At 36.4% G+C, this 123,709-nt stretch overlaps 1 protein-coding gene across 3 annotated transcripts; it reads right to left on the bottom strand.

Moving 5' to 3' along the window:
• Positions 1–8,439: 8,439 nt before the first annotated feature.
• On the bottom strand, positions 8,440–69,020 carry CD36 (CD36 molecule). Of its 3 annotated transcripts, none has more exons than XM_028158132.2 (15): positions 68,963–69,020; positions 40,701–40,793; positions 40,017–40,208; positions 30,113–30,273; positions 25,304–25,451; positions 24,701–24,880; positions 23,080–23,171; positions 20,819–20,865; positions 18,362–18,431; positions 17,035–17,222; positions 15,152–15,270; positions 14,139–14,212; positions 12,948–13,002; positions 11,959–12,123; positions 8,440–9,388 (listed from the first exon to the last, which is right to left on the bottom strand). In XM_028158132.2, exons 3-14 carry the CDS (start codon positions 40,134–40,136, stop codon positions 11,959–11,961), a joined length of 1,419 nt encoding a protein of 472 aa, XP_028013933.2. In that variant the 5' UTR covers positions 40,137–40,208; positions 40,701–40,793; positions 68,963–69,020; the 3' UTR covers positions 8,440–9,388. The 3 variants fall into 3 exon arrangements, with proteins under 3 accessions (XP_028013933.2, XP_054582365.1, XP_008147815.2); XM_054726390.1 differs by lacking the exon at positions 68,963–69,020 and adding an exon at positions 63,975–63,994; XM_008149593.3 differs by lacking the exon at positions 68,963–69,020 and adding an exon at positions 47,712–47,806.
• Positions 69,021–123,709: the final 54,689 nt, after the last annotated feature.

Raw genomic sequence — 123,709 nt, forward strand, 5'->3', positions numbered from 1 at the left:
CAGAGAACTTACATACTTATATGCATAGCCCATGGACATGGACAATAGGGTGGTGAAGACCTGGGGCGTGGTGGGTAAAGGGGGGGGGGGATGGGAAACATCTGTAATACTGTCAACAATAAATATATAAATATTTTTAAAAAGAAATAGTCACGACCATTTTTCTCCCTTCGCAGCCACTGTATTTAACATTGGATTTCTTCTGCCATCTGGTGGAATATTGACAAACTACAAGTAAAACCTAAGGAATTCCCTGGAGTGGGTTATTCAATCTTGTTCTAAAATTAATGTCTTTGTCTTCATCTTTACCCTACCTCTTTAAAACACTTCTATGCGCAGATTATTTTTAATCTCAAACATTAGTCATTGTTCTTTCATCTTGAATTTTTCTAGAACTTAGTGTTGTTTTTTTTAAATCTTTTTATTTTTTCTTAATAGACTTAAAAGTCCAGGAAATGCAGAGTCCTGAACAAGAGAAACACAAAGAGACCCACACCAAGGCAGATCATAATTAAAATGCCAAAGGTTAAAGACAAAGAGAGACTCATAAAAGCAGCAAGAGAAGAACAGTTAGTTACCTACAAGGGAGTAAGTAACCATACAACTGTCAGCTGATTTCTCAACAGAAACTTTGCAGGCCAGAGGGAGTGGCAAGAAATATTCAAAGTGATGAATAGCAAGAACCTACAACCAAAGTTACTCTACCCAGCAAAATAGCATTTAGAATTGAAGGTCAAATAAAGAGCTTCACCGACAAGAAAAAGGTAAAGGAGTTCATCACCACCAAACCCATATTACATGAAATGTTGAAGGTTATTTTGAAGAAGAAGGAGGAGGAGGAGGAGGAGAAAGAGGAGGAGAAGTAGTAGTAGTAGTAGTAGTAGTAGTAGTAGTAGTAATAGTAGAGGTAGTAGAAGAAGAAATATTAAAGATATTTTATTGATTTTTTTTAGAGAGAGAGGAAGGGAGAGGAAGAGAGAGAAAGAAACATAGACGTGAGATTTGCTGCACTCTACTGGGGATGTGCCTTGACTTGGAATTGAACCCACAACCTTTTGATGTATGGAATAAAACCCAACCAACTGACCCACACTGGCCAGGGCTATATAACCTAGTCCTTGACTACTGACATGTGCCCCAGGACAATTATCTCTCTTTTTTCCCCTCGAATCTTCATTTACTTTGACAAAATGAGGTTAAAATCTCTTTCAGTTATAAAATTCCATGGCACTCTACAGCATCTTGACTAAACACTAAAAATAAGTACAACTTCTTAATTGATTCTTTTTCTATTTTCATACCTAACTCTTCCCAACCCTCACTTAAATCATTCCTATGGATTAGTGAGTTATTAGAAGACCAGAATTATGTGCAAAATCAAGTGAAGTTTTAAAAGATGGTTAACTATGTCATGGGAAATACAATTAAAAATACCCATTGAGGGAACCATTGAATCTACATAACATATGGACAGAATATTTTAAAATTTTATTGCATCAGTCCATAAAATGTTATTTTATACTTAAAATAGCACTTGAGGCCTTTAAAGCAGGTATTGTTGTCACTGTTTGCCAGTGAGTAAACATAGGAACAAATATTTGGTTGCTCAATCTCACAAAGGCAGGCAGTTATACAAAATAGATTAGAGCTCAATTTTGTGCTACTGTCTGCAGAGCAGCAGCAGTAGGACCACCTGGGAGCTTGTGAGAAATGCAGAATTTCAGCCCCATCCTAGACCTACAGAATATGGCATTCTAACAAGGTCCCCAGGGGATTCAATGCCAATTAAAGTTTGAAAAACTCCACTCTAACCTGTGAACCATTTATCAGACCTAGATGTCTTTCCAGGGTATGTAAGGTAGCCATGTGGTCTTTGGGGGTGTTTGAATCAGTTTTAGTCTGAACAAAAACTTATATATGGGAAAATATTGTCTCAAGTGAGTAGTGGCAACTGCCTTGGAGCCCATATGAGCTGCAAAATCTAAAATATTTTCTATCTGGTCTTTTACAGAAAAAAAAAAATTCTGATTCCTGTTTCAGTAGCTTAAACACATTTTCATAAATGGTAAATATCTTACTCAGCATATACAGGGGTGGAAAAAAGTAGGTTCACAGTTCTTGTATGAAAAATATATATTTCAAGAATAAATAATAATACAAGAATAAGCTGTTTTTCATATTCATTATTGTAAACCTACTTTTGCCCAACCCATATACAAAACTGAGTCAAACATGTTGCTTTAATATTTAGAAGTGAGTCTTACTGTTAATATATTATGAACATTGAGAGATTTTGCTTGTAAATATTTTTCTAAAATATGACAGTAAATTAAACTATTTGACCATAAAAGTTTATTCCATTTAATGGTATCAGTGGTTAAACCCACATACCAACTTGTTCATTTCATAGTAACCTGGTTGAGTTTCTGTGAAAAGTGCTGTTGGAATTTTGATAGGGATTGCATTGACTCTGTAGATAGCTTTGGGTAGTACGACTATTTTATCAATATAAATTCTACCATGAGAATGGAATATCTTTCCATTTATTTGTGTCATCTTCACTTCCTTCATTAATATCTTACACTGTTCAGTATATAATTATTTCATCTCCTTGGTTGAATAAAAAATTGCATTTTATTCTTTTTGATGCAATTGTAAATGGAATTGTGGTTTTGCTCTCTCTTTCTGATAGTGATTAGTATATAGAAATGCAAAAGATGTTTTAAAAAATATTTTTATTGATTTATTTTTAGAGAGAAGAAGGGGGAGGGAGAGAGAAGGAAAAACATCCATGCGAGAGCAGAACATAAATTGGCTTCCTCCTGCACACCCCCTGCATCCCAGGCATGTGTACTGAACTGGGAATCAAACCAGCAACCTTTTTGGTACAAGAGACAATGCTCAACCAACTGAGCCACACTGGCCAGGGCAATGCAACAGATTTTTGTATAATGATTTTGTATCTTGAAACTTTACTTAATTCACTTACTAATTCTAACAGTTTTTTGGAGTCTTTAGGATTTTCTATATATACATATATATTTTTCCACTGAGTGGCCAGATTATTAAGACCACTTGACGTTTGTAGGCAAATTAGTCGTACACTGCATTGTATGGGATATGGAAGCCGAAGGCCTGTTCGAACACCTTTGCTGTCTGCAGTTACCAAGATAAAACGTCTCCAATTCGCACAGGAACACAAGGATTGGACAGTCGAGCATTGGAAAAAAGTCATGTAGTCTGATGAATCACGTTTCCAGTTGCATCATGCAGATGGCAGAGTGAGAATTTCGCGGAAACAGCAGGAAAGCATGCACCCCACATGCATGAGTACAACCCTTCAAGCTGGTGGGGGCAGTGTTATGGTTTGAGGCATGTTTTCCTGGCATGATTTGAGCCCTTTAATTCGTGTGAATAGCACAACATACCTAAGTATCATTGCTGATCAAGTTCATCCTATCATGTTGATGGCGTATCCCAATGGAGATGGCTTCTTCCAACAAGACAATGCGCCATGCCACGGTGCTCGTATTGTGCAGGAGTGGTTTCAAGAACATGAGGGAGACTTGACCTTGCTTAGGTGGCCCCCACAATCACCAGATCTCAATCCAATTGAGCATTTGTGGGATGAAGTTAAAAGAGCCATCAGGCAGCTGGTTCCACAACCATCAGATCTCACAGAACTGGACAGTGCTATTCATCAGGCATGGTGTCAGATTCCTCGCATCACCTTTCAACATCTTGTGGAGTCAATGCCAAGAAGAATCGCTGCAGTATTGAAGGCAAAAGGTGGCCCAACGAAGTACTGATGGGGTGGTCATGATAATCTGGCCACTCAGTGTATATGTCATCTGTATAAATAGTGACAGTTTTACTTCTTCCTTTTCAATGTAGATATCCTTTATTTCTTTTTGTTGCCTAATACCACTGGCCATCCTTTTCTTTTTTCCTGACCTTAGAGGAAAATCTTCCAGCTTTTCACCATTGATATATTGTTAGCTGTGGACTTGCCATATATGACCTTTATTATGCTGAGGCATATTTCCACTATACTCAATTTGTTGAGAGTTTTTATCATAAATGGTGCCAGTCTAGGGATAGAAATAAGATGGTGACTTTTAGCTTCTATCCTTGGAGAGCATCCCAGCAGGCCCCTAATGTGTGTTCAGTTAGATGCCTGCCCCTGAGGCCAACACTTTAAGATTAACAAATGAGCTTCTTTCACACAAAGTCTGGACCCTTCTTGATTGGCTGCCTCTAAACTGGGTCCTCAATTAGGTGAGTCTGAGTGTGCAAGCCCTTTAAAAGCTGTTTCTCAGTTTGCTATAGTCTTTTAGGTCATGTGGATATGAGACCCACTGGCTTTTAAAGCTAGATGTTTTGGGAGTGCATATTTCAGGTACAGGTCTTAAAAGTTGGGGTGTCTGATATAGGGTTCAAACCTTTCATTCCTCAGGGAGAGGCTCAAGGTTTTAAGTCCCCTCTTGAATGTGTGTTGCCATGCCACGGGTGGGATTTATGGCAAAATTGGGTATCAGCCTCTCCTACCCTCTTCAATGTGTTTTTTTTGTTTGTTTTCCCAATGTGTAGCAGTTGGTAAGCTAGTTTTTAGTTTGTTTGTTTGTGTTCAGAGAAAGTTGTTCCAGATCTGGTAGTTATAGATCTGGTGTGCTTGTGGTAGAAGGTGAGTTCAGAATGCTACAATTTTAAACCAGAACCAGAGCTGCATATCCTATATAATAATGAGATAATATGCTAATTAGACTGGAATGACCTTCCAGAATGTCCAGTGGGCCGGGGTGGGGCTGTGAGGGCTGAGACAGCTGGGACTGCGAGGGCCGAACCCCTTGCATGAATTTCGTGAATTAGGCCTCTAGTTTCTAAATAACACAGCAAACATAAATAACACAGCAAGATAACACATTCAGCAAGAAATTATTTGCAGGAAAAATTTTAGAATCAAGTGATCCAACCGTACATTTAGTTGGGTACGCTACTCTTATTGCTGTTTCTTCTTGCACTTCTATGAAAACTGCTACATGTGAGCTGGTGGCAGGGATGGGGTGGCATGGGAAAGGGGAGTGGGAGAAGGAAATGATTATAGTAGTAGCCAATAGAGATAGAGTCTTCACAAACTTATAGGACCATTATTTTTAAATGATTAGTCATAAATCTCTGGGGGATCCTATTACACTGCAGATTCTGATTCAGTGGGCATGCATGTTTAACAAGTCTGCAGGTGACGCTGAGGCTGTTGGCGCAGCTGTAGCACAATTAAAGAACTATTTTAAAATCTATGTTTTTCCTAGCTTTGTCACAGTTTCCCTTCATAAGTGTATAGAATGGAGCATTTCTGAAATGTGTAGACATAAGCTTACTCGCATCTGAGAACAGTTGGCAAAGGAAAATAGGAGTAATACGTAAATAGTCCATGAATAGACAATAACAGCTGCTTATAGTAGCAATATTAAACACCATTTCTATAATCAAAAGTTAAAAAAAGCAAAATTATTTTTCTAATAACAAAAGTATTTACAAGCACGCCTCAGAGATATTGGGAGTTCAGTTCCAGACCACTGCAATAAAGCGATAAAGCAAGTGCTACAATAAAGGAGAGTTGTAATCTTTTTGCTGGCAGAGGGGTCTTGTCTTCAATTTATATATATAAAAAAGCACCATCTGTGAAGCTCAATAAAACAAAGTATTTCACGAATACTTAAAAACGCAGCTACCTTTGAGCCAAAGAGAAAAAAGCAATGATCATGTATGTATTTGATACAAATATAAAACACTCATTTTTAGTTTATTAGCTCAGATCACTCCAAACAACTCAGAAAAACCAATCATCAGTAATTTTGTTGACATATGCAGAAAAATGTAATGAATAGTGATTCCTTAGGTAGAGTTCAAAATCCACTTAACATGGTAGATAAGCCAGAAGAGGTGGGCGTAGTGAAAGCAGCCACAGTGTTGCAAACATCTTAGACTTCAACCACAAAATCTGACTTGCCAGCTCAAACACACCTAAAATGAACTCCAGCTAAAAAGATATTGTGGAGCTCTGACCGTTGACAGTATGTTAAAAGATTGATAGAATATTGCATGCATATAAATCCAAACACAAATCTCCTGAATGTTCAGAGTAAATTTTCAGAAAAAAAACATTTCTTTTCCTGATATGATACTCACTCTACCTGTTTTTTTTTCCTGAACATTAAAAACTGTATAGATTGTTCTCTTTCTTCGTGCACTTGTCAGCAATAATAAACATTAGTCCATTTTCACAAGCTATAGATTTTCAAGCTTAAGTTATGAACAGCAATTATAATTTTTGTGATAGTTAAACATAGTTTGAAATAAAAATGTGCCTCTCTACCAAATGGTAGAGTTTTCTATTGGATAAAATATACAAACTCATCCAGGTACAGTTATAAGTATTCAAACATCTACCTTCCCCGAACACCATACTATTTCTTTAGAGCAAAACAAGAGGTCACATATTTAATACATTCCCCAATGTACTCCACTCTGACCTCAGTGCCTGTGTGTGCCATTCTTTAAGGAGTTGCTTTTTCTACTGGGTATCTTTAATATAATTCACTCACATTAGTGTATGGATTGTGTTTCCTCATATTTTATACAACTTAGAGAAAAGATGGTGAGGAAAGATAAACATTAGAATTTACAGGTATTTAGTTAAATAATATTAAAAATACATCAGTCAAAACTTTTTCCCTCATACCTATGTACTGAGATGCATTTCTGTCTGAAGATTATAAAATCTGACTCATTGATTAGATATGCAGACCTTATTTGAGGTGGCTATGTATTTCCTCATCCAATTCTTTTTTTAAAATATATTTTCATTGATTTCAGAGAGGAAGGGAGAGGGAGAGAGAGATAGAAACATCAATGATGAGAGAGAATCATTGATTGACTGCCTCCTGCACACCCCCTACTGGGAATTGAGCCCTGAGCAGGAATCAAACCATGACCTCCTCATAGGTCTATGCTCAACCACTGAGCTATGCTGGCGAGGCTCCTCATCCAATTCTTTAGCACAGTGCCTACTTTACATAATTTAGACCATCTCAGTTCAAGAATTAAAGAGATTTCCTTTATATTTCTCTTAGAGCAACATGTCCACAAATATCCTAATGCAAAGAGAGTAAAGTTTTCTCTTAATCCTCAGAAGAGGATTTCTAGAATCTCATCTTACACTTCATTATCTTAGGAGGATATATTTTCCCCTCCTGGTGACTGTAAATGGAAAGATACTAAGTCAGTATGCTTTGAGTACCTTCAGATTTTTGAAGGATACCTCTGAACTGGTGGTGTCTTGGTTGGGGTATTCATTATTTACCCTGGAAGCTAAAATTAAGACCAAGTAATTCTTAATCTTGTTATCCAAACAAACCCATTTCTAATACTTCATCCTATAAACCTCTCTGTATAAAACACAAGACATAAAGTGGCTCATCTTCTCTCTCTATAAGGAGCTTTTTAGGCAGACTGGTGCTCTCTGCAATAAGTGAACCCCTGCTAAAGAAAGCAAGATTACCTAACAATCCTATCTAATAAAAGAGTAATATGCAAATTGACCATCACTCCAACACACAAGATGGCTGCCCCATGTGGACACAAGATGCCCACCACAAGATAGCCAGCAGGGTAGGGCAGTTGGGAGGGACCAGGCCTGCAAGGGAGGGTAGTTGTGGGTGATCAGGCCAGCAGGGGAGGGTAGTTGGGAGGGATCAGGCCTGCAAGGGAGGGCAGTTAGGGGTGACCAGGTTGGCAGAGGAAGGAAGTTGGAGGCAACCAGGCCTGCAGGAAAGGACAGTTGGGGGGTGACCCAGGCCTGCAGGGGAGAGCAGTTGGGGGGGACCAGGCCTGCAGGGGAGGGAAGTTAGGGGCAATCAGGCTGGCAGGGGAGCAGTTAGGCATCAGTCAGGCTGGTAGGGGAGTGGTTAGGGGGTGATCAGCCTGGCAGGCAGAAGCGGTTAGAGGCAATCAGGAAGACAGGCAGGCGAGCAGTTGGGAGCCAGCAGTCCTGGATTGTGAGAGGGATGTCCGACTGCCCGCAGTCAGACATCCCTCGAGGGGTCCCAGATTGGAAAGGGTGCAGGCTGGGCTGAGGGACACACACCCCCGTGCACGAATTTCATGCACTGGGCCTCTAATAGGTCTAATAAAAAAAATTTTTTTCCCAGTCCAGAACTTAAGTCATGCTGCTATAAAGAATTAAACCAAATATCTTTTGCTTTTCTTCCAACTGACTCAAAAAATTAGGCTAGGACAAAGTGTCAATATTGAATTAGGAAGAATATTTCAGAAGGAAATATGGATTCACAAAGAAACATAGATTCAAAGAAAATACTTTAAACAGAAAATCAGGGTAAATGTTTTGTGACACAAGAGGAACTAGGCAAAGTGCAGGAGTTTAAGTAAGAATGTCTTTTAATGGTTGAAATCATTCTGTCAGGGGTGACAATGAAAGCAAAAAATATTACAACAAATAACTATTAATGCATTCTCTTCTTTGTCATTGTTCATACATTAATTCCTTTATTCTCATTTACATATTTTCATACTAGGACAACATTCTGAAGTCATGAAGTATAAGTTGTATGTAACTGAGTAGAAAGATCAAAATCAACTCAGATTTCCAGAAGAGCTGCAGAATGTGGAAAATTACAAAGACCTTAACATGGAGAGCCAAAATGTGCTACCAATGACTCCCATCTGCATAATCAGTGTTAAAAGTAGAAGCCCATACTGTTATAAAATAAGACCATAAGTATAATGCCTGCTGTAGCTATGCAAAGAATCCCATAGAGAAGGAGATTTAGGTAATATATAATAAATAAACGCACAGGCTAATCATTTATTTTCCATTCTTAAATGTCTTTCAAAATAATGATTCTCATGAAATGTACTGTACTGACAGTCCCGGGGTCTGGTGCAAATGAACAGGGACACTGCCGAGAATGATGCTGTCTTCCCTTGATGAGAAATATAAGAGTTCAGGGTCCAGAATTTGTCTAGAATGTCCACTCCTCTGCTGGATTTGTCACCAGGGAATCCATTAGTGAATCAGCACCAAATAAAAATAATTTGTCCATGCTACAACCTGGTCCGTAGAAACTGTGCACAAGATGAATGTTAAATGGTGCTGGTTTCTTGTTCAGATTATGGATTTTAATGACATCTTAATAATTGTTAGAATTGTATTGCTGCTTATTGCAAAAATGAGTAGTGCCACCATTTCATCAACTATAAGATTAGGTATGTTTTGAAAAAATAAAGCGTATTGAATCTTCATTTGTAGGTCAGTATTCACAAAGGTCCCGATGTTGCTGGTACATAAATGTAAAAAGTCATTTGCTGTCTAGAAAGCAGAAGAAAGGTTACTGTTTATCAGGAAGCAGTGGAAAAAAATAAAACAGGTAATACTCAAGTTTAAATATCCAAGATACCCTACTTTTTGTTATTCAGCATAATTTGTCAAGCTGCAGAGAACAGCTCTCTGGTGGACTATATAGTAAGACAATGCATATTCCCATTCAAGAAGGATAAGCTTCCCAACTCTCCAGACCTGCATGTAGCCAGATAAGGATTGTTCACCAATGAATCTGCTCTGGGCAAGCATTTCTACTCTTGGCTCTCCCTTCAGGCCATCTCCCATTCAGAGGTGTCTGTACTATACTATTCCTTTTGAAGGGACTATTTGCTTGTGCTCTTTGTGATCCATTGAATAGATCACACCATCTTATATTTTATTTTAGCTCCACCATCTTATATTTTATTTCCTTTTGTACATCTATCTTCTGTTTTTCCAATTGCTTACAAATCTTCCCAAGGGCATAATTTTATAATACTGAAAACTGAGGCTTCTTTAAGGAAATCTACATCTCTGTGATTCTTCTAAATCTAATAAATCAAATAATCTACAAAGCAATTTTTTCTCTACTTATAAAAGAAAGGCATATAGTTTTATAAATACCAGTCACGTTTCCTTGTAACAGTTAAAGGTAAAGAAAACATACATTTGTTGACAGAGATGCTTTAGAAAGTTTTCAATCCTTTACCCTAATTTAGCCACACAGAGATCCAAGGAATTTGATATCCAGGGCTCACTGAGCAGTGATAAAATTTATTATATAATTTTAAGAGAGAATACTTGCTAAAATAAAACACTTTTAACTACTATACTTCCTTTTGAAAACATGCTTTCCCGCCAGAACAAGTTTTTGTTTTGTTTTATTTGTTTGCTTTTCAATGGATTATTTTTATCTCTATTATATAAATGGTTATACGAATATCTTAGTTTAATCATAACATGTTTGTTATTGGACTAATGGTCTTAACAGTGATGCAATATTTCCCTTATTTATTATAATATGAATATTTTATATTGTCATTTTGAATACATCCTATCCAAACAGATTGTAGCCATAATTGTTCAGCCTTTTTTTCAGTGGCAAAAATGATCAAAACAAAAGATTGGGTTACCTTCCTAGACAAAAGCACTCAATCATTCAATCACACACATACTCACATACACACACAGAAATAGTGTTCTGAAAATTTCACTTAAAAAATTATCAATTTGACTGGTTCACACTTTGAAAATGGACAATTCTGCACTGTTAAAATTTGCAGTGTTCTGGAGTGTCTGCAGAAGATAGAACAGATGCTGATGAATCCCTGGCTATTAGAAACGCATGGAATTATATTAGGGATTCAATGTGATAGTACATATCACATATTTATCATGATCTTGGCACATAATAAAAGCTAAATAGTTATCAGTGGCAGCCCCAGAATCTGTATTTAAAACAGATTAGGGTCAACAGTCTGATTGAAAGTAAAATAAGAAAACTTGTTTTAAAGTTGTGATTTTAAAGCAAGTGTATTGCTTTTATCTTTTCTTGTCTTTTTTAATGCGCCTGAGAAGGAAAGGCTGATGCGAATTATGGATGAAGTGAAAAATTCTCCCCCAAAGGCTACACCAGTGGCACCTATAATGATCTCAGAAAGGCTTCCACTTAGGGAAGGTAGGATCGGGCACTCATTCCTATTTATGTGCAGGGCGACACAGACACTAACCAATAACTAAACCAGAGGCCTGACCACCTCTGGAGTTCTGCTAACACGCAAATGTCCACATTTACAGGATATGCTCTCTAAACCCTGAGTAATTTGGTTTTACTGTGCTGAACGCTACTTTCTCCTATTCTCTTTTACTATTATATTCCAATTTTAGCTCATGAATTTTAATTGTCAATCCTGCTTCCACATTAAGCATCTAGGGAACACATCCTGATATTGGACAATGTATGGCCAGCATGTCTGTGAAGCAATCGGTATTTATAGTAATGTTATCTTCATTTTAAATTTCATTTTAATGTAGTATTTATTTTAAAGGCATATTTTATCTCTACCATTTATTATCAAGTTTTTAGTCTCTTTTTAATTTCTTGGTTATTTAATTTCTCTTTTTATTTTCTTTTCCCTTGTAAATTTCAATCTCTCCAAATATCTGCCATTTTCAATTTTACATAACCTTTTCTAATCAACATGTTAAATTATTTTTTATTTTTTAAAAACATAAACTAGAAATAATAAATGAAGTCAGATTTCTGCAAAAAAGCTATATATACTTTTCAAAGGTGAAAATTATCTCTTATCCCATTCCTCTCAGAATAAAGATGGAATCTAGTGATCTGCTTGATAGTTATGAGCCTTATTTACTCAGTCTTCATTTATATCTTCATTTACATTAAGTATCCCAAAAGTTCAAGAATGTATTGAAGAACAATAATTGGCTAGACATGTCCAGAAGGAGTTACAAAATAATTTATAAACCCTCTTTGATAAAATGCAAAAAAGTAACATGTAAACTAATGTTACTATAGTAGTATACATACATATATTTGTATTTTTGTATATACTTACTTATTTTGTTTTCATTGTTCTGCATGCACAGTATGAAATCATAAATCCAACAAATAGCACCACACCAACACCGAGTAAGACCATTTCTACCAGGCCAAGGAGCTTTATTTTTCCAGTCACTTGGTTTTTGAACATTTCTGCCTTCTCATCGCCAATGGTACCAGTCTGTAATCAAGTTAATAATTAGCATTATTTGCGTAGATCATTAGAGCAAAATACTTAAAATCCTCCACTTACATATCACTCTTTCCTCCCCAAACATCTATATAGGTATTAGTCATCTGTATCTGTGAGACAAGCCAATGAAATTCCCTTTGCACGTTCAGGGAGACAATATATGCCAAGGTAGAATACAGAGTGAAATATAACCCACTTCCCTTTATACATGTTGTCTGGCAGTCTTCAATATGCTAGCTCCATTGATCTTTAAAACTGTCTTACTGAAATCTTTCACAATTTTCCAAAGTATTTTTCCTAGTGACATAGGAAAATGGCAAGGGTCAACTATTTAATTCCCTATAAAGACTTGATGCATTTCCTAATTCTGTGGCTAATCAATTCCATGGTTTACACAAAAAATACCTTGTCAGGATAAACCATCTACAACTGCTTTAACCTGGCTTTTGTAAGCTTGGTTGGCTTTTATTAACTATAATATTCAGTGAGCCTTGAATTATTTGAAGTTGGATGTGTGAACGACTCTCTCTAACATAAACATATGACAAGAAAAAATGTTTAGCAGATGCATTTTGAAAATAATCTAAAATGATAAAAAGTGCACAGAAAACTAAGACAAATTTGATATTTCTATGTGGTTTGGTTCTCTCAAATAGCTATAATTAATATTATGTAAACTCATCTATATGGACAATGAAAACATATACAACCTCCAATATACATTAAAGGTATATTCAATTTTAAAATATCAAAAGTATTTTTATATACAAAGAAGTTTACTGCTTTTAATACTAATAGATAAAAATACTAACCTCATTAAGCCAAAGAATAGGCACAATATAGTTCCTTTTCAGACGCTTTAAAGCCCTGTAATATACATTTAAAATTGTGAAAATATATTACATATATATGACAGAAATTTTAGTAATTACCAGTATCAATAAATATTCAAATATTAGTTACTCTTGCAACTTGGTTAATTTCCTTGATTTTTGTTCCCTGTAATGAATCATTTAGGTTTTAATATGGCTGTTTCTCAGATATCTTCTATTCTAAAAGCCTTCATAGCAGATTTATAGTTGATTGACTCTTTCTAAACACAGATTTTCCCTTTAAACTAATTCTACTCAGGAAAGTAAAATATGAATTTTAGAAACTATTGTCATAGAAATATTTGGAGAGTAAGCAAAATGTGAGATGCCACCTAATATTTTAAAACACTCCAAACTATATATAAACTAGAGGCCTGGTGCATGAAATTCATGCACGGGGGTGGTGGTGTCCCTCAGCCCGGCCTGCACCCTCTCCAATCTGGGACCCCCCAGGGGATGTCCAACTGCCAGATGTGTCCCTGCAGAATCAGGCCTAAACCAGCAGCCGGACATCCCTCTCGCAATCTGGGACCGCTGGCTCCTAACCACTCTCCTGCCTGCCTGCCTGATCATACCCTAACCACTCCCCTGCCGGCCTGATCGCCGCCTAACTGCTCCCCTGCTGGTCTGATTGCCCCAAACTGTCCTCCCCTGCCAGTCTGATTGCCTCCTAACTGCCCTCCCCTGCTGGCCTGATTGCCCCCTAACTGCTTGCTCCCCTGCATTGGCCTGATCTTGCCCCAAACTGCTTGCTGCTTCACTGGCCTGATCGCCCCTAACTGCTTGCTCCTCTGCTGGCCTGATCGCCCCTAACTACCTCTGCCTCAGCCTCCCCCTCTCCCCCACCGTGGCTTTATTTGGAAGGAAGTCAGATGTCCAGAAAAAGTTTGGTAGACCCAGTCTAATTAGCACATTACCCTTTTATTAGTATAGATTCACTTCAGTGAACACCAGATGTACTTCTAAATTACAAATGAAAGTTATAAGCATTTAATAATTATTATTTAATATAGTCAAGCCAAAGAGAAGTTGAAGTTTTATATTATTTCCAGTTACTTTCATAGATTTACTCACATTCTTACAAGAAAATACTAAAAATCATGTAAAGATAACCTTGGTCAAGATACTCACTCAATTTTTTTTGATTGCTTGACCAATATGTTGACTTGCAGCCGTTTTGCAAATTGTAAAGTGAATCCAGTTATCTAAAAAAGAGAACAAACTAAAATTATTTTTAACTTCTTTTGAAAACATTCTTTTATAATAGCCAACATTAATTTGTAATGTTATATAGAACTTAAGGTGAATCTGTTCTATTTGAAACTTGTGTATTTATTAATAAATAATTGGACATGTTAAATATTTCCTACATAACTATCCATAATTGCATTATGTGCATATGCAGATATGTATGTGCATGCAAGCACACATGTATATACATGTACACACACATATAATTTCTTTGCCCACTCTAATGTCAAGGTTTTAGCTAGATTTGTGATGTTTACCAGAAATGGTTTTGGGGAATCAACAATAACATAACAGTACTAAAACATAAAGGCATATACAGTTTATATAGTTCCTAAACTATGCAAGGTCAAATATATATTCTGTCAGAATCCATATATCTTCAGTTTAATCATACTACTATCATTATTAAAATAAAATAAAAACTGCTACTAAAATTCTGGCATCCCATTAAATTTTTGAAAAGTAGAACAGTAAAATAATTAAAACTGTTGTGCTTATAGGATTTTTATAGATTTTTTGTGACACTAAATATAATAGATATAGCCCCCAATTCACATATACCTATAAAATCTCCTTTTATCCCTCATAATATAATATAAAGGGTTTCTTCATATAAGCAATGATTAGAATCATTCCCATCACTAGTATTCCTGACCCATGATCCATTAAAAATGCTTAAAAAGTTCCATATTCTTAAAAACTAAAATTAAGTTACCTTGACATTTCATAAAGTAATAGAAAAAAATCAATGTAATTTTCATAGAAATAAAAGGAATTTATCAATAAATATGATCAATAAATGTAATTGATAAGGAGATAATTTATTTTTTCTTTAAATTAATTAAAAAAACCCACAATATTAAACAAGGCAGATCAATAGTATATTTGCTTACAGGTTCAACATCTAAGAATGTGCTGTGTTCTTCTTCATTTGGATGTAAGCCTTCAATAGTTTCTCTAATTTCAGGAGTGGCATGTAGGAAATGAGGAAGTGAAATGATCACAGGTTTTCCTGAAAACAAGTTTTAAGAAGATAATTGGGGATAAATATTTCACATAACACTAAAAAACGATTCTTTGAAAATAAAATTTAAAAAAATGCATAGCTGGGTTTGAAATCTAATTTTGGGGGATGAAGGTGAGGGAGAATTATAACATCTGATTGCTATTGTACAAATAAAATAACAAAACTCTCCATTATTCTACTAACCAGTCAGTTGATTCTGTTGTTTATGCCTTAGGCATTAATTTTTAATATGTAAGGTTTAGCTGCTGAACACAGTTTTAACCATATATGTTTTTGTTTTAGGTAGTAATATATCTATGAACTAAGAATCAAGTAAGGTTTTCTTTCTTTATTCTCACCACTCCAATATAAAGAACGTGAGCAAACCAAGACAGACCACAAATTGTGTGTAAGTCAGCCTTTGTTTCAGAGACACACTGAAAATATACTTATTTTTATTTACTATTTTCAAAGAAAGAAAAAATGGCCGATGGATAAATTGAAATGCTCATAGTATTCTGGGAATTATTTTCCTTTTACCCTAAATTTAAAAGGAGCACAAGGATTCTATATGGCAAAAGAAACAATAACAACAACAATAATAAGGCTATCAATGGAATGGGAGAAAATATTTGCAGACTAGATATCCAATAAGTAGTTCATATGCCAAAAATCTAAAATATACTAGGAACCCATACAACTCAAAAAGACAATGAGCAGAATAATAACAATAATAATAATAATAATAATAATCCTATCTAATAAAAGAGTAACATGCAAATTGACTTTCACTCCAACACACAAGATGGCTGCCCCAATGAGGTCAAAGATGGCTGCCCCATGTGGTCAAAGATGGCTGCCCTTATGTGGACACAAGATGGCTGCCATAAGATGGCCAGCAGGGAAGGGCAGTTGGGAGGGACCAGGACTGTAAGGGAGGGCAGTTGGAGGCAATCAAGCCTGCAGGGGAGGGCAGTTAGGGGTGACCAGGCCTGCAGGGAAGGGCAGTTGGGGGGGACCCAAGCCTGTAGGGAAGGGCAGTTGCGGGGGACCCAGACCTGCAGGGGAGGGCAGTTGGGGGGGGACCAGGCCTGCAGGGGAGCGCAGTTAGTCGTGACCAGGCCTGCAGGGGAGGGCAGTTAGGGGCAATCAGGCTGGCAGGGGATCAGTTAGGGGCAATCAGGCTGGCAGGGGAGCAGTTAAGCATCAGTCAGGCTGGCAGGGGAGTAGTTAGGGGGTGATCAGGCTGGCAGGCAGAGGCGGTTAGGGGCAATCAGGAAGGCAGGCAGGTGAGCAGTTGGGAGCCAGCAGCCCTGGATTGTGAGAGGGATGTCCGACTGCCCGTTTAGGCCTGATCCTACTGGGTTCGGGCCTAAATGGGCAGTTGGACATCCCTTGAGGGGTCCCAGATTGGAGAGGGTGCAGGCTGGGCTGAGGGACACACACCACCGTGCATGAATTTCGTGCACTGGGCCCTCTAGTAATAATAATAATAAATGGAAAAGAGCCTAGACATTTTCCTTAAGTAACACAGGGAAATACTAGTATGATTTTATCGACTAATAACTAACCTTTGCAGCACTGAAACACAATTAGGACCTTGAACACAATACAAAATCAAAACAAAAATTTCCTACCATCACCCTTACTTTCTGTCCTTATTGCTTTCTCACTTTAAATTTTTGGTCAAAGGGATCTTGGGTAAAGGTTACATTTTAAAGAATACTGCAAATTACATCATGAACTGTAATATTGTAAATATTTACTCACCTTCTTTGCACTTGCTAATGTCTAGCAAACCATAAAATGTACAATTATTTGAGATCTCTGGGTCTGTGCAGAAACAATGGTTTTCTGGATTTTGAATTGGAGATGCAAAGGCCTTGGGTGGAAGAATAAATCTTAACACAGAAATTCCTTTCAGATCAAGTTCGGATCCAAACACAGCATAGATGGACCTAAACACAGAGAAGAAAGAGCTTCATTCCAGGGATCTGAACTATATTCCGGAGATTAATTTTTTTCTTAGTTTTAGATTTATATGCTTGCTTTATCTTGGAAAAACTAATATACTCTTATCAGAATTCTTACTAATTTTTAGGAAAAAACAAAGTCTTTGTGAAATTTTAAGGCATACCAGAACTCAATATGCCTTAATCAGAACTCAATTTCTTGCAAATGGTTTGAGCTATCCTTACCTTTATTTTCAAAATCTTCTAAGAATAATTTTTGCTTGTGAATTACCATGGTGTATTGATACTAAAGACATTTTTTCAGTTTATTTCCTCCATAGATTAAATACTTATATGACTGCCTCAAATACTTCTTTGTGCCCACTTAAAAAAATAAAATAAAATGTCTGTCTTTCAAAACAATCATGAAGAGAAAGACCACTTACTGGTTGTAAGTGTGTGCATGTGTGCTTAATATAATATATCCTATACCTCCATCATTTACCAAGTGTCCACCATAATCTTGGTAATGTGCTGGGGCTCAATCAATATTTCTTCCAATCCCCAGATAACTCTATAGGAAGAAACACTGCTCTCTTCAATTTTACAGATAAGGAAAAGATTCAGAGATATCAAACACTTGCTCACAACCACATAGCCTTTGGGAACAGGGTTATGATTCAAGCATATTGGTGTGGGTTCCAATGCTGTGTGGTATCTACTAGGCCCCATCAATTGGAAAAGAGGCTGTAGTGGAGGCAGAACACATTAATTAACCCAGTTCAGTGACAGTGGCATCACCTTCTCTGGACATCTTAGAAAAAAATGGGCATTGAAGGCTAGGCTTGTCTATTATTAAATATAATGCAAGTTTAGCAAAAGAGAGAGTTCTTGGTTAGAAATAACAAGAAGAGAATGATTTATATTACGTAAAATATCTTTCTACATCCTTTACTTTTTTAAAAAAAGCATTAATAAACATATTATGGCTGTCATATAGTATTTATTCTTAATAAATGAAGAAAAGTTTCACTATGTGTACTTTATTTTTCTCAAATAACATTAAGTGTGAGCTTCTTGGTCTGTATTTTGTTACATGGGGAAAATTTTCTGACTCACAGAAATAAAATCAGACTTTGTCTTACCTGCAAATGTCAGAGGAGAAGAATTGCAGTACCCGGGTCTTCTCAACAAAAGGAGGAAATGAGGCTGCATCTGTTTAAAAATTAAGCCAGTGGCAAGTGATTAGATGTAATGTGTGTCCTAGAAGAATATAGAAATCACTATTCCAGCATGGTCAATAGAAATAGTAATGTAAATTGTATCTGTAATTTAAAAATTCTCTAGCAGCCACAATTTTAAAAGTAAAACAAAATATATATGTTTTATTTAACCCGATATACCCAAAATATTGTTATTTAAACATGAAGTAGAGTAGCACTTTTTTTTTATCATGAAATTGATTTAGAATTCCTTTTCAGTTTGCATTGTACTTTTGATAGTGATCCATTCATCTGCTCTAATGGCTGACTAATATTATGGTATTGAAATCATTTTTTAAAGTTCTCTCACTAAAAATTTCTTGCAAATGGTTTGAAAACATACCCATCAAACTAAAAAGAGAATTATTTTAGTTTATTGAATTTCTGCTGTGGTTATGATTCATGGCACACTTTGGATATATGAAGAAATAATGAGATAACTCCTCTATTTGCTCCTTAAAAGAATATCACCAAACTGAGCCACCTCTGAATGTTTTTGTTTATAATGATAAGACTCATCCTTCAATTATGAATTCTAGGTTATTTTTCTGATAAGTTTCTAACCATGTAATCTTATTACCTTTCACTTATACTCTTGTGATAAGTAAAATGTAACAGAAGATCACAATGAACTTGATCCTGCCATTAAGAGAACTGAATATTACAGATTACCTTAAACTCCCCAAACAGATCACTGAATGGGCATTGCCTACAACTGTCTTACCAATGTCTTAACCATTAAATAAAAAGAACATTGAAAAGATTAAAAAATCATTATCTGAAATATCACTGAAGATTACATCATAATCATACCAACAATTAGATAGCTGATATTAGCAGGGTGTTTAAAAAAGCATTCAAATGTATGTTAATACTTTTATATCTCTTCCAACTTCATGAAGAAGGTAGAGGAAGCCTTTTTAAGTTGTGATGAAAACACATTGCAACTTTTTCTGTTTCGTGACCAAGAATCTGTCTTATAGGGATCATACATAGCAGAGTCCCCTACTCTGTACAATCTACCTCTGCTCCTGGTTTGTTTTATTTCCGTTTTCCTCTTAGATCTTATAATTTCATACCAGTTTCTCACTTATTTGTACTATTGTCATTATTGAATATCCTAGCTCCTCTTTTAAAACTTCTCTACTTCTTGGCTTTGGACAGAAATGTTTAGTACTTTTTTTTCTAGAACATGAAGAACCCGTCAGTACTTAGGAACAGCACAGTGCCTTTCACTCTGCATCTAAGGACTGAAGTATTATGCCTGTGCAATTACTAGAGTTAGTGGTATTGGGACATTTTACAATTGATTTGCAGACATGCTTTGCTTAGAAAGGAATTTATTTTTTTCTTTCTTCCTTTCATCCACCCTCAAGGTTCAAAGCACTATTAATCAAACCCGTGTTTGTTCTATAAGGGAGTGATAACAAAATTAAATAAAAATGCCAAACTCAACAACACTTCGGTATTCCTCTTTATTACCTATTTTTTGCATAATTTTGTATCTAAAGTTCTTCGTCTTTATTATACCGTTTTCCTAAGGTTATTGCCTCACCAACTTTGTGAAGATCATTCTTCTGCCTCTACTTCTTAGTTGTTGAAAGCTCACCTCTGTTTTAATTACTCATGATGTTTGATTCCCATTGCTCTTTAAAATCTTAATTCTTAAACTAATAGGCATATGTGTACTTTGTTTTTCTTCAAGGAGTACAATCAGCCAGTTCTAACCATACTGTAAGTTCATAGTCCTGTGTTTTTCCCAAATCTTATTCAGAATGTTCATCTTTGCATACATTTTTCATGGTTAGTAGACACCTAACCTTGTTTTTTGTTGTTATTTTCTCTCTCATTCTGACCACCTTATTCAAATAGACAGCTCTGTCTTGCAACTCTATTGATTGATCCTACCTCAGCTTGAAACCTTACTTGGAACCATGATTCACCTTCTGTAATTACCTTGATATTTTTTATTTTTTTCAATTTTAAATTATCTGTATAGTATTTACAAATGATGTGAATAGTAGCTCCTTCTCTATGTTTTTTAATCCATTACTTCTATTGTCAGGAAGGCAGTTCATTAAGTAAAGCTTTTACAAAGCAAACATTTCCCTGGTAATTCAATAAAGGCCAATCCTTGATGCTTAGTCTTCAGAAATCCTATCACATTAAGCACATATTTACTAAACCTGTAAAAGTGTAGAGACTCTGAATTATGCTCTGGGGTTATAAAGACAGGTAAACACATACTCTCCCCTTCAGAATCCTTTAGGTATGATGGTGGATTTGTGGGAGAGAGGGAGGTGGGTTCATCGTGATTATTGCCAAGAAAAATGCTCTTACCTGTACCATTGACCATGTCACAATAACTTGGCCAATAGCCGAGAGTCCTTAGGAATAAAAAGAAAGAAAATGAACAAACATTCTCATTTCAAGAGCACCTTTCTTATGTTACTTTGTCTATTATGATGCAATACCACTAAAATAAAGATTAGACATGACAAATGCTAAATTCAAGAAATGTTTTAACTCCTTCAGTTCATATTTTCTTTGAAGCTTTCATCTTGTTGAAATAAATTAAGTGCCTGACACCATTAAGTAACCAGATTACAAAATAAAACTGTTTACATAGAAACAATTTGGAATAGACACCAGTCTGAAAAAAGGAAATTGAGAAACGTTGACCAGAAATTTAGATCTCTGCCTAGGGGATATATTTTTTCCAGTTGGAGAAATAAATTATTTGGTAATATGTTGAGTACTCAAACTGAATAGAAGAAAAATATTCAGTGGGTAACTGATGTGAGCTCAGTATGAGAGAAGAGGGTAATTGCGGGGGGGGGGGGGGGGGCGAGGAAAGAATGAGAAGCAGATGTTTGATTAATAGAGATTGGAAACATGTAGTTAACCAATTTATAACCTCCCTTTTAGTTCTTGCATGATCTGGCATTAAAATAGGGCTGAGTTTATTAATTTATGCTCTCCTGTCTAGACAAGACATACACACACACACACACACACACACACACACACACACACAATAAGAAAACATAGTGGTAATAGTTTCTCTGTATCGTCAGCCACTTTTTGGTGATAGAAAAACTTTTTCTTATTCTTAATATATCATCCAGTGAGATATCAATGCATGTTGATGCTTCTTTTTAAAAACAGAATAAGCTGTTAATCACGCTCAGTGTTGCTATGATCAGTTACATTAACCTTATTATAATCTTGAAATTCTTACTCTAACTAGGAGCACTTAGCAACTCTCCTCAAAATCTCTCTGTAATACTGAAATAGAGGAAATGTTCATGTTCTTCGATATATAAACCATGTGATTTCCCCTTAAATGATTATTTAGAAGTATTTGTTTTCCTCCACTAAACTTCTCTATAAAAACATGTAACTACGGACTCTGTAGAAGAAAAAGTACCACAGTAGTGAATACTCAACTGTTGTCAATTCTTCCATAGGGACTCAGGTGTGAGGAAATGGTTAGTTATATTAATAAAAACATTTTATCTCTTTCAATATTTTTGACAGAGAGAGAGAGAGAGAGAGACATGAGAGAAACATTGATCTGCTGCCTCCTGCATGTTCCTTGACCAGGGATGGAACCCTAACCTGGGTGTGTGTCCTGACAAGGAATCGAACTCACCACCTTTTGGTGTATGGGAGGATACTCCAACCAAATAAGCCACCTGGCCAGGGCTCTTTCTATTTTGAATACTTTGATCTTTTTTGGAAAGCAAGTAGCCTAAAGCATATTTATTAACATCAAGGAGAAGAAAAGGTTTTCTGCCCTGAAATGTATTAGGGCTCTTCCTATTTCACTCATATGATAAATTTCCTATACCTCTGTTGAATAGGCAGGAGCTAGGAAAAGAAAGAAAATCATGGCTGGCGATATGAACATATCACATTCTATTACTACTTCAAAAGAAACATGCTCTTTATTTCCAAGTTTAATATGCAAATTTTAAAACTACTTGAAATATAACAAACTACTTAAAATATAAAAACATTTTATATTTTCATTGATAAGAATTCTTAAAAAGCTGAGCTATCATATATAGAAATTATTTCAAGAAGTTTTTGAAGGGGAAAGTCATGGGAGTGTTAGCATGGATTCATTAAGCTTTTATCTTTATAGACACATTAGGTCATGTCAATGGAATGAATATTTTTAATTGATATGCACCATAAACAAGTTTAAAAAGCCAGTAAAACATATTTGTATATCTCCTAGATGATCAGTTGGTGCATTGCTTTTCTCTCTTTTCATTTTGTGGTTATCTAATTGGATGGGGCACTATAATGCTGGTTACACAGCAGAAATGAAAACAGTCCCTTTGGATTTCTTCTCTTTGTAAGAGAACCTGGGGCTGCTTTTCAGCACTGAGGCACTAGTATAACCAGCTTTCATAAATAAAGGGTTAATGCTTTGTAGGACAGGAATTCTTGGAGCTGAGATAGAGGCAGATCTGTTGCAGAGGTGGGTGTCTATGCAACACCTGCTTTAGAGTAACCTGGTAACACACACACACACACACACACACACACACACACACACACACACACACGCACTTTACCTGAATACTTACTTTTTATCTTTATAAGTGTCAATTATGGCAACTTTGCTTACATCGTCTTTTCCACTGTAAACTCTATAAACTCCATCTGCAGTATCGTTGTACTGAAAATACATGTACCAAGAAACAATTATTTCTAGAACAATTCATACTCTCCAAGTTATAAAATATGTAATTAACTCATTTTTGCATTTCTCAAAGACTGGTTATTCATAATTATTTTATATGATTTAAAATATATAGGCCGTGAAGTTTTAAAATTGTTGTTCTTTAACACGTTAAAAAGATAGAATATAAAATGTTCCAAGAAATAAGTGCTAGATGCTGAGACAAAGGAAGAAAACATATCAGAAGTTGATATAACCCAGACTCCAGTGTTCTTTTTCATAATTAAGCTAGTAAGACAGTTTGGATTACTATTCCTATTATATTGATGTGAGGAGATATTGAACAAAATCTATGAGAACAATGACAGATTTCTAGAGGTATTCTAAATATTATGATCTTTAATAAGTGGTTACCAAAAACTAGGTATACAAAATTAAAAACAAAATTACCCAAGTATTTGAGTTAAAAAATAATAACTGGGCCTTGCCGCTATCTCTCAGTAGTTGAGAGTTGACCTATGAACCAGGATGTCATGGTTCAATTCCCAATCAGGGCACATGCCCAGGTTTCGGATTTGATCCTGTGTGGGGCGTGCAGGAGGCAGCCAATCAATGATACTGTCTCATCATTGATGTTTCTATCTCTCTCTCCCTCTCTGAAATCAATAAAAATATATGAGAATAATAGTAATAATAATTGGTCAATGGGGGAAAAGAGGGACATACGTAATACTTTCAACAATAAAGATTTTAAAAAATAATAACTGAATTTCTGATCCCTTAGGCTCTCTACATTGATACTTAATTGATAATGTTGCAATCATGAACACTTTCTAAAAGTAAAATAACAACAATAAACTGGAGAATATAACTAATAACACATAGAGTGTCAAATCATTGTCAAAATTCCAATTCAAGGGTCAGCTTGTCTTATTTATAATTCAAAACATTGAGCTATAGCTAAGTCTATCACTAAGTTCACATTTTCCTTAATCTACAAACTGTTTTTTCATTTATAGACCACTAGAAATTATTATTAATAAACTCCATAAAAATAGGACGTTGCTAATTTATCAGTGCCGTGTGTGTAAATTTAGGCTTTAAATGTACATTAAAACAATTTGTAAGAGGTCTAGAGAATGAGGAATGGTAGAACTAATACATTTAACACAATTAAAATGTTGACATTAAACTTGATTTTCTGAGAAAGTAAGTCAAAACTGAAAATAGTGTTCAAAGCCTTATCAGCATATAACTTAATTTTAGACAAATTGTGTATTTAACAAAAAAGAAATCCTGATTAAATATCTTCTTAATTAAAAACTTAATTGTTAAATTTATATAAGTAAATTTTATAAACTTGAAAAGCTGAAGCATGTGAAATAAAAGATTTTGAAAAATTAGAATATATATTCCCAGATAATAAATAGGGCTAACACACTAAATTATAAAATTATAGATTTCCAATGCCATTTTATTTATCCAATTAAAGTATAACAATATCAACATTTATATTTGGTACTCACAGGATAAAACACACCAACTGTTGAAGAAATTGGGTATGGTACCAAACTCAAGAATGGATCCTTATAGCCCCACAATAGTTCTTTCACAGTTCTCCTTTGAAACAGAGATGACTTTGACTTTTTGATAAGTGAATTGAGTAACACTTGAACAAATGGATTTGGATAGAGATGGGCTGCAGCCTACAAAAAAACCCCAAAACTGTGTAAGACACCATTTGTAGTATTAAATATTAAACAAATAAATGGATTAAATATGAATTAATTTTAATAAAAAATTTAAAAAACTATTTTTCTAAAATTACTGCCAAGTCTTTCCAGAGCTAAAAGTATAATTTTTCTAATCCCTAGATAAGCACATTTGAGTGCCTCAGTTTCAACAAGAAGAGGTCTTTTAAAATTAAGTCCTATTTTTTTCCAATGATACACTTGAAGTGGTCTTCCAATTCAGTTGATTTTTTTTTCATCTTTCCTAATGACCAAAACTCTATTCAAATAAGGACATAGGGGCAGAATAAATAGTATCTAGTGAGAGTTCTAATCATGAGATTAATTATAGTGGATTCAAGAGCATTTCAAAACACATCAATTTGTTTGTCTACTCACAGCGACAGCCAGATTGAGAACAGTGAAAGTGTCATTCTCTGATCCAACTGACAGGGAAGGTTCAAAGATGGCACCATTGGGCTGTACAAAGGAGACTGTGTTGCTCAGAGAGTCATGAGTTATGTTTTCCTTGGAGAGATAACGAACTCTGAAATACAGAAGTAAATAAAATTAAAAAATATTGTGTCAAGTGCAAGTTAGGTCTCAAAGTCCATTCATTCATACAACGAATATTTTTGAATATATAGAATGTGTCAGAAATTATGCTAAACCATCGGCATAAGCCAATGCTGGTTCTCTAGCAAATTAGAGAAAGGGGTCTTACATTTGCACATCCTAATATGTGTTATTTCAGGAGTTTACAGAGTTCATGGTTAAAACAGAACAGATACAAATCTAGGCTTGGGGTGGTCATGGTGAAGATGAGGGCCAAGACACATTTTGTAGCAATTCCACATAAGTGGTCTGAATTACAAAAAGAAGTTTAGTTAGGGAAAACAGGTTTGAAAGTGGCACATAGAAGGTAAGAAGAACCTGGTGTATTTTTAGAAATGCAAATGGTAGAATTTGGTTGGATTATAAAGTGAGAGAGTAAGGAGAGTGGTAGGAAATAAGCAAGATCTCAAACATAAGGGCTTATATCCCCCTCTCAAATGTTTAGCCTTTCTCCTTAGGGTAAGGAGGGGACAGGAGAAAGGCTTAAGCAGGAGAATATTAAGAACACATTGTCTTAGAAAGAATGCTCAAAATACATAATCTATCCAGCACCGGCTGTTCCATATTTTTCAGTGCTTCAATGCGAATAAAGATAACTAATGGAATATAATTTACTTTTTACAGACTATTTTCCCTCCCTTTCCCATATATTGAATCCTGACTAGTATTAAACCAGTATTCATTGGCTCTACCATATCTAGTTTCATGGTATCAACTACATTTTAGGGATGTATTGAAGGGTGATTACTGTGGAGAAAAATCTTGGCAAGCACAAGATATTCACTGAGATGAAATAATGGACACATCATTTGTTGCACTAGAATATATTTTAATGTTTATGATGTAAGGTGAATAGATAACTAAGGTAAAGACTGAAAAAACATGGAATTGAAATGTAAAAAGCAATACTTGTCACTCAGGTATAATAAAAATGTAAATGTCTGTAGGGTATGGATTATGAGTGTTTTGTCCCTCCAGCTCAGTGCCTGGTGCATGGTGAGTTCTCCATAAATATTTTTGAATGAACAAATTAATTAATGGCTCACATTATTTCAAAAGAGACCTCCCAATCATCTAGAAAAAGATTTTATTTTTAATATCATTTAATCAAAGCTTTATTATTTATTCTTATTGGGGTACTAAAGGCATACAAAGAACATACAAATCTAAATCAGCACCCAGGACAGTTTATTACTACTCATTTACTATTTTCTCTTACATAGATGTAAATGTAAAATTATTTTACATATTATTTACATTTAAAGTTGAAATAATAGGTATAAAATTGTGACCTCAATTCTAGCTTATTTAAATTGTACTTACAACATTATGCCAGTAGATGGCACTCACTGAGAAAAATTCTTTAAATTGAGGCCTGTTAATAGAATGTGCTTTTTAAAAAAAGAACATAATCACTCAATTTTTTGGTTTAAAAATTAGAATGTAGGCAGGTTTTGGAAAGTGTCGGTTAAGAATGTCAAAGGGAGTAATCTGCCTTATATTTTCCCCAAGACTGCTTTCTTTGTCTTCCTGCAAAAACAAAGTAACTCAAACATTCTATATGTTTGAGATTTGAGAATATTCTGAAGGATTTACTAAATATTCATAGAGCCATAGAGATGGTGAATGTTGGAATAAATGCTATTAAGATCTCAATCCTGGAAATGTTATGCTTTGAACCCTGTCATACCTTATCAATAAAAATTTCATCGAAGTCACTTAAGCAGCCATCAGCCAAATAAGCCTGTGGCTCTGTTTGAGACAGAATACCCTCCTACACTTCCAATTTCACCTGGATTCAGAGCATCATTCATGGGGCGGTAGCTTCACTTCAACAGATGTAAGATTCTCAAGCTATTAACTTTTTCTGAAAGGTAGTTTCCCATTATTTAAGGCATGCCAGCAGACACTAATGACTCAATTACGGTGACATTTGTGAGACAGGATGACCCCAACATGATCAAAAAATCCCTTTAACATTGTGTGGATGAAAAGCAGCCACATGCTAACCTGACTAGCTCAGTGAATGCCTGCATGGTCTCTCTTGCAAACTCAGAGACCTAAAGTAACCACAAAGGATGGATCTGAAATTAAACCTTCTTTATCTAAAAGCAGTTTATGGTGGGCAGTCATGTCCTAGGCCGGTATCTTCCCTGACAAAGGTCAATATTTACCTTAACTAAGCCTGCCTATTGTCTTTTGCATCTGATAACATTCCTTTGGAATGTCAGGGTAACTCCCCTTTGCCCAGACCTCACAGGGCACAACCAGTACACTAAGTACAATAAATCCTCTCATTGTTTTATTAATTATTGACTGTTAACTATCCTGTACCCACCTATGTAAAAGATGTATGTGTCTATCATTTTACTTTTCATCCAATCCCAGAGGTTTCCAGCTGTGCTTTCTCCCACCCCCCTAAATGATCACCAATGGATTTCATGTAAACCACTTGTGGCATCTCTTTTGATTGTAATGTATAAAATAAGATGCACAACTGCCATTCTCAGGAGCATTATCTCAATCAGTTGAAATTTTGCTCCCCAGCCGTTGGCAACAATTAGGCTCAAAAAAACTCACAAAAATTCTTCACAGGTTTGACTGTTTCTTTTGTTGACAATTGTTATATAAGTAGAAATTTATTGTTTATAAACATTAGCTGCAAATCCAACTTGTTTCCTCCAACCCTCCCATCATTGCCTCTTCAAATGAATTGAGTGTATCTAACCCACGCCTTTTTGTTCTTTAGAGTTTAGCGCCTCTAAGAATGAAATATATATTACTTGTCACCTATCAGAGTAGGGCTAGGACTAGATTCAATATTATGTTAATGTTTCATGACATTCTCCATAAAGTAAAAAGCAAGCAAACATAACCTCCTCACAAACAAAAATTTAAACAGAAAATATAAATTTTCAAATACTAACAACTATTCTCTTTCCTCACATGCATTCAATTAATCAGATTATGAGTTTTAGGCAATATGCTTCGATATTCATTTGGTCACATGTGACTTCTAGATTTTCATAGGTATATATCATATCTGCAACATTTTTTGAAACAAGATATTCATATAGGCTTTTGATAATAACACAAAACTATAAGAGCATGAAGAAAATGAATATTCTTTCTAAAGTAAGCTTGTTTGTTTGTTTTTTTTGTAACAATGAAAATCAAGTCTTCTTTGACAGAGTTGTAAATGGTTACAGACATGTGCACAGACACAGGAGACGTGGAATAATTGCTAGGACACAACAGACACCATGGCTTTCTATACATCATGTGCTATTGCAACAGGCACTACCTTCAAAAGTATCAGTATTTCATTATATTTTGAGTGTGAGTTGTTAATATAGAAATATAATAATATGTGGAGAGAAAAAAATATACAATTATAGATGATCTAAAATAAAAAAGATACTAAAACTATAAATTATTTAAAAATCATTAAAAATATATATTTGTGGTAAGAATTGATCATGGTATGTAACTAGTTATAATCCTTAAAAAAATCACACATTTGTATATCAAATGATACAGCAGAATTTAATTATTTTTCCATATGGATCTCATTAATATATGCCTAATCCTTGGATAAGGTTAGTGTTTGTAACAGCTCAATCTCTGTTTTTTTTTCTTACTTTGATAGTGGTAAAAAGACATAGTCTATAACTTAAGTAGGGGAAAACATACAAAATTCTAGGAGTTGCTAGGTCTGTATGAACATGAACAAATCCTACCACATCCCCTGATGTTAGTTTTGTTTAATTACAAGATGAAAAGTTCTGGCTATTATTTCCCTCTTAGTTTTAATAGTCCAAGATGCCATTCCAAAGCATGTTAAGTAGTCCAATATGCCATTCCAAAGCATGTTAAATTATTAGGAAATGTAGGATAAAGTTCTAGCATATTCAGTCTCAGTACTGGAAAAGATGTAATAATGAGTCTAGTGAATAAATAGAAACCCCCATTTGATCTGGAAATTAGTTTCAATAGAAAACCTTAGTAGGTAGTATAGTTGTGTAAAATCAGTTTAATGTTGTGGTTTTCAAATTTGAGTGTGTATTGGCATCACCCAGAGAGGTTTGTAAAACTTATTTTTGGTTTCTAACCCAAGCGTCTCTGATTGACTTGGTCTGGGGTAGAGTCTGAGAATTTGCATTTTTACCAAGTTCCCAGTGTGATGCTGATGCTGCTAGCCTAGGGACCACACTTTGAGAACCACTGATGTAATCTCCACATTCAATCTTAAAATGTTAAAATAGTCTAGTTTTTAAAATTCTGATAGATACCTTTTTCTATAGATCACACATATCTGAGTCACGAGGAATATATTCCACAAGTGTAAAACACCTGCAACTTCTTAAACGTAGGAGTTAATTGATGCTAGTCTATTTAAACCTAAGTAGATATTTCTGATAACCAATAAGTCCTTAGATCAGGATTCTATACAGGAATAAACAAAATATTTCCATGTATACGATTGACAAGATAATATGAGTACCTTTCAAATCAATGGCATTTATCATATGGAAGCCTTTTCAGAAATACATATGGTCAAGGAAAGGGTGGCACTTAGTAGAGGGGACTCACCTGTATGTATAAGGACCTACTTGCTTAACCTTGACATTTGTGCTGTTGAGTGTCACTTCCTCTGCGTTTTGTACATCAAAGATCCAAAACTGTCTGTAAACTTCTGTGCCTGTTTTAACCCAGTTTTTAAAAGCAGTTGTACCTTCTTCAAGGACAACTTCCTGTAAAAAACACACAGACACAAAACAAGCTTGGGTTATTTCTTTGTAGTAAATAAGGGCACTTCTGGGTGTTTTCACCTTTAATTAGCCAAGGAAAAGACCAGGCGCAAGTACCTCAAAGGTACATGAGAACCTTTGCAATCTCGCCACTCACTTGCAACAGAAATGTTTCAACAAACCATCGTAGCAACCTCTTTAGTTAACCTTTTACAAAAAAGATCTCTGTGTAATACTGCACACATGTCTGTTGATCTTAAGGCCAATCACTGGCAAGCCTTCGACAGTGACCCTTTGGCAATATTGCAGCAGTTAGGAACAACACAATTTATGAAGCAAATTTTATTAAAGCTCTTCCAAAGAGTTCTTATCAGGTGAGACATTAACTTTTCTCCTGCAACAAGTGAGTTGGGCTGATGAGGCAAAACAGAAAAATTGAGAGAAAAGTCTAGTGGTCATGGACGCTATTTTCTTTTCTTCAAAAGCTGGAGATTTCAGGGGATGATCACTTAAGGTTAATTAAATTAAGAAAGCAAATGCTCCCGAATAAGAAACACAAAATTGACCTCCTCACTTCAAAAATCATGCTCAATATAGCTTCCCCTAACTCTCAGTATATCTGCAACAATGCAACAGTACATGTTTCCAAAAATTACAATAGTCTAAATCATTATTATTAGGATACTAGTTTTAAATAAAAGGATTAAATAAGGAAGTTGTCCTGGTATTCTTTAGTGAAATCCATTAAACATTGTGGACACTCTTTGTAGTGGACAAACAAAATACCAATGGCAGAACCAGAAAGCCCTATTTTAGAAATCTGCCCCTTTCTTTAGGAGCTGTGGGACTGAGTGGAAAGCCACCAGACCCCTCAGGGTCAATCTCATTATCTGTAAAAGAAGGGAATTTTAGATGCTCTCCCAGTGTCCTTCTGTGGCTTTTGCTCTCAGGGCCGGAAGTCTATGAAGCTATAGTAACTAGTGCCAACAAAGGTGATTTCATGTCAGGCAGTATTTCCAGTGAAGAACCTTGTTAAAAATGCCCAGATAGAAAGCGCCAACTTCCCTTGGTGTGCTAGAGGAAGAGGAAGAAAACTATTTCACAGAACATGAACCTAAAGAGGCCCATAAATATAGGAACACAATCGGATCTATTTGTTTCCTTCACCTGGAAGCGTCAGTTCATAGAATGATGACTCCAGAAAGGACACTGGACATTATTATCATATTTTCTAGTACTGAGGCTCTGAGAAGCCAGGTGGCTGGCCCAAGGATAACCTAGGCCCGTGGTCGGCAAACTGCGGCTCTCGAGCCACATGCGGCTCTTTGGCCCCTTGAGTGTGGCTCTTCCACAAAATACCACGGCCTGGGCGAGTCTATTTTGAAGAAGTGGCGTTAGAAGAAGTTTAAGTTTAAAAAAATTGGCTCTCAAAAGAAATTTCAATCGTTGTACTGTTGATATTTGGCTCTGTTGACTAATGAGTTTGGACCACTGACCTAGGCACATCGTAGTAGAATCACACTGAGAATCCTAGGCCCTGACCCTTAGACTAGTCCTCTTTTACACCATGCTACTTTCTGTCACCTCTGCACTTAGTTGGTTAAAGTAACATTGAGTTTCATATCTTCAGGAAACTTTACTTATTGCTTAAAGCAGAGACTAAGGCAATTCCTTGGGGGAAGAACAGGGCACCAATCAAAAATGCCATTACAAAATCCTTGCTGTTGCAAGCACTTACACTGGATACATTGGAGCTGCTAAAGTGATGGTGGGCCCTATTACTTTCACAACCAATTATCCTTGAAAAACTTCCCATTCTCTCCCAGAAAGTTAGATTCCTGTACTAACAAGCCTCATATTAAGACAAAATCACAAGCAGATAATGTATCATGGCTATTTTTCTAAATGTAAGGATGTATAATGAGGATGCTGAAGCTGAAATCTATATAGAAGCTGTGTGCTATATTAATTTACCCATTTCAAGAGACCTATGAGAGGAAAACACACACGAACCTATGTTTGTACACATTACTCTCACACTTCAAGAATCTTAAGACTAATGCAATATCAATTATTTATCATGTACCCCTCAAGCCACTTATTTTAGTTCAGTTCTTAATGAAAGAAAATCAATACATGCTTATGGAATTGAAAAGGGAATATGATGGGATATCCCTGGTAGGAAAGAATACCTCCCTCACCCTAATGCATATGCATTTAATCTTGAAAGACCTAATATGCCTTTCTTCTAAAGGCCAATACATCACTTTGCCTTAATTATTAATCTGAAGATATTTTTCTTTTTAAATGCGAACATTGAAATGAATGCTTTGATTTGCCAGCTGTTAAATTTAGGGTCATCTAAACCTATCTATTTTTTTTCCCAGAGGTAGAAATGGGACCTAGAGAAAACAGAAATCTGATTCAATGACATATGACAATTTAGTGGCAGATAAAAAAGAAACTGGGTATTTTCACTACAATTTTGTATAGTTTCCATATTGTCATGATTTGTTCAGAGACAAAAATATTGAAACAGTCAAAATAGGAATGCATTTCTTCTGATCCTAACATTACTCTATGTATTATTAGAATATTGTATAGACACCCTTTGACCACCAAGACTAACTGTGTCACAAGTTCTTCTTTAAAAAGGAGCAAAAGATTTTATACCTTTGTGAATTTGAAATTGGATTTGGGCTATCTAGCCTATTTTGCAAATCCTTGCCTAAATTTGAAGTATAAAACTGATCATTATGTGCCCAAAGTAATATAATGTGAGATCCTCTGACTTGGTTGATGTACACATCAGTATCTGTCTCCGACTTTAAGTGTACAGACTACCCAGCCCCAGCAATGGCTGGATTCCAACCATTGACTTTGAAACTTCTATTCTGTTTCATTAACTTGAATGCAGATGTTTGTGATAGTAATTTCTTCTATCTAGTCACATGCTCACTTGATTATTATTGTTGCAGAAAAACAGTACTCATCTACATGACTAACAACTTTAGTGTATGTAATTATTAAAATGACCTTGATGTCTTCTTATGTGTTTAGTATGGACAGTACAGTTGTAGAAAATATATCCATTTCTCAAGGATATTATAAAACACTAAGAGGCAGGATCATGTATAGCAGATTATAATCTATGAGTTAGATTCCCTTATCCTACCCTCTCCCTGACCAAGTACAGTGGCTTCTTCCTCAAAGCATAAAATGAAGTGGTTAAAATTAATCTAAGATGCTATGAGTTTGAGACTCAGTTTGGTCATGTATTAATCATTTAAACTCAGGCAGGTTAAATTATTTTGTACCTCAGTTTTCTGATGCATAAAATGGGAATAATAAAATTAGAATTTTTGAAAGTCAAAATTAGTTGAACATAGTTTAATTAAATATTTATCTCTATAGTTTGTTATAAATATGAGCACCTAAAAAGAGTTAGAATATAGCAAGCATTCAATAACATGTTAGCTATTATTACTATACAAATTCTACCCACTCTATAGAGGGAAAATGCTAATGTAATTTATTCCCAGACTGCTTTAATGGTATCACTTATATTATTTACTATCTAAACAAGTCATGTGGTAATAACTCATGTACTATCCCATGAAACTAATTTTTCTGCTATTTAATTGTTTTTATATTTATACTCACCCCAGTGAGATCAAAACTTCCTTAAAAAGCAGAAACTAAAAATAATATTTTTCTCCCCACTCACTACCACAACTTGGTTCTGTTAGGACCAGTTACAAGTGATTTCCCCAAGTTCAAAAATAGTTCTCATTTTCATATGCATTATATGTATGTGTGTGTGTGTGTTGAGTCAAAAAATGGCCTTAGTCTCATATTATCAAGTTATTGATTAAAATCCAGAATAAAATTCAGTGAAGCAGATTGAACTTAATATTTCTAAAATTCAGGAAATTAGCTTCCAAGAATGTATGTGGGAACTTAAAATAAGAGATTTAGTATTTGGTATGAAAACTAAATTATGTTCACATTATATTGGGCTGGAGGAAGAAAATTATATATGCTTACCTGCTATTTCTTGAAACATTGTTTTTAGGTGATTTTATTAGTGCAGTTAAAATGCAAATATTTCTAGTGTTTAACCCATTTTTACTGCTATATTAATTTTAAAAATTTGTTCTAAATTATTTCATGTACTCAGATATTGTCACTAAATTTTTAAAAATTCTACCTTCTTTAACAACTAATACTTCAGACATTTATTTTTTGAATTTTAAATGCTAAAAATGTATGAACTATTTTGTTATATGTAGAAATACTATAAGCATATATGTGAAGTTAATATAAATATAAATTAATTTATATTACTAAAATGTGGTCTATTGATTAAAAAACCTAGTCATTTTAATGAACAGAGATAATTATTATTTACTTTCTCTGAAAGCATTTATTTCAAGCTACTAAAGAATCATTCTTTCAAGAATTGAAGGAAGAAAAGGATGGTATAATTGAATGATGATATAACTGAAACATTAGTCTTTTAATAGGCAAATAAAAGGAAAACTTTAATTCCATTCTTGGTGTTCTATGGTTAATATCCTAGGAAAATTAAATTAAAATGTATTTAAAAGTACATATGTTACACAATATTCACCAAACATTTATCAAGTAACATTAACCAAGTGGAGTGATAAATTATCTTTTGTAAGTGGTGGCAGAACTTTGACCTTTTTCCAAAGTGCTTTGCACATTTGTGGCAGCTTGAGCCATTGGCTTTTAGTCTACTTAGCAAGATTACATAAACCTGCTGACTCAACACAAATCCACTAGGAATCCTATCTAATAAAAGAGTAATATGTAAATTGACTGTCACTCCAACACACAAGATGCCTGCCCCTATGTGGTCAAAGATCCTGCTCCCATGTGGACACAAGATGGCTACCATAAGATGGCCAGCAGGGGAGGGCAGTTGGGAGGGACCAGGCCTGCAAGGGAGGGCAGTTGTGGGCAATCAGGCCTGCAGGGGAGGGCATTTGGAAGGGACCAGGCCTGCAAGGGAGGGCAGTTGGGGGTGATCAAGCCTGCAGGGGAAGGCAATTAGGGGTGACCAGGCCAGTAGAGGAGGGAAGTTGGGGGCGACCGGGCCTGCGGGGAAGGGCAGTTGGGGGGGGACCCAGGCCTGCAGAGGAGAGCAGTTGGGGTCAAACAGGTTGGCAGGGGAGCAGTTAGGCATCAATCAGGCTGGTAGGGGGAGTGGTTAGGGGGATGATCAGGCTGGCAGGCAGAAGCAGTTAGGGGCAATCAGGAAGGCAGGCAGGCGAGCAGTTGGGAGCCAGCAGTCCTGGATTGTGAGAGGTATCCCAGATTGGAGAAGGTGCAGGCTGGGCTGAGGGACACCCCACCCCCCACCATGCATGAATTTCATGCACCAGGCCTCTAGTATTTTATAAATAACAACAATATAAGATGATTATCTAATATTTTCCAACTACTTTAATTCTTTTTTTTAATAGTGCTAGTATACAGGTAATAACTTTACCAATTTGCTATTAGTCAATTAAATAAAGAAAATAATTTTCAATGATTTTCAATGGTAAACAAAAACTGGCCAGGACAAAAACTTGTATATATTTCTAAAATAACAGCAATATCCTAAGTGCTCCTGAGGCAGGGGTAAGACCATCAGCTCCTGCGTTTGTATATAATTCAGCCATTTGACTCTTACTATATGCTAAACAGATACATATGCCAGTCCTGTTTAAAAAAATAGTTTTGTAAACTAAAGGGGAAAAAGAACAGTCTTATTTAAACAAAGAAAAAGTTCCAGCATCTTAATGTGACTAAAATTGTCAATTCAACATGGTTATATAGAAACGTGAGTCAAAAATCAAGCTCAGTAACAAATGTACCAAAGACCCTGACTATTGAAGGGATTCTGATATCGCCTTAGTTGATGGATATGTAGCTGGGATACAATGTAAACCATCATTTAATAGGTTTTGGGAACTCATTCTTCTCTCAAATTTCAGTTTTGTACCTCTTCCTTCTTCCAGAGTCTAGATTCATAACTTGTATCTTGTAAAGGATTGCACAGTACATCCTCATTTCAAAACAAGAAGAGAAAAAACTCTATTTCTTTATTCTTTATTCCATGCCCCTTTTATTACCCTTTCCTACTGAAATCATACTTTCAAAATCATATTGACCATGTTTTAACCATTATTTTCTTGATTTTTATCTGCCTGAGAACATTTTATTCTCTTTCCTTGAGTGTTAGCTTCCTATTACCTGCCCCCAAATTACCCTCTTTTGTTTTTATTTCTTCATTTAAAATAATTTATTTCCATTTTCTGTTTTGTCTTCCTACCTCTGAATTATGCACAAGTCATAGAGTATTCTCTCTGCCCATTTGTCTCTACAGTCATATTCTCCGGAAAGCAAATCCACTGTTTAGTTTTATCTGTGTAGTAATAATAAAATCCACCTGAACTCTGACATTTGAAATATGCACTGGTGTTCATATCAGACCATTGATAATAAAATCTCTGTGTTGTATTCTTCTAAGGTAAACATTTCTCTTAGTCACGGGACTAGATATGTAGTTTGTTCTCCTTTCTCCTAACAGTCCCTCCATCCAAACTGCCACTGCATCCCATGTCCATCACTTCTTTCTGTGGACTCTGTCACACTAGAACAATGACTTTTGTTACAGAATATGCAAAGATATTTCTAAAGAGAGTCATCATAAATTCTGCTTGAAAGGCTTTTCCCTGTTTTGCTGTTTTATTGTCTTCTTACTTCTTACACTGTCTACTATAGCTAGAGCACAAGACTTGTATCATCTACTTTCTGCCTGAGATTGATTGCCTAGTTTTGCAAACTGAATCCTCCTCCTCCTTTAGGCTAGGTGAGTTGGCAAGTGTTTTTTAAGATCTTGTGATTGTAAAATGGGTAAAATACTAATACCTTCTTATAGATATTTGTAAACATTAAATAAATGAGTATATGTGAAGTTCTTAGTAGCACTAAATAAATGCTAGCCATTTGATATCAACTTCTAACTGCACATCTATCGTAAAGCATACACCAATGACTATTGCCTAGAACAGTGGTCAGCAAACTCATTAGTCAACAGAGCCAAATATCAACAGTACAGTGATTGAAATTTCTTTTGAGAGCCCAATTTTTTAAACTTAAACTTCTTCTAACACCACTTCTTCAAAATAGACTCACCCAGGCCGTGGTATTTTGTGGAAGAGCCACACTCAAGGGGCCAAAGAGCCGCATGTGGCTCGCGAGCCGCAGTTTGCCGACCATGGGCCTTGAACATCATTAATTAAATATTCTTCTGCTCATGTTCAAAACTTTCTAAATCTTACCCCATGTTTTTGTCTTTCTAATCATCTCTTGTTAATCCCATATTTTTTGGCACATCCTCTATTTTCCTTATTTCTTCTTTACACCGTTTAATTGCACTCCCACAACTTTTTCCATAGCATTTATCAACCCTTTCATGCATTTATTGTAGCCTTATTTGAACTTTTAAAATTATATAGTACTTCAAAATCCAACTCAAATCTCACTTTATTCCCAAAGTTTTTGAATGCACTGAGAGCTCTCTTTCTAAATAGCATTTATTTTTCCATATTCTACTCTTTAGAATTCATTTACTAGTCTCATAGGTCTCCCTCTATTTAGTGTACAATATGCTTTCCCCAAGTTGTCATAAATTTGTTGAGATAAGTTTTATTTTATTCTTTCTTAGTCTCTATACAAAAGCAAATTTTGATGTCTCAAAATTGTTATTTTCTCATGGTTAGCTATTATGAACATGAGATAAATATTAAACAATTAAAATAGATGCTAGTAGTTTGTATGCCATCTAACAAAGGTTCTATATGTACTACTGTTACTGAATGAATTAAATAAATGATGATCAATAATCAGCTACTGATTGTCAATTATGTATTAGAAAAAATAGTCCTGGTCTAAAATGCTCTGCAGTGGGAGATTATTGTGGCATTTCTATTCTGGAGACTTTTCCAAAAGATAAATTGTAGTCTCTGTGTTAGCACACACGCTGCATTTGTTCTCTCCCCACCAGAAACCCAGGAGGGGGTGCAGATGACAGAGCAGTAAGGATATTAAGCAATGGAGATCCCATCTCACACAATCACATAAGCTTCATCTCACTGAGACCTATTTGTCTCTATCAAACTACATCAAAAGTAATATCAATAAAGTTGGGAATTCCAAAGAAGTGGATGACATTCAATTTATAATATTTTTAATTAAATTCTCAGGGCTTAAGATTTATGATCCATTAGCAATAGAAAAGCCATAAACCACAATATTAGTATGGAGCAAATATAACATGCAAGTACAGGAACTATAACCTAAAAAATTTCCTATTTTTTTTCCATAAGACAGCATCTATAATGGTACAGTGAGATTATTTATTTTAACTTAATAATTTTTAGCTAAAGAAAGGAATAGAAAATAGTAATTGTCATAAATCAGAAAATAGATTTAAAATGAATTCTTCATATTAGTCAATTAAGTCAATGCTTCTGTGAAATGAAATGGTATTTATTTATATTCCTCATAAGAGGAAGATGTCAAATATTGATAAATGGATGAGGAAGATAAAGGCCTTGGCAGTAACAGAAATTTCAATATGAGTTCGTAGGTATAGCCCATTTTATGATTTAATTATTATTGTTCTCAATTGTGCACTGTACTTATTAACCCTCTGTCTAGGCCATTGACATCTAATCAGGCTGAGAACTGAGGCCAGTACTCAGACATGTTTTATTTGGCCAGAATTATGTTTTGAAAAAAGAAACATACATGTATTCAGGTAGGGCACACATTCACATTCACAATAGTTCCTATTCTTCATTTTCTCTTGTTCTTCACAGCTTCACTTTTTTCTTTTTTACTCTGTCTCCAAACTTCTGAAACCATTTGAATTTGCCATCCTGGGTTTAGGACTCCAGCAGGTCTGTATGTCCTTATCCTAGTCTTTCTCTCTCTATCAGTTGAAGATGGTGAGTGTGAAGCTAAGGAACTAAGGTGGGAAATTAATTCTAGTTTATTGTGCAAACCTATCTATTGAATTACTCTAACTAGGTTATAACTACTCTGCTGTTGCATATACACTGGCATATGTCCTATGTAACATTTCTCATAGCATTTTCTAAAACATAAAGCTTTATAAATAGGAAATACTTATGGCAACCATATATTATAACACATATTATAAAAAAAACCCAGCAGTTTACCAAATAAAAGTTATCAGTTTTACCAAAAATTTCTGATTCATTATTATACTTAATTACATTTAAATGACTATGTATAATATGTAATTATATATTAATGTTATATATGTTCTATATCATATATTATACATACACATTTACTTTTCTCAGTTTTAACCAAGGTACATCTACTTTTATACACTTACCTCTTTTTTATTCAAAAGCATACTCTTTAGACATAAACAATTATTTCAACTTACCTGTGTACCTATGAATAGCTTTGATCAGAATTTGAATATTTATAACTAAGGTAGCAATTCATTTATGGTAAATGTACTTTGAACATTTCTCTATTGTATACAGTTGTGGTAGCCCATAATCACTTTTGTACTGAGGACACAAAGTTACCAGTTACCATAAAATATAAAACAGGCACCCAAAGCAAATAAGGGACAGAAGATAGAATGAATCAGACTGACAAAAAAATATCCTTCTGACTACTTGTACCTTTTTAATTGTCTTCTCAATAAGCAGGTCTCCGACCGGCATCAGAATGCCACCAAACAAAGCCAGCACTGCACCAATGACAGCGCCGGTGATGAGCCCACAGTTCCGATCACAGCCCATTTTTCTTGTTCAGGGAAAAAGTAAAGGTTCGGCACCTGCTCCTTTTAAACTCCCGGGTTCCAAGAACTGGTTCTATCATTAGGAAGAGATCATAAAACAGAAGCTTAAATATCAATACAAACAGATCAAAGTACAAAGAAAACACATTATGAAACAGATTATCTTCCCAGTTATCAATAAACAAGTGCTTTTCTTTTTGTTTTAAGAAACTGATTTTCTAGATCAGGTCCTCCCCTTTCTTGCTTTTTACTATCTACCAGAGGTAGAAATTAAAAATATTGTCATAGACAGAATTTAAAAAAAAAGTCTCCTCCTAATTTTTTTCTTATGGATAATTAACATGGAAATCTTATCTAAGGAGAACATGCTTACTGTGCTCTCACCTAATCTACCTTCCCCCAGCCTGAGACATTTAGTTGCATCCTCACCCTCTAGCTGGCTTGTCCACTTAAACACAGCCTGCCATGCTCTGCTGGAGTTTTCCTTCAAACTGACTGTGAGTGGGCTGATATCTGCTCCATCTAAGAGCTAAGCAAGTATGGTAACATGTTCTCTTCACTATACCTTATTCACAAATGAACAGCAAGATATGGATTTTATGGAAAGTGATTTGATGCGTCTCAGAAAGAATCAATTCTTCTAGTCATTGTCAGCTATCTGTTAAAACAAAAAAGAAGCATGGATAAATTGGGGGAATACAATATTAGAAAATGAATACTAGAATACTAATATCACCAAAATTATCATTACTATAAAAAGAAAATCCCATTTTCATGACTGTTGAACTTATGCCTAAATTGTTTCTTGAATTGTTGAAAAGATTGAAATATTTTAAAGAAATGTCCTTTACTTTCAATTTTCTTGTTAATAATTGACTTTTGGATAGACTGAAGGTGCAAAGAATTTGAAGAAATTATATAATGTAAAGGATGTCTAGTTTTAAAGTTAAGCATTGCTTTGTTACTAGTCTCAAATAATTTTTTGTACATATTCATTTGTAATATTTGTTTTGTCATGGGCAACTGATCCATGCCAACTGTTAAAATGAACTTGTTTGTGCCAGTATGTATTTCACCAAGTCAATTTTTGGTATCTTTCTACTATATGTTTATTTCATAAAGACTGGAAGAAAATGATTGGTGGAATGAGTGGTTCCTCTTGTAACAAAGTTAATAAGAACCTATTACTTTTGACTAACATTTGAAACCACATTCATTTGAGCTATTATGATTGTAACAGCATTTAAAAATATTTTTTATTGATTTCAGAGAGGAAGGAAGGGGGAGAAAGAGATGTAGAAACATCAATGAAGAGAGAGAAACATTGATCGGCTGCCTCCTACACACACCCTATTGGGGATGGAGCCTCCCTGACTGGGATGGAACCATGACCTCCTGGTTCATAGGTCAATGCTCAACCAAGCCATGCCATGCCAGCAGGACTGTAGTAGCATTTTTAAAGTGGGGTTGACCGAACATTAATGGGCAGTCAGAATGCTTTGTAGCTTATAAACAAACATTCCCTACTTCAAAATGCCTATGGCCAAAGAAAACATACATGCCAACAGAACATAGGCTACAAAAAAAGATTCATACGCAACATATTTTTGTCAACACTTTAAATGTAATAATAAAAATTATATTTTGTTAGGGTCTCAGATTTTCCTCCACAGTTTTATTGCAACAGTTGTACAAGTGTTATGATTTTTATTAATATTTATTTCTACTGTGGAACCATTTATTTTTTCAAAAATATTATTTGCATAGCTAAGAAAATAATGGTAAGACAATAAAAAAAAAAATAAGACTTTTTTTTTCCCCCAAATGGAGAAAGATAAATGTTACAAAAATTTTCCATGGCAATTTTATTTATTTTACTTCTTCTTATCCATTGTGATTTCTCTCTACATATGCCTTATACCTAGGATACTTCCACGGTAAGTCAGGATGTAACAAACTCATTCATACCGAGGTCCTGGTGGCTAAGAGGTTTGAGTCATGAGTGTCACGTGTTTTTTCAACTATAAAAGGAAAAAACACATAAGCCTACACATGACATTTTTCCTGTGGAATTTTGTGTCACTGAGTAAGTGGGGTTGGCTTTTTATTAATTGCTTGAAGGTAGAGTGTGAAGATAGCCTTCTCTCCCCTCTAAAATCATGCAACATGCTACCACATATAGTGTTGGCTATGCTTGTCATAATGCAATAGACCAAGTTAGTTAAAGTTTATAATAGGACTGGATAATATCAAGTAGAATTACCTTGCAAAGTATAACTAAACAGCACCTTAAACTTTTCTTGAATCATAATCTTGTAAACAACCATAGTAATTGGTAAGTATAGAAATCATCCTGCTGTTTTATCTATTTGTATAAAAGCCTAATATGCAAAGTGTCCCCTCAGGAGTTCAACCAGGAGACTGGGAGTTTGATCACTTGCTATGACGTGTGCTGACCACCAGGGGGTGGTGCAGAACGAAAGGAAGGCCCCAGGCAGCAACCAGAAGGAAGACCCTGATCAGCCCTGATTGATGGCCAGGCCTAGGGACCCTACCCGTGCATGAATTTTATGCATCAGGCCTCTAGTATACTATAAACAAATAACCATATTCAAGGTAGCTTATTAAGTAATACTTACTGAAAGCCAATTGCATAGACCATCTCTCAACTCTTATTTGCAAGTTATAACCTAAAGTTGCACTCAAATGCAGGGATCCAACCTGATGTAATTGTGATGAAACCAAAACCTGATTTGCCTCTCTCTTGCTAGGTGACCGTGAGCAAGTCTTTTAATCTGACTATACTTCAATTTCCTCGTGTGTAAAATAAAGATATTAAGACCAGATAAGGTTCTTTTTGTTTTAATTTTTGTTAATCATCACCTGAGGATATTTTTCCATTGATTTTTTTTTTTTTTTAGAGAGAGAGTGGAAGGGAGGGGGAGAGACAGAGAGAGAAAATTAATGTGAGAGAGACACATCTTTTGGTTGCCTCCCGCACGTACCCCAACTGGCACTGGGGATTGAGCCTGTGACCAAGGTACATACTCTTGACCAGAATCTAACCTGTGACCCTTCAGTCCAAGGCCGGCGCTCTAACCACTGAGAAAAACAGCCTAGGGCGAGACCAGCTACGTTTTTAATTTAAGCAGCTGAACCAGTTCTTCACTCAAATTCTTACATGGAAGACCAATAGACAGAATTATTATGATTACAGCAGTGGTGAGAACCAGAGACCCTGATTTCTAACTCAGTTTTCCTGACACTCTCCTTTCCACCTTTAGGAAGCTCACTGTGATGACGAACCTATGACACGCGTGTCAGCACTGACACGCGTAGCCACTTCTGATGACACGCGGCCGCATGCCGAGGATGAAACATTTGCTGCTCCTGAGGATGAAACATTTGCAACTAGAGTCTTGGAGTTAGTTTTTTCCTCAAAGTGACACACTACCCGAGTTATGCTCAGCTTTTTGGCGAAGTTTGACACACCAAGCTCAAAAGGTTGCCCATCACTGCTAGGAGAATCTCTGTGGAGACCTATGGCTTTGCAAGCCCATTTAAAAATTGAGACAAAAAATCCATAGTGTCAGGTTCCAGTTTTGTTTATGTACTATCATGAATTTTTTTTAAAAACACAACTCAAAGATGAAGTTATCTTTTTTGGAAAGTTATTTTATCTCCTATGTAAGCCACTATAAATTATTCAATATTAATGTCATTTGCAAATTTGACAGATGGAATGTAAAGTGATGTGCAAATTACAAGCCTATTGTTGCTGAAATAGGTATATATGCATATATTTGCTCCTTTCCAGATTCCATGCCATAATGTAGTCATGAATCTTTCTGACTTACTCAGAATCGTTCTCCTTTATTCAAGTAGGCCCTTGTACTACAGGGAAGAATTTCTTTAAAGGGAAAACAGTCCTAAGAATGTCCACTTGAGGACCCGGGCGGGGGGGGGGGGGGGCAGCACACGCCTCCATCTCTACAGCTGAAAACTCATCATTCTTACTTCCAAGAACCCTGGGCCCACGGATGTCAAGAATAGGGATGTCTGGCCTAACTGATTTGGCTCAGTGGATAAAGCCGCTGGGTTTGATTCCGGTTAAGGGCACATCCTTTCCCTCTTCCTTCCTCTCTAAAGTTAATAAAAATACGTTAAAAAATATGGATGCCTGGGTACTGCCTACACTCTGCCTGCTGTGAACTTAAGTGAAATAGTGTCCACGTCCCACTGCTGTTGAGTCAGGTTCATCAGAAAACAGAAGTGTCAGGAAATTTATTTTGCAGAATCACATTGATATACAAGCAAAGATACAAATATTCAAACAGGTACTGATATTTTTTTGAGAGAGCGAGATTAAGTTTATCTACTTTTTCAGATTTTCTGGTTGATTCACTTTTGTTAACATGATGTACGTTTCCAACATTTTTTCCTTAAGCATCGGCAAGGTATTGGTATACTTGGGTTCATTTGTTATCCTCGGTGCCTTGACATAATCATGAGTAATTAATTATAGCTACTATAATTATACTTTAACCTTCTGCTTCATATTACAAAATTACAATCAGTTTTATTCACCTGAGACAGAGGAGGGCCTAATATATTATGTAAGACATATATTGTGTAAATAAGGGAAAAGTTCAGACTCCATCATACATTCTACTCAACAGTGCCTCCACTTACATTTACCCTTAGGGGAAAAAAAAGTGTAGCTTGTCCCCACTTTTCTTTCAAATTTAAATGTTGAAAGTATGCAAAATTTGTGTCTTACACACTTGTTTTCTTAATAACACAGCTCCTTACATATTAAAATAGGTAATTTATTTCATTTGCTAATTTAGTATTAATTATTATTCTTTATTTATTGTTATTTGGCTTCATGCAAAATAGAGAAGACATTAATATCTGTAATACTTTGCTCCTTGTAAAGTACCTACGTTTAGAAAGCAAAGATTGATCACAGATACAGAAAATAAAACTTATTGAGACTTCTGTAAGGAAGAAAAAAAATTAAGGCCTGTCTGATGATGTCACTATTGTACCTTTCATGAGTCTACAGGGAAATTAGCTGTATCCTCTCAGTTTCTAGATTATAAATCCAAATTCTTCTGTAGAATTAGTGAGGGTGTTTTATTCCCTTGAAAGAAGAAAGAAGCATAGAATTTTTCTTTTTTCTATTTTAACTGTTAAATCATCAGAGTATTTCTAGAATAACTTTATGACCATTATGCCTTTCCACTATGTTGAAAACCTGGTGATAGAGAAGTGTCTCCAATACATAGGTCAGAAAATCAGAATACCCCTAGAGAATCTGCAATTATTCCCATGTGTAGGTAAAGCTATGTGCCCTGGGAAACTCGACCCAGAAAAAAGTATGGCCCAGAGGTAAAATTTCCTGGGATGTGAACTACAAAACTTGAAAAGGTTTCGAATTATAAGAGTACTTGTATCATAAGTAAATGTCAAGACCTGGATGATATTTTCTTACTCATGAGTGACTAGTACCTCAAATTTCCTATTCTATCTGTAAGCTTTCCTTCTAATTTTCTTAACATAGAAAAAAACAGTCCACATACACCTCTGTTATGACTCAACTTTCTCTAAAATGGGTTTATTATACATTAAATAAGTTAGCAAATAAAATTAAATGAGGTAATATATAAAAATTCCTATCATAGAAAATGTTATTGTTATTTTGAAATGTTATAAAACATTATGTTAAACAACTATAGCATAATGTTATTTCATATTGACCAAGTAAAGTATTATTATAATAAGTCTAATAAATGTATACAGCTTATGCAAATAGGAATGATTATTTTCAAAACAGTTTACAACATAATCTGATAAAATGATTTAAACTTTTTATATACAGAAACTTAGAATATTATGCAAATGGAAAGAAAACTACTAGGTTAGAAAATGCTATTTGACACTTTTAGCCATGACTTGGGCCAGTGAACTAAAACACATTGTGATTAGATTTTTTTTAAACAAGTTACAAAGTGAGTTCCTTCAGGAACAAAAGAATCCATAAGAGATTAAAATGTGTTTGAGTAACCATGACCAGATATTTTCATATAAAAGTAAGGGTGGCAACTATAATAATTTCAGAGGTAAATTTCAAAATTTTCAGTATACTCTGTCCAAGTATCTCTCCAATTATAATTATGAGGTTTCTCCCAGGTTAACTTATTAGATGATGACTGTGTATTTGATGTATTGTTCTGGTTTAATAATAATTCTGATAAATGAAAGAAATGTCTTCATATTTCTTCTTTGATAAGTTTCAATGGACTGCTGGAGTCTATATAACAAAACTTTTAAAAATTTAATTTTGGTAATTTTACAAACCAATATTAAAAGCAATGTTTCTTTTAGATCCATGAGAGATTACTGGCAAGGGTTTAGGCTTGTGAGGTTTGTTTGGATAAAGATTCTAAAACTTCTGATGGATTCAGAGAAACCTGATAGTAATACTACAAAAGATACATACTTAGAAATTGAATAAAAATAACCCTGTACTAAAACAAAACAAAACATTACTAACTTCCAATCATATAAGAATGGACTAAAAAGTACATGCAAACAATTTAAAAATATATTTCAATATGTTACTTGATAATCCAAGTAACTATTTGAATTTACTCTAGAGAATTTATGCCATTTACAGTTATAGATGGATTCACTTAGTACAATTAAATTGAAACTTTTAATTTCTTCAGAATGATTTAACTTTTATTTATACTTGGTATCATGATTCAATAAAATAATTTGTTACTATTTGTAATAAGCTTCCTAAATAGCCCAAAACATCAGTTTTGTTTTATTTTTATTTTGCTAACAAATGTTATATAATTTACACTTGGGCCAGGGATAAAATCTAGAATCATTATTTGGAATTAATATAATTTACCATTTCCAGGACAATTATAATGTTGGTTAATTTAAAAAATAGTTAATCAGAACGTATCTAAATATACATTGTATCTAAATATACATTGTATTTAACCATGCAGACAAGGTCAAATTCACCAAAAACTGTGTAATTCAGATAGAAAATTAAGTATGCTAATATTCTATAAAGTAATAAGTAGTTAACAATTGCATACAAGATAGCATGTTGACATAAGAGTGGCAAGTCATTTATAACAACTAATTCTACTATACTGATTTCATTTATGATTATTTCTATTCATAATTTAAATTAAAAATCATGTATAAGTAGCCTAAGTATACAATGTAAGTTTTATAATAATCTAATTGTATTGTAAATCATTTTAAATATTAACAAATAAATGTTTACAGAATAACATAACGTTTTAAATATCAAGAAGTGAACTGTCATTGAGCATTAAACAAGGTTTTAATATTTTTTAAAACATAAAAGGTAGAAAATTGATAACTTAGAAAACAAAAGAACCTAATTTTTAAATAAAGCCTAGTGACTAACAAACAGCTGCTGCTTTTTGTTGTTGTTATATAACTTCTTATGAGTTTTTATATAGTAGTGTCATCTATCATGTGGGAGATAGAAATCTCTTTAAAAAAAAATCATATGACTTACCTTTAAAAAAGCTAAGAAGGATTTTTCAGTCAAGTGCTCCAACATTTGAACAGACAATTCTTAGTAGGATCAAATGGTATTCTGCAGAAAAACCCCTGCACTGAAATCCTCATTACAAAGTGTGTGAGTTTAAATATGCTTAAAAAAAAAAAAAAAAAAAAAAAGACCAAAAAAAAAAAAAAAAAAAAAGACCACAATGTCCGTCAAATCCCAGTGAGTGGTTTGTTGCCAGAGGAATTTAAAAAAAAAAAGAAAAAGAAAAAACCCCACACACATCACACACTGGTGTGGCTCTTAACCGTCTATTTTTGCGGTCTGGAAAGGACCCCTTACCTATATCTGAGATACACAGCAGCATTTTAGTCATTTATTTTTGGCCATTTGCCTATCCAACTAAGTCAGAGGCCAGGGTGGAAAAAGAACTGAAGCCGCCTGTGATAGATTCTGTTTCACCACACAGTCATTACTCCAAATGATGAACTAGGGGTACGGGTGTGAAGAATGTAAATTAGGGAGATTAATGAGAGGGTCACTTCACTGTCATTGCCAGCTTGCCAAGCTCATTTCATGAGTTTAAATAGAATACACTTTTCTATACAGCATGAATCTGAAGTACATTGAGACTAATATCTTGAAAACAGTTGGAGACTCTGTCAATCAACAGAGATGACAAACAGACTCTAAAAAAGGAAATGGCCTATTGTTCTAACTGGAAGTTCTTAACTGTTTATCATGTTCTGTGAATCTTACAAAAATTTCATGGGTACAGCAAAATCCACCTACAAAATTCACAATATTAAATTTCTCTTAAATGTTTTCAGCCAAAATACAATGATCAAATAACTTGTAAATAGAATTACTATTTAGAATGATCTTTTAATACATATTTTAAAAAGTATATGCATGAGTTACTTTAAAAGAACATCATTCATTTTATTTTTATTTTTTCATGTTGTACATGTTCTTTATTTATTTTTTTATTTATGACAAATAGTTGTACATATGTCTCCTTTTTTTCTTCCCAATTGACCTTCCCCCAGCCTCCCCTATCCTCTAGTACATGCCCTCACCCCCCTACCAGTGTCTTGTATCCATTGATTATGCTTATATGCATGCATACAAGTCCTTCGGTTGATCTCTTACCTCTCCCCACCTCCCAACCCTCCCCAGCCCTCCCGCTGTCGTTTGACAGTCTGTTCGATGCTTCTCTGCCTCTGTATCTCGTTTTGTTCATCAGTTTATAATGTTCTTTATTATCCATAAATGAGGGAGATCATGTGGTATTTTTCTTTCACTGACTGGCTTATTTTTAAATCTAGCCGAAATAGAAGGCCTTGCACTTCGGGTGGGGGGAAGCGGGGGGAGGACCCTCAATCTTAAGAATCCATTCTTACAAAGAAGTTTTCAGAATCCCACAGGCAAAATCAAACTATTCAGAAGGTTAAACTGTCACCTGTCAGACAGGCCTTTAATAAATGCTTCCAAGTCAACCTTGAAATAAAGCAACAGGACAAAAACAAGCAGAGATATACTTAGTTCATTACATCATATTTAAGCCAGTCCTTATCATTGGCTTGCTCCTGCTATTCCCTCTGGGCATGTGGGGAATCCTATCACATGTTAGCTGTACAACTGAAGGAAGGAATCAAAGCACTCTTTTCAAAAATTTTTCTCATGTATTGCTTTCTTTTTCCAAGGTATTTTTACTGACATATTTACTTAAAAATCAACAACATGTTATAAAATACTGTAGGTATTTTGGGATTTTTTTCCCCCTCAGATTTCAGACCACTTAATTAGGTTAATGTAGAAATGGCCTTGCACAATTTCATTATAATTTATGCTTTTCATTTTAAAAGAATAACTTACAGAGATTTTTAGTTACCTTAGAAAGATGATTTCCTTATAATGGTGACCTTTCACCTTTGTTGTATTAGTAAAAAGGAAATATAAAAGATAATTAAATATTTTGATTAAGCATATCAATTTTATTTAAAATGCTCTGATATATTTTATTCTCAATCTAATTCTCTCTCACAAACACACACACATAACACACACACGCACACAAATATGACAATCCAGAAATAGCTCACCAACACGAGTTCAGATAGACTGTTTTAAAAAAAGTATATTTTAAACATATTGAAAAATAGTTAGATTATAATGAAACTATGAACAGTGTTAGAGAAAGATATTTCAGAATAAATACATGCAAAATAGATGCCTAAATTGGCCTTGCACTTACTTGGATCACTATTTAATCAGAAGCCTAACTTCATCCATCCAATTCCTCTGTCTCTGGAGAGGAAAATGTCACACACTCCCCTGAGCAGTCCAAAGAATCAAATGTACATTCCCAGAAGCAGCTGTTAAGTGTTCAGTCCCATAGACGACAGTTCCCGAGTGGTTTAGCACACAAGCCCCGGAAAGCGCACAGCTAAGTAAAATCTACCATCATATATTTAGATTTTGAGCAAAACATACACCTTGAGCAGCAAGACAGGAAATTGCTGTATCCATTTTATAGTAAAGAATGTTGAGGTTTTCACTATTACAAGATTATGGACCCAGAATGTTTTGAAGGCATATGCTTTATATGACAGTATACCTTTGCCTTATGTAAATCCGCTATCGCACTAGATACTTTTGGTAGAATAAAGGATACACTTTTTCAATATAATAAAGTCAATTTAGGCACAGTTCTTGGGGAACTCTTTTTTTTGTGAGAGACCAAAACATAGGGTTTGGAATCAGACAGACATAAATGAATTCTGATGTTACTAGGTGCTGGTTATAATCACTAAGGGTTTATATAACTACTTACTCTTACTTTCTTAATAAAAAAAAAAAAATAGAGAAAACTAAATAAGAGGGTGATGATAAGAATGAAACGAGGAGCCGAAACCGGTTTGGCTCAGTGGATAGAGCGTCGGCCTGCGGACTCAAGGGTCCCAGGTTCGATTCAGGTCAAGGGCATGTACCTTGGTTGCAGGCACATCCCCAGTAGGGGGTGTGCAAGAGGCAGCTGATCGATGTTTCTCTCTCATCGATGTTTCTAGCTCTCTATCACTCTCTCTTCCTATCTGTAAAAAATCAATAAAATATATTTTAAAAAAGAATGAAACAAGGTGAGTTTTGTGCTACCCTTGACAGGGGCCTGACTACTAGACACTTAACTATGTTTCCCTTCCGACTGGGCTCCTCCCCTTCTCCCTTCTCCACTTTATTTTCTGCAGGTTATATAGCGTACATAGCACCATGAGACATGCACTTGACCTATTTTCTTGTCCTGTCTCTGCATCAGCTAGAATGTCGGCTCTGTGAGGAGGGCGACAAGGGGGGTATTTCTTGTTTAGTTTACTGCTGAATCTCTAAAGCACAGACCAGGCTCAAGCTGGTTGAATGAATGACCTCACACAACAATGATCTTAACCATAACAATATTTCAAAGGGGTGAGAATATCCAGAAATCCAGGGTTATTCTGCTGCTTTGTTCATACCATAAATATGCCATGGTTTGATTGGGATAGAACATTTGATGTGAAAGTGAACAGACCTGAGTTTGAACTTGGCATCCATCACTTCCTATTTGTGATAATGTGCCTCTCTTAGTCACAATGAAAATATCTCCAGTTTAGAATTTTTGTAAAGGCTGAGAGTGATGATATGAAGGACTCTGCGAGAGTCTGACATATAGTACTTGTTTCATAAATGATTGCTATGGTGATCATTGACTATTAAGCACATTTTTATTTTAGAGAATTTATCAAAGTATTATATACAACTAAGAAATATTGAAAATTATAGAAAGATATAAACTAAAAAGTTTTTTTCAACCCCTAATTCTATTCCTCAGAAGTAAAACATTTTAGATATGTTCTCTCCATCCCAGTAATTTTATTAATTTTAACATTATATTCATATGTATATGGGATAATATATATATATATACTGAATCATACTTTCTGCAACTTGTCTATTATCATATTATGTGCCTTGGAGATACCCTATCATGAAGAAGAAACTCTTTTCTAAAATTAAAAGATAGTCCACAAAAAAATAATATAGTGTCTTAATGATCAGTCTCCTATTTAATAGACATTTTTAATTGCTTCTAGATATTGATCTTACAAAAAAACAATGCTGAAAATTCATGTACATATAGTTTTGTTTAAGACTGTAAACAGTAGAAAGTATAATTTCTAAGTAAAAAAATGTGGACTTTATTTTGATAAGGAGAGTTTCACTACATTTCTGTTCATACATGTACACAATATATGAGATTGCCTATCTTCACACATCACTCACACTGGTTTATTCAGAACTTTAAGTTTGTTAATAACTTTAAGTTGTGATAATGCCCTTATTTATTCTTTTGTATGGGGTATTTTTGTCCTTATAATATTAAGGAAATAGTCTTTTAACATTTGACAATTTAAAAAATATTAAACTTTTTAAACTTCATTTTTATTGTATTTTTACTTTTATTTATTATTTGTATAAAAAATTTGTAATATTGGCCTTCCTTGGCCTTACCAAACTATTATATTTTTAAATTGCCAAATTTTTCCATTTTTATGCCATTAACTTTCATAGAGTATTTTTAAGTATTGAATCATGTTTTGAAAGGCTTTTGCCACTTCAAGAATGTAAGCAGAATAAAGAAAATTTACTCTAGCATTTGTACAGTTCTTAAAAATCCTTTATAACATACTTTTAGATAAGCTGACTCATGGAATTTAACACGTGAAGTAAAAGAGGAAGACTAAGTTGGGTAAGATAAATATTGCAAAATATTCAAGAAGCAGATGATAGATGTATTATATGAGTTCTGGAAGAGGGATCACATGCCCACGTGCTGATCACAGCTTTATGAACAATAATAGAACTGTGAACTGGGCAACACATAGTAATCATATTGCTGATTTCTCTTCTTGTCAAAGAGTATATAACTATGGAGTCTACCTGCACTAGAGTTTGAAGATCAAATCAGATGGTACATTTACATGGAAAAATGTAAAGCTGTATGCAGGTTCTATGTAGTAAAGATTCTTAAATAATTAATTTATTTTTTTACAATTTAGCAAATGAAAAGAATGTTAGTATAATATACATTATAATTCTAGATTTTATAAGTAATCAAAGACAAGAGTTATGATGGTGATATAACAACAGAGTTTACGCATATTGGGGGCTTGCTATCTGCTAACTCTTAAACTAAGTAGTTTGCATGTGTTAGGTTACCTCATTGACCTATCATATCATCTTACTAGTTTTTTTAGACAACTAGCTGAGGTCACCCTGCTAAACATGCCAAAACAAGGATTAAAACCCACATTGCCTGAGATCCTATACTTTTTTCTGAGAAAAAAAAAAAAAAAAGATAAATAAGTTCTTGGCTAATACCTAATTTGACATATTCTTTTCAACACATTTATACAAATTGAATAATCTATCCTATATAATAAAAGCCCAGTGATCCAAATGGTGGAACGACCAGAACAACCAGAGACCAGAATGACCACAGTCCCTCACCCCGTCTGGCTGCCCCCCAGCAAGTGGTTAGGGGCGATCAGGCAGGCAGGTGAGAAGTTAGTGGCCACCACAGAGGCAGGCAGAGTGGTTAGGGGCAATCAGGCAGGCAGGCAGAGTGGTTAGGGGCAATCAGGCAGGCAGGTGAGCAGGAAGGAGCTAGCAGTCCTGGATTGTGAGAGGGATGTCTGACTGCCGGTTTAGGCCCAATCTGCAGGGATTTCTATGGGATTTCTCCGGGATTTGGCCGAAACCGGCAGTTGGACATCCCCTGAGGGGTCCCGAATTTTGAGAGGGTGCAGGCTGGGCTGAGGGATCCCCTCCCAATGCATGAATTTTTTGCACTGAGCCTCTAATATATGTATAAAAGCCTAAGCGACCAAATGACCAAATGACCAAACGAGTAGTTGACCAGTCACTATGATGCGCACTGACCACCAGGGGACAGATGCTCAATGTACAGGATCGGGCTCCCTCCTGTCTGGATCGGGCCTATGGGGATCAGGCTGAAACTGGCTATCTGACATCCCCTGAGGAGTCCCGGATTCCAAGAGGGTGCAGGCCAGGCCGAGGGACCCCACCAGTGCACGGATCTGTAGGTTGCGAAGGCCTACTCTTGCACAAATTTTGTGCATTGGGCCTCTAGTAATCTATAATAATAAAAGCATAATATAATAATAAAAGCATAATATGCTAATTAGACTGGGCGACCTTCTGGACGACCTTCCAGATGAAGCCATGGCTACGAGGGCTGAGCCCCTTGCACAAATTTTGTGCATTGGGCCTCTAGTTTAAAATAATTGTGTGATATTTGATATTGTATTAAGAGGAAAATTTATCTAAACACAATAAACAAGGAATGAACAGTGATCATATTCTGTAAGTGGCAACTAACAGAATTATTTTGAGATTAAAATCTATTCTAAAGACCTATAAACTACCTCAAAATATTAGTTACCAGTGTAAAACTCTAAGGTAAAATTTGTTTTAGCACTTTAATTCTTGGGGATAACTAATCATGGAGATTTATATACACACATATATATTTATGCACATGTATAATATACCTGTTACATATGTGTGTATGTGTATATATATATATAAACATACATCTATATTTTTCATTTTCTGCCATGTTCATTTATAGAAATATTAAATCAATGGCATGTCCTACTTGCTTAGTCTGGTGAAGAGGGGATTTACATATAGAAATCAAAATAAATAAATATATATGAACATAACTTAATAAGAGAATGTTAAATGCACAAGACTCAATGGTGTAATGTAATGCCAGTGAAAGTTTGAAAGTCTAAAATGGAAATTTTTAATATCACCTTTAAAATAATATTTCAAAACATTATTAAAGATAATATGAAGAATTTCAGAATAAAGTTTTGATTTAAACTATGTACTCTAATTAATTGAAACAGGATGAAAGCAAACATATCCATTAAAAATATAAAATAAACTTACCCATATATTTAAAAGAAGCCCTGGTAAGAGGTGTGTGTAAAAGAGAAATTAAAGAGAGAGCACCTCTGTGGATAGTTCTCATGTGGTGGGGTCAGATCAATAGGTAAATTTCATAGGCCATCTAAAAATGTTGATAGATCCAATCTTTACTTGAAATGTTTGCAAAGCTGCTTTAACTTTCTAAGGAGAGGGGGGAAAGTCAACATTTAAATGATACTGAGAAACATAAAGAAATGTTATGATGAGCATAGTTCTCAGTAAATTTGTATTTCTTTGGTAGATAGAAAATTATTGGGAAAGGGGAAACAGAAATATTCAGGTAAAAGAATAACTGGGCCTCAAAACATAGTGTGGTGAAATAGTAGGAAAAAAGTCAATAACAAAAGCTAGCATTTAGTTAATGAATGCCAAATAAAAAAAGGTTGAGAAAAAAAATTACACAATCAATAATTTTAAAATTCACAGAGCAGAAATATAGAAAGCTCATTGAATTGAGGTACAACAAATTTTAATGTTGATAAATGTAATCTAGGCTAGAAATAATCCCTAAAGTGGGATATTAAAAATGAAATAAAGAAAATATTTTTAAGAAGAGTTAGAAAGATCAATTTATATTTGCATTGGTTCATAGCTTGATCAAAATGATTTGCTTTAAAATGCTAAAATAATATCAAGTTTTTGTTATTCTGTTTAAGCAACATTTAAAAAGTTAAAGAGCATGATGAATATATAAAAACAGAAATCAGATGGGTAATGAGACAAAGTGATTTTGTTCCATTTAATGAACAGATATACTAACCATACCGGCAAGCCTGTCTTGGAAAACTTAATTATATTAACATTTATGCCACCTGACAGTCTGTTATTTTAAATTTAAAGATATCCAACACTTGGGCATCAGATTTCTGAAAGCGTTAAACACACATACATCTACACACGCACACACACACACACACACACACACACACACACACACACACTTTTTAAGGACTTGGAAGCATACCTAATTAGATTTCTTTTTATTTTTTAAAATATATTTTTATTGATTTCAGAGAGGAAAAGAGAGGGAGAGAGACATAGAAACATCAACGATGAGAGAGAACCATTGATCGGTTCTCTCTGCACACCCCACACTGGGAATCAAACCCTGACCTCCTGGTTCATAGGCCGACACTCAACCACCGAGCCATGTCAGCTGGGCTAGACTTTTAAAGCTGAAAAAGAAAGTTTCTAAGAACCACATTGTATAACAATACTTTATTTTAAAAATCACTACACAGGAAATAATGCATTTTAGATCTCTCTCTCTCTCTCTCTTTCTCTCTCTCTCTCTCTCTCTCTCTCTCTCTCTCTCTCTCTCTCTCTCTCATTTGGGATGGAGAAGTTTGATCCTTTTCCCTGACACTTGGAAGAACCATGTGGCACGAACCCTGCTGTATTTGAGTGACACAGCAGCTTCTGCTAGGAATTTTAAAGGATTATAGAGCAGTCTATCAAACCCTACAGTGAAATCAAACCATCATTTTCCAAGTTGATTCTCAGTGGGCTCTTGGAAAAATGGGGGGTTTCTGTCTCCCAAAAGACCAATGCATTTGTTTTAGAGTGCTATTTCTCAAATGAACTCCTTGCAAGAACTTGAAATATTTCAAGTTCTTAAGATTTCCAAGAAGCAAATGTTTCTCTGAAACGTTATGGATCTTTTAAATTGCTTTTTTACATTCTAGGAATTGTAGAATTTAGAATTCAGACAGAATAAATAGTGGCAGACTACTACTCTATCCTATTAATAAAGAGGTAATATGCAAATTGACCATCACTCCAACACACAAGATGGCCGCCCCCATGTGGACACAAGATGGCCACCACAAGATGGCTGGCAGGGGAGTACAGTTAGGGGTGACCAGGCCTGCAGGGCAGGGCAGTTGGGGGCGACCAGGCCTGCAGGGGAGGGCAGTTGGGGGCAACCAGGCTGGTGAGGGAGGGAAGTTAGGGGTGACCAGGCCAGCAGGGGAGGGCAGTTGGGGGCAATTGGGCAAGCAGGGGAGGGTAATTGGGGGGGACCAGGCCTGAAGGGGAGGGCAGTTGAGGGGGGACAAGGTCTGCAGGGGAAGACAGTTGTGGGGGGACCCAGGCCTGCAGGGGAGGGCAGTTGGGGGGGACCAGGCCAGAAGGGGAGGGTAGTTGGGGGGGACAAGGCCTGCGGGGGGGGCAGTTGGGAGCCAGCAGTCCTGGATTGTGAGAGGGATGTCCGACCACCCGTTTAGGCCCGATCCCAGTGTGATCGGGCCTAAACGGGTGGTCGGACATCTCTCAAGGGGTCCCAGATTGGAAAGGGTGCAGGTTGGGCTGAGGGACACCCCCCCACCCCGCCCCCATTACACAAATTTCATGCACCAGGCCTCTAGTATCATATAAATTCAGAATAATTCTAAAATATCAAAACCCTGCACATGTCCTGCATGTGTGTCTGTGATAGCTGGTTATCTGCTTAGATGAGGACAATGAACATTTTTCAGAGGCAGAGTAAACCCTCCCTTTGGAATCTCCACAGTTAAATTTGGAGAAATAGGAAAGCTTGACCTGTTAAATTTCATTTTAGCCCTGACTCTAGTATCTGCATTAAAGTTTGCTTAGCATTATGGAGCATGGACAATGGACTTGATAAAGGAATTTACCTTGTGGTTAAGTAGGAATAAATAATCCATCCTTCTAACTCTACTAGTTAGATTTAGGTAGCATCAATTCTGTCTTTATGCAAGTGTTTTGTTATTTTCCTTGTTCTCCAACAAGCACCAAAGGCCTGAAAACATGTTTATTGTGACCATCCCCTTTCAGACATTTGAATGTCACACTTCTCTTTTGTTTGGACGGTCTGATTTAAGTAAACAATAGGTATGGAATCGGAATTGCTATGGAATGTCACCCTTCAATACCTCTGCTATTCCTGCTAGTGTTACACTGCTCAATCAGTGCATCTAACCTGCTAGGACACAACTGTTCCCTTGGCTTTTGAGGCTCAAGGTCTCTCAGTTGTGGTATTTAGGTAAACCTACCATCCTACTACACAATGCTTCCAGTTTATGGGCGAAGATACAAGTGTGAATCGAGATGCTTATGTTGTCTGCGTATGTTTCTGTATATTTGTAAAACTTCTTTTGTTAACAACACAGTGCTTTCCTGTTCACAGTGAATACGCTGAGAATTTTATTGTTTTCCCAAGCTGTATATGCAAGGCTTGCAGCACTATCCTCCATGTATTCCAAGGACTGAAAACATTTTCTGGACATTAGCCAAGATTGTTGCTAGGCCTGTTTTTCCTCTCATTTTCTGTAACTCCTCAGGGGACATTGGGTAACCACAAAGGTTGGAAGAAAGAAGGCTACAGTGAGTAAAATTTGGAGGTGAAATAAGTCCACCAAACATGGAAACAACACCATTTTATGCAACTCAAAATTTAAAACCATTAAACATTTTCCATGTTATAAAGAGGCATGTCCCAAATATTGTTTTTATAAGCTGCAGTATAAACTCTTTTCTCTTTCACAAGCTTCTCTTTTTAAGTTTTCCTGCTGTTCTTCCTTAATTGCCTACATTTACCTGTCCTAATTAACTTTTATATGACAACTCATTTTTATCTAATATTCTTTCAAAATAATACATAGTTTTAGGTATGTAAATTTGGAATTATATCCAAATTGACTTATTGTAATTGCACTTACAAAAGCACAGCTATCCTTAAATCAGCAGAAATCTTTGGTCCTTCACTCCTTTTATGGAGATGTCCATACACCCACAGATTCTATAATGTTTCTGTTGTGAAAGGCATCCCGCCTCCAATGGCAGTTCGATACACAATGATGGGTTTCCAAATATCACCACAAAACATTTTAGTCCAAACAAACTTTATTCTGCCACTTATTTTTAACTTTGTATCTACCATTGTGTGTAATAGAAAATATTTAAATTCTCCAACCTATGTAACTAAAAAATGACAAGTAAGTTAAATTTATGCTATTTAATAAATTTTTTTTCTAGCTTATCAGCCATATCGATTAGATTAGGAGTAAAAAAAAAATACTGTGGTGATTTACAAGTCTTTGGTGCAAATTACTTGGGAAACCTGGTTTTACCTTTGCATATGTCATTTTCAGACAATCTTCATCCAATCCTAAGTGAATAAAATTGAAACAGGGTTTTGAAAAAAATTCCAATACATGAGTATTATGTATTTTGGGGAATTGGTTTTAATTTTTAGTTGAGGATGAAACATACTGGATAAGTCTGACTAAATTCAATTGACTAAATAATAATCATTAAGAGATACTTCCATTTCCCAGAGAGAGAAAAAAAAGTAACATTTCTCTAAGAACTTAACATCCTCGGATCTTTACTGCATGCTGTGTAGAGAGAAGCCGCTTGGGCTCTAGAAGCATGAATGTCTGACTTTGCTTTCAGAGATGCCCTTTAATATTGAGCTCAGAAGGAAAGATTCAAAAGCTGCCTCCATATTTTGATTTATAAAATATGTGTTAACATGGCCTTAACATGGTATTGCCATTAAAAATGCCAATATTCTATTTAATATTTTTCTTTATTTAATTCAATAGGGAGTGTTATGTTCCTTTGTTCAGTATTGGTGGAAACCAAATTTTCTATTATCATCTCTGCCCCATCCCCATCCTCTGTGTATAAGAACAAGGAAACCTGTGCGCATATTGCTGGTAGCCATTTTATAGCCTCATGGAAAGTCACCCTGGATCAAAGCCAAGACCCAAGTTAAAAACCAGAAAGTTAAGAAGAAAGAGCAGCGGTTTGATCCAACTGTGCCTGAAGAGGTCTAATTCCGCAGTTTTCAATTATATGGTCCCCCAAAATCCCCATACTGATTCAGCTAGTTTGAGTTGAAAGTACCCAAACTGTTACTCTCAGAACCTATGTAAAACGTTGACCTTAGCTCATATACTTTAAACAACTAAACCACCTCACCAAAAGTCTTATCATAAAACATTATTTAATTAGTAGGCCTCTAAAACAAAAAATAAAGAAAAAATACCTCTGCAATATGATTTTCTACACTTAGATGCTGAAGAACCTATACTATAGGTATCACAAGCATAGATTAAAAGGAGACATAAGTGTGGTAAATTAGTTGTTAGGAGATAAATTGTTAGGAGAGGAGATAACTTTACTTTTCCAAATGATCGGATATCAATTTAAAAGGTCTGGTTATTTTCCAAATGTGCATCCTATATAATAAAAGTCTAATATGCAAATTGACCAAACGGTGGAATGACTGATTATGATGTGCACTGACCACCAGGGGGCAGACGCTCAATGCAGGAGCTGCACCCAGCCCACAGGTGCCAGGCCAGCCAAGGTGGGTGCCAGCGGAGGCCCAGGATCACCCCCCCGGTTGCCCCACAGATTGGCCCTGATCACTGGCCAGGCCTAATGACCCTACCCATGCACGAATTTCGTGCACCGGGCCTCTAGTTTTTAAATATTTGTAGACACCAGGCACGTAATGGAACAAAAAAGACAGATGTTATCTGCTTTAAGCAAAATCTGATTCTCCCACATTAGAAAATACTTTTTCAAAGGGTTTTAGTACTTCTTTTATTCCAGGCATTTATTGAGTAACTGCAACAAGAATGAATGACAAGCTCATATAAATAAGCTTTTCTCAAACATTTTAAATGATCTAGTGTACTGATTGTGTTTATGTGTCCATTGCCAGAAAGAGTCATAATTAATTAAAACAAAGATTTCTAAAATGTATTAGAATAATTCAATCACACCAAAAAAAACTGTGATTGAATATTAAATGTAGATAATTAGTAAGTGGATACATTGTTTTTCTCTCCCTGCCTATTAAAAGTTCTTTCCAAGTATCTTGAATATACTCTACCATTTAATTTTTTACATGCCAATCTAATATCTCTTTATAGACTAATATGTGTGATCCCTTGCTAATAGTTAGATTCCTTTGGGTTGTTTAGTGGATTTGTACTGGACTGCTCATTTATTTTGTTAACAGTGGGCCTTTACCTGACTGCCAAATGTACCTTGTGTGAGTGCCAGTGTGTCCTAGTCATTGGAGCCTTAAACAGGGACTCTCAGAACAGCTTTTCTGCTCTGATGACAGTTAATTCAAGAAAAATGGGTTAAGGTCTGTCTTGACTCTTGTTTCCATCTATGAGATGAGTCTTATTATCATTAATCTGGGCATTGCTTAGTTCAATTGACATACTAGAGAATTAGAAATATTAATCAATTGCAGAATCCTGTAGAAATAAATGAAGTGTAAGGAAAAATGGGGGAAAAATCCCCAAATGTATCCTCGTGCCATAAAAAACTTGAGTCATTCTGATTCTTTTGTTCCCAGGCGTAATTTTAATATGACGAACTCTTAAATATATCAAAACAAAATGCATCAAGGCCAAAACCCAGGAGAAAAAGGACAGTAACTAGCACCTTGTAGCAGTCCTGTCTCAGGAGAGGCTGCTGGCTCTACCTCTGCTGTTAAGTGTGATAAACACAAGAGTTGGAATCAATAGGGAGATAAGGAAATACTGTGCCAATATATGATGAGGTACAGTTTATATATGGCATGAATATGTAAAAAAAAAAAAAAAAGGTTTCATTAAAATCTGAAAACATGCCTCAAATCAGAAAGGGCAAACAAGTTGAATATGTACTGCAGGGAGCAAATTTATTCAAACTGAGGATAAGTATATGTCCCCTAATGTCTTTCCATTATGGCAGAAATGAGGTTTTTAATAAATTAATTTTCTAATAGGTTTTTGTGTTGGGTTATGTGGTATAATATTTAAGGCATAGATTTTAAAGAGAAATAATGTGATAGCATATTTATTGAATTTATATGTAAATAAGGAGTTAATAATGTAAAGTTAAAATATTAAAATGTACTATGTATATATGGATAAGTTTATAGATTATTTGTTTAGAACTATTAATAGAAGTCAAAATTACAGAATCTTCTATTACCACAAAGATTATATATGATGCAAGTCTTACATATTCATGCTTTTAATTTAATGCAAATAATATATATATATATACATATATATATATATGCTATATATATGTATGTATATACTGTATATCTATGGGCTTAGAAAATGGGATAGTAACCAGTAGACAATATATTTGAAATAACTATAATTACATTGTGAATTTAAGCTTAATTTGTATGTAGTTTCTATCTATTATAAACTATAAATGACTATTTTAAAAATTTGGTAAATTGTAATATTACTTCGCTTGTGTAAACAATAAAAACACTAATATGATAAAAGAGCTGATCTAAATATTCTTACCAGCAATGTATTTGGCACAATGCCAGTGAAGTGAGTTCTGCATTCACTGATAAAGTGGGTGGCCATAGCAAGACCATAGTCACTGAGTTTCTAAGCAACCTAGACTCCACAGACTTCAGATACTTAGGAGTCCACTGATCTTTCATCAGCCTTAAGCGAGAAATAGGAAAACCTGAGGTATACCAAATTCAACGGCGGATTTCCTGATTACCCAGTAGATCAGTGGCCCCCCACAAAGTCTCCCCTATATTGATAGTCATTTAATTTATTAAATAATAACATTCATTCTGGGGAAATTGAATCCTCAAAGTGCTAAGTGGACAAAATTAAGTACAGAAAATGGTCAGAACCTACTTTGTGCTGGGACCAAATATTTACTAAACAAATAAAGGAGATGCAACACATAAAGCAATTCTCTGAAACCAAAGTCATTTACATAATGCTGGCATTCATAAAGTCCTTGCCTTTTAATATAAAAATATATACTGTACATTTCAATTTTTTTCCTAATAATTACTTATATTTAGGTAACAACTTTAAATCAGTAATTGTTTGTGATCTTGTATTGAACTTTTAATTATAGCTTGTCTAGATGGCTTAAATAACTATATTAATCCCCCCAAATGTCAAACAAAATTGTACATGTGTGAGCTGTAAGCAAGGTTATAAATTATTCCTTGAATGACGCTGTATTAGCATTTCCTGTCTTTGCTTCTATTAAAGATTTTCTTCAGTCCCCTAATTTCACACAATATCAACTGAAGCAAATCATTGCTTCCAATGCTCTCTTTTAATTCACAAGGCTCAATTTCCAACTATTTAAGATAATCACAATGAAATAAAGTTGAGGCATATAATATTATTTGTCCCTATAGAACATTTTATCACAGTGCAGTTCAAAATAAAAGATCACTACTAGAAATGGTCATATGTGATCAGTAAAATAATTATGTCTAGAACCTGTAAAATGTCACCTAATTCTAGTACCTGATTTTCTATGCCTCCCGTTACCATTCTGTGTGGCTAGTTGTTACCAAGAAAAACACATCATAGGAATGATTTGCACATTGAAAACTGGCTTTAGCTCATTAACCATTAATTATTTTTTTTAACATCATTTCCTCTATCCTGTTTGCAGTCGCATCAAAATGCAGGAACACAAGTCAGGTTTATAATATGATGAAGAGTGCTCTGACCTACCAGTAACATAGAGTTATAAAGCCACCTCTCAAGCAGGTCACAATAGCCACCTGTTGACTAGAGCCATTCCAGGAATGCCGGCATTAGAAACTGCCTGTATCTGCACTGGTTACTGTTGACTATAAGAAAAAGAGGAGGGGGATAGATTCTTTTCTCCAAGGTTGGGAAGACAACCACCCTGCCTCACAATGTAATAGAGCCCAAAGTACATAATGACAATTATAATAATTGCATCTTCAGGTAAAAAGTGACCATCCACAAGTTAACAGTCTTCCTTAGTATATTCTTAAAAATAAAAAATAGCTGCACATGAATTTACCCTTTTGGTATGTTTTTCTACTAAGATATACCTGCATTGTTGCATGTATGTTGGAGGGTATGGATAATTTCAAATATTTTTAATATCTTCTTATCGATAACTATTGTAGTTATTACTGACAAGATCATAGTCAAGTTACTACACCTAACCAATTCCATCCATTTTCTTGTATATATAACTTCTTATTTAAAAGTTTGGAGCAGGTTGTTGGAATGTCTATAATATCTCATATATTCTATTTCCTGAAAGAAGAGAAAAATGAAACTATAGCTTAAAATGGATAAGAAGAAAGCAAACATCAGATCAAAGTGAGAGTATTTAGTATTGCAGGCACCAGTAATGAGTCCTACACTGTTAGGCAAGATAAGTTTACAAGGAATACATAGGTGTAATTACCGGTTAGAAGTCCGATGCGAAAGTGTAAGGCCACCAATGTTAATGCACTTTCAAAATGCTGGTTGGGAGACAACAGGATTAACACTGATGAATCTGGTTGTGTTTGCCCCAAGTGCTCGGTCAAATCACTGCTGTACATCAGTCAGCCCCACCTCCAAATAGCCAAGAATGGCTGTGGAATTTTGATTGGCACTCCAGTGAGGCAGTGGGATTCCTAAACCAAAGTAAACCCAGCAGCCAGTGTTTGCCAAGCTCTCCAGCTTGAAAATGAGCTTTTCTTCACCCTGGTTCTTTCTTTAAGAAAGCAAGAAAGCAAGAAGAAAGAAAGCAAGAAAGCAAGAAAGCAAGAAAGCAAGAAAGCAAGAAAGCAAGAAAGCAAGAAAGCAAGAAAGCAAGAAAGCAAGAAAGCAAGAAAGAAAGAAAGCAAGAAAGAAAGAAAGAAAGGAAGGAAGGAAGGAAGAAACAATTACTCTGTGATGTTTAAAAGAACACAGAAGCAGCTCCCTCTCCAGAGATATCCTACTTATTTTCTCATAGCAACTCCCCTGACTTTTTTACCCTGTGTCTTCGTTATAGGACTTTACAGTCCTCAGAGGAAGCACATAGCAACATGCACATGGGTCTTTAGGATAAAGAACAAAGCATCAATGAATACCTAGTTGTGGAAAGCTGGAGATCAGAGCAACATTCAACGGGGCTTTGCAAAATGAACAAGTTAGACTGACAATACTTACAACATTTTTTTTGCCATGTAAGAGAACTAAAATATTAATATTTTGTGGATATACTAATATTATGCAACTCACAAGAATAAGAGGCATCCAAAGAAAAATAAGGACATTCTGAAAACAAACCAAGCCATGAGAGTATATGCTAAATTAGACAAAAATACTTTTTCCCATGTCACTTAAGGTGGTACTTCTTTGGGGATTCATGTTGAGAATGTTCATCCTCATACACACACACATACTCAATGAAAATTTTATAATGTGGCCACTGTGTGTGCAGAACTCTGCCAAAAAGAGGGAAAAAGTGTGATATCTCTACTGTAGGTTTTCTGTAATGTACTTCAAATACTTCCATATAAAATACAATGTGGAAGTATTAAGTATTTTTAATATACCTTCTCAAAATGGGCCCCTACCCTAGTTGTGAACATGCATTTGAAACCTGTCTACTTAGAATGTAAATGAAGCCTAGAATTTAGCTCTCTTTATCTCCTAAAATCCAGAAAATTGCAATAGTAACTGTAATGATGATGTTTTCACTGGTGAATTAATGGTTTCAAAGATTTATGAATTGGCTATAAATATTACTGGATTGTGGGGAGCAGCTACAGTGTTTGGACTGATGAGAGGGCACAGTCCTCTCATGGCCACGTGCAAGTCCCAGCTAGGAGGGCAAAGCCCTCCCAGCACAATTATAGCCAACAGCTGTAGTTGTAAGCTTGAATCTATGGTCCGAACACTCTGGCCCCACATGCCTGAGTGATGTGGGCTTGATAGAGTTCAGTGCATGTAATTGAGTAGGATCAAAACCCACCAGAATGTTGTAAACATCTTGACCATGCTTTTACTTTACCTCGTGGAATCTGGCTATAAAATAAAGACACGGCTTGTAGTCTGTGGCGCTGTCGCTAGCTCTCCATCAGAGAGGCTCTCCATCAGAGAGGACAGCATCCCACCCAGACCCAGCTTTCTTCTCTTGTCTGTCTTTTCTCAATCCTTCACCGCCCCCTCTCAGGGTCACCGAACCTGGCTGAACTGGCGCGGCACATAAGGCGCCCAATGTGGGGCTGAGTATGGCATGGCCGTGCCGGCTCGCCACACTGGATAACTCCTTACCCTTACATCACAGGCTATAACAACCCACCAAGTGCAATTCAAAAATTGACTAGCTTTTGATTTCAGGGCATTCCTAGTTGCCTGACCATGACTAGATAGTTAGCTGGATAGCTAGAATGCTAACTGTGTGCCTCTGATGATGAATCCTCCATGCAAGAACTACTGGGACACCTAAAAGTACAGGGAGCTGGGACTTCAAGGAGCATAAAGAACAGGTGGGTTTCCTCTTTCTACTCAACTGTTTCAGTCAGAAGCCAATTAGAGAAGGCTTTTACTGTACCTGTTTTGGGGAGAAGAGCTATACCTCTCCTACTGTTATTTATTGAAAGCTACCAATTTTTACTAAGAGAACCCAATTATAGTATGTGCCCAAATTGACATGGATAGTTTAGCAAAGCATACTTTCAAGGAACTCACATACTAGGGATGCAACTCACCCACAGAGAACAATTCCACATAAAGATTCGAAGCAGAAAACCACAAAGTCTCTTGGGCTCGAAGGACATCCACATTTATTCAGATATAAATAGCTGTGACTCTGAGTTCAAAGACCTTTCACCCACTTCTATGTATGATACATTTTTTTCTCTTGTTCATGACCTTTACATTGCAGAAATGGAAGGAATCTTAGGAATCAGCAAGTCCTGATCACTTAACAGATGAGGTTTTAGATATCTAGATAGCTGGGAATTCTTGTTCTACATTGCCTTAATGGTTATGAGAGATGAGGGCAATGCTATGAGCCTGAGCCAGATCTCTCTTGCCTGAAGCTGAGATGGGTTCCATTCAAAGATAATCTAGGAACTCAGTGAACTAAGTTTTGTTTTTGTTTATCTATAGCAGAATTACCATAGCTTTACATTTGTAATGCCTAAAAGGAATTTCTAAAAAACAATAAATATTGATTATATTTCTGGAAAAAGAATTAAAAAAAAATAACCTCTTCCAGAATACGACTTTCTTTTTCTCCTTATGGTTCTATTTTTTTTTCATTTATATCATTTTTTGCATATATTTTCTAAGGTTCTGGACTGATATTTGTTAAAATATTGCTTTATTTTTGTGTGCATATTATTTTTCTCCTTCAGTAATGTTAGTCAAGTTAATAGTAAGGTCCTGGATAATTGGAATAATTTACACCTCTTTTTGATTCCCATTAACTGTACCCTGTTACTAGAGTAAAGTTAATTTTTTAAAACTATTCTGATTACAGTGCTCTTTTGACTTTCCTAATTTTGTTTCATTTTAAATATTTTTGAGGTGGGAGAGGTCATAGAGGGATGAATGATAATGAAAAAAGAAAAAGAAAAAAGGAATCATGAATAATTTTTAAAAATTTATTTAATTTAAATTATATATACAAATATAATATTTCTATTTGATTAAAATATTATGTTTCTTCCCTGCATGTAAGGCAACTTGAAAAGTTCTAGGAAAGCATAAGGAAGAGGACAAATATTTTTTAACATAATGACATAGATCAGGTGTCATACTGAAATTCTTCCATTTGTCATTAGTTAAGTTACCAAAAAATCATTTATAATAAGGTATTGCTAGGCACATTTCTACAGAGGGTATAAATGACACAGGGAACATTAGGTAAGTGATAAGACTTCCAAAGTTAGTATGAAGTAGGTGACCTTGAATTTATGCATCCAGGCGACAAGTAATATCAAAGATCAGTCAGAAGACATAAGGATACATGATTAAGTACAAGCATTTTCTCACCTGAACCTAAAACCTTATCTTTCGTCAATATAACTCTCTCAGCAGATGCGTGGTGTTGGTTTTTTTTTTTTTTTTTTTTGCTATGTTTATGTTTTAGAATTATTTTCATTACTTTTTACACAGATAATAGTTAAAACAACACATTTACTCACACAATTATTTAATAAGCTATTCTTCATGAGTGCTGAATATTTCTAGGCCCAGAGATATGAAAATAAATAAAATAAAACCCCAACTTCATGGAGTGATAGTTTATATAGACATATAGAAAAATTATTTTAAAATAGTAGAATAGATGGTCTAATGGAAGGTTTGTGGTATAGCAGAAGATCTTCAGCGGGGGGAGGTTTTAGAGGGAGAAATGACAAGCTTCATGGAGGAATGAACCAATATTCCGTCTCCTTCATCTCCTTCGTCAAGCATAAGTTTGAGATTATGTCCACGTATTGACCAGTACTAAGAAAGGGTACTGGCAGAGGACATTGCTCTGTACTTAGAAAGATAGCAATTTCTACCAGAAGCCAGTGACTTCAAAGAAGAAAAACAAACAGTTGTTTCAGCAAGGTCAAATAAGTTGAGAGAAAATTCATCACAAATTATCTGAGAGCCTGCTATGTTCAGGAAGTGTTAAAGGGAGGAAAAACCAGTTTTACTTTAGAATTTGATAGCAATCGATATCAAATTGCCAAAGTTATAACTTTGCTCATATAAAGAAGCACAAGGAACAACTAAAACTTTTGCTTTAAAGTATAAAAATTATACATAAGAGTGAAGAAAAAGAAGAAAAACATGCTGGGTAAATTTTACAAGTATCTATGTTTTGTTATTTGGTACTTTTATAGATAAAGAAAGGCTCATTTAAATTTGGGAAATATATTGACTATTATAAAAATGTTTTTTACTTGAAAATAATGAAGATTCTTTGTATGGATAAAACGTATCATCCTACTGTGAATGTTAGGGCTTAGAGAAAGCAAACATTCTCGTTCAGGCCTAAGGAAATAAGAAACCTGAGGTTGTATAAATACTAATTCACATGAGATAAAAACCGAAGTAATGCATTTTTATTTAAATAAATTAAATGTAGGGAAAATTTATTTCCATTTGAAAGTCCAGAGGAAAATATTTTTAAATAAGAATTTCTTTTGTCCTCCTACCATTCACTATTAAAACGTTCCTAACATATGGATAACCTATATTTATTTATATATCTATCTGATATAGTAGCACACGATAGAGTAGCACTATGCCATGGAAGTTGGCTTTTAAGAAGTACTGATTTTCCTCTAATCTCCTTTATTCCCCTCACTTTAAAAGTCTTTTAACAATCCCAGGTCACTTGTTTTAAAAATCTACCCTACAGGTGCCACCTAAGCATAATGATTTTTAGTCATATTCATTTCCAGGTTCACTAACCTTAGCAGACGCAGAGACAACGTGAGGACAGCAGACTGTGTGTGTCAGCCTCTCTCTGGCTTCTGTCAGACAGTCTGTCCCAGAGGCTCTCCCTCTTCTCTATTGCTCAACTGGATTAGGTAATAAGAACAAGAGTCCTGCTCTCCTCTTTCAAATAGGTAACTCCCAAAGTTCCTGGGGGCAGGACTGGACTCCTCTTTGCCGGAATTTCACTGAGCTTCAGCACAGAAACCCACGAAGAAATGTTCACATATGTAGACAACCTCCCAGAATGAGACAACTGGGCAAATCATGATTGAAAGCTAATTGTAAACACCACCCAAAATGGTATCTTGTGATGCTTCCTTATTTAGGCTAAGTGAGTATTTTTAAAATGCATTGCGCTTATTTCCTCTATTCTGTCTGATCCAGCATATTTCACAAGTTCATTGAAGGGCAGGGGACATAGTCTTATAGTGTGTTGACTGACTTTTAAAATAGTCACATCACCATTGTTTTTCCTTATAATATCACTTCGTATTTAGTTTATGAAATGATAATCTTATCAGAAGCACATGTGTGTTTTTTGTTATTGTTTTTTAAAAATATATTTTATTGATTTTTTACAGAGAGGAAGGGAGAGGGATAGAGAGTTAGAAACATCGATGAGAGAGAAACATCGATCAGCTGCCTCCTGCACACCCCCTACTGGGGATGTGCCCGCAACCAAGGTACATGCCCTTGACCAGAATCAAACCTAGAACCCTTCAGTCCGCAGGCTGACTCTCTATACACTGAGCCAAACTGGTTAGGGCTGAAGCACATGTTTTTAAAAGCCCACATTGTGCCATGTTATGGTAATGGCTAACACTGAGGGTACTTATCACAGGCCAGATATCATTCTGAGAACTTTATGTGGATTATTTAAATTAATCTTCATGACAGCCATTTGAGGTAAGTATTATTGTTTCCTAACATTACAAATGGCAAAAGCAGCAAAATACTGAGAGGCAAAAGAACTGAGAGGGTAAGTAAATTGTTCAGGGTCAGAGCTCAGCTATGGTTCAATCAATTGTGAAGCTTTTGTCTGCAAGCAACAGAGTACGCCAGTAAAAGTATCTTAATATATGGAGTAACATATATGTACTTGGAAAGTAATAAATATTAAGAACTAATTATTAGCTTCTAAAATGCTAGCTCTTCTCCAAAGCAGTCATTTTAAAATATTGGGCTGACGTACCAACATGATAACACTGTTATTTGCTCAGTTGTGTGTGTGTGTGTGTGTGTGTGTGTGTGTGTGTGTGTGTGTGTGTGTCTGTGTGTATGCATATGTAACAAACTCAAAATAAAGACCATAGAAATGGCACAGGCTCTCCTACCACCCAGAAGGATATTTTCTTTTTTTAAAATATATTTTATTGATATTTTACAGAGAGGAAGAGAGAGGGATAGAGAGTTAGAAACATCGATGAGAGAGAAACATCGATCAGCTGCCTCTTGCACACCCCCTACTGGGGATGTGCCCGCAACCAAGGTACATGCCCTTGACCGGAATCGAACCTGGGACCCTTGAGTCCGCAGGCCGACGCTCTATCCACTGAGCCAAACCGGTTTCGGTAGGATATTTTCTTTAACAAGAGAAAATGTTACATGTTAAGGCTTCAAAAGCAAATCAAAGTTCAAAAATAAAAAGCAAGTGCAAGTTTTCATCATTCCAGGAAACATAATTGTCTGTCCTGACAGGGAATGTGAAATACAACATTAACTAATCTAGAACACCTTGGAGAGAACTATCATAGTTGGACATTGGGAATGGCTGAACATTACTGAAAAGGAAGTGAGTTTCACAGTTACAAACTCAGGGAAATATATAATAAATTTTATTTTTCTAAACTGTACTTTTACCTCAAACCTCTATTCTGTCCGATCCAGCATATTTCACAAATTCATCGAAAGAAATGTCCATTTCTTTTGTGTGTTTCTCAGTCATTTCAGATTAAAACTCAATTGTATTTTTCTGAGTAGGTGTTATAGTCAGAGAGGATAGAAGAATACTGAGCATACCCTCTCTCAACGCAGGCTATGCCTTGCCCTTGTCCTGGCCATGCTCACTTCACAGATGAGGGCTCCCTTTTCCTCAGCTTACTTTCACAACCTCCAGGGGCCTTAAGCACAGTGTTAGGGTCCAAGGGGCTCCACGAATCTGCTTCTAAAATCTGCCTACGGCCAAAACCGGTTTGGCTCAGTGGATAGAGCGTCGGCCTGTGGACTGAAAGGTCCCAGGTTCGATTCTGGTCAAGGGCATGTACCTTGGTTGTGGGCACATCCCCAGTAGGGGGTGTGCAGGAGGCAACTGATCGATGTTTCTCTCTCATCGATGTTTCTGGCTCTCTGTCCCTCTCTCTTCCTCTCTGTAAAAAATCAATAAAATATATTTAAAAAAAATCTGCCTATGCACCACACAGAGCCCAGGATACTTCACTGCCCTGCTGCCATGATTGATGGGATGTTTTTGGAGGCTTATTCTCTCTGAGTGACACCTCTGCTCTGAGATCCTCAGACTTGCCTCTGAATGAATGAATCTGCTGCAGGGTAGATGACAGTTCTCTCTGGGATTCATTGGCATTTAAGCTCATGTATTCCCACTCCTATCCAAGCTTAATTTATTTTGGGGTTGTGCAGAGAACAACTGTTTTGTGTTCATCATAAGTGCTTTGCAAATCTTTATTAACCTGAGTAATAACATAATGTCAGTGTTTTTTTTTTCTTTTTCTTCTCTCTAATGAAGTCCTTCCTCTAGTTGCGGCTTCACTTCTTGTAGTCCAAACAAAGAATGGAAAGGGTGGAGGGACAAAGCCACAAGGATTGATACCTCATACTATTATTTTATCATATTACAAAAACTATAAATTATGGGAAACAAACACATGACAGAAGTTTAGCTCAGAGATCCCTGGGGACTGAAATCTTAAGAATATGTTCACAGAAATCTTAGATACTTAATCTTCCCTAGGTTATTTAAATATAAATGAGTAAAAGAAAGTAGGATTCACAGCAAATAAAAGTAGGTCATCACATAAAGCATTTATCACTATAATTGGTATGGTTGGAAAAAAAGGCATGTGAACAACCTAAGCCTGGTTTGACATGAAGGTTCATATCTATAAGTACAGGGAAATATATCTACAGGAGCCTTAAATTGACTGTGCATAATCTGGCCAAACACATTGAAGAATAAAATGGCGAGATAATTTGAAGGTTAAAATCATGACCAAGACCTCTGGTTAAACATAGCAGACTGAATACATTTTGCACCTGAAATCTCATTGAAATTGAAATAATCTACATATATAAAAGCCTAAGTGACCATTATGACCAGACGACCGGACAACTAGCCAGTAACTATGACGTGCACTGACCATCAGGGGGCCACTGTGCAGGAGCTGACCCCTGGTGGTCAGTGCGCTCCCACAGCCAACCTCCCATGGCTGGCCAGCCCTGATCAGTCCCTATTGGGACTGGGTGAGACGGCCCCCATTGGCCATGATCGCCACCAGGCTGAGGGACCCCACCCGTGCCCAATTTGTGCACTGGGCCTCTAGTAGAAGTTGTAAAAACTTGGAACACATGTTCAGGTCAAAGATTTAAGTGAGTGAGTACAGAAAACAAGCCAATATTCAGAAAGCAAATGGGCTTATGATAACTGCTCAGCAGACACTAAAGTGTCAGATTCTAAACATGTAAGTCTAGAGCAGAAAGATTATGAGAAGTAAAAATTAACCTTCTATATAATCTGAGCTAGGGCCAAGAACTAATAGCGTGGGGTCTAGCTTGGTTGAATACCTTTAGAAGACCTAAACCTTAGATCCTCTCCCTCTATACTCTACACAGCCTGCCTGCTCCTTCCTCACCTGTCAAAAGGTAGGGTGTTGGAGGCCGAGTTGGGGGATGAGGTAGATCCAATCTGTGCTGAAATACGTTTACCTGAAAATGAACATACAGATACCTTTAAAAAATTATTTTATTGTTTAAAGTATTACACTGCCACTTCCAGAACTCTAGCAAGCAAGAGATTCCAGTATTCCTTTATGGGGGAACTGACAAGAGCAAGAGAAAAGACTTGTGGATGCTCCCTTTTTTCATGGTGTAGGGTAGTGAGGGAGGATACTGAAATGGTCATGACCTTATCTGGTCATTCTAGAGCAGTAATGTTCAATAGAGGTAAAACAAGAGCCTCATGTTATATAGATTTTTGAAATGTACAGTAGCCATATTAAAAAAACAAATACATCTGATATTACATATTCTTTAGCCCAATATCATAAAGACTATCATTTCAATCAATATACAATTACTAGTGAGATATTTTACTTTCTTTCGTGCAAAGTCTTAGAAGTCTGGTTTTTCATTTACTCTCATTGCACATCTCAATGTGGACTTACTTCATTTCAAATTCTCAATAGTCACCTAGAGCAATGCAGCTCTAGAATGAGATTGTAGTCATTGGCCACAATTTAAACATAAGTGAACAATTAGCAAATATTTCAGCAACACCTCTGACATGCAAGAAAAAAATTAAAAACAAATAAGCAAACAATAAGAACAAATATAAGAAAAGGTGATAAAAACACTGAATATTTTTGTGACTAATGTTTTCAGACAACTACGAGAAGATATTACATCATAAAACTAGGAAAACAGAAAACCATGAAATAATTTAAACCATTTAAACAAAAAGGATTGTAGAAATAACATCGTCAGGAGAACAGCTGGGCCATCTGAGTAATAGCATTACAGTTCAGGGGAGCCTTTAGAACAACAACACAAGGCTGGTAGTTGAAACATCCACATGATGGGGTTTTGACAGAAAAAAAGAGTAAGAACCAGAACAAAATGGGGAAATAAGGATAGAGTTCATACCCTAGACGGTTTGGCTCAGTGGATAGAGCACAACCCATGAATTGAAGGGACAAGATGCCACCCAGCTACAGACCATGGCCTACCTGCCAGTCTTTAGAATGAACACAAAACCTTAAAAGTCTTTGATGGGCCTGTGAGTAATGTCTCATCCAAATCAGAAAAGAAAAAAAACCCCACAAACAAACAACTTTGATAACAACACTGGGAATTTAGAAATCAAATGAGCAATCTCTTAAAAATCTGAGGGGAAATGATTTTCAACTATTATTCTATGTGCACACAAAATTTTAAGAATGAGGATAAAGACATTTTAATATTAATATAAATCCCAAATTTTACCCTTTCTTAGGAATCTCAAAGAGTTCTCAAAATATAAACTTCATTAAAACAAGGAAGCAAACCAAGATATTATACAATAGCTCAGAGAATTGAGAAATAGGGGATCTGATAACTAAAAGGGAATTTCCAGGAAGAAGGTGAAAGGAAATTTCATGGTAACAAACATGTTATGGACTTAGGAAACAAACCACTTATTATCAGGAGGACGAGGACTTAAGGAAGCAATTATCATCACCAGGGAAAAATAAATTATTCCAAAAAATAGCACTCATTATATACTTCATGGCTCTGCTGTTCAGAAACTTTATAATAATAACGTAAGTGGTAAATATTATTTTTTTAAAAACAGGAATTACATTGATTGAGTTGGGAGAAGAAAATCATTGTGAAGATGGTAGGTGGAATGGATGAAGTGGTATTGCTTGTGGAACTATAAAAGCTGGATACTTTCTTCCACAGGAGGAAATATTAGGCTAACATGTAAAACAAAACAAATTTTACATATCAAAGAATAGCACTATAAGTATGTTATCTAGAAATAATTCAGAGTATTTTCTCCTGGAAAGGGACATGGGAATGGGAGAAGGTAGAGAAAATAAAGCAACTGTCTTTTAATTTTCTTTAATCTTTAAGATACTATTTGAATGGACGCAAGACACTGGGAGGGGGGTGAGGGCATGTTCCGGGGGGTAGGGGAGGCTGTGGGAAGGTCAATTGGAAAAAAAAAAAGGAAACATATGTACTGCTATTTGCAATACTTTAAACAAGATACTATTTGGTTTTTCAATAACAAACATTAATTTGATATTCAAATACATTTTTAAACAAGATTATATTTGTATTGAGTTGGCTCAATAGCTGCTTACTAACCCTTTACTTTTTTTTTATCTTGTCACTCTGCACTTAGTTTTGCTGAAGTGAACTTCCTTTATTTTCTAAAGAATTTCCCTGAAAACCTATCTTTTCAAGATATTATTTTCTACTTTACTGAAAAGATTGAGGCCATCCACTATATAATTTCAAAATCTCTACCAAAAACAACAACAACAAACAAAAAAAACCCAAAACATTCACTCAGCCAGTTACTATAATCCCTCACCTAGAATCCTCAGCTCTTATGAAGGTATTTTCATACATGGGTAGTTGTTCAAATTAATGTTTTTAGGAGGGAATGGGCACTAGAAATTTTTGGAACTACTATTTCGCTGACATAATTCCTGTTTAGTCTAAAAATTTTATTGAAGTCTTTATAAACAATGGCTGTGTAATTCTGTACATCAGAAAATCAACACACACACATTTGCATCTTTGTTGATAGTTTGATCAAGATATTATAACCAGTTTCATACCAGCTCCCAGTCACCTCCACTGTAAAATCTAGAACACATAGCCCTGTTAAAATTATCTTCATCAATATTTTTAAAAACATACGTGGGAAACTTTAGTGTAATAGAATATACAAAAGAAAGCAAATAGAGTCATAGATTCAGATAGCAGATGATCAAGTAAACTTCAATTGGAAGATACTTTTATAGATTATCTGGTACGACTTCCCATTTTATCTAAAAAGCAGAGATGACATTAAAAGTTACTTTCTCAATGTCACAGATAGTAAGAGAACAGGGATCAAGCTCATGTCTCCTGATTCTGAAGTCTGAGAGGGATATTAAAAGTCACTTGGTCTCAATGATTTATCAGGTGAGAAAACAGTTCCAAATTGCTTACAGTGTGGCTCTGTGGAAACAAAAGGGGCCACATACTAAACCTGGCAAGCAGAGGGGAAGCCTGGAGAGTGCGCCTTACAAACCCAGACCCCAGTCACCACACAAGGTGGTCTGGATATAAAAATTCCTAATTAAAAGTGAGTCATGGTGGAGAGTCAAGTCTTAGGCCTTCCCCTTCTTTGACAAAGGTCAATCTTTCCCTTTGCAATTTTGCTTTGTCTTTGTGCATCTAAGATAACATACCTCTGAAATGTCAGAGTAATCTTTTCCAGAGCAAAAGATCACATTGCTACCCTGTTGCCCATACAGTATCTGTATGCGCTATAAATGTTCATTATTAACTATCCTGCACCCACCAATGTAAGAGAAGTATGTGTCTCTCCGTTTAGTTTTTCATCCAGTCTCAGAGATTTCCCCCACTTGGCTTCCTCTGACCTTCCTAATCTACCACCAATCTCCCATGGCTCCTCCTTTGACTCCAATGTATAAAACAAGCTGCAAAACTGCCATTCTTTTGATAAATAACTCAATCCTTTGAGATTTTGCTTCCCAGCAACTATCATCAGTTTGGCTCAAATAAACTCTTATAAGACTTTTTCTTAGGCAGGTCATTCTTTGTCAACATTTTTTTTAAAGTATTAACCACAGATAACTTTTGCACACATTTTATAGATGGGAAAACTGAGACATAGAGAAGTTAATAATTTATTCGGGGTCACAAAACTAATATGTAGTACTTGAATTCAGATATATCCAGTGCCATATAGCCTATAATTTTTATACTTGGGAACTGCTCTAAGGGAAGTTTCCTCCCTAAGTTTTGTTGTTGTTGTTGTTGTTTTTTGTGGGGGAGGTGGGGGAAGACATTATAAAGAGTAGAAGTAAAGACAATTCCAAAATTTAGGCTAAATGGGAGAAAAGGTATTTGTCAACTCATTCATTTAAACACTTATTAACCATTGACTATATCCAGACTTTGAGCTTGGCACTAGGATACAAAGATTAATAAAATATTGTCTTTAATAGTTGTTTTGTTGAGAGAAGATAGACCATAAATAATGGAAGGGTTTCAATTGATAAATAAATACTATCTAATCAAACAAGAGGAGGCAAGATCAGTACAGCAAACAAAAAAACAAAACAAAAACCAGCATAAATAAATGCAGAGGCAGGGAGAAATAATACATTTGCAAAAATCACAAAAATTGTTTTTAGGGAGGTAGCAAAGAATAAGAAAAATATCCAGAGACCAGATTTTGAAGCCTTTTTCAGGATATTATAAGGAACTTAAATTTATTCTGTAAGCACAATAGAATCATTAAGTAATTGAATACAGGAAGTACAAGATAAGAGTTTTCACTTTTAAAAGGTCATATCAAGAGCAATAAATTGGGATGAGAGTCTACATGGAGGTCTAATAAAATAGTACTGGCAAGACATAAGGTTATAAACCAAAATTTGCATTTTGCCTGATGAAGAGCAGGTGGGCTTATTCTAGGCAGATCTTGATTAGTGGGGAAGTATTTGCGGTTTATGGTGGCAGCTATGGCCCAGACCGCGGTGAAATTGAGAAGCAAGCCCTAAGAGTTATTATTGTAAGTGGGAGAAATGCTTTTGCTAAACTTTTTTGATGGTACTCTGGGACGTAACAGCAGTGGTAGAAAAAGGAGAAGTAATGAAAATTGGATTAAGAACTAAAGCAACAGTTCCAGTAACAGCAGAAAGAAAACCACAAAAGGCCAAAGGACACTGGGAAGTTGGCACTTCTATTATTGGCTCTGTTTGAAGTAACAACTTGAGTAAAAAGCTAACAAATAGCAGACCAGGTAGCAAAGGCAAGCACAGACTTCAGTTGGTATTAGGAAGTATTACATCTTCTAATTTCTCATTTTCCCCACTTCTCATTCCAGCTGGGGTTTGGCCCCCAAGGCAGTGCAGAATCAGAGCAGCACTTCCAGGTCACAGGGTTGGAGGAAAGATGAAGGGGATGAGGACAGGGAACAAAGACAGGGTTCCACTGCAAAGGGCCAGGGACCCAGAAGCGAAGACAGTGATCATTAGATTTACTTAATGTCAGTAACTGGACTCAGTTAAAGAAGGACCTCGTCAGGAAGGAGCAATGAATACAATAATTATATGAACCTGCCTTTTGGTGAACATATAATTTATCTTGCATGGCCAGTGGGTGTATAGAATATAAGTGCATTATGACAGTTTAAAGGGGTATAGAACAAAGAGAGAATATATGCACCCCTATGTTCATAGCAGTGCTTATTTACAATAGCTAAATCTGAAAACTGCTCAAATGCCCATCAGTAGATGAGTGGATAAAAAAGCTGTGGTATATTTACACAATGAAATACTATGTTCTGTAAAAAAAAAATATGGATCTCTTACCCTTTGCAACAGCATGCATGGACCTGGAGAACATTATGCTACATGAAATAAGTCAAAGAAATACAAAAATATCACATGATCTCACTTACATGTGAAATCTAATGAACATACAACTATTTTAAAATATATTTGATGTGTATAAACTTCTCAGAAACACATCAAGTGCAGGAAATATTTCAGGTAATAAAACTGATTAATCCTAATCCTCTTTTATTTCTATTTCACATAGGTGCCTGCTGCTAAAATGAGCACACAAAATTCTCCTTTTTACTATCACAAAAAGCAGTAACAAATGTTCATCTGTAACAAAGTTCCACACAGTAATATTAAAAAATACACATGTCATTATATACATATTATGCAAATTTGAACCCCCATAAAATGAAAAATAGATTCCAAGAATAGTAATTTCCAAGTAACTAATGGATGTTTTAATATTTTTGATGTTCTTCTTCTTTTATTATTGTTAATAAGAAATTAAGTTATTTATCAGGATTCTACTGTAATTAAACTATTGAATCATTCACATTAAAGGTCCAAATTGCTGCCATTGGTTGTAAAGACCTGAATGAAACCACATCACCTAGATCCATGATGCTTATCTACATTGTAAAAATAAAGTAAGCCTTGTTGTTCAATTAAAAGTTAAGATGTTTAACTGTAGTTTTAACCTCTCAATTTTAGTTTCCTGTTCAGTAAATTATTATACCTGGATCAATGAAACAGAACTACATGTTTTCCTGTTTTGGAAAGATAAAATGGATTCAGGCAAAAGCATAAACCTTAAGGAGAAAGTAAAAAAATTGTCATGTTTTTTAGATCATATTTTCAAAGGTAACTAAAGGTCAAATTCTATAAAGTTCAAACAGAATAACTTACGTTTATTAACAAGATAATATGATGAAGTGATTTGAAAACAAATCACACTATCGTTTGTATTGCCTTTATATATTTTAAGACTTAATTGGAGAAACTTAGTAATGGAGAAACTTAATCTTATATATGGGACTGAAACCTTAACTTTATTATGCAGCTCGTGTTTACAAAGGATATATATATCCTATATAATAAAGAGGTAATATGCAAATTGACCCTCACGCCTTTGCACAAGATGGCTGCCCCCGTGTGGTCAAAGATGGCTGCCCCCATGTGATCAAAGATGGCCAGCAGGGGAAGGTAGTTGTGGGCGATCAGGCCAGCAGAGGAAGGAAGTTGGAGGCGACCAGGCCAGCAGGGGACGGCAGTTGGGGGCAACCAGTCCTGCAGGGGAGGGCAGTTAGGGGTGACCGGGCGGCCGGGTTAGGGCAGGGGGAGGTGACCAGGCCTGCAGGGGAGGGCAGTTGGGCACAACTAGCCTGCAAAGGAGGGCAGTTGGAAGCAATCAGGCCAGCAGGGGAGCAGTTAGGTATCAATCAGGCTGTCAGGGGCGCGGTTAGGGGCGATCAGGTAAGAGGTTGGGAGCTAGCAGTCCCAGATTGTGAGAGGGATGTCTAAGCTGGCAGTCAGACATCCCCTGAGGGGACCCAGATTGGAGAGGGTGCAGGCTTGGCTGAGGGACACCCCCTCAGTGCACCAATTTCCTGCACCAGGCCTCTAGTGTGTGTGTGTGTGTGTGTGTGTGTGTGTGTGTGTGTATAGAAATCATATAAATCAAAGAAAGTGGTATATTTAACAATATTCAAAGTGTCTTAAATATTACATTATGAAAAAAACATTTTTTTCTGTGTGTATTTTTGGAATCAAGCTTAATATATAGTCTTATATCATCTCCTCCTCTCCCATTTTCTACCCTATAGCATCTCCTTTACAGACTTATAATAACAAGTTACAAAGCAAATTATAAGCATGGAAATTTGTCAATGTTTATAGTCATTTTAAATTCATCTAGAACATCTCAGTAAAATGTTTACTATATATTTTTAACTTAATTTATATAATTTCAATTTAGGTGAATATTTCCAGAAATATGTTTACTTATAATAATTTCCAATTAAAATATTCTTCATAATATCTGATTAAGATCTTTATGTAGTAAGTGAAAAGAGCTCTTAATTTGCAAGTAACTTTTACTAAGTAAAATTAAAATTTTATTCTCTATATTTTATACACTGAGTGGTCAGATTATTATGATCTCTGAATACACAATAATCTGGCCACTCAGTGTGTGTGTGTGTGTGTGTGTGTGTGTGTGTGTGTGTGTGTGTATTAGAGGCCTGGTGCATAAATTTATGCATGGGTGGGGTCTGGCCAGCCTGGCCAGGGGGAGGGGACATGGGCGGTTAGCCGGCCTGCCTGCTGGTCAAACTCCTGGTCAAGGGGATAATTTGCATATTAGCCTTTTATTATATAGGATATACACTGAGTGGCCAGATTATTATGCATTCAGAGATCAGAATAATCTGGCCACTCAGTGTATATGCCAATGATATATATTTTTCACTTATGTAAATTACTTTTTATGCTATAAGTGTAAAAATTTAATTAATTCCCTAAACAATTTGTGCTCTTTATAGTTATTATACACAGGATATTTCCTCTTGTGGTTCTTGTTGCTCATCAAAATGCTAGCATAAGAGGAATGAACTTTTGTGTTAAAATACTCAAATTATTGAGCATTCCACAGTGTTTAGGGAGAAAATTACAAGGGAATTCTCTTAGAATTTTACCACCAGAGTAGTAGAAAGTAGATTTCATGAAAGTAGGTTTAATTACTGAAATAGGAATTTTTCATGAGAAAGAGAGAATAGCCCGTGACAGGCTGTGGCCTGGTACTAGGTATCCCCTTGTTAAGTACAAGCAATTTCATAGAATATCAGCTCTAGATAAGGTCCCATGGTCATGATGAATCAGACAAAAACTAGATCCGGTCTGAAAAGGGGCAAATTTTTAACATTGTCTAAGCCACAGATGCCACACATTTTTCATTTGCCTCATGCAAACCAATTTTTTAAGAATTACTGTTAAATCTAGTCCAATTTAAACAGCTATTAAAACTGAGCTAAGTGGTATGAGACCATTCTCCAGTTTCCAGTATTCACTTGGCAGTCCTTGTTTTCCAAAAGAAAGAAGAATTTAAACTAGATAAGAGCCCGGTTGGTGTGGCTCAGTGGTTGACCCAGGAACCAAGAGGTCGCAGGTCCAATTCCCAGTCAGGGCACATGCCCGGGTTGCATGCTTGATTCCCATTCAGGATGCAGATGTTTCTCATTGATGTTCATATATCTCCCTCTCTTTTCCTCTCTCTCTAAAAAAATCAATTAAAAATATATTGGGGGGAAAAAAACTAGATTAGACTGAGTTTAGGTCATCTATCATAGTACATGTCTTGCCCTAATCTTATTTTGCCCTCAACCCTTTGCCTATTTAGTGAGCACCTGCTGAGCAGTCATGGCAGCAACCTGATCCAACTTCTGATTTGGCTCCCGTCACCACCAAATCACAACCCAGAAGATATGCAAATTCTTGCTACCGTCTTTTGTCATTATTTTTACTGGTTCACATACTGGATCATTTCCCCAGTCAAATTTTTTCTCTTTCTTGAAATCCCCAGATTACTTTTGAAGCTACTTTTTAAAAATCATAGTGTTAATTATTAACTTTGTTTTTATTTACATATGCTTTTATTCCTCATTAATACTGGCAAATGTTTTATTAATATATAACCCTTGCAATAGTAAAACAAAATAGATTCCTTAATATGTTTTTATTAATTTCAGAGAGAGGCAGGGAGAGGGAGCCAGAGATACAAACATCAATGATGAGAGAGAATCATCAATCGGCTGCCTCCTGCACAGTCCCTAGTGGGGATGAGTCCACAACCCAAGCACGCGCCATGACCAGGTATCAAACCATGACCTCTTGGTTTGATGCTCAACCACTGAATGACACTGGCCAGGCTCCTTAAGAATTCATAGTCTGAAATTTTAATTGGGATAAAATGAGAGAATCAACATACTGAAAAGCTGATACTTCCTCTCAAGTAGCTCACAGCTTGATTAGGACTATAGCTTTAAAAACAGGCAATTATAATACAGTGTGACACCTACACTCAGGTGAGAAGAGTGAATGCTGGGTTAGGGAAGGCTGTTAAAGCTGGTAGAGGAAGTGATAGCTCACTTGAGAGATATAAAATGTAGTTCTAATTTTAAGGGAAAAGCTTTCAGTTTTTCACCATTGAGTATGATATTAGCTAAGGGTTTATTATAGATGGCCTTTATTATGTTGAGGCACTTTCCTCCTGTACCTATTTTATTAGGTGTTTTAGTCATATATGGATAATTGTATTTTAAAAATGTTTTTTTCTGCATCTATTGATAAGACCATATGATTTGTATCCTTTATTTTGTTGATCTGGTGAATCACATTGATTGATTTGCATATGTTCAACCATCTTTGTGCCTTTGGAATGAACCCCACTTGATTGTGATATATTATTTTTTCAATATATTGTTGTATTTCATTTGCTAGTATTTTGTTTAGGATTTTTACATCTGTATCTATCAGAGATATTTGTCTGAAGTTTTCTTTTTTGTTTGTTATCCTTGTAAGGTTTTGGCATCAGGGTTATGTTGGCCTCATAAAATATCTTAGGAAGCATTGCCTCTCCTTCAATATTTTGGAAGAGTTTGAGAAGGATGGGAATAACTTCTTCTTTGAATATTTGGTAAAATTCACCAATGAAACCATCTGGTACTGGACTTTTATTTTTTGGAAGGTTTTTGATGGTTGTTTCAATTTCCTCACTGTTGATTGGTCCATTTAGATTTTCTAATTATTCATTATTCAGTCTAGAAAGGTTATATATTTCTAGAAACTTAACCATTTCTTCTAGATTATTAAATTTGGTGGCATATAGTCTTTTCATAATATTCTAGTATGATCCTTTGTATTTCTGTGATGTCTGTGGAAACTTCTCTTTAATTTCTCATTTTGTTTATATGAGTCATTTCTCTTTATTTCTTAGTGAGTCTAGCCAGGGGTTTTCCAACTTTTAATTAATCTTTTCAAAGAACTAGCTTTTTGTTACATTAATTTTTTGCACACAATGCAATATATAGAACATGTATTATAGAAATGTACACATAGAACCTATATGATATTATTAACCAATGTCACCCCAATAAATTTAAATTTTAAAAGTTTCACCAAAATACAGGTCTGGGTAAAGGGAACAAAGGCATTCTCCCAAAATATAATTCCATAAGAAAACATACAACTGGGGAAATATATTTTGGTAAGGTTTTGTCCAAGTGTATGAGTTTTGGAAAGACAAGAGAGGGCACTGGAGAGGTAGGCACAAATGACATAAAGAAGACCTAACATAATGCATCTGTCAGACTGATGTTTGTGCCTGAATACCTAGAAATTATTTTCAAGAATTTATCTTGAAAGCACTACAGAGCTACTAAAGGATTTTAAGGAAGGAGTGCATGATAAAATTTGGGTTTAGGATAAGGTGCCCAGATTTTAACATTGGTAAAGTGGGACACCATTGACTGGGGGGGGGGAGGGGGGGAATTCTTGATTAAAAAGTTGGTGTATATGGAGCAACAAAAATTTTCATACAACACAAAAATAGTATTGTAATATATTTTTTAAATTTCAACATAAGTACAATTTACAAATATAATAAATAAAAAATTATGTATAGTATTATTTTATTCTTTGGCATATTTCTCATTTGAGTGAATTTTTTTTAGTAGATTGCTGTCATTGTTTAAAAGGTCATGAATTTGCCGTTCGTAAGTCGTGCCACTTTCAAGGCCAGTGCTAGACTTTTTGCCGCCACTATAAAATATAAATAATACGAGTACTGTCTGCTAAATACAAGAAAATTTATGTATTTATGAAATAAATAAATAAATAACTTACCTAAATTATCTGAGTAGCTGATTTGTAATGACATCACTTGTTTAACTAGCTTACTAGCACGCAGTACGATGTGTATCGTCTGAGAGACAGTTACAAAATGTATTCGTCGTTGCCAATCCCAAAACATGCCATTGTTCATTAAGTCCAAACAATGGTGGTCGAATTCTAACAACTGATCAACAATGCGAACTTTGATAAGCAGTTCTCGATAATCAGTTCTCAACAATTATTTGTCATTATTAAAGTTTAACATTATAAAATTAACAAACATAATGTAAAACTCATATCCTGGCTAAATAGCCACATGGCCGCCGAAAACCGTATATTCCCTTCCTGTTCTCCCGCTGTTCCCTAGCTTGTCCTGCATTCTTTCCAAAAATCGGGACTTTTTTAAAACGCCACGGGACGCGGGACAAATTGTTAAAAATCGGGACCATCCCGCCAAAAGCAGGACGTCTGGTCACCTTAGTTTAGAAAGATGCCTCTGACACACGTGGAGAACAGACTGAGGAAAAGCCAGAGGAAATATTTTGAAACAATCTAGGCAAGAAAATGCATGGTCTGAATAATTAAGGCAGTGGCTGGGAAGAAGAAGTTGGGAAAGATTTCAGACATATATAGTACAGACAGGGAGATATTTATAAGGGAGTATGAATAGTGGGAAATACAAATCAAGAATGTGTCATAGGTTTTAGGCAGGAGTGACAAGATTTTAAAAAAAGAAATAGAAGGGAAATAATAGGACTAGATTTGGGAGTGGGGGTTAGTTCAAGCTGGCATTTGGCTAACTAACTGTATTATCCTCAACCAGTTTCATAATCTCTCTGAGTCTGTTCATACATTCTTAAAAAGAGAATAACACTACCCACTTTAAATTTATTAAGATAATTAAATAATAATAGTTAACCCTTCTATAGCACTTATTATGTGGAAGACACTTGTACATTTTACCTATGGTGATTTGCTTATTTTGAACAATGAAGTAGATACTTTTATTATCTCTATTTTACAGATGAGGGAGCAGAGGAACAGAAAGGTTAACTAATTTGCCCAGATCCAAGTTTCAAACCCATTCATTCTGGCTACAGAAAATGTACCTTAACTAATAATTTACAATGCCTCTTATGAAATGCTAGGCACTTTGCACAATCATTATCAGAATGCCTTGTAGGCACTCTGTAGATGATAAATAGCTACTATAATTATTTAACCATCCATTTATCTTAAAAGTATTTACAGAGTCCATGTAAATGTACTGAACACCAGGATAGATTCAAACATAAGAGACAACCTTTTTGGGGGCTGTTTACAATTTAATTTTGTACATAAAAGACTCATCAGAACACAATGACAAGGTTATGTGTTGAAGAGTTTAGATAATTTCAACTCAGGGTGTGGTCCATCCACATCTAGAACTTGACCAGTAGGCACACAGATATATGAGTCTGAAACTCAAGGAAGAGATTAGATCTATGAGACGTAGCATTGGATCTGTTCAATATATAGATTATAGGTGAAGACATAAAAATTGGTAAGATCACTAACTAGGTGTTGATGGGGAGGAAAGCCTAGAAAAACATCATAAAGGGAAACTTGGAAAATGACAATCTAACGGCTAGGCAAGTTTTAAAGCTCACTTCTATGAGCCTCACAGTCTTTACTTGTGAAAATGAATGGGTCTTGGTTTAAGTGTATTCTAAGTACTATCCCAACTTGCAATGTTTACTGCTTTTGCTATGAACATATGTGAACATTGGGAGAGTAGCTGAATGCACACTTAACCTCAGAAAACAATAACACAAAAATAGCTTCAAAACTGTTGCATTGCCACGGTAAATAATTATTAGGTAATTTTCTTTTTAAACAAAAGGCTATTCAGATTGTTTCCATTGCTTTTATTTATCTACAGGATTTCAGCTTAAGAAATGCTCTTGCTGTTACTATGTACAGAAGTCCAGTATGGGGGATTTTAGAGAGAAAACAAAATGGGATCTTTAACACTCAAGAGGAATATTAATGGAGTAGGGAAAAATAGTGCTAATTAGTATGCTTTCCTTCATTTTGTCTTCTATACTGGAATCACTTTTTTTCTTGCCTAAACCTGTTTTTCCTGACTTCAAGTGGTAAAATATATAATTTTATTGAACTATAAATTTTATTTTATTATAATAGGACTGCAGTATAAGGATGCAATAAACAGAGGTCTGGAAACTAAAGGTGAAGAAACTTCAAGAGGCTCTCAATGAAGTCAAGAAGGAATTCTGACCAGCAGATTGAGGAAGAAAACAGAGGATGGCTGTACCTCTGCCATTAGCCAGCCACCACCTCCACCCCAGAGAAGGTTTTGAGAGATATGTGACTAGGATAGCAAAGACCCACTGCTACACATGCTATGGTTTCGTACGAAGTGAAAAGTGGAGACATCAACAACCCACACCTGGAGGCAAGAGTTCTTTCTCTAGTTTTGTCTAAAACTTGGTACACTCAATGAGAGTGAACACAGCAGCAAGCACACACAAGCTTTGCATGCAGATTAGAGAAAGGATTAAGGCTTCAGTGGAATTAGTTGAAATGAATGAGCTTCTTGGACTGACTCACTGAGAAATTATCAGTGTCAGTGAATTTAAATACTACTTACTGCAAATTGAATTACAGAATGTTTCTCTATTAAGGTTTATAATTAATTTTTAATAAATGATTGTTTCTATATTGCAAACAAACAAACAAACAAGCAAACAACCCTCCCAGACTGGAAAGGGCAGGGATAGTGCTAGAGATGGTAACACTTCATAAAACTGCCTATCTGAGTTTTCTCATACAAAAAACTCACAGATCTATGTATAGTTGACCGTTGAACAACACGGGTTTGAACTGTGTGGGTCCACTTGTATATGGATTTTTTTTTTCAATAAACACCTGTACTGTTTCAATCCACAGTTGGGAGTCCACGAATACAGAGAGCCAACTGTATGCATTGATCTATGCCATTCTATATAGGAGACTTGAGCATTCACGGATTTTGGTTATCTGTAGGGGTGCTGGAAATAATTCCCCTTGGATACCAAGGGGAAACTTAAGTTTTGGGACAGTTGAAAATTTGTATATAATATCAAGTGCACAGGGGCTGGGTACCCCAACCTTGGTGTTGTTCAAGGGTCAACTATATTACTTTATGGTAGAGAGATGTCAATGTGATTATTACAAAAAAAGTGCTAAGCATAAGAGATTCAAGAAATAGATTTTGAAATTACTGAAATGATCAAAAATGTTTAAAATTTTAGTCCTAGAAAAGATTTAGATATAATATTTTGTATAGATGAATCAAATACAACTATTGAGTGCTTGCTATAGGTCAGGCACTGGGCATTGCTGATACTGTTACAAATGACCCCAGCCTTCCTGGAGTTATCAGCCCAGTGGGAGCTGCCACCGTTAATAGCAAAGGTCTGCATGCAGTGCCCTTATCACTGTATATGGCCCTTATCACAGCTTGTGTCCTCCTGCATTGTAATTGCCCATCTACGTGTCTGCTTAGATGTAACTTTTGACCAAGCAGCTCTTAAAAGGAAGAGGCTTGTAGAAGCTAGAGGTTTCCATAGAAACAAGAGGTCTTCCCCAAGCTAAAATGTACATTAGTGTTTGTTCTCCATTGCAGACTACACAGTCCAATAATAAATAAATTTAGGAAGCTATCAAATCTAAGGCTTACAATGTACACCACTTCAACTTATTTTATTGTGGAGGGGTTTCCCGGTGGTGTATGTTACTTAGCATTTTAACAGTAAATAGTGCATTTAGAAAGACAATGACAAGAAGCTAAGAGTGCGCAAAGGAAGCAACTCTGTCCTGTATCTTCCTTCTACTCCTTCTGTAAATAAAACAGTCACTTGTTTGGTTTACTTTCTTCAGGAGATTGATGGTTCATTAACAGTTCTGTTCGTGTGCTGTAGTGGGGAAAGTGTCCACAAAATTCAACCTATGTTTTCATCATTTACGAAGTTAACAGATCTTATTTTTAACTTTCAAAAGCTTTCATCCTACATAAACTAAAATTTGGAACAACCCCCTGTAAAAAGTTCCTGGATCCTTATAAGAAAGCTCAGCACAATATTGTTTCTAATAACAGAACAGGGTCTGACACGTGATAAGTGCTCATAAATATTTTTTAACAAAGGTGTCAGTGAAAAATTAATCTGAATATAGTGACTCCATCGTGTAGTCAATAAAAAAAATAGTGGTGTTTGCTTGTCATTTTAGGGTTCAGTCTTTAAGAATACTTGTTAAAGGAATCCTGCTTATTTAATAAAATTGTATGACTGCTATAAATAGATACGATGCTAAGGGTCCATGCTATAGGACCAGCAGACTGAATAAACTAACTTTTATCATTTTTCAATTTCCTAGAATGAGACCAAGAAGGACACCTTATAATGGCATCTGTTACATTTCTAATAGAGTAATAATGATGCTCCAGAATAGAATGAAAGGGGCCTCCAAATAAGTTTGTTAGTCTGTGTTCTTAATTTTTAAAACCATGACATGACAATGAATAGCCTTTCTGATTTCCTAAAATTAAAATGAGAGAAATATAAGATTTATGCTTAGAAGATTTAAAGAGATGAAATTAATATTTAAAAAAACAAAAACAACTGTGCTTATTCCACTTTTAAACTTCACAAGCACTGAAGGACAAACAATGCCTTTCTATTTGTGCACGCTCTGGAGTCCTTGGTGAATGTAGCCAAGCTGTCTGCTATGTCTCCTCCATATGCTTGCCAATTTTCTGTCATTTCCTCCTTTAGAAGATAGGGCTTGTGTGACAAAGTTCTCTGGGTATATTTCAAAACAGCTTAAGCTCTTAAACAGCGCCTATTTAAAAGTGGTATTTGTTCTCCACAAGGCAACATTTTTCAGGGGACACAAAGCAGAATTCATGCTAGCCTTCTCCAGAAAGAAATGGCCAGAAAGCTCATTGTAGGAGTAATGACATACTAATTGCACGTTGTAAAAGAAAAAAGTTTCCAGTGGCTTCACTAATTCCTGTACTTTGATAAACAACATAGAAAACAGTAAAACTAAATATTTACTAAACTATATATATATATATATATATATATATATATATATATTCTCTATGCACTTATGCTAGTTTTAGACTATTTCCTTTTCCGGATGAACAATTCATTGCGAGTTAAGAGGATTGCTTTGGATTGGGCCTTTTTTAGGATTCTAGTAATCTGATATGATTCCAAATCACTCCTTTTAGTTGTCATAAAGTGGTGACACACTTCACAATTTTTATCCAAAAAGCAACAAAAAACACATAGACAAGTGACCAACACAAAACTTGTTCCCTTTTCATTCATTTTAAAGCATCTCTTTGTAAAGAACTTAACTGTGAAGCTTAGTTTTTATAAATACTAAGACGATTAGATTAAGTTCCTTAATTAGTAATCTTAATTAACCATTTGTACCTAAAACAAAATTGGCTATAATCACACCCACAGCGATATATTATTATGTATTTCTTTACTCTCAGAAAAATATATTCTTCCATTTAGTTAGCCCATTCTATAGTCTTATATGGTCTTTGCCACTGATTTTTAGCACTTTAATGCTTTTTCTCCTCCTCCACCTCCCCCACAGTGATTCTTGTGAGTGCAGGAGCTTATTTTTTATCCCCAGGTAGAAATTGTTTGATTATCCTCAGGTGCTCTCTTTCTTTCTTAAACATTCAGAACAGTTCACTGCAAAGTTGTCATTGTCCTTTACAGCAGGATCTGATTCCAAATAATTACTGTTTGTGCTGTGCATCATTTGAAAATATTTCTCCTTTTCCCTTGTCAGGATTACATGAGTCTCATATATTACCCAACAAAGTCCACTTTTATTATTTAGTCAGGTATACCTGAGAACAGGTTGCCCATTTCTCTTCACCTGATCCTAAACCCATCTGAGTGCTGTGTTTTCTCACAGGAAGAGGACAAGAAGTTAGCCCATGTGTAAGTATCAGCCCAGAATGCTTTTTTAGCACAGCTCCAAGCAACCATTCTCCAAAGGATAAAAGGAAGTGAGCTTCCTTAAAGGTACAGAAGCCTATCCAATTCATTCCCAGGCTTTGTAGAATAGCTAAACAGTCAGAAGGAACTGTTTTTTTTTGTATCAGCATTTAACTTTGGTATCTAAACATATAAAGCCTTAAGTTTCCAGTCTGCATAAGTCACTATCATTCTTTGCAGTGTTTCCTTCTCTTCCACAGCCATATTATGAAACACACCAAGCTACAAAATTCTGCTATGCAACAAGATCCCCTCCCCTCAAAAGAAAATACCTGGTGCCCCCATTCAATACAACTTCTATGATCACTACTGATCAGTAACTTTATGTATGAAAAGATTATGGTTTTCTTCTTTCTTTCTAGGAGTCAATTTGTAAAGAGGAATGGGTTTTTCAGCTTATTTCTTAAATATACTTGTCAGTCTTGAACACACTGCAAAAAGCATTCTCATAGTCTTGTGAACAAAGGTTATTCAACTTCTGGTCTCACTAAACAGGTGGTTATCCAATTTGGAAGCTAAAAATCTAATTAGTCATATATTTATAGAGTATTACTTTTTAAAGAATAACAGTTTAAAAGCCTATAAGAAAGTAAACAATTTTTTAAAATCTGAAATCGGTCTAGATTAAGTACATGCCAGATGAATTTAGAGAACCTGGAGGAATAAAAATTTCCAATAAAATTATATTTTTTAAAATAATTAGGAATTTACATTTTCTGATACTTTTAAATAAAAGGCATGAGAATGTAAAAATGTAAATTTCATAGGATGAATTTAGAGACTAGTGGAAATGTAAAATGTATGTGTTAAATGTTTATTTCTTCATCCATTTAGTTGAAAGCTTATAAATCTTTTAAAAGACAATTATTACACCAGATAATATTTACTTTTTCAAAGTTAAAAATCATAACATTATTTACTAGATAATTGTCCAGTAACTATTTATAGCCTCATCAAAAAAAAAAAAAAATCTGCTCACCAAATTCTACAGGATCTTGCTTGCCCAGATGTAGGATTTTAAGAGTGGCATCAGAGAGACTGTTGCAGGAGGAGACGCAGAAAATAAACACATGATTTCTACAGTACAGCTGCTGAGAACTCAGACTGAGGCACGGGGTCTTGACCATTCATCGATCTTGAAGGTTACTCTGACCTCTGAAAGCAATTGACAGCCTGAAACTTCCAGTACTTCGGACGCATGCCTAACACCAGATAAATATAGATTCCTGACACCTGAGCCGGATGAAATTAAAGTTAACTTGAAAAATCTCACTCATTTTGTGTCTCAGCTGAGGAAAATAAAACCCTTAATCCTTTCCCTGTTAAAACCTGTTATAGTCCTTATCAGATAGCTGTTGTGCTTATGAAACATGGTAATTCAAATAATCAATCACTAATAATCAATTGGCTTCGCTCCTTGATTAGCATTTGTTGTGATAGTGTTGAGAAAGGTTCACATTTTCTTTTCTTAATTAGATATAAAGAAAGATAATAGGGAATATTAAGTATTATTTACTTAACAAACTTTTTCTTTAGTAATTTTGTGGTGAGTCCTTGAAATGTGAATATCTTTTGATAAACTTTCTAGAAATTTTTTCTCCTATCTAGTGTCAGTAGTAATGGTCCATTTTTGTTTGCCTCAGTTAATGTGGCAGAAAGTGTTATGCATTGTCAGGGTGCTTTGATTTAAGTTAATCTTTTGGTATAGTTCTATGTTGTAGTTGATTCAGACTGAATTTTGCTTATTACTACTGGTAAACGTATGACTGAGGCTCTACCCTCAGTCTGAATAGATCCTATGATTAAAGTTATTACTCTAAAAATATAATGGCAACATGTTTAACAATAACTCACTTTCTGGGACTCACTTATTAAGAATCTAATTTTATATTAAAACAAGCTGAACAGGGGGACTGTCAAAGTCATACTATTCTCCTGAGATTTTGAGGTATTAAATGGTTTCAGTTAGTATTATATTTTACAGAATGGTATTCAGTCAATGTTATATTTTACAGAATGATCAATTTTGGAGTTACTGTTTTCTAAATGAAACTGATATGTAACCAGTAGTACCTACTATTTCAGAAAAGAGAATGACTTTTTTTTTTAAATTACCAAAGTTATTATTTTTATATTTTAACAATAGGTCCCATGTATTAAATGCTGTCTGCGTGCTTGGAACTTTGCTAGGTAGATATCATATAATGTTATTCTCTTTTCATAATTCCAAAATAGCCTTCCAAATCAAGTTAATATTTCCAGGCGCCATTTTATAAAAAATAAAACAAACGAAAAGGTTAAATATTGAAAATGGACTAATGGACAATGATGAATAAGTGGTTCATATGAGAGTCTAACCCTTACAATTTTTACTAAAAGCATGTTTTTTTCACATCCTACAATATAGTAATAGGTTTAAAATGAGTTTCACTTATGCTTTATCTGTATAAAATTAGCCATCCTATGAGTAATGTCAAAACTTCTTGAATTTTTTTTAAAAAGCTATGACAGCATAGAAATGGTCCCTATGGTGTATTACTAGGACACCAGGGAATCCCCAGAAGGATTATGTTCATAAAACAAGGAAAAGATAGAAGATCTGTAAAGTACAACTCTAGCCAGGGGTATTTCTCATACCTTTACATTTTTCAATTTGTCCTTGTCAGTTTGTACAAGTGGAGTTTCACCTACCAGAGCCTGGAGGGCCAGTTCCGATAGCACCTATCAGCCCTAACACCACAACGGGCAGTCAGAGGCTGAATACGTCAACTATGTGAGGAATATCTACATGGCAAGGAGTAATCAGATGAGAGCAAGTGGCCAATACCAGGGAGATCTTTGCAAAAAGAGGGCCACCTTCTCAGCTACCATAGACTGTGACCACCCCCCCTTTTTTTTTTTATAGAAAAAAGTGTTGCTGGTGTGTGTAAAAAGCTCTCTATTACTTGAACTGGAAACTTGCTAAACAAAATGTCTTATCAAAGAAGTGAGAAGACAAACTAAAAATTCAGTGAATGCAGGATCACACATATTCTGTGACTCACAATAAATACCATAGCATGTCTCCAACATTGTAAGCACCGTCATCTTCAAATATAGATTATGTTCTATAAATAGGAATAGGACATCCTGAATTTCCTTTTCATGAATTATATACTATTCATTATCATTTAATTGTTCACTCCCTGCTGGGAATTGATTCATAAGGGGTAGGTGGTGAGGTAAAGGGAAGAATAGTGATGTATTGAGCTAAAAAAAAAAAAAAAAAAGACTGTCACTCTGGGCTAAATAAATAGGACAAGACCCTAACCTTCTTCATCCAGAGAATAATCAGAAGTTTTCTTCTGAATTTAACTTCAAAAATAAACATTTCATCAGAGAATGTCAAATAAATCCAGGAATTCCCTCCCAAAACATTGGTAGTCTTTCAAGTGTTTATGAACCTAAAAGTTTGAAGTAGGCAAAGTCAAAACCTTGTCTGGTTTGTGTTTCACAATGAGTGACATAACTTTAAGGCATTAAAGTTGACCAACAATCCTGCTGCTAATAGCAGCTATTGCCAGCTGTTAATAGAATGTTCTTCTCAAGATATCATTGTGATTTCCTATTTCTGTGTGAAAATGTTTTCTAGAACAAGCAATTAAATGTACCTATATGTATGAAAAGCATCACTGATATAGTGGCAGTAATAGTACTCATATTTTCTCTCCTTCCCAACACCTCCCCAAATCCTGTTCCTCTGATGTTTTCAGGGTACTCTCGTTCTCTCGGATAGCTTTCTTCTCCATTCAGTCAGCGTTACCCAGTGTACTTCGTCAAATATTAACAGCATTCGTTGGCTTTATCTTTCAGTATGTCATAGTGAATGTGTTTAGGACTTTTAATAATAAGAGGCTTTCAAAAAATTTCCCTTTAGAGACATTCAAAATTTAAACCAAATATTTGCCCTTTATTTTATATTCCTGGCCATTGTGTAAAAGTTAACAGTAAATTGTCCTTGAATCCCTGGCTCTGTGGCATAACATAACAAAGGAAGAATAGTTTGTGGCCTTGTCAGGAAAATTTGGCATAAACCCCTGTACACACTTGAAAACAATGAGAATATTCACCAAGACTTTTAAAAGTATTAACCTGATAACTTGTTTTTAGGAAAAACACATTTGGAAAATGCCCCTGGATTATTATCAGTTTGCATAAAGGATATTGTTAGGATCTAAAAGACATTTTGGAGCTAGTTTATAACGGATTTATTAGCACACTGTTCTTATCAGGATTTTCAATTTGTGTGTCTGTTCACAGTGCCATGTTAGCATGGAATAAATAATTTCACATAACACCTTCTTCATAGAAAGAATTTTCCTTCTGGATTGCTGTGACAAAAGCTTAACTTTTATTTTCTCTGCTTAATTTACTCTACTGATATCTATACATGTGAAATGTCTTTATTCTAAACATCATCTTAAGGTAAAGCTTTTATTGTCATTTACTCTCCAAACTGACTTTAGGGGAGAGTGCTGGCTATATGTTTCTTATTCTATAATAATGAGGATTGATGGGAAATCTTTACTATTGAAAAGCATCTAATGAAATAGGGACTCTAAAGTTATTGCTGAATTTTATATCCTTATTTTTTGCTCCCTCCCAATATTTCTTCATTAGTTATAAAGACTGTGCATAAAATAATATAATCTCAAAGCAACATTATTTCCTTTTAAGGTAGATGGGCAATCATTTGATCATTTATTAATTCAACAGTAAGATATACTAAGATTCTATTTGTGTGTATGACATTGTTCTACTCCTTTGAGAAAAAAATGCTAAATCAAGAGGCAAAGTTTAGCTCTTGAGTATCTTTTACATAAAGACTGCACTGTTTATCAAATCTAATATATTATCATAAACTGGGAAGAATAATGAAATAAAGTTTCATTGTAATAAGTTAAGCTGAAGAGTCAGAGAGGTTTATCCAAAATAAATATACATATACTATATATAATATATGTGTCTGTGCATATATGTATATGATTGTGCATATATAGTATGAATTTGTTTACATATGTATATGAGTGTACACATGGATATTTTATATATGTGTGTATATGGATATATGCATATATATTATATATAGTAGAGAAGCCTATATATTAGAAAAGTCTCTCTTACCTCTCAGCTTACCTCATCACAGTGTACCATTCATTCACAATGTAGCCCAGTTTATCTCAGTTTATAAAAATAACATATCATTTCTTAAATAATACCTGTCTCCCTTCATGAAGCAATAAGATACTTGATAACACTTACTTTGGATCTTTACTTACTATTTGCCAAATGTATGTATCTATATCACATACACATATAAATATCTAAAAATGAGTAGGTATTAAGTGGCAAAGAATTAGGAAAGCATTCAAAGGTAAGAGACCAGCAGCTGTATGAAGCCTGCCATACACAGAAAGACACATAGTAGACTCAAGTAACTGAAAGCAGACCACAGAAGACCAATGTGACTGGGTGAGAGAAGACAGGGCAGAGTAATATGAGATGATAGACAAGTGTTAGGGAAGAGCCAGATAGCATAGGGATTTGTAGGGATTTATTTTAAGAACAATAGGAAGACATTGAAGAATTTTAATCAAGAGTGATACATTACTAGATCTGAATTACATTGAAAAAGGTTCTCTAACAGGACATGACCGATAGATTGAAGAGAGGTAAGAATGGATGTGAGGATGCCCTAGCTCAGTGGTCGACAAGCTCATTAGTTAACAGAGCCAAATATCAACAGTACAACGATTGAAATTTTTTTTGAGAGCCAAATTTTTTAAACTTAAACTTCTTCTAACACCACTTCTTCAAAACAGACTTGCCCAGGCTGTGGTATTTTGTGGAAGAGCCACACTCAAGGGACCAAAGAGCCACATGTGGCTCGCGAGCCGCGGTTTGCCGACCACTGAGCTAGGGCCTAGCTGGTTTGGCTCAGTGGAGAGGGCAACAGCCTGCAGACTGAAGAGTCCCAGGTTTGATTCCAGTCAAGGGCACATGCCAGGATTGTAGGCTCAATCCCCAGTAGGGGGCATGCAGGAGGCAGCTGATCAAGTTTCTCTCTCATCATTGATGTTTCTATCTCTCTCTCCCTTCCTTTCTGAAAAAGAATGGATGTGAGGAAACCAATAAGGCAACTATTACTGACTTTAATTGTAGCTTGTTCTAAAATGGATGTGGGGAAAAACAGCATAGACTTAATACATATTTAGAAGGTAATAACAGATTCGGTGGTAGATGAAAAAAGGAGAATAGGAGAATAATAATTGAGGTAGTCTTTAAATCAAACCTGTTCTAGAAATCATTTTATACCCTAACAAACATTTATTCTTCAGATAATATATGAAAATGGATCTAGCTAAGTGATTAGCACATAGCTGGTGATTAAACAACATTTCTTGAATGAAATGAGTGAATGAATAGAATTGAGTACAGTGTGAACAGGAGTCAGCAGTTATACTGTATATCAATATACCATTTTTGTTTAGGTTATCAGAAAGTTTTCACAGGGCTTTGGCAGGGATAGTCACAATGAACCAAGTGATACCTTAGAGACAAAAAATCCAGTGAGATAGTTAATTCTTACAGAGGAAGGACCACAGGAAACTGAATGAATCCAATCCTGAAAGAAGAAAATTTACAGTGATTTAGAGAAATTGTGCAAGCCTCTTGCAAAATCTGGCTATGTGTATAGAGTTTGTAATCTAATGGAAACTTGGGTCCCTCTGGACCAAGAACAAATAATATCCACAGAACATAGAGTCCTTCTCTAGCACAACAAAACAACAGGCCAGTAGCCAATTATGGTAGCAACCAAGCAGATGTCCCACTGGTTTTTAAATCATACAGAGCCTTGGTTTGTTATAATTATTACTTCCCTGCTGAAGCAATTTCTGTTTATGAAATTTTGTTTCGATCTTATCACATAATAATCAGCTAATAATCAAACAATCCTTATGTACTTTCTTGGTGAACAATTGTACAAAGCAGTGTCTAGCACACTGTAGCTCTGTGCTCTTTTCTTCAAGAGAAATGGGAAGACTGATTAGGACAAATCTCAGGTAAATCCAAAGATTCTTAGAAAGCTCTAGAAGACCTCCAGCCCTCATGTTATCCATCACATATGATTCCTCTTTTAATATTTTAGAAGTTTCTGCTTTTTTTTTTTCTTCATGTAAAGATCAGACACTCATTTTCTTGGCTATCATTTCCCTGTTCAGTTATGGTTCTCCTTGCTCTGTTTGCATTCTAGTAAGAATCTACTAAGGCTTATTCCTATTCTTTCTCTTTTCTTCCTTTATCTTCCAGAGCAATGTTCGCGTTTCTGTGGACTTAATTTAGCACTTTTGCATGGCTAATCCCCAAAATTTTTTTTACCCCTAAATTCTATCCTAATGGTAAATTTAGTTAGCATTTTTGAGAATTCTATATGTTAGTCAAACTATACCAATGCCTGTATAATCTCATTTAATTTTGTAAAAACTCTGTAGGTATAACCAATATTTATAATTTTATAAGTTTGAATGGAAATTTAGTAAAGTTAAGTAACTTACTTCACTGTTACAATGCTCCAAAGAGCCAGATTTGGGCCCAGCTCTTCCTGGCTCTAGGTCTTGAGCTCTTAGTGTTGTGATTGACTTCACTGTGATACAACTGCATGTCAACCTTCTGTGGACATCTCTACCCAGCTGTCTTCAACACATATTTCCCCTTCTCTACCTTTAAGTCTATTTTCTCGGTCTGTAAAATGATGTCATCATACTTCCTATTACCCAGCCTAAAACTGTTCCCCATATACCCAATTATCTTCCAATTCCTAACAACTCTACTTCACCATATATTTTTCATTTGTCTCTTGTGCTTCATTTTCACTGTCTACCTAAGTTAGTTTTTTTTATTATGAGCTACCATAGTCTCCTAATTGATTTTCCTGCATGCAGAATTACTCCTCTCTCATTTGTCCTCCCAATGCTTTCAGACTAATTTTTAAAAAAATGCAAATTAGATGTTTTGCTTTACTTATGTAAAATTAACATTAATAATACCCATTGCCTAAAATATGGATTATAAGCTTCTTATACCATTATTGAAGGCCCTCTCAACTATCGTTTCTATTCCTGCATAAAGTCTATTGTTCAATGAAATGGTCCCTGTATTCTCACCTTGCATTTCTCACTGCTTCAAATATTTCTTCTACCTAGAATTTTTAGGGCTTCTGTCCAAGATGATGGCCTAAGAAGACCCAGAACTCACCTCTTCCGTAAACACATCTTACCTATACCTACAAAGTATAGTTAAGTAGAGAAGTAGAAAGCAATCACTAAAGGACCGGGGAGCTAACTTGCCCACCCTGGAGTACAGTGAAAAAACAGTTGTTTAAAGGGCAGCTAGATAATATGAAAGAAAATCTATTGACACCCTAAATCATCTGCCAAATGGGAGTGGACTGCAAAGAAAGTGTCTGGCACTGAAGACTGCCATTTATTGCCCTTCCACCACCTCTTGATCACCCAGGCAGGAGCACAATCCAGGCACTCTAGCCTCCCAGCCAAAGCTGACAGAGTGTACACAAGGATCACACCAACTTGGCAACTTGACCCTGGGACTCCCCACCATCTGCTTCCACTTCATCTATAGCTCTAGGCCTGGCATGGCTTACCCCAGGACTCATCAAGGCTCACACCCACTCCAGCTTCATCTCTAGGACCCAACTCCCCATGTAGCTTATCTCTTGGACTTCCAATGGACTGCAACCACTTCAGCTACAGGTCCAACTGGCCTGTCAAGGTGGTTGCAATGCAGCTTGCCACACACCTCTCTTCAGTCCAAGCCTGCTCCAACTCCAGTTCCAGCTAGCCTGTCAAGGTGACTCTAATGACATTGACCCTGGGACACACTGTGGCCTGAGCCAGCTTCCAATACAGCCCCAGCTGCCCACTAATGTGGCCCCCATAATGTCTGCCCTTGAGACACTGCATGGCTTGCAACTATTCAAGCTTTAGCTCAGGGCCCTGGTACTGCTTCTTCTTGGGCCTTCCCACAGACCCACCTACTTTAATCCCAGCTTCAACTGGCCTGCCAACGTGGCTCTGGTGCTACATGTCCCCTGGGCTCCCTTTGGCTCATACTCCAGCTTCACATTCAACTGGCCACCAAAAAAACAATTAATAAAATGGCAATATGTAGGTATCTATACATAATTACTTTAAATGAAAATGGATTAAATACTCCAATCAAAATACCTAGGGTGGCTAAATGGATAAAAAAAAAGACCTATGCATATGCTCCCTATATGAAAGTCACTTCAGATCAAAAGACACAGTCTCAAACTAAAGGGATAGAACAAGATGTTTTTAAAAAATACAGAAAAATGTGAAGGTTAAACAGCACTCTACTAAGCTGTCAATGGGTCAATGAAAAATCAATAGAAAAAATAAAACATATCTTGAGACAAATGATTCAAAATCAATAGAAAAATCAAAACATATCGAGACAAATGATTCAAAACATATCTTGAGACAGTGATTCAAAATCTTTGGTACACTGCAAAAGTTCTAAGTCACATACAGGGTTTGGAAAAAGTAGGTTTACAATTCTTTGTGTGGAAAAATAATAAATAGTAATACAAATTAATAAATAAGTCATAATACAAGAAAAAACACTGTTTTGCATACTCACAACTGTAAACCTACTTTTGCCCACCCATGTATTTGTTTGGTATTTTTTAATTTTTTTTATATCTTTCTTCCATATGAAAAGAGGTCCTCTTAGCAATACAGGCCTACTTCAAGAAATCTACATATGGATTACGAGAAACAAAATTGAATCAGTAAAAACAAACAAACAAAGAAAACAAACTCCCCAAAAACAAAAGTCCAAGTCCAGAAGGCTTTGCAGGTGAATTCTACCAAGCATCAAACAAGAATTAATACATATCCTTATCAAACTACTCCAAAAAATTAGATGTGGGAACCCTTCCAAACCAGTTCTACAAGGCCAGCATTACCCTGATGCCAAAACCAGAAAAAGATACTACAAAAAAAGAGAAAATTACAGATCAATATCTCTGATGAACATAGATGCAAAAAACCTCAACAAAATATTAGCAAACCAAATTCAGCAATACATTAAAAACATTATACACTCTGATCAAGTATTTATTTGAGCAATGAAAGGATTGTTTAATATTCACAAATCAACCATGATGTACCACCTAAACAAAATGAAGGGTAAAAATCATATGTTTATTTTAATAGATTCAGAAAAGGGATTTGATAAAATCTAACATGCATTTATGATAAAAACTCTCAACATAATCAAGGCCCTACATGAAAAACCAAAAACTAATATTATACTCAATGCTGAAATTGTTTTCTTTAAGACCAGGAACAAGACAAGGATGCCCACTCTCACCATTCTTATTAAACATAGTATGGGAATCCTAGCCATAGCAATCAGACAATAATAATAATAATAAAATAATAATAATCTTACCTTATAATAGACAAATATGCAAATTGACCACACCTTCGCTACGCCCAAGCCATGCCCACCAACCAAGCCACGCCCGCCAACCACGCCCACCAGGAAACCATTGCAGGGACGTTGGGGTGGGGTGTGGTGGAGCCCAAGGCCGGGAAAGCCTCAGGCGGAGGCTTTCCCGGCCTTAGGCACCAGCAGGGAGCCTGCACGGATCGCAGGAAACCACTGGGGGTCGGCTCCTATGATCCTTAGCAGGGATGTTGGGTTCAGCCGAGCCCAAGGCCACCGCCCAGGGCCAAGCCCTGACCCTGAAAGAAGGTAGAAGGCGGTGGCCATAGCCAAGGCCTGGGTCCCCGGTGCCAGCAGAAAACTGGTGCAGGCAGCCAGGTGAATGAAGGTCTATTGCACGAATCTTTGTGCAAACGGGCTACTAGTAATAATAATAATAATAATAATAATAATAATAATATCCAAATTGTAAAGGAAGAAGAAAGATTGCCATTATTTGCAGATGACATGATACTATATGTAGAAAACTATAAACATTCATAACTATTAGAACTAATAAATAAATTCAGTAAAGTTGCAGGATACAAAAATATTCAAAATCTGTTGTGCTCCTATAAACAAATTATCAGAAAAAGAATAAAAGAAAACAATCCCATTTACTAATTCTTTATATATTTTGTATATATAATTTGCCAATATCTTCTCCCATTTAGTGGGTTACCTATTAATCTTGTTGATGGTTTCCTTCTCTGTGCAAAAACTGTTTAGTTTGATATAGTTCTATTTGTTTATTTTGACGCCTTTGCCTGAGGAGATTTACCTAAAAAAAGTATGCCTACTTCCAAAAGGTATTTAAACAACATAAAATCAATGGAGACATAAAACAAATAACAAAGGTGAAAGAGGAGAGACAGATTACGTGGAAACTTTAGCTGAGAAATGTTAGTTTGCTCGAGCCCCAGCTTGGTCTGCTGGCAGCCAGGCCCACAGGGAACTGTGATGTGTTTCAAAGCTCTCATCATAAAAGAAAACTTAGCAATTATTCAGAAGACATCAAATTTCTTCATACACCAAACTCAATTAAATTAAGTAGATAAGCATTAAAATGGGGACTGTCTTCAAAGAGTTTAAGGAATGAAAAATATCTTCAAAGACTTCGAATCTAAAAGTACCTGAATGGTTTGGCCATTGACCAATTCTCCATCCTTAACTCTTACTATGTTCTACTCTGTGCATTCTGTTCAAACGATACTGTCCAATACTCAGTATTGGAATGTGTCGAACTACGTCCCACCACTGGACCTTCCACAGGCCATTCCCTCTACTTCAAACTTTCTCATCCCAGATAAGTGTGCGCTGGTTCTGCTCCCTCTCTTCATTGAGCTTCTCTGATCAAATGTTCTCTCTCTAGGGGCCACTGTATTGAAAAGAATAATCTCTCCCCATACTCTGTATTCTAACTTCACTTTATTTCCTGTATTATGCTACTTGGTTTTATCACTTACAGGGTTGGAAAAAGTAGGTTTACAATTGTTTGTGTGGAGAAATAATAAATAGTAATACAAATCAATAAATAAGTCATAATACAAGAATAAACTCTGTTTTGCATACTCACAACTATAAACCTACTTTTGCCAACCCCTGTATTTGTTTGGTATTTTTTAAATTTTTAATATCTTTCTTCCATATGAAAATGTAAGTTCCTAGAGGCAAGGGAATTTTCACTGTCTTGTTCACATCCATATTCCACATTAAGAAGAGTACCCAGCACATGGAGAGCATATCAGAAACATTTGTTTCCTATTTAAAAATAAATTATGTTTCACATATTTATGGCTTTAACCCACAACTAATATGCTTAAAATTTAATGTTGAACCTTAATTCCATGAAATAATTTATATAAGGAATGGAACGTCTATAGCCCATGAAATAGCTTTCCTATTATTTGCCTTTATACAGGAAATTACAAAAATAGCAAAAACAAAAAGCCATAGTTTATGTACTAGTTTCCTATTACTTCATAACACATCACTACAAACTTAGAAGCTTAATGCAAAATCCATTTATTATCTCGCACTTCTGTCTGCTACAAATCTGGGCTTGAAGTGGCTAAATTCTCTTCTCAGGGCCTCAGAAGCTTAAAAGCAAAGTTTTTCTTTCTTTCTTTTTTTGCATGTATCTGTCCAATTTTCCCAGCACTATTTATTGAAGAGACTGTCTTAACTCCATTGTATGTTCTTGCCTCCCTTGTCAAATATTAATTGAGCATAGTGGTTTGGTTCAATTTCTGGGTTCTCTATTCTGTTCCATTGATCTCTATGTCTGTTCTTGTGCCAGTACCAGGCAGTTTTGAAAACAGTGGCTTTGTAATACAGCTTGATATCCCACCCACTTTGTTCTTCTTTCTCAGGATTGCTGCAGCAATTCGGGGTCTTTTTTTATTCCAGATGAATTTTTGGAGAGTTCGTTCTAGGTCTGTGAAATATGCCGTTGGTATTTTAATGGGAAGTGCATTGAATCTATAGATTGCTTTGGGTAGAATGGGCATTTTAATGATGTTGATTCTACCAATCAATAAACACAGAATGTTTATATTTTCTTCTATCTCTTTTTTCAGTGTTCTGTAGTTTGCTGAGTACAGGTTTTTTACCTCCTTAGTTAAGTTTATTCCTAGGTATCTTAATTTTTTGGTGCGATGGTAAATGGGATTTTTTTTTTTTTTTTTAGTCTCTCTTTCTGTAAGTTCACTATTGGTGTATAGAAATGCCATACATTTTGGGGGGAAAAAATGAAACTAGACCACCAACTTATACCATACACAAAAATAAACTCAAAATGGATAAAGGACTTAAATGTAACATGGAAAACCATAAAAATACTATAGGAATCCAGATGCAGCAAAATCTCAGACATATGCTGAAGCAATTTCTTCACTGATACAGCTCCTAGGGCAATGGAAACTAAAGAGAAAATAAACAAATGGGACTACATCAAAATAAAAAAAGCTTTTGTACAGCAAAAGAAACCATCAACAAAAAAATAAGAAAGCCCACTGCATGGGAGAACATATTTGCAAATGTTATCACTGATAAGGGTTTAATCTCCAACATTTACAGGGAACTCATACAACTTAACAAAAGGAAGATAAACAACCGAATCAAAAAATGGGCAATGGACCTAAATAGATACTTTTCAAAAGAAAACATAAGGAAGGCCAAGAGACATATGAAAACATGCTCAAAGTCACTAATCATCTGAGAGATGCAAATCAAAACGACAATGAGGTACCATCTCACACCTGTCAGAATGGCTATCATCATCAAATCAACAAATGACAAGTGCTGGTGAGGATGCGGAGAAGAAAGAACCCTCCTGCACTGCTGGTGGGAATGCAGACTGGTGCAGCCACTGTGGAGAACAGTATGGAGTTTCCTCAAAAAACTAAAAATGGAACTGCCATTTGACCTAGTAATCCCACTTCTAGGAACATATCCCAAGAAACTAGAAACACCAATCAGAAAGGATATATGCACCCCTATGTTCATAGAGGCACAATTTACCATAGCTAAGATTTGGAAACAGCCTAAGTGCCCATCAGCATATGAGTGAATTAAAAAAATGTGGTATATCTACACAATGGAATACTATGTTGTGGTAAAAAAGAAGAAATTCTTACCATTTGCAACAGCATGGATGGAACTGGAGAGCATTATGCTAAGTGAAATAAGCCAGGCAGAGAAAGATAAATATCACATTATCTCACTCATTTATGGAATACTAGAGGTCCGGTGCACAAAATTCATGCATAGGGGGCCCTCAGCCCAGCCTGCACCCTCTCACAACCCAGGACCGCTGGCTCCTGACTGATTGCCCCTAATGTCCCTCACTGCCAGCCTGATCACCCCTAACGGCCTCTGCCTGCCGGCCTGATGGCCCCTAACTGCCCCCCCTGCCACCCTGGTCACCCCCAACTGCCCCCGCTGCTGACCTAGTTGCCACACACAGTTGCCCCACACAGTTGTCTGTCCAGTTGTTTCAGTCATAATGGTCCCTGGCTTTTTATATATTAGGATAATGAACAACATAAACTGATGAACAAAAACAGAGACAGAGAAGCATCAATCAGACTATCAAACCTCAGAGGGAAGGTAGGGGAAGGTAGGGGTAAGGGGGAGAGATCAACCAAATGACTTGAATGCATGCATATAAGCCTAACCAATGGACACAGGCAACAGGGGGGGGTGAGGGCATAAGTGGGGGCAATGGGGGGATAAGGAACATATGTAATACCTTAATCAATAAATTAAAAAAAAAAGAAAGCAAAGTTTCTGCTGGGCTACATTCTTGTTTGAGGTATGGAGTCTTCTAACCTCACCTATTGTTGGACAAAGTAAGACTTTTTGGTTCTAGAGCTAAGTTTCCTGCTTCCTGGCTTGCTGTTTGCTAGAGATTGTCTGAGGTCTTAGAAGTCACCCTCAGGTCCTAGTTATACTAGTACTTGACCCTCACAACATAGCAGCTTACTTCTCAAAAACAAGCAAACCCATTTCTCACTCTTGAAATCTCTATCCACTTTTAAAGCCTCCCAGGTAATTGACTTCCTTCAATTTTGCAATATAACATACCCTGATTGTTGGAGTGGCAATTACCATATTCACAGTCCCAGTTACACTCAAGAGCAGAAAATTATATCAGGTGTGTGTATTAGGAGCAGAACAGTGGACCATCAAGGCATTCTGTCTGCCACACCTCATATGCTACTATTCCAAATCAAGTCAAATTAAGTTGTTACTATTCACATTCTGAAGAGCAGAGAGATAAATGGCTGCTTATTTCCATGGAATTGGCATAGCGATTGCAGCTTCCTAGTCTAGGAGACTCATGTTATTTAAATTCCAATATCTATCATGTATTAAAAACCATTGTGCTTGTTTTTTCCACCTTAAACTAATTATTTGATGTGAATTTAAAAATAGTAATATACATACTGCTCGTCATGGATATTAAAAATTAACATGTTACTAATCCAACAAACTAATTTATTTTAGAGTTATGCATTATATTGAAAACAGATTAACTCTTAAACCAAGGATTTCTAAAGCAGGAATCATGCAATGCAAATCCCTGTTCCTTGTTAGGAAATCTGCCTAATTTTAAGGCATACATTCTCATGCTAATGGAACCAAAATTAATGATCCTAAAATTCTATTGTTAATATAGATATATTTTATTATTCAATAAATATCTAAAAGTAACCCCAGCACATTTTCTCTTTTCATAACAGTGTTCAGTCAGGTTTATGGAAAATAGTGGGGAAGCACACAATGGACTGGGACCTCTACAGTTTCTTGCCGGACCTATATATCTTTATTTTTTATTGTCTAAAGTTTTACATATGTCTCCTTTTTCCCCAATTGACCCCCCCTACTCCCAGCCATTCCTACCCCGGGCAAGCCCCCACCACCCCAGTGTCTGTGTCCATTGGTCCTAAATATCTTTTTAGGCGAATATTACACAAGAAACTGGACTTTGGGATGCAGGCATGAGAAAATTAGGAAGATTTTTTGAGTTTGTGAAAAATACCTAGGTAATACTATATCTTTCCCTTCATCAACCAAATTAATTCTTATATATTTATTGATTATTCATTAGATTAACTTTCATAAAGATGTATTTTGCCTTTTTAAAACATTCAGTGCAATGTATTTTAAAAGATAAATGAGCTGGAAGACTGTTGTTTTGCAAACTCCTGAGGAGCTTCCTGGGTATAATCTGAAGCCGCTCTCCATACGTGGAGGGCAGGGAGAGACCACAGAAAGAGGCAAACCATTCCAGATTGGTAGATGGCAGTTTTAATGAGCAAGGGAACTTACCTATGAGGCTTCCGTGTATTTGGGTGGCTGCAGGATGAGTAGTTTTCCGCACCCATCCGCCAGATCTTAAATGTTTATATAGAGGCCAGAATTGGTTGGTTACTAGTCACTTTTACCATCCAGATAGTTATCAACACCACATTTTTATCTCTTGGCAGTGTCCTTGGGGACAGTTTCTGGGAACAGGGGAAGGCAATTAAACAGAATGCACATTCCAAAGACAGGGGCAGGAGGAGAGCCTCTAAAGGACCCAGTCAAGCCTGGAGGCCAACTGGCAGTCCAGTCTTTTCAATGACCTCCCCCAACAAAGACCAAAGGATTAGCTTTAGTCTCCTTCCTTTAGTTTTCTGTCTTATCTAGGAAGGTAGTGGACAAAATAAACCACAGTGGGGGGAAAAGTGTGATTGAATTTGAATAAATAAGGATTCCCAGTATTTACAGTAAAGCTGGGAAGAAATTCCAACTTCCAGGATTTGTATCTTCCTCCCCAGCATTTCAATAAGTTGCATTCGAAGTAAAGCACATGAGTGTCCAAAATGTTTGCCTAGAGATACTCATGGGCGTATTAGAAATAGTATCGTATTTATTATTTTATAATTATCTTGTGCTCTAAGACTAAAGTTTTTGTGACAAAATGTCTTTTCTAATAACTGGCAGTGTTAGCATTCAAACTAGGTCTGCCTGGCTTTACAGTCCATCTCTTCTCCAACAAATCTTGCTATTCCCTACTCCTTCATTTATGCATTTACTCATCTACTGATTTATTTATACACAAATTTTGAGGGATGTAAAGTATCAATATAGTATTTTCAGTTTTAATTATTTTTGTTAATCAACCATATTTTTAAAAACTTTCCTGACCTGTTGCTTATTTTATCACTATATATAATCCTCTAGTTATAAAAATATTATTTAATTTTAATAATATGAAATATGAAATAAGTATTATGTTTTTAATGATACTACTAATTTTTTAAATTTTGTTATTTAATATTGCTATAAAAAGAGAACTATTTTGAATTTTTCCTACTAAGAAGACTTTTTAAAAATAATGTATTTTAATTACAGTTGACATTCAATATTATATTAGTTTCAGGTATATCACATAGTGATTAGACTTTTATGTAACTTACAAAGTGATCACTCTGATAAGTCCAGTACCCATCTGAAACCATATGTAGTTATTATGATATTGAGACTATATTCCTTAGGCTGCACTTTACATCCCCATGACCATTTTTATCATTGACAATTTGCACAGCTTAATTCCTTCCCACTTTTTACCCATCCTCCAAACCCCTTCCATCTGGCAACTATCAAAATTTTCTCTGTATCTATGAATTTCTCTCTGTTTTATTTGTTCATTTGTATGTTATTTAAATTCAACATATAAGTGAAATTATATGGCATTCATCTTTTCCATTGTTACAGATGGCAAGATTTTATTCTTTTGTGTATATGTACCATCTCTTCTTTATCCATTTGCTATTCATGAACAGTTAGGCTGCTTCCATATACTAATATTGGCTACTGTAAATAATGCTTCAGTGAACATAATGATGCATATATCTTTTCAAATTAGTGTTTTGTTTTATATATATATATCTATATATGTATATATCTATATATATATATCCTACTTTATAATAGAGAAACATGCAAATTGACTGCACCTCCGCTATGCCCATGATTGGGCCTGCGAGAGGCTGGGGGCGGGACTCCAGGTGGCCTTTCCGGCTGTTGAGAAGACCAAGATGGCGGCGCCCAATCCTCTTAGTTCCGGGGGTCCTCCGCATGATCCAGGCGGCGATCGCCACCCGGGGGGGCGTGGCCGGGCACAGCCGGGCTCTCCGCGGGTGATCCAGGCGGCGATCGCCACCCGGGGGGGCGTGGCCGGGCACAGCCGGGAGCTCCGCGGGTGATCCAGGCTGCTATCGCCACCGGGGGGGCGTGGCCGGGCCCAGCCGGGCTCTCCGCGGGTGATCCAGGCGGCCGATCGCCACCCGGGGGGGCGTGGTTGGGCCCAACCGGGCGCTCCGCGGGTGATCCAGGCTGCGATCGCCACCCGGGGGGGCGTGCCCGGGCACAGACGGGCGCTCCGCGGGTGATCCAGGCGGCGATCGCCACCCGGGGGGGCGTGGCCGGGCACAGCCGGGCGCTCCGCGGGTGATCCAGGCGGCGATCGCCACCCGGGGGGGCGTGGCCGGGCACAGCCGGGCTCTCCGCGGGTGATCCAGGCGGCGATCGCCACCCGGGGGGCGTGGCAGGGCACAGCCGGCGGGTGATCCAGGCAGCGATCGCCACCCGGGGGGTCGTGCCCGGGCCCAGCCGGGCGCTCCGCGGGTGATCCAGGCAGCGATCGCCACCCGGGGGGGCGTGGCCGGGCACAGCCGGGCTCTCCGCGGGTGATCCAGGCGGCGCTTGCCACCCGGGAAGCGTGGTCGGGCCCAGCCGGGTGCTCCGCGGGTGATCCAGGTGGCGATTGCCACCCAGGGGGCGTGGCCGGGCCCAGCATGGCGCTCCCGCGGTGATCCAGGCGGCGATCGCCACCACGGGGGGCGTGGCCGGGCACAGCCGGGCTCTCCGCGGGTGATCCAGGCGGCGATCGCCACGGGGGGCGTGGCAGGACTTGCCCAGCCGCTCCCAGGGTCCCTGGGAACATTGCAGGCATGTGGTTGCTGATTCCCAGACCAGGCCTCTGGCCACAGATTCATAGCTTTGCAGAGACCTAGGGCAGGGATCTGCTTTATCTGCAGAGAGACAGAGGTTCTGCAGTGCCCCCAAGACGTGGGTGGGCCCAGCCAGGGATCAAGGGGCATGGAAGGACTCCTGGCTGAGGGGCAAGGACCCTCACCCCTGAGGCGGGGGTTGAGGGGTGGAGCCACCTCAGTGAAGGGGTGCTGCACTGCAGGGTACTGGACTGACTGACGTGATTCAGAGAAGCTCCCAGTGCTAATGGGCCTCGCTCAGGTGGCCTTCACACTTCAGAGGCAGTGACTCCTGCTCCTGCCTTCACCCAAAAGCAAGCTCGCTACACCCTGCCCCATAGCAGAGCATGCCTAGGCAGTGAGTGGGAAGCCTTCCACCTGCTTCGGAGAAGGGGGGGCAGTAAAGAATGGGGGGAGAGGAAAGAATGTGGAGCATCCGCAATGAAGAGGTGCTTGAGAAAGAGGCTGGGACACTGGAAGGTTTGTTCTGTTTGCTGGGCCGCTGCCCCTTAGGAAGCGCAAAGAGCATGGCTCTGAGGGCTTCCTGTGTGCTCTGAGGGCTTCCTGAGTCAAGTTCCACAGCCAACTGGAATTGGCCTCAGTTTCCTGGTCTGTAAAATGGATGAAGCGTGTCCCAGTGCCTTCACTGAGCTTTGATGGCCAATTGAGATACTATATAAAGAAAATGAGGGAAGAAGTGAGAAAGAAAAGGAAGGACAAAAAAACACAAAAGAAAGACTGAAAGGAACCTGTAAACCCATTGTCACTTAAATAGGGAATATAGTCAGTAGTGTTGTAATGATGGTATGATGCCAGGTGGGTACTAGAAATATCAGGGAACACTTTGTAAAGTATATGATTGTCTAACCACTATTCTGTAACTAATATAAAACCTGAAACCAATACAAAATAATGTTGAATGTAAAGAAATGAAAATTGGAGTGAAATTTTTATGAATTTCAAAGATTAAATAAAAGCTGTAAAGGAAGGAAGGGGAGAATAAAAAGTGTTTTTCATTTTGCCACTTCATTAAAAAGACAGTTGTCTTTATGTGGTGCTTTTATGCTTTTCTAAGTCATTATCTCATTTTAATTTCCGGGCAACTTAAATACAAGATAAGTATTCCCTCCACTATTTAAAGAAAGGAAATCTTGGTGTCTGGTCCTAATGATTCAATCGTCAAGCCCTTATTGTAAAGCAGGGTTAGTAAAATTTTCTGTGCAGGGTCATATCTATACTAATAAAAGCCTTGGGGGTGATCAGGCCAGCAGGGGAGGGTATTTGGGGGCAATTAGGCCCGCAGAGGAGCAGTTAGGGGTCAATCAGGCCAGCAAGGAAGCAGTTAGGGGGCAATCAGGCAGGTAGGTGAGCGGTGAGGAGCCAGCAGTCCCGGATTGTGAGAAGGATGTCCAACTGCAGGATTAGGCCCGATTCCAGGAATCGGGCCTAATCCTGCAGTTGGACATCCCCCGAGGGGTCCCATATTAGAGAGGGTGCAAGCTGGGCTGAGGGACACCCTCCCCAGTGCACGAATTTCGTGCACCGGGCCTCTAGTATATATATATATATATATATATATATATATATATATATATATATATATATATATATATATATCCAGAAGTGGAATTGCTGGGTCTCTCTTTGACTCTTGTTATAGCCTTAGTTCAAGTCTATTTTGACTGATATAAGTATTGCTACTCCAGTTTTGTTTGTTTGTTTTATTTTGTTTTCATTTGCATGAAGCATCTTTTTCCATCTCTTTACTTTCTATCTACAGTAGCTCTCTGTAAGCAACATATGTATGGGTCTTGTTTTCTTATCCATTCAGCAATCCTAAATGTTTTTATTGGTGCATTTAATCCATTTACATTTAAAGTAATTATTAATGGGTATATAGTTATTGCCATTTTATTATTCATTCCTCCTCCTCCTCCTCTTCCTCCTTTCTTCAAGAAGTCCCCTTAACATTGCTTGTAATACTGGTTTGGTGGAGATGACCTAAATGATAACCTTGCTGGGTTGAGTAATCTTGGTTGTAGATCCTTACTTTTCATCACTTTCAATATTTCTTGCCAATCTCTTCTGGCCTGCAAAGGATCTGTTGAGAAAACAGCCTTGGTAGTGTGGTCTTATGTGGTCCTGTGCGCACCAGGGGCACAGTCGTCCTGGTCACCAGGTGTGTCCCTTGTGTGGGTTGTGTGTGCTCTCCTGTTAGAGTTGAGACTTGATAGCTGTTGGCACCTCAGTGGAAGTGATTAACCCTCACGCTGATCGTATATGAGGATTGGCCATGATTATAGCAGCGGAGCTATTGTGTCAGAGTTGACCTCCTAGACCGGGATTCACTTAAGTGGGGCCCGAGTGCCTACAGAGTCCACCCTTTGGGTTTGTCATTTGTGGAGATGGTTGGGTGGTGCTCTGGTGTAGTCTGAAGCTAGCCACTAGGTGTGCAGGTTCTGGGACCTCTGGTGCAGGCCCAGGTCAGCCTCTGCCTTCGCTCTGCCTGGGGCCACTTGGTATGACCTATGAAGTGATCTGCAGTTGTTTTCTGCTTATGCTGGGCTTGGAGGTAATGGAGAGATGCTAAGTTGTGAATTGAGGCTGGCTGGCACTAATGTCTTATTTGGAGCAACTTAGCAAGAGATACAGGGCATGCTAAGGCCAGATACTACTTATTTGGAGTTAAGAAACCTTTGAAAGATTTTAGGAAAGTCCTTAGCATGAGCCAAGACAGGCCATTTGTGTGGAAAAGCCATTGAAAATAGCTTGCGTAGGTCCAAGAACTGGGTGGGGTGGGGTCTCAGGGAATCACCAGGGTGGGGTCAGTGATAGCTAGGCTGAGAGAAACTGAGATAAGGTGTTCACCTCCATATTCAGGGGGAGGGCTCAGCAATAGAACAATGGCTTCTGCCAGCACTCTGACTTGGAGAAAGCTGCCCCTCCAGCCCTTGCACTGAAGCCAGACAATTCAGTTCTTCCTTCTACGTGCCTGTGCTTTTGAAATGCCACTCCAGCGCTGGAGCTCAGAGCAAGTGAGTCTGTCAGAACGTTCATTCAAATGGGCCCTTTAAAAGAATTGCCTGGGACTCAAGCAGCTCTCTTTCTCATTCAGCTGCAATCCCCTCTGGTTTTCACAGCCAGAAATCATAGGGACTTCTCTTCCCAGCACTGGAACCCTGGGCTGGGGAACACAGTATGGGCTCAGGGGCAACCTCCATAGCCAAGATCTTTCTCCTGATGTATTAAGCACCACACATGAGTGTGGTCCCAGCCCATTCTGTGCCTCTGCCCCTTCTACTGAGGAGGAAACTGGTTTTCCAAGGTGTGTCAGGCCATAAAACTGTGAACAATGCACTGCCCTGGGGGTGGGGGTGGGGGAGAGAAGGGTCCTTATTGCTGGCCCCAGGACAGATCATCAGATATGGCCTGGGGACCCCCAACACCTGTTGGCCTTCCTATAAGCCCACAAAAGAGGGCAGAACCATATCTTCAAGACAAAGACCCCAGAAGGTTATAAAAGGTGAAGCCCTCTGCGTGTTTCTTCACTCTGACTTAGAAATTATTCCCGGAGTCCACTAGTGTTAATAAACGGGGTCCCTCCCTTTCTCTAGGAAGTGTGCTTGGTATTTCTTTGGTCTTCTGTAGCACTACCAGTCGATGTGGCTTCTTCTTTATAGCCTTAGTTATAGAACATCTGTTCAGCTAGACATCTGTTCAGCTAGACTTCAGGTTTTCCATTATGGTTCTATAGTTTAGTTGTAATTTTGAAGTGGATGTGGGAGGATGTGAGCACAGTATTTATCTACTCTGCTATCTTTACTGGTTGTCCCAAAATTTTTACTTTGAAATAATTAAATAATAAAGGGCACCATACATAGTTATTTTAATATCCCCAAGGCTGTTTTGCTTTGTTATTTACATCCCCCAAACTGTTTTTGCTTTTCTATTTTCAACTGTCCCTATTCTTCTTGAAATTATAATTATCTCCAGGTTTTAAAAAAGAATATTAGAATAAAATTCAAGATACCTATAACTTACTACCTTTTGCCTTAGTGTTCCTAATATTATCTTAAACTTTTGTAATTACTGTTCATTTTCTACAAGTTATATGTTTTACTTTCTTTTATTTTTGCCTTTTAGGTGCAGAAAACAGTAAAGTAGGTTGGCTAAATTGTAGACAGTTGTCTACTATCACTAATGGTGTTAAAAGTGTCATAATGAAGCAGTGACCTCTCTGACTTAATGTAGGCTACACCAAATCTATTTAAAAGTGCAAAGATTTAAATAAAAAAATTTAAGAAAAGTACTCATGTAGATTTACTACTTATCTATTATTCCAAAAGATTTACTACATACCTGTTAGTCCAAAAGAGTCAGATAAAATATAAAAGCCAGGGCATAAAAGACTAGCTAGGTCATCATTTCAGCAAAAGTCAATGGTATTGAGACTGTGCAGACCCACCCTGACTAGTGAATTGTGGATACATTTTTTTACTGATCCTGCCAGTTTTTGTTTGTTTGTTGTTTAAAACTTTTATTGCTGAAAGTATTAGATACAGCTCTCCCAACGCCCCATTGCTTTGTTCATGTATTAATTTCTATGACTGCCTTTGATGTCAGTCACTGCTATGGTTTTGAACCCTGGATCCCTGGAAAATATCCCTGGGTGACAATTTTTCTGAGACACATCATGATTGTGGAACTTGAAAATGTTTTCTTTAGTGTTTTCCTAAACATTGCCACAGCTCCCACACAGTTTGTATCCAACATGTGGTCTACCATGCATTTTTGAGTGAAGAAAGACTGCAGATATTATAAATGTTATGTGATATGGCTGGTGTAAGTGCCACAAATATGCCAGCAGGTAGATGCTAAAAATTATTGAACATGCAATAATGTAATTTATTTCCTTTTATTTTCAATTTAAATAGGCTGGTGTGTGTGTCGGGGGGAGGAGGGACAGGGAAGTTGATGGGGGGGGGAGCTTTTATTGAGACCATACGTTTTTATTACTGATGAAGAAAAGGAAAGATAACTTTCCTACATCATTTTATCAAATTATTGGAATAGGTTTCCATTCAGAATATGTGAGAAATTAATCTGCATTGCTGGGCCTGAGCTGTGCAACTCAGACTCTCTTGCGTATTTAATGTGTTGATGGCATTGCGGACTTTATCTTCTAGCTCTGAACCCTTTTCTGAGTTTAACCTGAAGCTGCATCATTGGACGTGGGGCTCCTAAATTCTTTACCTGGAATATGAACCTCAGCTTTATTGTATGGTCTTTGCTTAGGCTCATTCCATCGGCAATTAGGGCTTCTTAGTATTTTTAGTGGAAAGTTTTCAATTAGGTCTCAGAACTTGGAAAAATAAATATTCTACTGTGGTACTTAGATAGTAACCAAAATGGCCACCCTGTGTTTAACAGTTTGGGGTTTAATAATAAAGTCCACTTAGGCCTAATTCATTTATTACCTATTTTTTTACATTCCTACATTATATGAAGTATTTCAGTGGATGCCTTTCAACAGTTTCAGAGAATTAGTGAAAATTGTTGCCATCACCTGATTTTCTATTGATAATTCTGTAAATTCACAATCTTTCTTTTGCAGGCCTTTGAATAACCACTAAATGAACAGCATGCTGCATGTGCTTTTTATCATGGTTTCTCTCAGGTCGGAGCAGTTAGGTTAACTATTTTGGTGGCTTAATAATATTTTAAAATGTTTTTATGCGATTGCAATGTAAGAGATTGAATCAACATATATTATCAAAACAACCTCTTTTTTCCTTTACCAAAAACCAGGTCATAGATAAATCTTCACAAATTTATTTTATGAGTAGGATTAATGATTTTCTATTTTTCTTATATCTTAGGAGTTTTCTTTTTAAGAAATTTTTTCACATTTACAGTCATATTACAGACACTTCTAATAATTTTTCATTGTGGCCTGAAAAACATATTTGTTAAAACATGCATTTTAAAAGAGACATTTGATTATTTAAAGCTATGCGTTTTAAGAATTTTTGATATACTCTGTGTATATCTATAAATAAAGTTGCTGGATAACAAAATGAACCCAATTAGTTTCTTCTTGGTTGTGAATCTGCATGCATGCAAAACAAACAGAATTTAAAGACTTACTTTTCCTAGTCACACATGCTTCCTTATCATAATTTTGATAAGGCTTTGAAGAAGTTGATCTTAAAAAAGAAAAAATGTTGGCCTTTGTCCCTAAAATACAGCATTTGGTTAAAAAAAAAAAAAAAAAAGATACTACCTTGTTCTTTTTTCCCTCTGAAATACCCTGATTTTAAATCTAATGATATCTTGAGAAATAGTATAGTTTTTTAGGCACAAACAGTTTGCAACTGCTTGCAATAAGATTTACATAAAATACAGAATTCAATCATTCAATATGTTTGAAAATTAAATGACAGCCTGGTTAAAAGTCATTTCAATCTTGTATAGAAGACTTCTGAAAAGCTGAAAGAAAAACCAGAATATATTTTTAATGATGTTTTTCTTCTATTGTCAAAGAAAATAATGTGCTTTTCAATTAGGTAGCACTTAATACTTAAACAATTGTGAGTCAGAAGATCAGGGAGTGCTTGTAAGTGGGAGTGCTGATTCTCCTCCTTATTAGATGCATGATGCTTGACCACTTAACCTCTCTAAACTTTAATTATATCATTTTTAAAATGCAGCAAAAATATGATAAATTAATAGGGCCTGACTAACTTGATTTTATAGTAGCCAGTACAATCCTGAATGCCTTTTGATGGTGCATATTTTCTATTTGGTCATATGAAGCAAAAGTTATATCAAAAGAAACATAGTGAATAACATTGTTAACAGTTTTTCCCCCATTGAACGGTATATAATAGAATATTTAATGATACAATGAGAATATTAAGCCATTGAAATAGTCATATCTAAAAGACAATTATTAAAAGTTTACCTGAATATTGAAGTAAACCAACAATGCAAATTGGAACATTTCCCTACAATACATTTTTTCTGTCTACATTAAGATCACAGTTAAAGAAGTTGGAGAACGTTATTTTTTTTCTTAGCCTCATCCGGTATATCTATACACTATGTTAGCTTACTTTTTGTTTTTTCCATTTTTCACTTAGAGTTTCCTTCCTTGTCCCTGAGACATGCCAAGCTTCCAGTTCAAGGACTCTAGACTGTAATGTCCCTCAAACAACTCTACAGAGATATTAGTTTATATGTATTATAAAAGCAAAAGGGGAAGCAACTAAGAAGCTCTAACCTGATCTAAAGGAAACATCTGGTCCCTAATCTTAGTGATGTGTTAAAAAAGAAACAGGCCTATGGAATTTGAAAATTAAATTAACAACAATGACCACAACATAGAAGTGGGTGAGTCCAGCAGTTACAATTTTAAGGCCTAACTCTTGTTCAGGATTTACATGACATCACTCCATCAGGGAAACTTAGAAACCATAGGAGCTGACAGTCTTTTATATCAGGACTTTCATTGCATACAAAATTCATAAAGCAGAAAATACTTATGCTTTTTAATGGGTATATTTGTGTGTTTTTTAATGGGCAGGGGAAGCAATTAGATCTGTAAGTCTTCCTATAAACTTCTCTCTCCTATAAAAAGTCAACTTTGAACTCATCTTGTTCACAGACACAATATCTGAATATGACTTTTATTATGGTTTTTTATCTTTTAACTTTGTATTTTGGACTTTTTAAAACTGAAAATAAAGATACATATGACCATTCCTCAGCTTCAATGTTTATCAACAATTTGCCATGTGGACAGCAAGACACTTTGAGATATTCAGTCCAAAAGGCCTTGATGACTAGGAAGGGAAATATGGAGCTCACCTGAAATATGGATGGATGCGTAAATATTGGATGTTGGAAGCTAAATCAGAGATTAGATTAGAATAGAAAAGATCAAGGGTGGAAATCATTAGAGAAAAAAAGTCATAAAATTTTATGTTTGCTTTGCATGCATACCAAGGCAGAAGAAACTGATTATGTTTATCTCACTATAATATGCTAGTTATATGAAGAAATCTGTAGGATCAAAGAGATAATATAAATCACTGAGTCTAAAATTGTCATTTCTATTTTTCTTAATGATACTTCAAATGAGAACTCTAGTGCATTGCCTTCATGTCAAATGGGGGCTTTGTCACATTATAATATAAACTAGGAGCCTGTTGCACGAAGTTTCGTGCAATAGACTTTTCCTTCACCTGGCTGCCAGCACCAGTTTTCCGCCAGCAGCAGTTTTCCTCTGGCCACCCACAGATCAGAGTGCCTCCCGCCAGCATGATCAGCCACCCCGAGAGGAACTCCGATCGGGGAGGTGCTCTGATTGGGTGGGTGGCCAGAGGAAAACTGCTGCTGGCGGAAAACTAGTGCCAGCAGCCACGCAATCGGCCACCCCAAGTTCCGCCACCAGCATCTTCCACAGCGCCGGCCTAAGCAGGGCGCGGTAGGAGCGGGGGGTGGGGACTTGCGAGTCCCCGCCCCCTTCTCCTACCGCCAGCCACTCGGCCACCCTGAGTCCCGCCCCCTGCGCCTCCAGCCGGCCCAATCACGGGCGTAGCGGAGTGATGGTAATTTGCATATTACCATTTTATTAGGTACTAGTAGCCCGTTTGCACGAAGATTCGTGCAATAGACCTTCATTCACCTGGCTGCCTGCACCAGTTTTCCGCTGGCACCGGGGACCCAGGCCTTGGCTGTGGCCACCGCCTTCTACCTTCTTTCAGGGTCCCGGCTTGGCCCTGGGCGGTGGCCTTGGGCTCGGCTGCACCCAGCGTCCCTGCGATCGCAGCAGGCACCTGGCTGGCGCCCAAGGCCCGGAAAGCCCCGGGCGGCTTCCCGGGCCTTGGGCTCCGCCGCACCCCAGCCGGGTCCCTGCGACCCGATTGCAGGAGCGAGCCGAACCCCCAGGTTGGCTCGCTCCTGTGATCGGAGCAGGCACCTGGCTGGCGCCCAAGGCCCCGAAAGCCCCAGGCGGCTTCCCGGGCCTTGGGCTCTGCCGCACCCCAGCTTCCCTGCAACGGTTTCCTGGTGGGCGTGGTTGATGGGCATGGCTTGGTTGGTGGGCATGGCTTGGGCGTAGCGAAGGTGAGGTCAATTTGCGTATTTGTCTATTATAAGGTAAGATGATTCCCTTGGAGGGTTGTCTCAGTTATTTGCCAGTCACAACTTAGTGAATTTATCTTTATTGAGTATAGTGCCTGTCACATCGAAGGCTTTCTATGGAAATTAATGGGGCAAATTATTCCAATAAAGTATGTGAAGAAACTTCTGGGCACTAGAATAGACACTTGAGAGATTGATATACTACCCAGGTGACAAAGGAAGGGCTGGTAATACTCTGAGGACAAAACCCACCCAATCTCACATTTTTGAGCCATGTCAGCTCTGGGCCAATTAGAAAACCAGCTTTATCCAGAGACATCAGCTAATCTTTACACACTCCCGTAAGCACCAACGAGGCACTAACAACAAAAGATGCATATAACCAGTGACTCTCCATCTTCCTTTCCTCCCTTCCCACACCCAGTTTCCCTTCTCCATTTTGGAAGATCTTTTTAAATTAAATAACTATTTTTGCCCATGATGAGAATTTCACTTCCACCTTCACAGGAAGAAACTATAGAAAATGAGTAACATGTGCTGCATTCTGACCTGTAAAGAGCTTACATATCTTGAGGACAGTCTCCATAATAGTCCTATCTATCTTAAATTTCTGAGCAACACTAAGACATCATCTAAGACCCATACAAAGCATTTGGATAGGGTACGTAAGAACCAGAAAATATTTTTTTTACATTCCTACATTATGTGATGTATCGCAGTGGATGCCTTTGAATAGTTTCAGAGAATTAGTGAAAATTGTTGGTATCATCTTACTTTCCATTGATAATTCTATAAATTCACAATATTTCTTTTGCAAGCCTTTGAATAACCACTTAACGATCAGCATGCCACCTATGCTTTTTTCTTTAATCACAGTTTCCCTCAGGAAAGGGTAGTTAGGTCAACTATTTTGAAGGCTTAATAAAATTTTAAAATGTTTTTATGCAATTGCAATGTAAGAGATTGAATTAAGATATGTTATCAAAGCAACCTCTTTTTTTTTTTCCTCTACCAAGAACTCAGGTCCTAGATTAATCTTTACTAATTTATTTTATGAGTAGGATTAATGCTTTTCTATTTTTCTTATATCTTAGGAGTTTCCTTGTTAAGGAAGTTTTTTTCACAATTACAGTCATATTACAGACACTTCTAATAATTTTGCATTGTGGCCTGAAAACATTTGTTTTTAAAGCATAAATGAAATATGTTCAGAAACTACTACTAGTGTCTCCACTTATGTTTGCTGCTGCTCCCAGCCATGTACAAAACAGAAATAAAGGATATGTTGATTATGGTGATAATCAAGACAAAAGTCAACATAAACACCAGCTAATTCATCTTGGAGAAGAATGCTCATTTACTTGAGCATTTAGTTTCTTATGAAAGGTGGACAAATTAGTGTCAGGAGCACAGAGAATTTATGGGCCGCTCTATTCAGAGAGATTGTTTATTCTTATAAACACCTGGAGAAATTTACTGTCAGTGACACTCATTTGAAAATTAACAAATGCTGCCTTGTATTATTAATTATCCTTATCCACTAAATTATGAGTCCCTGGAAGGAAGTGATTATAGTTTTGCAGTCATCACTGTGCCTAGATTTTTTTTTATTACATGTATTTAGCAATACTTTAATGAAAAAATCAACTATCAATCAATACCTTTATTGAATCCCGATCCTCGTCTAGACCCATGACCAATGGACAATAATATTGAGGAAAACATTTTAATCAGACCTGTTACCACTTAAGAGTCAGCATGAAAAACTTGTAAAGGAACTGAAAACTCTTCTGGCTTATGATTATGAAAAACAGACTGGCTCACACATATACATAAAGAAACTTATTTGAAGTGAATGCAAATTAATAGTGCTAACTCAAGTCCAATATGTGGCAGATGAGAAGAGTTAAATGCATTCCTCAAGGTTCCATAACTATGAGAGGAGACTCCATCACAAACTCCTGGTCTTTACACTACACTGAGTTTGTCTGCAAGAAATTTAGGGCTCATCTTCCTTCAGTATACAGTTTATACCTACCCTCACACTATTTCTACCCTTGCTACTATATTCCACCTTACAGGTATTTAGTAGTCAGACAACACATTAACCATCCTTTAGGCTCTCATGTAATGAGCACTACAGTGCAGATAATGCAGGAGATGAGGAAGGCATCCCATTTTCCAGCCAGGCCTTATTCTTCACCATTGCTGCTAGAGTAGCTCCTCATCAAGTGCTCATACGTAGTTTCATCGTAGCATCTTCCTTATCATGGTATCCAGTTACTCTTTTTATCTTTGCAACTACAGTCCACCATGGCCAGTGAATAAATTTCATTTTTGATGGATCACCCATGAATCTTTATTTCCCAAACACTGTCACTAGGATGATTTCCCAATACTCAACTGCCTCAACTAATGCTTTGTTGTTGTGTTTTTGTTTTTTTTTTTAAGATCAAGGACCACCTTTTCTCAACTATGAACCAGAGGTATCAGAATCGTGCCTTGTGGATTATATGAATTCTGCAGTGGACTCATCACTATAGAAAATTGAAATTGAATTGAACAAAAGGCCTGATATCAGAATCAGAGAATTTTTGGTTGGTGTTGGTGTGTGTGTGTGTGTGTGTGTGTGTGTGTGTGTGTGTAGGCTCTGTAGATATTTACTGTCATAATATCTAGGAATAGTGGTCAAAATGTACTATAATATTAGGTATTTAGAACATCAAAAAATACTCCTCCAATCCCCTCCCCTCAAAAAAAAAAAAGTGTAAGGATCCAATAAAGGCAAAGCCTAAATGAACGAGGACTAAGTTATCATAATGAATTTAGTTTAACTATTTTTTTCTATCATTTTTTAATATACTAAGTAATAACATTGAATATCTTAATTTTTTAATGCAATAGTTGATCTTCATTAAGTGTCACCGTTAGGCAATAAAAAATAGCCTTTGGGGGAGTTCATCACACAACTGAAGATTCATTAAGAAATTACAAGAAATAGCATGTCAAATTTTCCCTCTTGTACCTTCTCCAAATCATTCTACCAACTATACAGCTTAAAAGAAAATCTGTTTCAAGCCGAAGAATTTTGATTGGAAAAAAAACAAATGGAATGACTTAAGAACAATTGTTTTCCACCTGGGAGATCCTATAAATGAAAAGAGATTAAATTTCCTCCTTAGAGGAATTGAGCTGTAAATACACAGAATGAGCTCATATCCTAAATTCTCCCATATCTAGATGAGTCTCATACACCCACTCCAAGAATGTTTCTTTTTTTAATATAAAAGCTATTTTTAAAATCTTGGGTATAGATAACTGGTGACAATAAGGACTCTAACAGCTGTGGTTAAATAACATGATTTGAAAAAATATCATCTTGAAGTTCTTTTACAGGGATAGGTAGACATTTGTGCCTTCCTCAAGCATCCCTTACCACAATCATTTTCTAACCTTCGCTGTATTTAAAACTAGAATGTACTGATTACTTATTTTTTGGCCAAATATTTAAACAGATACTATGAAGCAATTGTTTGAGGTGAGCAGAAATGATGGTGCCTGGAATGAGAAAATGCTATGTGAAGTAAAACCCCTTTCCTTTTCAATTGTTTTAAAAATGTAAACAAGATTGCTTGCTTAAAAAAAGATTACATAAAAGCATATTCTAAGACACTTCCTGATTGTCCTGTAATCCCTTGGAACAAAACCTGCAACACATTTCAGAGAAAAAAAATGAGCTGAAAACAATATTAGTGAGCTAACCAGGCCTCCACTGCAGCCTTGTATAGCCCAGCTCTGCCCAGGGAGAGCACAAGTCCTGAGCTGCAAAGGAAATGTCTATTTCTTGACTTTATCATGGATCGAATGGCCTGACACATTTTCACATAATTAGATTCTGGATTTTATTTAAACGTCTTTCCTGTGCTTATACACAGTAAACAGCATAGCTGCAGAATCCAGCAGCCTGCTCTGCTTCTAGTGGATTGTGCTAGTAATTCTGTGGTTTTCTCCTTTTCTCTTGCACTCTGTTTTACTTCTTTGGCTCCCCTTGCTACTTTGTCCTGTGTCACAGGATCTGATTACATGACCAAGGCACTTATGCAATGTGCTGGCGTGCCTCCTGCCTCCCTGACCCCTAGGCCTGCATGCTTACGGCAGAGATTAGCCTGGAAATCTCTGACTGAGTTTATTTAAGATGATGGGGCAACATATACCATATCCAAGCCAAGATGCAAAAGGTGCCTGGAAAATAGAGGGAAGGACAAGGAAAATGAGAGAACAGCATTGCAATAAGGGCGGTGACAAAGAAATAGGTACAGGATGAAAGGAAACATGACATGCTTTATGAAAATAATACACCTAAAGTCTGAATGGTATCCATGGTCTGGAAAGAACAAGGAGGAGACCCGCATTCTTGGTGCGTTTCTGTCACGACCATGTCCCTGTGAGTGAGCCCTCTGGGCCTCAGTTTTATCATCTGTTAAACAGAAATAAAACTGTTTGTCTTTCCAATCGTATAGTCTTGGTTTTCACTGTGTCATGGTCAAGTGCCCGTAATAAAGCTGGCACCACGCCCGACGGCACAGCTCAGTGAAACTGTGGACACCCAGCAAGGAACCCTTGCAAGAGGAAAGCGCCCAAGGCTCCTCCCAGGCAAAAATCTGGAGTAGCTGGAAGTTTTATTTGGATTCCCTGGCCTCCCGTTCTTGTGAAATCCTTCTCTTCTAGAGTGGTCCTCTACCTTGTCCCATGATCAAAAGCCCTTGTGTCGTTGTCAGGTCTCCTCTTTTGAAAACATACACTTCCACCCCTTAGTTAATACTTCAGGTAGGCAAAACTTCATCATGTGTCTTAAGGATGTAAATGTTTTAAGGCAGAGTTTTTATTGGAGAATGGGCTTTTTTATTCCACAACTAGAGCCATGTTTGCAGTTAGGATGATGCTGTTCCGTTCAACACAAGGGAAGAGGGACTGAGAGCATGTCAACTCAGATCAGGTGTTGATAGCAAAGGAAAGTGATCAGGGAGGGCTGTGTGGAGAGAAGATAGGAAGGAACGGGAAAAATCATGATGAATCCTGGATGGTTGCATTTGAACGTCTATCTGACTTAGCCTTGGAGAACAAGTAAGCTTTCCTGAATATAGTAATATCCTGCCAGCTTTATCAGATCAAAATATACATAAGCTTCTAATA

Source organism: Eptesicus fuscus, chromosome 14 (genome assembly GCF_027574615.1).
Source record: "Eptesicus fuscus isolate TK198812 chromosome 14, DD_ASM_mEF_20220401, whole genome shotgun sequence".
Lineage (NCBI taxonomy): Eukaryota > Metazoa > Chordata > Mammalia > Chiroptera > Vespertilionidae > Eptesicus > Eptesicus fuscus.

Excerpts from the sequence above, each read along its gene's own strand:
- CD36 (XM_028158132.2), bottom strand. The coding sequence starts at position 40,136 with ATGGGCTGTGATCGGAACTGTGGGCTCATCACCGGCGCTGTCATTGGT. Across the intron at positions 20,866-23,079 it reads GACACTTATAAAGATAAAAA|GACTCTCGGCTATTGGCCAA; the intron begins GTAAGTATTCAG and ends TTTATTCCTAAG. Across the intron at positions 12,124-12,947 it reads CTATTCTTTGGCTTAATGAG|ACTGGTACCATTGGCGATGA; the intron begins GTTAGTATTTTT and ends ACTTGATTACAG.